Source organism: Cervus canadensis, chromosome 1 (genome assembly GCF_019320065.1).
Source record: "Cervus canadensis isolate Bull #8, Minnesota chromosome 1, ASM1932006v1, whole genome shotgun sequence".
Classification (NCBI taxonomy): Eukaryota; Metazoa; Chordata; class Mammalia; order Artiodactyla; family Cervidae; genus Cervus; species Cervus canadensis.
The window spans coordinates 107,508,005-107,629,900 of NC_057386.1; the positions used below are offsets into that span (position 1 = coordinate 107,508,005).

Consider the following 121,896-nt stretch of genomic DNA (forward strand, 5'->3'; position numbering starts at 1 on the left):
GGGAAGTCCCAAGGATGGCTGTGATTTTTAAAAGAAAACAAGTGTCAGTGAGGACGTGGGAAAAGGGAGCCCCTGTGCAGTCTTAGTGGGCATGTGAATTAGAGTGGCCATTATGGGAAGCAGCGTGCAGCCGTCTCAAAAAAGCATTGTTCAGTCGCTCAGTCGTGTCCAGCTCTCTGCAACCCCGTGGACTGCGGCACGCCAGGCTTCCCTGTCCTTCACCATCTCCCAGAGTTTGCTCAAACTCATGTCCATGGAGTCGGTGATGCCTTCTCTGAAATGACACCACACTCCTCTGGGAATGCAAAGTTAGCAGAAGAATTCATCCCCAAAGCACCACGATCGAGGTGGCCATCAGCTGGTGTGTGGGCAGCCACCTCTCAGGGGGAGCTCAGAGCGTGACCTGGGGTTCTGAGACATCCAACACATAAACACCCAAGTCCTCCTCAGCTCCCTGGGCAGGTGGTCCAGCATGAGGTGCCCGTTCAGCCCGTGCTTGGCACGGAGGTACCACTAACACCGCCTGCAACACCGGGGGTGGGGGTGTGGTCGGGGGGGTTGGGGGGCGGTGGTCCCAGGTCTGCAGTGGGTGGGGAGCTGAGGCTGCTGGCACAACCAGTGCTCCTGGGCTGGGCATGTAGACAGGGTTCAGACACCACGTTCCCATCGTGTACATTCCCAACTGAACAGAGAAGAAAGCAGAGACCCTACGGTTAGAGCCTGGTGGGGGAAACCAGCTGGTCCTCTGCATCCTGCTCAGTTTTTGCTTCTTCCCGAAGAACATCAATTCACTGACTCCCCGCAGATGGAGGTACATGAGACATGGATGCCGTGAGTCCCCACGTGATGACGGGGCAGCCCACTGCCAGCGAGCGGGACCCAGCGCCCAAGACTGCCAAAACATCAGGGCCACTATTAGAAAAGCTGATGTTAGGAAAGAGAACTGAAGTGGAAACTCAGGCCTCTTCTCGCCCAGGCTGTCGAAGGCCCTGGAAGCCATGGAGGCTCGGAAGGATGGCTGTGGCCCCAGGGGCTCCACCTGCACCCGAGCTCAGTAGCAACCACTGCAGGCCTGTGCCCACCCCGGGCTGTATCCCTGTGCTGAGGGGCCACCGCGGAGCCCCTGCATATGCCTTGGAGGTCATGCACCCTGAGTCCCCAAGATTCAGCCACCTCGGCGTGGGGAATGGGTAAATCCTGCTCATCCTTTAGGGGTGACTCCCTCAAAGGGACTCATCCAGACCCTCCCCCACCTAGATGCACACCCCCCAACTAAGGTCTGGCAGGCTTGGTGATGTGGCATTATCTGCCCAAAGGGTTCCCGCCACCTCAACCCCACGCGTTCTGTCTCCTGAGTGCCTGGAAGAACTAATCACAGATAAATGAAAAGCAAGGCTCTGACAGAGAAGGCTCAACCGTGGTCACTCAGCAAATCCTTGGGGAAGGTGAAGAGACCCAGGTCACCCAGGCACCGGGCTGGACCCAGCTTTTCAGGAAACTGCTGCCCATGAAGCCAATGGCACTGTTTTCCAAGTTGAGCACATTTGGGGAAAGTGTCGTCAGCCCAGGCCTGACCCTCGCTTCGAGAACTTCCCCCCACCCCTCCGCCCTGGGCTCGGAAGCACCTGGGCTGACATCACTTTCCGGTCATCCACGAGGATGGGGCATCCTGTACCACATCCTCCAAAAGCAAACAGAGAAGCTCTGCTGCAGGCAACCTCCCTCCCACTCCGATGGCACGTCGCTTCCGGGGGGGAGAGGCCCTGACCCGCCAGGCCGGGGAGGCAGACTCAGGTCACCAAACACCTGCTACAGGCTCCACCCGGGGGACAGCCACGTGGAGAGTAAGGAGGGGCCCGGCCTCCCCTGGCCACGGCGACATGTGGAGGGTGGGACGGACTGATGGGAAAGGTCCCACGGAACTTTCCAGAGCTGGAAAAGTTGTCTCTGGACAGTGTTCAACTGTCACAGCTCCTCTGGTGGGAAACGAGGCCTGTGATTTCCCTGGGTGAAGATGCCTTATTTAAAAGCAAAACTGAAACGACCCCCCACGCATTATGATGGCTAGTATTTAAAAAAACAGAAGATACGAGAGCTCCCCGGGGGATGCGGAGAAATCGGAACCCCTCGCACAGAGTTGTGTGCATCCTGAGTAATGAGAGCTGCGTCCTGAAGGGACATCCATACCCCGACATTCACAGCCCCTTCAATCACAACAGCTAACAGGTGGAAGCAGCCCCAGTGTGCATCGCTGGATGGATGATGAAGGAAATGTGGCAACAGAGCAAGTAAAATAAACACACAATGGAATATTACTCAGCCCTAAAGAGGAAGGAAATCTTGACACCTGCTACAATATCAATGATCCCTGAGGACATGACCCTCAGTGAAAGCCAAACCTGTGTCACCCCACGTATATGAGGTCCCTGGAACCATGAGATTCACAGACAGAAAGTAGACAGTGGGGGCCAGGGGCTGGGGAGGGGAGGCGGGGTTAGTGTTTGATGGGGACAGAGTGTCAGTCTGGGAAGATGGAAAGTTCTGGAGATGCTGCCACCCCCAGGTGGCAATGGCTGCACAACAATATGAACATACTTGATGCCACTGAGCCATATGCTTAAAAATACGTAAAACAGTAAATTTTATGGTATGTGTATTTTACCATAGTAAAAATTGAAAAAAGAAAAATGAAAGCCCCAAACCAAAGAAAACCAGAGGGATGGCAAATAGATGTCTATGAGCAGTACTGCAGCGGCCCCTGGGAACCGTGGTTCTTAAGTGTGTGGACATTTTTGAAGAAAGGATATTTTAACAGATTAGTGTCCAGGCAAAGAGCCAGCAGGGGTGCAGCTTTGGACATCTGGCTGGATCCTGTACAGTCTTAATGCAGTCAGCCACCACTGAAATTTCTGATAATAATCTTTTAAGTGGACTTTTATACCAAGGTGGTCATTCCAGAGCCGACTTGCTGTTACTGTTCGGTCCCTAAGTTGTGTCTGACTCTTTGAGACCCCATGGACTGCAGCACACCAGGCTTCCCTGTCCATCACCAACTCCTGGAGCTTGCTCAAACTCATGTCCATTCAGTTTGTGATGCCATCCAACCATCTCATTCTCTGTCACCCCCTTCTCCTCCTGTCTTCAATCTTTCCCAGCGTCAAGGTCTTTTCTAATGAGTTGTTTCTTTGCATTAGGTGGCCCAAGTATTTGTATTAGGTGGCTGAAGCTGAGCTTCAGCTTCAGCATCAGTCCTTCAATGAATATTCAGGGTTGATTTCCTTTAGGATTGACTAGATTGATCTCCTTGAAGTCTGAGGGACTCTCAAGAGTCTTCTCCAACACCAGAGTTCAAAAGCATCAATTTTTTGGTGCTCAGCTTTCTTTATGGTCCAACTCACATCCGTAATGTTGTTGTTCAGTCACTTAGTCATGTCTGACTCTTTGAAACCCCATGAACTGCAGCACATCAGGCTTCCCTGTCCTTCATCATCTCCCAGAGCTTGCTCAAACTCATGTCCATTGAGTTGGTGATGCCATCCAACAATCTCATCCTCTGTCATCCCCTTCTCCTCCAGCCCTCAATCTTTCCCAGCATCAGGGTCTTTTCTAAGGTGTCAGCTCTTCGCATCTGGTGGCCAAAGTATTGGAGCTTCAGCTTCAGCATCAGCCCTTCCAATGAATATTCAGGATTGATTTCCTTTAGGACTGACTAGTTTTGATCTTGCCGTCCAAGGGACTCTCAAGAGTCTTCTCCCACACTACAGCCCACTTTATTTTTTTTCCCCATTAATTTTTATTAATTGGAGGCTAATTACTTTACAATATTGTAGTGGTTTTTGCCATACACTGACATGAATCAGCCATGGATTTACATGTGTTCCCCATCCCGATCCCCCCTCCTGCCTCCCTCTCCATCCCATTCCTCTGGGTCTTCCCAGTGCACCAGTCCTGAGCACTTGTTTCATGTATCCAACCTGGGCTGGTGATCTGTTTCACCCTTGATAGCATACTTGTTTCAATGCTATTCTCTCAGAACATCCCACAACACTACAGTCCAAAAGCATCAATTATTTGGTGCTCAGACTTCTTTATGGTCCAACCCTCACATCCATACATAACCACTGGAGAAACCATAGCTTTGACTATATGGACCTTTGTTGGCAAAGTAATGTCTCTGCTTTTTAATATGCTGTCTAGGTGTGTCATAGCTTTCCTTCAAAGAGCAAGCATCTTTTAATTTCATGGCCACAGTTGCCAACTACATTGATTTTGGAGCCTAAGAAAATAAAACTGATCTGGGCTCCCTGCAAATTACTAAGTTTGCATCATGATATTTTATTACATGTAAGCTTTTAGATTTTCTGAGGTTGAACAAAAAGCAGTTTCCTGGTTTTCAGAGTTGTAGGCGAGCAGACTCCAGACTTACCCACAGCTTTAAAAGTAAACATGTACTAACTGTCTTATGGCTGACCATGAAATCGGTGTCACATGAAAAGCACTCGGTAAACATCTGTCAAAGAGAAAAATGTTTAAGGTGATATATTTTATGTTATGAATACTTTACCACAATTTTTTAAAGTCACACAGTGAGGGGGCAGACAATCTGTCCAAACCCACCCTGTCCTCATCCTCACTTTTCACCCAGAGGTCGCTGGGGGCAGAGGGTGGCCCCTCCCTATGCGCTCAGCTTCTGAGGAAGTCCCCGCAGCCGTCCAGAGAGCTGACCACGTGAGCTGCCACCACCCGCCTGATCCCCGCCGCGGCGGGGAGGAGGCCCCCCGGCCTGGGGTGGGAAGGGCCAGGCAGGAAGCATTTCCGGCTCTGCAGGCCACGCGGCCCCCAGGTGTGGCCGGAGACCCGCCGCCGTGATGACCATGTCCCAGCAGAGCTGTGTACGGACCCTGACGACAGAGTGGTGAAATCTCCTTTCAGCTTCCCCCCACCATGGACTGCGGCAGTGGCCACTCTGAGCGCCTGAGCGGGCGTCAGACGGGTGGGGTCCGGCCTACAGTGTCCCTCCCCAACTCCCCCCAGGGAGCAGCCTGGGCAAAGGGTGAAGCCACAGTGACATCAGCTGTGGAGGAAACAGTGTGGACAAGCGAGAGGCCGCAGGGCCAAGGGTCAGTGGCCACGCGCGTGCGGCCTGGCCCCGTGGCCGGACTGAGGTCGTCCCTTGGAGAGCTGCCCCAAACACACGAGAAGTGGTTCACCTTCCACAGACCGACAGTGGACCTTAGCGTGAGAAAATTAACCCAGAGATGGCCCCAGCCGGCCACTGTCCCTCGGAAGGAGGACGGCTCTCCTCAGACAGCTCCACTCAGGGCCAGATGAACAAAGATGGCCGCCCTGCCTGCCTCCGAGCGTGGCGCGGACACGGCGCCCGGGAGGCGGGGCGCGGGAGCCACTTCCGGGGTAACGGGCGGGGCCGGTGGGCCGGTGGGCCGGTGGGGAGATGCCGTTGCAGTGGCGGCCGCTTAGTGCCATGCGGTTAGTGTGCTTAGAAATGGCGAAAACGGTCACTTCTACGTTATATAAATTTTACCACAATTTTTTTAAAAAAAGAAGAAAAAGGCACCATGGGGAAAAAAATTTTTTTAATGTAGTGTCCAGGAGGACTTCCAAGGTCACACTTAGATTTTTGCTTCCTCAGCCAGGAAACATGTAACTTTGCGCTTGATTTATTCTGTTCCCCTCTTATCAGCACTTCCCAAGAAGTGAGAACAGAGCACTGGAGCGCTCACACCGCAGGGCCAAGGGGCAGGGGCTGGCAGGGCCAGCACCGGGGCTTCCTGTGGGCCGGGGTCTCACGCCCGACCCGGCTCACTCCCTAGTGGCGGCTGCACACGTGCTTGCCAGTGTCTGCACACGGGGGGGTGGTGGTGGGAGACCCCCCCCAGGCTGGGATGCAGCCTGGAGGCTGGACGTGCGTGTTCCCGGCAGCCCAGGCCCTGAGCGGGTGCGGCCGCCCCAAGTGGCCACCGAGGCGCTCACACGTGTTGTTCCCGCGTGTCAGGCGGGAGAGAGGGCGGCTCCCACGGGCTCCCACGCAGCCCAGAGGCCCTGGCACGTCCTAAGGACCAGCCGCAGAAAGCCCGGATGCTGTCGCGGCTGGTAGGGGCGCGGGGGAGTCGGGGAGACAGAGCACCAGAGCCTTGGGAATGTTTTCACAGCAAGTCAACTTGCTTCAGGAATCCAGGGAGCGGGGGTGTGCACCATCTTTGCTGTAAACACCTGCCCAGCCGGCACCTGCCCTGTGCGGCTCTGGGAATGCTGGATTCTGAAGCCCCCGTGCCCTCGGCCCAAGGAGAGAGAGGTTCTAGGGGGAGGCCTGCCCGAAGGAGAGAACAGCTAACCTAGGTGGAGTCTCCTACACCTCACGAACCTGTAAGAAAACCAAGTGATGAGTAAGTGTTCAGTTTGCTTTCTGCGGGGCCTTTGCAACAACCTGGCGTTGGAGATAAAGGTTTCACAAAATGTTGCGCAGGGCTAGAGAAAATAGGAACAACAAACGCTGAGTCTCTGCGTAAATATATATTCTAGCGAAATCCAAATTTAATCTAACTAGCACGAGGCCAATCGAAACATCCCCTGGAGCTCTCCCCGCCCTCCTAGAAAGCGGTATCTCTGGGCTGCGCCCTTGGCCCTATACAATGAGAGCTTTGAACTGTTTATGCTATAATACAACAGACCCACAATCACTCAACAACACTCACTCTGCCCTTTGAAGCCGCCTGCAGCTCAAGTATTACACAGGCAGGAAGCAGAAATCAGTGCTTTGATTTGTTTAAAATAAATTAAACACAACTGGCAACCATATTTCCTCTTATTCAGAGGAAGTTACAAAAGGTACAGACAATCAAAAATACCAGGTGACTTTGAAAAGGGGGAGCCCGTCTCTTTGTCAGCAGAAAATCCCCCAGTGCCTCCCTGACCACACATCCCAAGACGCTGTGTATGCAGATTTTAAAGAGGTCGCCCTGTTCAAAATAACTTGGAAATAACTCCGTGCTTCTTTCGGGTGGAAGAGGAAGTCATCCAGAAGAATAGGTCTCAACGTTTAGAGTCTTTTTTCCTTGCAAATTCAAGCCTATGATTCCAACCTGCACTTGGTCTTGTGCCTTGTTTTCCCCATCAGTGGAATGGGGACACCAGGCCCCCCTGAGAGAGTATGAGGGGAAGACATGCAGCACTTTGGAAACATTCAGAGTAGCGCTGGGCACCTGGAGACCACCCCAAACCGCTGGGTCTTCACAAGAGCCACTGGTGAGGGAGGCCTCAGGCTGCCGCTGTGAGCGGGCTCCTTTCGTGCCGAGCAGAGGGTGGTGGTCATGGTCTCCACGGTTTGATCTGTGCCCTCACCCCCCACCTCTTTCCCTCTGAGCCGCTGGGACCCAAATGGACTCCCGATCCCTTAAACCTGGACCCATTTGTGTGACTGGGCGGCTGCTCCCCATCGAGTAGACGTCTGTGTCTGCCTCCAACCCTTCTCCAGACACAGGCCACCATCCGTGCCTCCTCCATCCCACCCGCCCACCCAGCAGGACACAGCCCCCCATGCCTCTGTTTCCCCAGTCCTCAGCACCCCAAGCTGTATCTGGGGGCCTACGCTCCCTCCCCGAGTTTCCAGCCCCCTGTCCTTCTGACTGCCCCTCATCCTGCAAGGACTTCCAACCCCATGCAGTCTGCTTGCTGTCCACGGAGGCAGCCTCACAGGGTCACAGTCGATGGGCTCGGCTCCATCCCGCCTGACCTCGTGTCCAGCCTCCCATGGCTCAGCAGCTGCGGCTTCGAAGTCCGTCGTGGAACCACATGGTGTGTGTCTTTAGGCCACACCCTCCTCTGATGTCCTGTGGATCCCCTCACCTTTTCTTTTCCATGGGAATTTTAGAATCAGCTTGTGAAGGAAATGGTAACTCACTCCAGGATTCTTGCCTGGGAAATCCCACAGACAGAGGAGCCTGGAGGGCTACAGTCCATGGGGTCACAGAGAGTTGGACACGACTTGGTGGCTAAGACAACAAAGAATCTCTACAAAAAGGCCTGCTGGGACTTTCCGATTGGGTGATCAGTCCCTCAGTGATTGGGACTGAGTTTAAACTCTGCATCCATTCAGGGAGAACTGACATTTCACTGATACTGTTGCAGTCCGCAGACACACCCATCTCTGTTTATTTAGGAACTCTCTTTCTTTCTTTCATTGGTGTTTGGAGTTTTCAGCAGAAAAAAAGATCTTATACATATTTTTCAGGATTTGTTCCTAAGTATTTTATGTTTTTGTTGTTGTTCTATTGTAAATGCAAATGTTTTAAATCTCAGTTTCCAGCAGTTCTTTGCTAGTACATAGCTTTCTGGATCTGTTGAGATGATCGTAACATTTCCTCCTTGAGGAAAGCCGTTTGATTGACTGTCGAATGTGGGGCCACCCTTCCGTTCCTGGGACAAACCCTACTGCTCACAATGTGCTGTCCGTATTCCTGAACAAACAGACATGATCGATTTTGTGGAGGATTTTCTCGTCAGGCCTCATCAGGACCATCCATGGTTTTCCCTTCGTTTGAGTCCAATTAGGCGGGCATTTGCATGACCTTCAGATTAGCGGAATCTTCTGAGTCTTGTTTCCAGGCTTCTCTGGGGAGAGTCGAACATGCCCTCACTCTACGGAGGTTCATCCGCAGTGACCTAAGGGGACCCCCTGGGGTGCTCCTCAGCATGCCTGGGGGTCAGCGAGCGTCGTCCACTGTGGCTGAGCTGTTGGGGGCGCCCCCTGGCAGCTCCTGCAGCCATTCTTAGTCCAGCTCCAGCGGGTCTCACTCGGGCACGCACAGCTCAGTGACCCCCAAACACTCAGGGGTCCCTTTCCTCAGGGACCACAGCTCTGGGCTGCGTGCTCTTCTGTGTCTGAAAACACTTGATTCTTGTATATCACCATGCTGCCAGCTGCTTGGGGAGCAGAGGATGTGCCACACGGTCCCTCATCCACTGCCACTCACGGCCTTGACATGGTCCACCCCGGGCCATCCAGTCAAGACCTATGCTCGCCCGGCCTCAGAGGGACACCACCCCAGAGGGCCGCGCGTGCAGCCCTTTCGGGCTTGTGGTTCTGAAATGCGGCTGCCAGCATTCTTGCTGGGCCCTCCCAGAAGCTGGGTGTGAGGGACGGAGGCGGATGGCAGCACCCAGGCTAGAACCCTGAGCCTGACGCACCTGGGAAGGCCCCAAGGAGAGTGACGAGGAGGAGTCTCAGCAACAAAGCAGTGGGATCACTCCAGCGATTTGAACTGACTGACTCCGGTGCTAGCTTTAATTAAACGTTTAGACTTACACCTGTATTTTTTACAAGCTGCACATAACGAGGAATCATGTGCGTGCTAAGTCACTTGTTTGTGTCCCACTCTTCACGACCCTACCCCATGAGCTGTAGCCCGCCCGGCTCCTCTGTCCATGTGATTCTCCAGGCAAGGGGACTGGAGTGGGTGGCCATTTTCTTCCTTCAGGGGATCGTCTCGACCCAGGGATTGAATCCTTGTCTCTTATGTCTCCTGTATTGGCAGGCAGGTTCTTTACCACTAGCGCCACCTGGGAAGCCCTTTAGCCAAGAAGTGTTGAATAAAATGAAATTCATGATCGTGAGAAATTAGGCAAAGTTGTCAATTGTAGAAGAATGTTTGGATAAATTATATATATTAACCTGAGAGATTATCATATGATTATTAAGAATAATGTCACATGGAAAAAAATGTATGAGCTGAGCAGACAAAATTGTCCAAATGTAGTCATTCCAACGATGTAAAATATGCATTAGCGTGAGTGCAAAGACTAGAGGAAAATCTGGGGAATGAAGGCAGCTCTTATAGAAAGATGGAGGTAATATGAGTGACGTGATTTTTTCTGTTGTTGTTTTTCAGATGTTGCTGTAATTAACCTTTAATAATTAAAAAGGATGTTTTAGAGAAACTACCTTAATGCCCGGTCATCAGCACCATTCAAATTTAACAAACAATAATAATAGGAAAGAACAAGGAAGTGACCTGCCAGCTCCCACGAGGGTGGGCGAGGGCAGAGTTTTTCCTGGCAGACTTCCTGTGTGCCAGGCGGGAACTCAGGGGAACTGCAAAGGACAGCAGACACACTAGGATTGAAGAGCTGCAAAAGCACGCAGCAGGCCCCCAGCACAGCATACGTATTTACACCTAGTAAATGTCTGTTTTATTTATTCTTCCTCCCATTTTACTGAGATATTAACACACAGCACTATGTCAGTTCAAACTGTACAGTATAATGATTTCATTTCTGTGCATCATCAAGTGATGACCGCAGAAGGTTTAGTGAAGGGGAAATGTCAATTTAAAGAAAGTGGAAATCTACAGAGCTCTGGACGTGAAGGTCTAACATTTGAGGGTTTTCTCCATCACAGGATCTGGCCAGGAGTCTTCACTCTGAACCAGCCTGCAGGGACAGCGCTGACAACGAGGTGATGGCTCCAGGGAAGGCAGACCACTCATCGGGGGCCGGGCACCGGCTCAGGGACCTTGACAGAACGTAGGCATCCTGTGACCTCGGTCCCTGAACTGCTGAAGGCCATCCTGAGGAAATCCAGCCGTGGGGCCCCCACGCTCAGGTCGCAGCCAGGGCCCCTGTGGCATATTCATGGGCTTGGCTCACTGCTAAGCTGATTACAGGAGGCTCTTTGCACACACCTGGCATGAGGCCATGCACCCCGCTGCGCTTCCTAAAGCACGTGTGCAAAGAAGGGTGGTGGGGAGACTCCTCCCCAGTCTTGGCTTCACTGTCGCAGGATGTGTGTGTTGGAGGCCTCCCGGCTCCCCCTGTAAGCCTCCCCTTCCTGCCCCCTAAGATGAAGGGCTATGCTGCGGCTCCTCTGCACTACGTGGCCCCTTTCACAATGCCCTCACCTCCCACCCGGGGTCTGCACGTAGGTCTGCACACTTCTCCAGAGCCTCTTGATGAAGGTGAAAGAGGAGAGTGAAAAAGCTGGCTAAAAACTCAACATTCAAAAAACTAAGGTCATGGCATCCAGTCCCATCACTTCCTGGCAAATAGACGGGGAATAAAAGGAAACAGTGACAGACTTTATTTTGGGGGGCTCCAAAATCACTGTGGACAGTGACTGCAGCCATGAAATTAAAAGACGCTTGCTCCTTAGAAGAAAAGCTATGACCAAACTAGACAGCATATTAAAAAGCAGAGACATTACTTTGCCCACAAAGGTCCATCTAGTCAAAGCTATGGTTTTTCCAGTAGTCATGTATGGATGTAAGAGTTGGACTATAAAGAAAGCTGAGTGCAGAAGAATTGATGCTTTTGAACTGTGGTGTTGGAGAAGACTCTTGAGAGTCCCTTGGACTGCAAGGAGATCCAACTAGTCCATCCTAAAGCAGATCAGTCCTGAACATTCACTGGAAGGACTGATGCTAAAGCTGAAATGCCAATACTTTGGCCACATGATGCGAAGAACTGACTCATTGGAAAAGACCGTGATGCTGGGAAAGATTGAAGGCAGGAGGAGAAGGGGACAACAGAGGATGAGATGGTTGGATGGCATCACTGACTCAATAGACATGAATTTGAGCAAACTCCCGGAGATAGTGAAGGACAGGGAAGCCTGGCATGCTGCAGTCCATGGGGTCACAAAGAATCAGACAGGACTGAGTGACTGAATGACAACAATGTTTTTCAACCTTTTTATTTTGGAATTTTCAAATGTACACAGAAACAGAGGGGAGAGTACACGAACACCCAGGCAGCGGTCATCCAGCTGCAGTAGCTCAGCCGAGGCTGTCTCTACCCGCCCCCACCCACGTGTGCACGGATGCACCTTCGCACACACACGTGCACGTGCTAAGGAGCTATGTGTAGATACTCACAGGGTGCCCGGAGCACACTATGAGCAAGCGTCCCAGCCATGAGCGCCAGGCCTGCCTGCTCCGAGTCCCGGAGGTCGTGGCTGGACCCCCGGCAGGGCCGCCTCGAGGCTCAGGTGGTAAAGTTATTTGGCTGTGAGCCGCATCGCTCCGAGCGCAGCACGCCGTCACACCCTTCCCGACCCGGACAAAACAAAGAGACGCACCCCATCAAGTCGCCTACTTGGCTGACCTGCGCACCTGCTCACCCTCCGGGGAGCTTCCTTCATGGGTATTTTTTCTCCCCTACACAAAGGGCGCCCACAGAGTAAACGGGGAATGACGAAAACAGGAAAGCCTGGTCCTGCAGGGGCTGAGCAGCCGTGGCCCCCTGAACGCAGGGCTCAGACTCAAAACTGGGACCCCAGAGGATACAAGCGAAGCCACAGGCCCCGCGTCCACAGGTCACAGTGGGGAGACCCAGTGGGGAGGGTAAACCACAGCGACCGGGAGGAGCTGATGGCCTGTGTGGGTTTTGTAATGGACAGGGACAAATATGTTTATCTTCAGCGGTCACAAATCATTTCCCAGCTGTGAGCTCTGGCATCCAGCTCAGGGCAGTAGCAGGGTCTCGGGGCACACCCCTCCCTCACCCCTCCAACTCAGCCAAACACCCCTGCCCCCGAGATACACTGTCTGAAGGAAAACAAGTTATAGCAACAAGATCTTTTAATAGTCAATATTTCAAGACACAGAAAAGGTTTTTTTTTTTTTTTTTTAAGCCCAATAACCCATTGAGGGATTTATTAGGACCAATGCCTTATCCAGATTGGGCTTCCCTGATGGCTCAGCCAGTAAAGAATCTGCCTGCAGTGTGGGAGACCTGTCGATCCCTGGGTCGGGAAGATCCTCTGGAGAAGAGAATTGCTACCTACTCCAGTATTCTTGCCTGCAGAATCCGATGAACAGAGGAGCCTGGCGGGCTGCAGTCCACAGGGTTGCAAAGAGTCGGACACGAGTGAGGACTAACACGTTCACACTTTCACACACCCAGATCACATGGCTTCTTCCAATAGACTCCCTCAGCCAGATACACTGAGCAGGAACACAGGGAACTGAGCATGTCTCCAGGACCACCCCCCACCCCCCGGACTGGGTGTGACAGGAGAAGGTACCAGGAGGCGGGTGGACCGCAGCCTTCCCGGATTGAGCCAGTGTCTGAGAATCTCAGAGTCAGCTCCTCCAGGCACAGAACTGAGGCACACAGGTGACTACCAGGTTCTGACACCACAGAAGAGCTTAGAGGCCCAGTCTCTTATTTCAAAGCTGGCCTTACCAAGGCCAGCCAGACACACACCAGCGCTCAGTTCCCCTGCCACCAGCACTGTCTCCAGGCAGCCTCTGTCTCGCCCTGCAGCTGGGATCACGCTCTGTGCTCATGTGCCTCTTTGCTGGGAGCGTCATGTGAATGACAGCCAAACCTGCATCTCCACTTGGGCCCCCTGTATTTCCCGTGCATTTCGCACTGAAGTGGTCCAGCGCTCAGGACATGACATTATGAGGTGGGGGCAGCCACGGCCATCTGCATGCGAAGAGGGAAGCTTCCTAAGGTTTAAGTGACCTGCCATGCTGCTTGGCTTGTAAACTGTCATTAGGTATCTCCACTGGGATGTCCCCAGCACCCCATGCACCCCACATCCTCCTCCCCCCCTCCCGCTGCCCCCACACCAGCTGTCTTCCTGCCCTCCCCATGGCGACTCTGCTCCTGGCCACCACTGTCCACGTTCAGTCCCCGCTTGGTCCCTGGCACTTCCTGCCACAGCTTCTCCCTACAAGTTTCTCCCTTTGCAGCTGTTTACCCACAAACCCCCACACAAGATGCCCCAAACCAAGTGTGAACAAGTCCTCCTCCACACAAGGCCTTCCTGCTCATGCGCCTTCTGTGCCTCAGATACCCACAGTGCCTGGGAATTCTAGTTTCCCTGAAGCTTGGGCCTACCTCCTCTCAGGAAGCCCTCGTTGCCTCCATCACAGGCTCAGGCAGAAACACCTGGAATGCGCCACCCCACATACATAAAGACATAATCATCTCCATCCAACTACAAACGCCTGGAGGGTAGAGACTAGATCTCTCTCTCAGTGGCTGAGTGCCTGGCACGAGGTCTGTATTCGGTATATGCTCAGATGTCTTAGTACTCAGTGCCCCGATTGTCCAGGCCTAGATGTCATCCTAGGCTCAGCTGTGAGGGGTGGGGTGGGGGGGCCGCTGAATCCTGACCATTATCATCCCCACAATCTCTCTGAAATCCTGTTTGCATCTGCCTCCACACCACCCCCCAGGCTCGGGCCCTCATCACTCCCGGGACTATGAGGCTCGCTTCCTTCCTCCAACATCCCCTTGTACAATTACACTTCCTGTCTGGTTCCTGAGTTAGGCTACTGAAGCACACATCTGACGTGAGTTCCATGCCCGAGGACCCTCGGCAGCTTTTCCCACCCACAGGAGCTTCCGAGGCCCTGCACGCCCTCTCGCCACCTCCCCGTGCAGGCCTGCCTACTGCTCCCCACACGACGGCCCAGTACTGGTGTGGTGGCCAGCTCGATGCCCTGCTGGGAGCATCCCGAGCCCGCCTCCCAAGGCTGATTTCGGAGGGCTGCCCCCGGGAGGAGTCAGTGCAGACGCCCCCTCCTCCACGCAGGACTCAGGCCTGCCCCATCCAGTCCTCGACCGCGCCACCAACATTGCGGGTGGCTCCGCCTGTGCAGTGGCCGTCCTGCAGGTGGCCAGGCTGGGCCCTGGCCGGTCAGTTAGACCCTCACTTGCCACAGCTGGCTGAGGCCTCGCGCTGAGGGCGACAGTGGGCACCCTCGGAGTCCTAGGGGCTGGCGCCCGTGACCCCATTGCTCCCCGGAGCAACGCGGCTTCCACTCTGTGGCGCAAACGCGCGTCTCGGACAGCTCCCCGCGTCTTGTACGCTCCTTCGCTGCCCTACATAGGCCTCACGCAGCCCCACGCACGGCGCACACCGCCCCACGCACGCCCATGCAGCCCCACGCACAGCGCACGCATGCGCAGTCCCGAATCGGGCATGAGCCCAAGCCCTGTGGCGGCGGCGTCGAGGCAGCTGAGGCGTGTCCCTCAGCGCTGGCCTCCCGGGGCCCGGTCATTTGTGCCTCCCCGGGTGGGCGGCCCGGCGCGCCTGGCGGCACCAGGAATTCAAGCCTCAGCTGCGGCTCGCGGAGGGCCGGGCTCTCCTCAGCTGAGAAGGGTCGCAGCGGCTCCTGGCAGGCTTGTGGCGAGCTCGGTGCCGGGCTGTCAGCTGGGAACGGGCGGGGGTGGGGGGTGTTCCGCGAGCGTTTTGGTGTCATTATTACTGGTTTTATTAGCGCGCCTAGCAGGACGTTTAATAGGCTTTTTCCTGTTGCCCTGCGATTTACGAGCGGGGCACGGAGGCGGCTGGAGGCGGTCGGCGGCCCGCGTGGAGAAGGCCCGGAACCCGGCCCGGGGCTGCAGAGCAGGCCTGCCCGGCGGGGAGGTGCCAGTGGGTGGCGAGAGGAGCCCGTTCTCCACGTCTCGCTGTGGTGGTGGAATTCACGGCGCCCCAGCCCAGAGAGGGTGAGGGATACTTCTGTAAATAGTCCCTCAGGAAACCTGGAGAACATCAACTTTGAAAAGACCACATCAAAAAAATGAAGGGCACAGCTAGCTTCCCTGGGGGTCCAGGGGCTAAGGGTCTGCCTTGCAATGCAGGGGACACCAGTTCAATCCCTGGTCCAGGAAGAGCCCACGTGCCATGGAGTGACTACGCCCTGAGCGCGTCTCTCGAGGCTGGGGCTCCAACAAGAGCAGAGAAGCCCTCCTCCGCGGTAGAGAAAGCCTGCAAGCAGCAATAAAGACACAGCACAGCCAAAAAAACATAAAATTTTTTAAAAAGGGCAGGTCGCAGACTGGGAGAAAATCAACACTCATACCTGATAAAGGACTTCTATCCGAAATTCACAAAGTGTGTTGGTCACTCAGTGGTATCCAACTCTCTGTGACCCCATGGAGTGTAGCCCGCCAGGCTCCTCTGTCCATGGGGATTCTCCAGGCAAGAATACTAGAGCGGGTTGCCATGCCCTCCAGGGGATCTTCCTGACATAAGGATCAAACCCAGGTCTTCTGCATTTCAGGTGGATTCTTTACCATCTGAGCCACCAGGGAAGCTCAAATACACAAAGAACTCCCCTAACCCTGTAATGACACCGCAGAACTGATGGGAGTTCTCCCAACTGATGGGAGGTGAGTGCAGCACGGGTGCGCCCCCACTGCCTGTCACGAGGGAGACACGGGCTCGGTGAGCCACCATTGAGCCGCACGTCCTCTCAAGTGGCCGAAATTAGGACTGACCACAAAGTAATAATGAGGCAGAATGACTGGAATTCTCATGTCTTGGTGGCACTGGGCCTCCTCTTGTGACCAGACATAATGGATCAGTCGCTTTGCAGGGCTTAGCCAGTGAACACCCCAGGTACTTTCTGTTAAAGCATTTCTTACTTGTGACAGGTAGGGAGACAGGAGGATAACTCTCCAGGGGAGTTGTTAAGCGTGTGTGTGTGTGTGTGTGCGCGCGTGCACGCACCTGTGTACGTGTGTGTGTGCGCGTGCGCGTGTGTACATGTGTGTGTGTGCGTGTGCGCGTGTGTACATGTGTGTGTGTGCGCGTGCACCTGTGTGCATGCTCAGTCGTTCAAGTCATGTCCAACTCTGTGACCCCATGGACTGTAGCCCACTAGGCTCCTCCATCCATGGAATTTCCCAGGCAAGAATACTGGAGTGGGGTGCCATTTCCTTCTCCAGGGGATCTTCCTGACTCAGGTATTAAACCCACTTCTCCTGCATTGGCAGGTGGATATTTTTGCCACCGAGTCACCTAGGAAGCCTGTTTTAAGCCTGGGGGACATGTATATTCTTAAGAGGGTAGGCCTGATCATTATAATGAGGCAGGGGTTCCTCCCATTTGCCAAAAACTGCAAGCAAGTAGGTACTTAATTGGTTGTTCAGGATGCGATATCTGACTGGAATGCACCATAACTTTTTGGGGACATCTGGTGTTTGGAACTTTCTGCAACTTAATCATCAAAACAAAGTGTGCAAAACAAAGCACACTTTGACTTAACCCCATCATGTCCGTTCAGAGCTGTCACTCCATGCCGTTTCCGCCTGTGCCAGTCTTATTACCCTCTTTTTCAGTCTTTGGTTTTAATTTCCCAAAGGCCAGCTCTGGTAGGAAGAACTCTAATGGCAGAAACCACAGATGCCTCTCCCGCAGTCACTCAGTCAAACCCTGCTCTCCGCACAGCTGTGTAAGCCTCTGCAGGTGGAACGAGGAGTGGGATCGTCTGACCGTAGAGGGGAAAGCCCATCCTGGGTTTCCTGAGTGGATGCAGTGGAATCACTGAACCCTTAGAAGCACAGCAGAAGGCAGCTGTGAGGCTCGGTGGAAGGGGGAGGCGCACAGGGTCAGAGAGCCAAAGTGTCAGAGGGACTTGGCTGCCCTTTCAGGCCTGGAGCGGACAGTGAGCCAGGGAATACAGATGGTCTCTGGAAACGGAGCTGTCCACAGCCAGCAAGAAAAGAGGGATCGCGCTTGTGCAGCTATGTTGGGGGATTTCCCTGGTGGTTCAGTGGTTAGGACTCTGAGCTTCCACTGCAGGGGGCCGTGGGTTTGATCCCTAGTCAGGGAACAAAGATCCCACATGTCCAGCTGGGCTGTGCTTAGTCACTCAGGCGTGCCCGACTCTTTGCGACCCTATCGACTAGCCTGCCAGACTCCTCTGTCCATGGGGATTCTCCAGGCAAGAATACTGGAGTGGGTTGCCATGCCCTCCTCCAGGGGATCTTCCCAACCCAGAATCGAACTGGGGGGTCTCCCACATTGCAGGCAGATTCTTTACCATCTGAGCCACCAGGAAAGCCCGAGAATACTGGAGTGGGTAGCCTGTCCCTTCTCCAGGGGATCTTCCTGACCCAGGAAGCAAGCGGGGTCTCCTGCATTGCAGGCATGGCCAAAAAGAAAAATAATTTGAAATCTCACTTGGGGCCTGGCAAGTGCCAGGTGAGTGTGCTTGCTGCTGCTGTCATCGCTCACAGGCTGGTAAACTTGTGTGGGTTTTGGCGCCGTGCTGAAGGTAGCCGGGACACGCCCATCAGCCACTTGACAGGTAAGTTAAGAAGCTGAAGGTGAGAGACACTGGTGGGAGAGCCAGAGCTGGCTGGCCCCACTCCTGAGGTCGGGCTGAGAGCTTTGTGAGCCGGAGCTGGCCTCGGCAGGGGGTCACATCCAGTGCTGCCTGTGGGGTTCCCGGGAGAGGCAGGCTTGGCCTATGTGGCGGCACCGTAGAGGAAACCAGGGATGCCCCTGCCCCCCTGCACCAGAGCTTTGCCAGCCACCAGGCCCTGCTCCTGTGCGGTGTTCTCTGAGCAGCCTCTCCACTGCAGCGGCCCCCTCTGACTTCCCACTGCGCCCTGAGGAACCCCCAAACTCGACTCCCCAGTCGGTCGACCAGCGGAGCACAGCGTCACCCTAGCTGGGGTGTCGGGGGCTTGGGTCCCAGGCTGCCCACGTTGAGCCCTCCCTCCACACTCCTGCTCCGTGGGGAAGGGGAGATTTTTGGACTCCTGTGTTTGGAAGCATGTCCTTTGCTGGCACAGGATGTTTGGGGAGTAACACCTCCCTGTCGACCTTGTGGACAGGACAGCAGCTGTCTGGCTTTGGACTCGATAACCTTCACCCCGAAAACAGCCCTACAGAGCCAGGGCCCCGGTGAGAGCCAAGCCCTCAGCTGTTATCACCCATCCCTGTCCCAGAAGCCGTCTCCACATGGCTCCCCAGCATATCCTGTCAGGTGGCCCCCCGCTCGGACCTCTGAAACGGTTGGCTGCTGAGTCCACAGTGCAGGCGAGCCAACTGCCCACAGCTAGCTTCCAAGCAAGGTTTGCTTTTTATTTTATGCTTATGTTTTCAAGCCCCGAAGACTACTGGTTTCGGGAAGGACTGGGTCACTGTGCGACCTTGGGAAGGTCCCTTGCAGCCCAGAGAGGTCAGGGCTGTGTGACTCCTGGCGGTGGTTCATACTGCACCGCCCTCCTCATCGTGCAGGCACACAGGGGCCCGTGCCCACTTCTCTGGAGGGCGGTGGCGAGGGTATGGTCCGTTCTGAAGGAGGGGAGCCCCGCTCTGTAGCGGGGTGCCAGGCTGCAGGTGCAGCCACTGGCTGAAGCCCCAAGGAAGCAAGGGAGGTCGTGGGCCAGCCGCCCCTCCTCCTGACTTCTCCCTCGGCTTTGTTTGTGTTTGTTGTTGTTTTCAATAAAGGTAACAGCTGTATTTGAGAAAAGAGTTGAGATTGTAAAGAATGAAGTCCAAGTTGGTCTGCCCTGCTCCAGTCCTCCCTGGAGGCCGCTTCCTGTTTCCAGTTCTTACCTCCGTAAGTCAAAAATGCACACCTGTGTCTTTTTCTTTCCTGCGATGCCCTGCAGCAGGTGGGGCCTTAGTTCCCAGAGCGGGGATGGAACCCCCACCTCCGCAGGGGAAGCGCTGGACCGCCGCGCAGGAGGTCCCTTCCACATCTTGACTTGTCAGTTCTACCCAGGCTCTCTTGGCTCTGTTCCAGGAAGTCAGCACAGGCACTCTCGCAGCCTCCCAGCTTATTTATTACTTTTCACTCTCTGGGTCCAGTGCTTCCAAACACCTGCCTAAACGTGACCCTCAGAGCACCTGCCTAAACGCAGCTGCCCGGGCCCCGGCCATGAGTATTGGGATTTGCGGTGGGATCTAGGAATACGCGTTTATATAATCACTTCTCTGGTTAATTGTCACATGCCCTGAAGTCCATGAATCCCAACCCAGTGCCTCCCTGTCTAGCCCCTGGGAAGAGGGCACTCTGGGCTTAGCTGAGTCTGGCTGCCCGGCTGCAGGACCAGATTTCAGCGTCCCTCAGCCAGGCGTGACCACGTGCCTGTTGGGAGTGGTGGCTTCTCTCCTCCCCAACTTCATTCCCAGGGGCCCTCCTCCGGTCCCAGCCAGCCAGAGCCCTACCACAGGGGCCCTTCAGAGCCCGCCCCTGCCTTCACCCAGGGTCTGTCCTTCCCCCGGACGCCTGATGGCCCCTTCGCCCTGGTGAACTGCTCTTTCCTCTAAACGTGTGAGGGGCGGCTCCTCTCCATAGCCTCCGGCCTGCCAGGTACGAGCCGGGCCCCTCCTCCGGCCTGCTGGGTAGGTGCCGTGTCCCTTGCTCAGTTCTTCTGCCTCCTGTCCGCGGTCTGTGGGGAATGAGAGCTGGAGACGCCATCTGAGGCAGCGTCCTGGGCGTTGTGAACAATGCTGGACCACCATCTGCTGCAGGGAGGCCCCGCTGGTACAGCCCCAGCTCACGCGCGTTCAGTGAAAGCAAGAGAGGAATGGGGTGTTTGCAGGGGGCGACCCGGGCCGCTGAGGGTGAGTTCACATGCTCCACACTGGCCTCCCGAGTAGGGCTGAGGCTGCGAGCACCACCCCGCATCCTTGGTGTGGTCAACCTGGGCCTGGACGTCCAGCTCTGACTCACCCCGTGTTTGGGCCGGTGCTGGTCTGGTCTGGATGCCAGCTCCCAAGGGCCTGAGCATGCCAGCATGAGCCTGCGATAGCATCTGAGGACTGGCTCCTGGGAGCCGCAGGGGCGCGGGCCTGTGTTCACAGCCCCTTCCTGCCCTTTGCTCTTGGCCTGGCAAGCTGGGTGTGGTCACTGCCTGAGGAGGCAGCAGTTGGGGGCATCCTCTAGGGTAGACCCTGCACACACACTGGCCCTGAGTGTGTGAAACAGCCGCAGAGGAACAGTAGCTTGGGAGCCTGCAGCAGTGATGGGGTAAACATTCTAAAGTGTTGGAGCTGTGGGGACAAGGGCAAGCATAGGAACTTTGGAGGTTATTGCCTTTTGAAGGTGACCACTGAGACTTCCCTGGTGATCCAGTAGCTAAGAGTCCACGCTCCCAATGCAGGGGGCCCGGGTTTGATCCCTGGTCAGGAAATGAGATTCCATACTCCGCAACTGAGAGTTTGCATGCCGCAACTAAAACAAGTTCCTTTAAAAAAAAGAAAGAAATCTTGTTCAAATGGAATAATCCTGTTGTCCTAGCTTTAAATTTATTCGTTCCTACCTGCCGCCCCCCGCCACCAACCCTTTTGCTCCTGAGCAAAACTCTCCAATCAGTCCTGTGCATCTTGATCAGAATCAGAAGCCCTCCTTGACAGGAAGAGACACAGGAGAAAATTGTAAGAAACCATAACTTACTTGTATTTTCTGGATATACACGGAGTTTTTGATGGCTAAAGACAAACAGTGCATAGGGAAAACCTTAATAGATTTGAACACTCAAAAATTCAAACTTCTGTAACATTTTGAAAAAAAAATCATTAATAGGTTAAGTAGAAAACAGCAAAACAGTATATGTCACATATATTATAACAATGTTTCTAACATATAAAGTGAGAAAACACCAAGGCTCTATGTGGGTACAGACACTTCACCAAAGAGGAAATAAAACTGAGCCGTGTAAATTGAAAAACAAATGTAACTTCCTTACTGTGCAAAGATACGCAGATTAAAGGTGCCATGTTGTACGTGTGCAATCCATCAGGTTTAAAAGCCGTGGCCGCCTAGAACTGGTGACACTCAGGGAAGTTTCATCTCTAGACCGGGGTGTAGGGGACACGCCCTCTGGGGTGTGAGCCAGAAATGCCACTTGGAGGAGATTTTCCTGAGGAAATTGTCCGAAATACCAAGGCTCGTGAATAATGACATTCCCCGTGGCATTATTTACAATAGAAGAATTGTTATTTCTGAAACGGTGTCTTGAGGGATGGTTGCATAATTACCAAGATGGTCTTCACCAATATATTGTGAATCCAGTGTCCACCCTAAGCCAGACACTCGGTCACAGCCACACTCTGAGCAAGGGCAGGCAGAGGGCTCCCTCCCGGCTCCTGGCGGCTCCTGGGGCAGCAGGGGACCTGACAGAGTAGGGCTGTGTTCATAATACGAAGCCGGATGAAAAAGGACCCAGAGTCACTCTACTGATCTCAAGTGGAAAGAGTATAAAATAGTTGCAAAATGCAGCACACGGAGGACGGGGTGGCTGGGGCAGACAGGTGAGCAGCGAGGCCAGGAAGCGGTGCAGGTCACGGCAGCTAGTGCGTGGAGCCTCCGAGAGACACCGTCCAGGGCTGTCAGCGCGGGTACAGGGGCTGCACACTCCAACAGGGCCCCTTGCTGCCGGGGGGCTCCCCTGCCTGCTGGGGAAGGTGAAGCCACAGTGCCCTGCTGTTCTGCCAGCTGGCTGGCCAGCAGTGCCTGCTCTGACGGGAGTGACGTGGATGAGCCGCGAGGGTCGCGGGAGCCGGGAGGCCGTCTCAGGGACCCGGAGGGCTCAGGAAGCGTCGCAGAGGGTCCGGCTCGGTGGCTGCCTCCCTCCATCCTTGCAGCCTCCACCGTGGGGGGCTTCCTTCTCATCAGCGGCGGGACAGGGTAGGGAGAGCCCCGATCCCTCGTCTGAACTGTGCTCGCCAACTGTTTGTCACAGGCATCCTGGGATGGGCACGGCGGCCACCCCCCACACGGGGCGCCGTGGGCCCGGGGCAGGCCTGGTGCTGCTGGGGAACTGCCTCGAGAACACCAGTTGCGCCAGGAAAGGGCCCAGCAGTGCTCAGTGCCCCGAGGAAAACGTCCTTAACTATTTCAAAGCCAAAAGACAGAAGCGGTCTTATTTCTCATTCCCCCCCACCGCTCCTGAGACGAAATCCCTTAACCTGGCTTCCCACAGCCCAGTCCTCTGAAATCTGGAGCCTAAATTTAGATCATCCCTGGAAGGTCACCGGGTTGCCACGGTGCAGGGTCAGCCGGCAGCTGCTTGAGATAAACTGACTTCTGCCGACTCAGGCCTCCCCCACACGGCTAACGAGGCCCGCCGCGCTTCCCCTGGGAAGGCAGAACAATAGCAGTGGAGGAGCAGGTGGCCTTGGCTGGCGGGCTGGCTTGGGAGCCCCCTTGCCAGAAATCAGGGCTCCACAGCCCTCCCGGCCTGGCACCCCCCGAACCTTGGCCTGCAGGTCTGGGCCCGCCACGTCCCATCACCCCCGAGGCCGCCAGCCCCCGCTCCTGCCCTTTCCTGTCTCTGGACTCCTGTGCGGGGCTTCGTCCTGGGTTTGGGCTGAAGCATCATGTCCTCAGAGAGGCCTTCATCATCACTTGGTGTCACCCTCCCAGCCAAAGGCGTACCTGAAAGGCCAGCCCCTGGTCGAGGGCAGGTGTTCTCCTGGGGACGATGCTCGAGGACAGGAGGTGTTCAGAAGGCTCCAGAGTGGAAGGGGGCCAGCAGGTCCTCACACCCCCATGGGCCGGGCTGGGCCCACGACCAACAGTGGTGTCGGGGTGGAAATCAGGGTGTGAAAGGCGGGCACAGGGGGCCTTCCTCAGTCCCTGGGACACTGTGAGGCCGTCCCCAAGGAGATATGGCCTCCCCGGGACTCCCCAGGGCACCAGACCAGATGGGCCCAGAGTGGCAGAGAGGAAGGCGGGAGGGCGGGCGAAGGGGAGAGCCTGTGCTGGCCACGGCCCCGCCCAAGCAGATGGCCCCTGTGCTGGGGTCAGCCAGCCCGCAGACGGGCAGCTGCAGCTTGGGGGCGGAGAGGCGTCTGGGAGGAAGTCCCTTGGCAATACAGCTTAGTAGGTGCATGTCCTTAGTCGGGACATCGCAGTGCAGGCACAAGAGGCTGTGGGTGTTGACAGGCCAGTCTGCGGGCCGAGAGGGGGCAGGTCTGGGTGGCGGGTGCAGCTGGCTCACGTCCCCTGGCCGCTCCTGGAGTTGGCACTCTGTCCGCAGGCAGGGCGAGCCACAGCGGGTTCCAAACAGAGACTGACCCTGGAGGGGGGCCTAGGTGACCTCAGGGGGCCACAGCAGGGTGGAGCGTGGTGGGGGCACTTTGGGCAAGGTCCCTGGATTCGGGGGGACTCGGCAAGGTCCCTGGATTCGGGCCGTATGGAAGCAAGACTGGAAGGGTGGGTGGGTGGTAGGGCTGGGCCCCCTGGAATGGACAGGGGGAGGGGACGTCTAGGAGGGTCTGCAGCAGGAGGGAAGAAAGGAATGAGGGGGGTCTGGGAGGCAGTGGTCCTTGGGGCTCCATCCCTTCAGGGGGAGGGGGCTGGGGTGAAGGAAGGGGTAACATTGCCCCCCAGTCCCGCCGGGCCCAGCAGACTTGCCTCAGGCGCCTCCCCATGCGGGACCACAGGTGTCCTCAGCCACCTGAGAAGAGCCAACAGTCAAGGACCGGGACCAGGGAATGAGTTGGGTGAGAGTAGCCACACTCCAGGGTGGACTTTGCTCCAGACAGGGGGGCAGATGGAGGGGGGTTGCCAGAAAGGGACCCGGGTCGACCTGAGCCTCAGGGGGCCCAGTGTGCATCCCAGCGGGCCTTTGGAGAGCCGGCTGGGCCATTGTGCAGAAGAATGCCCGGAAATCCCCCGCCTCCCGCCTCCAGCAAGGATGGGGGCTCTTCCTCCTGGTCAGGAAGCTCCATGTTGGCTTCCGGAGGGGGCCTGGGGGCCGGGGTGCCAGGGCCGCTGACATGGGGAAGGGCATAGCCCCGCCCAGCTGTTACCCAGTGCCTGGTCTGAGGCTGAGGGGGGCAGGCAGCTGAGCCCTGAGCCAGGGTGGCTCCTGGAGGACCACCTGTGTGCAGGTCACTGCGGAGCCCTGGGGCCTTCCTGAGCCAAGCCTCAGAGGATCGGGGTAGGCGGCTTCTCCGAAGAGGACGCCCTTGCCTCAGGGGCAGAGTGGGGAGTCTCCGGGGCCTTGGGAAGGCCCCATTGTCTAGTGCTGGAGCCTCAGGCACCAGGGAGGCGGTACCGCTGGGCAGAAACTTGGACAAACCTGGAACCCTGACCCACGCAGGCCCCCCTAGCTTCTCGGCCTGTCGGGGAGACAGTGTCGACCCCTGGAGAGTCATCGCGGTCAGGGTGCGGAGAAGGGGCCTGGGTTGGGCTTGGACCCCAGGGCGAGCTTCCTGGAGGATCAAATGCGCCATGCTTGGCTAACTCGGGAGCAGGGCCGAGGAAGCCCCCAACCCAGGCCCTGGCGCAGTGGCGATGGTGGGGGCGCCGGCCGACCGGGGCCAGGGAAACCGGAGCTGGCCCCGGAGACAGGGAGACAGGGACTGACCGGCTCGTTTTGGCATGTGTCGGGCGAAGTCGATGCAGATTCAGGGTCGTGCAGTTCCTGAAACGGCGAGGTGGGGCGCACAAGGGTCGCGGAGCGTGCGCGGCCACCCCAGGTCACCCCCAATGGGCTCGGCCGAGACCAGGACAGAGGCGGGCCGGGGTCTGGGGCTGCGGCCGGGATCCCAGCGGTTCCTCCCGCCCCCACAGCCCGCTACCCCCGGGCGCAGTCGTTTCTCTTGCTCCGGCTGCCGGGGATGCCAGCGATTGGCTGCGGACGGATGGCCGCGCGCGGATTGGTTGCCCGGGGCAGGGGGCAGGGCCGGGGGGGCAGAGTCCGCCCCCGAACCTTCAAAAGGGAAGCCCCTACAGACGCTCCCACAGACCCGAGGCTGCACTGCGGGGCCGCGAGGCCTGGAGACTGAGAGACTGAGCCGCGCGCGCCCCGAGGCCCCGGGCCGTCGGGCGCGCGTCTCGTCTCCAGCCATGGGGTCGGCGGCGCTGGAGATTCTCGGCTTGGTGCTGTGCCTGGTGGGCTGGGTGGGCCTGATTCTGGCGTGCGGGCTCCCCATGTGGCAGGTGACGGCCTTCCTGGACCACAACATCGTGACGGCGCAGACCACCTGGAAGGGGCTGTGGATGTCGTGCGTGGTGCAGAGCACAGGGCACATGCAGTGCAAGGTGTACGACTCCGTGCTGGCGCTGAGCCCCGAGGTGCAGGCGGCGCGGGCCCTCACCGTGGGCGCCGTGCTGCTGGCGCTCGTCGCGCTGTTCGTGACACTGGCGGGCGCCCAGTGCACCACCTGCGTGGCCCCCGGCCCGGCCAAGGCGCGCGTGGCCCTCACGGGCGGCGCGCTCTACGCGCTCTGCGGGCTGCTGGCGCTGGTGCCGCTCTGCTGGTTCGCCAACATCGTGGTCCGCGAGTTCTACGACCCGACCGTGCCCATGTCTCAGAAGTACGAGCTGGGCGCCGCGCTCTACATCGGCTGGGCCGCCTCGGCGCTGCTCATGTGCGGCGGTGGCCTCGTGTGCTGCGGCGCCTGGGTCTGCACCGGCCGCCCGGATTTCAGCTTCCCGGTGAAGTACTCGGCGTCGCGGCGGCCGACGGCCACCGGCGACTACGACAAGAAGAACTACGTCTGAGGCGGGGCCGCGAGAGGGAGGACTGGCCGGGCGATCGGCCTCCGCTGGGGTGTGCCGCGCGCCGGCTCCGCGGAACTCGGGGCTCTGCGCCCGCACTGGACTCTGGTCAGCGGCCCGTCCTCTCCCGCTGCCTGACCAGCCCCGACCGCGCCCTGCCCCCCAACGGCGATGCGCGCTTGGGAGGACTCCGCAGTGACTTTTGCGCGCGGTGCTGGCCCCACCACGTGGGTTGGGCGCGCGTTCCTGCTGTGTGGGTGCTGCACTGGAGATGCCCGCTTGCTCCCCAGGGGCCCCACATTTCAGAGGAACAGACTAAGCCCAGGGGCCCCAGCCTGGACTGCCAGAGGGACGTTTACAGCTGGACTAGATGACACCCACGGGCTGGACCTGTCAGCCCCGGACGTCGCCAGGCGAGGCTTGCAGACACCAGATCCTGGGTGTGGGACCGGGACCGCCTGCCTTCGCAGCTTGTGGGGAGTGTGCGAGTCTGCTTAGTAAATGGTTTGGATGCCCTCCCACCGTGTCCTGTCCTCTGTCCAGTCACTGCCTGTGCCCAGCAGCCCCCTTCCATCCACCCACCCACTGATATCTTCCCAATAAGCAGGGCTGGCCCTCGGAACCGGGAGACCCCATGGCCACTTCTCAGGTCCCCCCCGCCATCTGGCCGCCTTCCCACTGGGTGGGAACAGGGCCACTGCTGAGTCCCCGGGGAACGGGTGGGCGCAGGGGCTGAGGCAGACCCCAGCAGATGCTGCAGGTGGACCCAGCCAGCGTTGGGGGGGGTGGGGGTGGGTGTTGTCCTGGGATGCAGGCAGTGCCAGGGCTGCTGGCTTTGCCAAGGGGACTGGGCGCCAGGTACCACCTGCCCTCCCAGGGCTCAGCCATCCCCGGGTCACTCCCACGGGCAGGCATCTGCATGACGCTGATGAGGTCCCTGCTGCCAATGTGCAGTGGGAAGGGGGCAAGTCCAGGGTGGGTGCCAGGCTCTGGAGAGGGGGCCGCAGGTTGACGATAATGCCACAGGGAGGCTCTGGCAGCTGGCTGCCCAGATTGAACTCCAGGCCCCCACCCTGGCTCCCTGCATAGGCCTGTGCCCACCCTGATGTCTAGGGAGCTGGCCCAGACTTGGGCCAGCCGTCAGCATTCCATGTCAGCCCCTGCTGGGGGTACCCGGTGACCTTCCTCCTGGGGGTGGGGCCCCTGGGAGCTGGTGCTGGCCCTAATCAGGCCTTGGGTGGGCATCCCACAAGGGCAGGGTGGGCCAGACCTGTGACAGCCACCAACTACTCTGTGCTTCCGGCCCTCTTCTAAGCACTCTGAATTAATGCATTTTCACCGTCTGCCAAAGGCCAGGGCAGGAGAATAATGGATAGGATCGGGGCTGCTGGAGGAGCTCCAGACCCGCCAGTGGGGAGGGCGTGGCGTCTGCCCCTGTTCACATAAGAAGGCCTGGGCCAGGTCCCGAGGCAAGGAGTCTCCCAGGCCTGGCCAGGCTGCCCCGTGGGGAGGGGCAGCTGCTGTGAACTCGGCCCCGGGTCCCAGGACTTTCGGGGAGGCTGAACCGTCCCGGGACGCGAGCTCCCCACAGCAAGATGACCACAGAGGGCTGGACCCCCAGCAGCCTCGGTAGCATCGCTACCTGGGCCTGACCTAGAGCAGCCCCCAGGACAAGGCACGTGTGGTCCTGGGCTCAGCCCCTCTGCCCTGGCCACAGGGCCCCGCCAGCCAGGCACAGCACATAGACACTGCCGGGCTGACTGCAGAGCCCAGGCCCCCGTGGGGACCCTGAATAATTGCTGCCCAGCCCTGGCTCCTGCACACGGACAGGGTGGGGAGCGTGGGGCCCCGGGGCCAGGCTGGCAACCCCCACCCCCGTCAGGGCCAACTTCCGACCCTCCTGGGCGGGGGTGAACTCCACTGCAGAGGAGCCATGTGGCCCCAGGGCAGCTCCTGCACTGCCCACCACCCTCCCCCAGGACCCCCAGAGACCCAGCCCCCCCACACGTTCAACTGCTGGACCTGATTTCCGGGTTTTCCCACCAACCTAACGGCTGCCCAAACCACTGTGCTTCCTCCTGCCGCAGCCCCGGGTGCCACATCCAAGAGGCTGCAGCCCTCCAGCCTGCCTGCCCCCTGGGCCCTCAACTCGAGGCAGAGGCTGGAGTGTCAGCCACACGTGTGAAGGGCGCTCTCCTTGCAGACCACCCTCAGCCGGCGCGGGCGCTCCAGGGACAGCCCAGCCTACGGCTCCAGAGCTGCAGGCCCGCCCAGCTTGGAGCTCCCGTGATGGGTCATGGCTGATGCTGACCGCAACGGCCCTCAGCCCTCCCTTCCTGAACTGGGGCCTCGCTCACTGTCCCCCCCGGGGTGCCGCAAAGTTGGTGTGCCTGGACAGACAGGCGCTGGGGTGAGTGGAAAGAGAGCCTGGGGTACGCGGTCAAGAGCATGGGTCTGAGGCCCGTGGACAGGGGAAGTGGCTGGAGGCTGGAGCAGGCGATCCTGCTGGCACCGCGGCGGTCAACACGGGCGGGAGGTCCTGCTGGCACCACGGTGGGAATCGGCGGGTGGGTGGAGTGGGCGGTCAGCGTGGGCGCCTGGGCTCTGCCCACGGCTGTCCAGGGAGCCTCGAGGTCACTCCCCACGTGGACTTCCCGCTGGGCGGCAGGGTGCCCGGGACACAGGACCAAGGCCCCTCTGGACACAGAAGGCTCAGGGAACAACGAAGTGCTGGCCCTGTGGCCAGAGCCAAAATTAGGGCGCCATTTTATTCCATTAAAAACCATTGTCCCTGTGTCTAAAACCACGTCCGTGACTTACAACCTAAGTAAAAACCAGTCAGCATAAATAAGGAGGAGGAGGTGACTTCTGAAGAAATCAAACTCTGGAAAAGACAGAAAAAAAGAATAAATGTTAACAGTTGTAACAGTTCCCCAGATCAAACAGACAGCGAGCAGGCCTTCTGGCTGAGTGCCCGGGGCTGCCCTCCACTCTCCCAGGCTGGCCCGCCCCGGCTCCGTGCAGCTCACACGGGACACCATGTCATCACTGGGCCGGCTGCAGGGAGGGGTCTGACCCCAATGCCCACCCCGCTGCAGAGACCCCCACTTGGAACCTTTGACTCAAGCCCCCAAGGGCCCTTGCTGAGGCCCCGCCCTCCAGGCCCAGGGGTGTCAGCCCCGTTTCAGATGAGGAGATGGGGGCAGCCTGGTGAGGGTCCCCCACACACTGCACAGGAGACCCAAATCTGACCCTGAGTCCCATGTTCCCCGGGATCCCGGAGGCCCCAGACTGTTCTCAGCGGAGCCACTGGGGCTCCCTCGCCCTGAGGTCAGCAGAGAACCGGGGGCTGGAGACTCTGGGCCAGCAGGAGGGACCCCCACACCCACGCTGGAGCCAGGCTGGGGCCTGTGTCCCAGCCAGGGCTCAGGGCGGGGGGCCTGGGGGGCACTGGACAGAGCAGGGCCCAGCCCATCACCCTCGGGCCCTGGAGGCAGAGGTGGCCCTGGGGCGCCGGGGCGGGGGCGGCCGAGCAGCATCTGGACTGTCAGTGACGGTGCGCCAGGCTCCCTCCGGGGCTGGGCCCCCTCACGTACAGCGCACCAGAGCCGCACAGACGCCCAGGGCCTGACCGCACCCGGTGGCCAGGGCAGGGCAGACGCTGGCTCCCCCTGAAGGGACTCCAGGAGCCTAATGTGCTCAGCCCTCTCAGCACGCCCCGCTGTGGCCCCGCCAGCCTGGGCAGGCAGCCCCGGGGAAAGCGCTGCGCCCGTCTCCGCAGGCCCCGCCCGGCCTCAAGCGCAAGCAGAAGCCGGGCTCTGTGGCAAAGCTCCAGCACAGCCTGCCCGACTCACCCTAGGACAGCAGGGTCACGAGTGCGTCCAGGAACTTGCTGCGGTCCTCAGCTTTCAGCTCCATCACTGCAGTAATGAAAGGAAAACACCGCTGGGACGGGGCCGGCGCACTGCTGACTCCCACGGCCTGATGGCAGCCCCCCCACATTCCACGCGCGCCTGGCTCCCTGGGCACTCCGCCCCCCCGCGGCCTGCTCAGCCCTCAGGGCGGCTGGCCGGCCTGGCCACCCACGCGCCTGGGGGCGGGGGAGCTGAGCAGCTCGGGCCCAGGAGGTCCTGCCTGGGGAAGCCGGGGCATCCTGCCGGCCGGCCAGCACCACCTTTCCAGTCTCACGTCTGAAGTGGGAGGAGGGGGCTGCCGCTGGGGTACACCTCCGCAAGGATGCAATGAGAATGGCCTGGCAGGAAGGCGCCGGCTCCAGACCCGGGAGGCCGTGGGGGGAAGGCAGGTCTCAGGGCAGAGACGGGTCTTGCGAAGGACCTGCTGGTGGTTCGAGAGGCCCCTTCTAGGGGCGGGTGGCGCGGCGGGAGGGCCCCCCCCCCCGACATGATGTGACACCCGGACCCCAGCACCTCAGGACGTGACTGTCGCTGGAGGTGGGCTTGCTTTTACGTATGGTCTTAGTCACATCTGACTCTTTGCGACCCCGTGGACCGTAGCCCGCCAGGCTCCTCTGTCTGTGGGATTCTCCAGGCAGGAACACTGGAGTGGGTTGCCATGGCCTCCTCTAGGGGATCTTCCTGACCCTGGGATTGAACCCTCGTCTCCTGTACCAGCAGGCACGTTCCTCCCCGCTGCACCCCCTGGCTTGGCTGTGTCAAGTCTGTCTCGTGAGGGATGTCTGGTTGTGGCCCACAGGCTCCAGAGCACACGGCCTGACAGTTCCTAGCTGTCCAACCAGGGGTTCAAATCGTGCTCCCCGCAAGGCTGATTCTCAGCCACTGAACCAGCAGGGAAGTCCGTGGAAGTGGTCTATTAAAGAGGTGACCGGGTTACCAAAGGTCATTACGGAGGGACCTGAGCTGGTCTGACTGGGAAGAGGTGAGAACAGACCCGGGAGACGCCGGCATCTATACTCCCAGCAGAAGGGCTTCGGGGGAACCGGCCCTGCGGACACCCTGACCGGCCGGCCCCCAGCATGGTGAGTAGTCCGTTTCCATTGTTTCATCCCCCCAACCTGCCGTGGTGCTTTGTCCCAGTGGCTTGGGCTCACTGCCCTGGTGAAGCCCCTCACGTCAGAGAGAGTGACAGCAGACAGGGCCAAACGTGACCCCGTCCTACCCTGGCGCCCGAAGACTGTAGGTGCTGTGCGTACTGGCGGCCCCCAAGGGTCAGCCCCTGCAGCCTCCACTGGGCAGCCTCAGGGCTCCAGGGGAAGTGGCCCTAGGCTGGACCGTGAGGCTGGGCTGTGGCGCAGGCCCGAGGTCAGAGGGCTGCTGGCAGGGGCCCCGGACACCTCGCGGGCGCCATGCAGGGATGCTCACCTGAGAGATCAAAGTGGTTGTGCAGCGCCCGGGAGTTGGTCCCCTCCGCTGCCTTCTCAAACGCCCGGCCGAAAAAGCTAGGGACACAGAGGCACGCTCGCCGGCCACCACCTGGGGCCTCAGGCCACTCTGGATGGCCACTGCCCCCCGGCCCCAAGTCCAGCCCTGCTCAGCCCTCAGGCGGGTGTGCCCCCCACACCCCACTGAATGCCCCCCAGTGCCCCCCACGCCCCACAGAGCTGTGTGGGGTGGGGTCCCAGGCATGCACGGTGGGGTGGGATGGGCCGGGGGAGGGGAGGGGAGAGGGCGCAGGGCACTGGGGTACAGGGCCAGCCCGCCTCGAGGTGGAAAAGGCCATTCCCGGCCTGGCACTGAGGCTGGACCCCCTAGACCCAGCCCCTGGACTCACTTCTTTCTGTCCGAGCTGTCGGTCTCTGGGGGGATGCCCACCATGGTCACGGTGCCCTGCTCCGCGCTCAGGGGGGCGGCCATCACCAAGGGCAGCAGCTTGCAGCGCCGGTTCTTTGTCTGCCAGAGGGACGCGTACCTCGATCATGGCCTGTGCCCGGGCGAGCACCCCCAGCGCCCAGGAGCCCTGAGACGCCCAAGTCCCCAGGCCGCTGCCCCAGCCTCCGGGGCCGCCAGCTGCTCCCCTCACCTGCTCCAGGTCCTGACATGGTCGTCACCTCCTCCAGGAGGTCCTCCCAGGCCCATGCCTCCCCCACCCCTCTACTGAACAGGACCCCAGCCCTGGAGGCCCCCCACCCTCACCGAGCACACGAAGGACTTGAGCAGGTGTCTGCTGAGCAGGCTCAGGGAGGCGGGCTTGGAGAACAGCACCACGTCCGGGGTGCCCTGTGGGCGCAGGGTGGGCGGTCAGGGGCAGCCGGGGGGGCCTGGCGGGGGCGCGCGCGTCGGGGAGCTGACCTCCGTGAGGGAGCAGTAGAGGAAGGGCCCCTGGGAGACGACAAGGTTGGTGCAGAGGCAGCTGGCGATGGTCTGCTGCGTGGCACGCAGCTGCTGCTTCGCGAGCTCCAGGCCGCGGTAGAGCTTGTCCAGGTTACCCCTGCAACGGAAGATGCGCAGCAGGGCCACAGGCTCGCGGGGACGCCCAGCTCCCACGGGGGGCTGTGCGGACGCGCTCCCTTCCTCTGGCCCAGCTCGCTCCCACGAGAGAGGAAGCGACAGACTGTTTATCCGCAGGGATGGACGTGTTGGGGAGGGGCTGGTGTCAGAGGACAGGAGACTGGAAGCCAGCAGAGGTGCCTGCAGGGTTCTGACTGGGGAGGCGGGGGGGCACCAGGGACCCCGCCGTCTGGCAGATGGGTTTCTGCCCTTCTCCCACTCCAAGGGGTTCTCCTCCGGGAGCAGTGAGGCCTTCAAGCGAACCCCCATGCCCAGCAGGTGAGGACCTGACGTGCCACTCCCCACCTGCCAGGATGAGGCGGTGTCTTCTGCCTGCAGGTCGTCCCCCGAGACCCAGGGCCCACTGGGCATCCACACTGCCCTGCACCCTGGGACCGGCAACTGAGAAGCACCAGACATCTAAGAAAGCCCTGTGGCCTGAGAAAATGGCCCTAGAAGAAACTGGAGATAATCTGGAACCAGAAGAATGCTTAAAATGAAGTCTAGTTGGTGTCTTCAGAGAGATTTGAGCAATATATTCATAAACCAAGAATAGGATGCTATGAAAAAGAAACAATCAGAAACTGAGAAGTGTTTGTGGCAAGAATGATCGCAGCACATAAAAAGTTCCCTCGAAGGCTACAGGATAAAGTCCAGAAGAGCTCCTCACACAGATGAGACCAACATGTGGGAGACCGACGGCAAAACCAGAGACTGAGAGACTGAGCATCATCCCAGGAGCCCAGGGAGATGGAGAAACGGGTGTGTGGGGGGCAGGGGGACAGAAACCACAACGGACAAAGGCGTTCCCTCGGACTCACCCAAAGCTCAGACTAGTGCAGGAGATGGTATCGACCTCACACACCACTAGACCTTCTGCACACTGAGAACTGAAAAAGGTCCTGCAGACTCCTGGCGGGGTCTGGGGTGCACTCACAGAGAAACAAGAACCAAAACGGCTTGGACCTCTCATCCGCACCACGGGCGGCGGGGAGGCGGGGAGCCACCCTGAATTCTGCACGAGCCAGACCAGCACCCAGATGAGGGTGAAGGACGCTGTCAGACACGCGAGGGCGCAGAACCTTTCCCTCACACGTGCCCATTCTTTAAGAGCTGCCTGAGAATCATACTCTTGCAAAATGAGGGCATGCAGACAGCCGAGGGGCCCTGCACACGTGCCGGGTCCGCCCCGGGGGCACTGTCTCGGTGGCTGGTGGCGGTGGCAGGCCTAGTGGCTTGGAGCCGAGGTCACAGCCCCAGGCTCTGCTGGACAGAAGGCGCTCGGGGATGCGGTCAAGGAGGCGCCAGGGAAAACAAAGGGCTGCGTGGCAGAAGGAATGTGGTCACTGCCCAGCTGGCTCGAACAAAGAAGAATCCTCCCGCAAAGCAGGAGACGCGGGTTCGATCCCTGCGTCAGGAAGGTCCCCCGGAGGAGGCAATGGCAACCCACTCCAGTCTTCTTGCCTGAAGAACCCCACAGACAGAGGAGCCTGGCCGGATACAGTCCACGGGGCCACGAAGAATTGGATACGACTGAGTGACTAACACACACACACCCCCACACGTTAGTGACTCGGATATTTTATCAGCCCAACCACGAACCACTGTTTACTGAGTTTCAGCCCCTAGAATCAACCTACAGCCAAAGGTGAGATGGCTCCCATTCAGTCCTCTACCCCATGATGCCGCGTTATCAACCGTGAACACGCGGGAGCATTTTCACATCTAGGGAGGTGTGGGGGAGAGGAAAATGAGGGATGCCAACAACCTTTCCTCACCAACCGGGGAGAGAAGAACAGGATGTGAGAACGTTAAAGCTGAGAAGGAGCTAAAAATAGAGGGAGGCTGTGCGGACAGGCGGGAAGGCACACAGAAGGGGCTGAAGGCTCTTTGTTGCGGCAGGAAGTCAGTGGACAATGACTGAGACTGGCCCGTCAGCTCTGAGATGGGTGGAAATGGTCGACAGTATAGTTTTTGGATTTTCCCATGCTTCTAGATAAAGATGGAGCAACGACATTACAGAACCAGTGACCTGTGGTTCTGAGACTCACACTTAGAACACAAGGGAGCAACACTGCTGCCCGTGAGCTGAACGCAGGGGGAGGAGGCCCCCAGCTGGCCAGCAGACACACTGTCAGCATCAGAGTGGGGGTGCAGGTGAGCAGAGGCCTAAGAAAGAAAATTCAGGCAGTGGCGGACAGAGGCCCCGGGGGCCACGCGGGAGTCGTGGCAAAGACCATGGGCCAGGGCAGGCTTCCCGAAACAGTCATGAAGACTAAACTCGCAACACATGAGAAATGGTCCAATCCGGTCAAACAGGACAAAGAACAAGGAGGATGGCCTCACTCTCCAGAAGGAAGGTTAACTAGAAAGACGTGTCCTCAGAAGCCCAGAACTGTAATGTCCTATTTCAAAACAAGCCGGAAGACAGTAAAAGACGGTGCATCTCAGGAAGTGGGACGGGGAAACATCAGAAACAGAAGAAAATAGTTCAGAAAAGAAGACCAGATGAAAAGAGAGAGGCGTGAACACACATGCAGAAATGCCCGAAGAGGTGCGGGAGGTGAGAGAGAAGAGAAATTTAAGAACCAAAAGGAAGGAAAGCACTCCCCCTGAAGCTGGGCCACGGCCACGTCTACTACCTGGAGAGGCTGTCCAGGGCCTGCGTGAAGCTGTCTGTCCCGGAGCCGTCCTCGGGGCTCTCCATCAGCGACATTGTGGCGAAGACCACATCGCTGGCCAGGAACTTGTGCTTGAAGCCAAAGTGGACGCTGAAAGTCTGGACACGCATGTCCTTCATGCTGCAGCGGGGCAAGCGATATGGCAGCCGTCTGTGTGTGCCCAGGGCAGCCTGCACTGGGCCAGCTCGTGGGCCAGCACCCCCGCACGACAGCCCCCCACCAGCCCCCAAGGATTCTCACGGCATGGCCCGTCCGGTCAGAGAACGGATGGGACGGGAGGCCAGCACACCAGCCCCACAGCAGGGATGCCGAGTGCCCGGCACCAGGCCATCAGCTCGTGGGGCACGGCAGGAGCTGGCTGTGTGTGTGCAGGGGGCGGGGGCATCCCAGGGCACCAGGAGCAGCCAGGCCCGTGCCCTCCAGCAGGGCCAGCAAACCCGCTGAGCACACCTCGCCTGAACCCGGCCCCAGTGGGATCCCAGGGTCCAGAGACAGGCCGGGTTGACTGCAAACGTCTGCATCTCAGCCCCAATTCTAGACTTATCAGGCACTTCAAGAGGTCCTATTTTTAACCCAAAGAGAAGGTCCCAATCATTTGCGTATTCTCATTTTCTGCATTGTTTTTAGAACGTGACTAAAGCTGAAACCCCTGACAAAGTTTAATCCATAAAAATGTGAGTTTACCCAAACTTATTTGCAGACTCTTCAATCATTTCCCGCAAATTCTCCTTCAAGGAGACATCCATGGACTGAAACTTCTGCTTCACCTGTTTCAGGGGGAGACTGGGGAGGGGGCCCTTGGTCACAGGAGGCGCGACCCCTGGATGCCACTCCAGCCTGGTCAGTCTAGAATGACCAGATACAGGGCTCCGCAGAGGAGTGGGGGGGGGGGCGCCACAGGGCAGGGCCTCAGGCACACTCACCCCACATCCGCGAGGAACTCCTGCAGCCGCTTCTGCCCGTGCAGGGACCAGAGCTTGAACCTGGCTGCCGTGTAGCACGTGTTGCACAGGCTGTCGTGGAGGGACCAATGCTGGTAGAGCACCAGGCGGAGGCTGGGCCCGTGTCAAGGAGCTTCGGCTGCACGGTGACCTGCCCCACCCCGGGACCGCCACCTGCACCACCAGCTACCCCGGGGCCCTGGGGCTCCCTGATCTCAGCGTGACTCGACCCAGACAGAGAGTCTGGGAGGTGTGGACACACAGCGAGATCAAGGGGACCCTGTGGCCACACCTCAGCGGGAGTCTCCAGCTCTGGCCGGCCTAAGACACGGGACGCTCCTGAACACGGCAGAGCCTGCGCCCACGGGGCCCTCCCAAGTCTCTGGTCCCGGGGATGTGGGCGGCAAGGATACTCGTACTCGAAGGAGATGCGCGCGCAGTCCACGGAGAGCGCGTGCTCCTCATCCTCGTGCCGGTGGCTGTGCCGGGACACATGCCGCTGCAGCACGCCCACGTCGGTCACGTACTTCACCCTGGAGGACAGCACGCCTGGGCTCGCCGCCGCCACAGAGCAAAAAGGTGCCCCCCCGCCCCTGCTGCTGAGTGTCCACACATGACTGGACCCAGGCCCACGGCAGCCCCTCCTCAAAGGGCCCCGCAGGGACGCGGGCCCCCAGCCCCTATAGCAAACCCCCTGCGGCCAACCTCGGGCAGCCCAAGGGCGTGCCCTTACTGGGTGATTTTGTCTTGCACCCACTGGTCCGTGAGTCCAACGATGGCCCACCTGGAGGGAGAGGACGCTGCCGTGAACGGGCGGGCGGCACTCGCGGGCACCTCCGGCCAGTGGGGTCTGACCCAGACGCTCCACTGCACCAGGCCCCCAGCAGACCCGGAGGCAGCCCACGGGCACTCCTGTCCCAGAACTCACCACCTGCCAGGGCTGCAAAGGCGCCAGGTGGCAAGTGGCCTTGCTCAAACCTCACACTCAAGTTTGCTGGGCAGCAAGGCAGTGGTCAGCTGGGAAGGGCTGACGGCCCAGGCCCCACCCCGGGACCCTCTGTGCCCGTGATGCGCCCCTGTCCCCCTCCCACAAGTCAGGATGGGAAGAGCCGCAGTCAGGATGGGAACCAGGCCCCCGCACAAGTGCAGGATGGGGCCGCAGCTGACACTGGCGGGGGCCCAGCTGCTCAGAGGGGCCCACGCACCACAGCATGTCGCTCAGGTCCTTGGACATCAGCCACGCCAGGTCGAACATCACCATGGCCGCCTACGAGAGAGACGGGCCTGAGGCCGGCGGTCCTGCTCAGGGCAGGGCCCGGCCCGCACTGCCTGGGCCCCAGGGTCCCGCGTGGAATCGGGGTTGGGGAGAAGGGTCCAATCGGAAGCCCTAAACCCCATCTGCCCCGAGACTCCAAGCCTCCTTCAGCAGCTCAGAGGCTGGCCCCCAAGGGAGCGTCCGGCATCTGAGGGGCCAGGCGTCCATCCCCACCCAGACCGCCCACCTGCCTGCGCCTCAGCACCCTCCGCTTGCTGGAACAGAAGGACCATCCTCCAGAGGCCAGCAGGGCCCCGACCACACAAGGGCTCTGGAAACATGGGCTCAGAGTCAGGGACCCAGGACCAGACCCTAAGACTAGACACAGCATGCTTCACTGGAGACCTGTTTTCTGGGGTGCCTCAAGGTCCCGAGCTGTGCTCAGCGACCCCAAGCTGACACGATGTGTCTTCTGCACGAAATTCGCCCCAGGACACACAGACGCTGATGGGCCTATGAGAGTCGAGTTCCAGCCCCCTGCACAGACTATCAGGCCCGTTCAGTGTTTCTCACGATGAACAGAAGTTAACAGCTGCTGTTCCCTTGGGCACCCCTGGCCTGAGGGACCTTTCACCCAAGAGAGGCCCAGAGGCTCACCCCTCCCCAGCCACACAGAGGGGGCTGCGGGGCTGGGAGCGACCCCCAAACCCGCGTGCCGTCCTCCTCCTGCATTAAGACAGTGGCTCTCAGAGCGCAGACAGGACCACGACCACGCCCGCCTGTACCCACCGATGTCCCGTGATACTCGTACTGCTCGTAGTCAAAGAGGATGTCTTTCCTGTAAGGACACAAGACGCTGGGTCTCCACCGGGAAGCAGAACAGGAAGAAAACATTGGTGAAGATGCTAAAATCCGATGGCACCCAAGAAACATGATTTGCAGGGTGAAGAGGAAGTGTGGGTAACTTAGTTTCCTTTTCACACTTTTTTTCCCTACGAGATATTTCACACAATTGCCATCTATCCAATTTGTGAGAGTTTGTAAACAGAAGTATCCATACTTAGAAACTATGACAGCAAAGGACCAAGGCATCACCCCTAATGGAGGGCGTGTTTGGGAGACCTGGGGCCCTGCTTGGCCCTCGCTGGACCAGAGGCGAAATGGAGGGGCCCAGAGCTGCTCCCAGCGCAGGGCCCACACACGCCATCCTGCAGGCGCTGGCCCAGAGGTGCTCAAGCAAGCCCGTGACCCTAACATGGAGAAGAGACGGGCATCGCTGACCTGCCTTCCCACCACTGGACGCATCCTCACCTCCGGGCCTCCCACTCTCTCCGCTGCCTTCTCTTCAGGGTTCGCTCTGCGATCTCCTGACCACGACAAAGAGAACAGAGGGCTGAGAGAGAGCCAGGAACTCAGCCCCTAGGCCAGGAGGGTTCTGACCCAACGGGAGGCCAGCAGGCGGGCGGGGCACCGCAGGGGCCTCAGTGGCAACGGCAGTGTCGCATGTCCTATTTCAGTGGCTGTGGTAGGTCCCCGTCGGGGACATGGGCAAAGCACATACGTGCTTTCAACTTGTTTCTGACACCTGCGTGTGGATCTGCAGTGATGTTAGAACCAGGTTCAAAAGGCAAGTGACGGTCCTGACGAGGGACCTTCTGGAGGGTGATGGAATGCCTCCCTATTACGTGACTTCATACCTCTGTCACATCTCACGGAACTGTACACCTGGGAAGGTTATTATGTAGAAGGTGTACCTTAGGGAAGCTGAATAGCAACACCCCCAGGTCTTGTCAGTAGTCCAGCAAAGACTTCTCTGACCTTCCCCACAGTGCCGAGTGGTGTCCTGTACCCTGCCCTCATGCCTGTGGGACTCCTAGGCTGGTCAGAAGGGCTCAAACAGCTCAATAAAAAAAAAACAAATAAACCAACCTAATCAAAAAACGGGCAGGGGATCCAAACAGACATTCTGCCCAGAGTCAGCGCCCACACCTGCTGTCTCCCAGCTCTGCCTGGGCCCCCAGGCTCTGGGCTGAGCCTTGACCTTCGGGAGTGACCAGCTCCTCAAGACTGTAGTGAAGGGCCCAAACCCACCTCCTCTAGCCGTGTGCGCTTCTCAGAGGGCTCTGAGCCCTCATCGCTTTCATTTCCCGAATGTTCTTCATCCTCCTCTTCATCCCGGAAGATGTCTTCATAAGCCGGAACTTCAAGGTCATCATCTTGTTTAATGAGCAGTTTGATCTACAATTAATACAGAAAGCCATCAACCTCCCCTCTCCTTGATGGAAAACTATCCATCACACGTTTTCTCTCCCAGAATCTTATCTCCCGAACCTGCACCCCACTCAGTGCACAGAAGTACGGAACCTGCAGACGGAACGACTACACAGTCACTTAGGTCTGGATAAAACGCTCCCTCTTAGGCCCACACTTAGCCAACAAAACGAACACCTTGCACCTCAGCCTCCGACCAAGGGCACAGAGACCCGTGACCTCGCAGTGAGCAAAACTCCTGTCCCTAAAAGAGGTCCTTGGTGAGAGGGTTTCAGGGATGAGGCTACTGGGGGTGCGTACCCACAGGCAGCTCAGAGAGCTCATGTGAGATGGCACATGGCCCCACACGACCGTCCTGGGCCTCACACCACCCAGGTAGCCAGGGAGCGTCCTGCCCCATTTAGAGAGCAGGTGCCTCTCAGGTCCCCTGACAGTCAATAAAGCCGGCTGGCCTGAGTTCAGAGTGCAGACTTGGAGCAGGTTCCAGACCCTGTGCCTCCTGGGTCAAGCGAATTCCACACATGCCTTCTGAGCACCTCCGAGGGGAGGTGACATGTTTCTCATCAAAGATGGACAAGACCAGGCCCTGTTCTCAAGCTGCTCCAGCTCCTATAGGCAAGGTGGACACATGCCTTGCCAAGAACACCAGGCCTGACGCTATGGCATAAAAACAGACAGATGGGAGAGCTCGGGGTGTCTGGCCTACCTGGGTGTCGTTGTACACGTTCACGACATTGACTGGCCTGTGAGTGTCACACACGAAAAACACGGCCTCTTCATCGGGTTGAAGGATATCCAGCAGATCCACGTTGGCGCCACAGTTTATGAGGACAAAATAGCGGAACTGGACAAAGGAGAGGGACGCGGTGAGTTAGTGCACAGGGGAGGCCATCTGCTTTCAGCACCAGGCCTGAGTCCTGCAGGGGCTTGTCCAGCCTGATGCAGGGCAAGGCCCTGCTAGCGAGGGGCTCCAGACGTGGCCACAGCTGGCATGTGCAGAGGGCCTTAACAACCCCACGCACAAGTTCATTTTCAGGATGACACCGTGAGGCAGGTGCCATGACTGTCCTGCCCACGAGGAGTAGGCAAAGGCCGAATCTCTTCTGGCCTCAGGCGTGTCCACATCAGATGTGGACAGACCTAGAGTTCAAATGCATAGTGGGGTCTCTCCCGACCTGTCACTCACTCTTCTGTGACAGACTCCTCTCTGTGCTAGCAGCACTGCACCAGGTCAGATTCCAGCAAGTCTGAGGTAGCTTGCATTTAACAAGTACCTGAATATTACGTGGGGCTTCCCTGGTGGCTCAGAATGTAAAGAGTCTGACTGACAATGCAGGAGACCCAGGTTCAATCCCTGAGTCAGGAAGATCCCCTGGAGAGGGAAATGGCAACCCACTCCAGTATTCTTGCCTAGAAATCCCATGGAATGAGGAGCCCGGCGGGCTACAGTCCATGGGGTTGCAAAGAGTTGGACACGCTGAGCAACTAACACTAAACATTAAGTAAAGCTTTTTGTTACATCCTATCGCTACAGAAAACTCTGTCCTTGTAAATACTGATCTGGCGTAGGTCCCTCTCATGATGACAGGAGCACCAGGTGAGGACTTGTCTCTGCCAGACGGTCCTCGTTGAGGCCAGAAACTCTGGGACCCTCTTCCAGACAGCAGCCCCTCCCCGGGGGACGGTGGGGTCTCAGACGTCCTGTCTCTCATCATAGCTCCATGCAGAGCTGAGAAAATACCTGGTCTCTATTGCCTAAATTCTAAAGGGAGAAAGTATGTTCCTGAACTTCCAGTTGGAAACTGGGATATACTTCTTGGAAAAATAAATGTGAAATAATGGTCCAAAGTAAAGTAATTTTAACCAAGCTGTATCAGAAACAACCTTCCAAATTCCAAGCACCTGAAAGTGAAATGTGTCTAAACACAGGTTCAAAGCTAGAGATTGTCCATATTCACTATCTTGTTTTTGTTGTAATTTTGTCTCTGCGATTGGAGGGTAAGTCACCCACACATAGAGCTCACTTTTCTCTTCTGTGTAGTCTAAGAAAGTCGACAGTTAGAAATACACACAAGCCGTTGTAGAAATATCGAGTTCTTTACCACCAGCACCACTTGGGAAGCCCCATCATAGAAACAGAAAGAATGCTCAGTGTTAAGAAGTTGCAGATGAGAGATAAAGCCCAATATTCTCAAATGCATCTCTCATACCTGTTCTTTATGCTCTAGAAATGCAGTTTCAAGTTCTTGCCACCCAGAAACTGGAACCAGCGTATACTGCACGTGGTCACACTGGAACAGGGCCTGGACAGAGAGTATATTCAAAACCTATTATATTTAGGTCTGCAATCCATCTTGAAATGCACATTAAAAGAAAAAAAAAGATGGACTGAGAGACAACAGATGCTAACGTAAGGTTAGTGAAATGTTAACATCAGTGAGGAAGTAATGGGAACATGAATGTTCACTGAACCATACTTTAGCTTTGCTGAACATCACCAAAGGAAAACACTGCTGAAAAACTTGGTATTTCTAGGTTTTTGGTGAGTAGTTCCTGACCCAAGCTCATGTAAACCTTGCTTGTGTGGCTGCATGCTCATTTAGTCCTGACTCTTTGAAATCCCATGGACTGTAGCCTGCTAGGCTCCATGAGGTTCTCCAGGCAAGAATACTGGAGTGGGTTGCCATTTCCTGCTCCAGGGAATTTTCCTGACCCAGGAATTAAACCCACATCTCCAGCATTGCAGGTGGATTCTTTACTGCTGAGTTATCAGGGAAGCCCTGAACCATATTTAAAATCGAACAACAACGATCTTTCCTTAGCACCGAAGAATTGATGCCTTCAAACTCTGGTGCTGGAGAAGGCTCTTGAGAGTCCCTTGGACAGCAAGATCAAACCAATCAATCCTAAAGGAAATCAACCCTGAATATTCACTGGAAGGACTGATGCTGAAGTGCCAATACTTTGGCCACCTGATGAGAAGAGCTGACTCATTGGTAAAGACCCTGATGCTGGGCAAGATCTAAGGCAGGAGAAGGGGATACAGGATCAGATGGTTGGATGGCATCACTGACTCACTGGACATGACTTTGAGTAAACTCTGGAAAATGGTAAAGGACAGGGAAGCCTGGTGTGCTGCAGTCCATAGGGTCACAAAGAGTCGGACACGACTGAGCGACGGAACAACAACGCTCTTTCCTGTTAGGTTAAGGAGTCAGTATCTCCAGAATCCCTGATGAGACCCCAGTGCCCTCGGCTGTCATATTCCTCTGCCTCGAACCCCAAAGGCGAGAAGGCGCCACAGGTCTACCGATGTCTCCAACGCAGCCGTCCTGTGCCCACCTTGTGGCCTTTTGCCGGCTTCTCCTCTAACCCACCTAATGCAGTCCCTCCCAGGGCGCAACCTGGCGGGAGTCCCCGCCCCAGGCCAAGCTCCTGTCCCGCTCCTCCCCTCGCGCCTGCCCCCGGTCCCCCGCCGGCCCGGCCAGCGGGCCTCACCTGAAGGATCTTGCAAGCGCACAGAGCGTCCACGTCCGAGGCCACGAAGAGAAGGACCCTCTGTCGGGGGGAGAGTTGGCTGAGAGCGGCCCCGCGAACCCCGGCCCCTCCTGCCCCCACGGTTGCGCGCCCTCGTCCCTTCCCCAGTCTCGGAGCCCAGGAAGGGCTCACCTGGCTCTGGACCACCTCGTAAAACTCCTTGCGGAAGTCGGACACGAACATGACCGCGGCGCCTGGACACCCCGGGATGGGACTCTGCGAGCCTGGCGGCGGTCTAGACTCCCGCCAAGTCCGGGCTCTCCCGATTACCCCGGGGCCAGCCAATCGCGACTCGGGTCCCCGCCTCTCCACTTTTCTGATTGGCCCGCGCTGGGAGCGACACTTAAGCACCGCCATTCATGTACACTTCAGGAATTCTCTGGAGAAGGAAATGGCAACCCACTCGAGTACTCTTGCCTGGGAAATTCCATGGACGTAGGAGCCTGGCGGGCTACAGTCCTTGGGGTGGCAAAGAGTCGGACACGACTAAGCGACTTCACTTTCACTACACTTCACTTCAGGAATTCTCACGTGCCTCAGTGATAAAGAACCCGCCTGCCAAGCAGGAGATGCAGCTTCGAGCCCTATGTCGGGAAGCTCCCCTAGAGAGGGAGATGGCAGCCCATTCCAGTATCCTTGCCTGGAGAACCCCATGGACCGAGGAGCCTGGCGGGCTGCAGCCCATGGGGGTCGCAACTCAACAGCACGTCAGAAGAGGGCGTCAGTTTAGGATGTCAAGGGGCTCGGCCTAGTTCCAGAGCGGAAGTGTGGCCTACTTCCGCCCGCGTCCTCGGCGGCCTCAGTAGAGGCTGGGAGTTCCGCCTGCATGCTGGGTAGTGTAGGCAGTAAGAGGAGTGGGCCCCACCCCCCCTCAATTAGTCAAGAAGGGACACTGTCAAACTAATTTGAAATAACCGCGGAAAGTGCTCTAGGGTGAATACGTTAGATAGGTGTATCTGAACGCTCGCGCCGAAGGGGGTTTTTGATCCTCGCGCTTCAGCCGCTCTTGCTTTCGCAGCGTTCCGAAGCTCGCGCCTCTCCCGGAAGTGCTTTTCCGTCAGTTCCGGTGAGTCCCAGGCTTCCGGGGCAAAGCGGCTGAGGCGGCTGTAGTGGCCGCTGTGAGGGGGCGTCGGCGGCTCCCACCAGCAACGTTTTCCGTCAGAGAGCTCTTGCGAGGCTAGGCGGAGGCGTCCACTATGGTGAGTGGCCGAGCGGACAGGGCCGGCCGGGGCGGGCGGACGTGGAGGCCGCAGAGGTGCCGAGTCACCTGGCCTGAGTCCGCCGGCGTCTGGGACTGAGCGCAGTCTCGCGGGTGTAGACCCGTGTCGGCTTCCAGCGGACAAGCGCTGGATCGATTTGGGGGCTGTCGGCGTGAGAGGAGAGCGCTCGGGCCTTGCCGCCCCAGCGCCCGGGACAGCGCGGCTCCGAGACCCCTCGTTCATTGCGCCCGGAGCGGGCGTCGTGGTCGTAGCGTCGGCTCGGGAACGCAGGGTTTAGGGAGGCGCGCTGTGTCGGCCACAGACGCTAGGCCTTTAGTACTGGAAGCTGGTCTGCCTGCTGAGCTGTGTGAGCACCGTGCCGGCCGTTTTATCGCCTCCGAGTGTGTCAGTGTTGGGATCCCTCCTCCCAACCCCGGAACACTGCCGGGCGCTGCGCAGTGTGCCTGTCTTGGAGGGCAGCGGGGCGGGGACAGGTTGGTGTCCATGCTCAGGGCTTGGTGTCCATTCCCTGTTTCGTGCTGGGAAGAGAACGCAGGGCTTCGATGGAGAGGGTGGTGAGGTGTGGTGAGGAGGCCCCCAGTCCACTCCCTCCGTTCATCCCAAACGCTGTGTGTTTGCTAGGCTTCTGGCTCAGATTTTGTCCAGTGGAGAGTCTTGCCTAGAAGAAGGAGAGACACGGTTTAGAAAACTCCCTTGTGGCTCTGCAGGGAGTGGAGAACTGTCAGTTTTAAGCAGGAGTTGTGTTTGCTGTCTGTGGAAGACAGCTAGCCCAGCTTGCTCGTTCTGGAATTGCTAGTAAGCTATGTTATCAGTACCGGACTTTGCTTTTTAACAGTGTGTGCTTAGAAGACATGCCAAGATATGCAGTCTTGTTAAGGTTTTTATTTAACTTGTAAACAACCATATGTCGTAAATTTAGCACTTTAGCCATCTTTAAGTGTACAACTTGTTGGTGTAATGTATATTCATGATGTGTAGTGGATGTCAAGAACTTTTTGGTCTTGAAAAGTTGAAAGTCTGTCCCTGTGAAACACTTGCCTCTCCTGCCAACCCCTGGCAGCCACCTTTCTTCTTGTGTCTGAACTTGATTGCCTTAAGTATCTCCTATAAGGGGAATCCTACAGTGTTTGTCCTTCCCCGTCTGGCTTATTTGAGCACAGTGTCCTCAGAGTTCATTATCATTGTCACACGTGTTGGAATTTCCTCCCTTTTGGGGGCTAAACAATGTTCCATTGTGTGAATGGATCACGTTTTCTTTATTTATTGGTCTGTTGGTGGGTACTGGGATAGCTTCCAGCCCTTGGCTATTGTGAAGAGCACTGCTGTGAATGTGAAAGCACGTCTGTATTTTCAGAGCCTAGTTCCAATCCCTTTGAGTAGATATCCTGTTGTGCAGCTTCATGTTCCTCCTCTCCGGCACCTCACGGTAGTCGCAGCACTCTGAGCGCCCTGGGTTGCCGGGCGGCGTGTTCTGACCCCCTGTGACCTCTGCACTTTGAGAGCTGGGGTCTTATGCTTGTGGTGGCACTGTGTCTAGGCTCCACTTATGTACGGGGGGGAGGGGTGTGGTGTGATGGAGCGCCCCGTGGTAGGGGTGTGAGCCCTGGGCCTGGGTGGAGCAGAGGAGGTCCAGAGAAGGGTTAGGGTGGTTCTGGAAGCCAGGGGAAGGGGGAGGGCTCCTGGCTTCTGGTCTTTGCAGAGAGAGCTTTCCTGTCATCCTCTTAAAACAGTGTTCCCGGAGCTCTCGGTTCCTTTCCCTCTCTTGTGCTGAGAGCACTGCTGCCCAGACGGTTTCCTGCGCTCGTCTCCCTTGTCGTGACCATCAGCTCTTCCAGGGCAGAGGCTGGAGCTGTTTGGTTAGTGGTGTTTCCCTGGTGTTTGGAGACCAGAGCCCAGCAGATGGTGGCACTCCTAAACACAGGATGAGAGGAAAGTGGTTGGGGGCAGGGACATGGCCATCACAGGACATCCTGGGACCTGCTGGTGGGGGACTCGGGGGCTGAAGAAGTGAAGGACAGGCTTGCTGGGGGCACCCTCTGAGAACAGCGGGGATGAGCTGGGCGGAAGGCCAGGGCACAGCAGCTGGTGGAAGCTGCTGGGCGGTGCACCAGACCCCTGGGCGGTGGCGACTGGGCAGTCTTGCTCTGACCACCTCTGGCTGCAGACGGGAGGGCCAGGCTTGTGTTCTGTTCTGACTGCAGCGTCTCCTTCCTCCCTCTAGTTCTCCTTCAACATGTTTGACCACCCGATTCCCCGGGTCTTCCAGAACCGCTTCTCCACACAGTACCGCTGCTTCTCCGTGTCCATGCTTGCGGGGCCTAATGACAGGTCAGATGTGGAGAAAGGAGGGAAGAGTATGTGCTGTTTTATTTTGAATCGTAACCCTTCCCGCCCCAGCCTGCAGGGCCCTAGTCCTCAGCAGCCCTCATCTGCATGTGAACAGGAACTGGTCACTGTCATGGTGTCACGGCCCCGGACGGCTAAGAGGTGGGGTGAGGGTCCTGTTATGATCACATTCGCGGCTGAGGGCCGTGTGGTTCTGTCAGATAACTTCCAGCCGCCCAACTTTGTTGTGACAGAGCAATATGAAATTCTGCCTGCCCCACTAGTCTCCTTGAGTACTTCGTGTAGACATAACAGAAAGCGTACTCTGGGTTTTGTTCTGTTCTGTTAGTTTTCCTTCTCTTAACATGTCTTAAACATTCTTTCCACAGTAATTATGCCGCCCTCAGCCCTCGACCAACTCAGTAAGTACTTCCTACCTGACTTGAGAACAGAGGTGATGTGAATGTGGGCACTGGGACCACACGCAAGCCCCTTAGTACCCGGGTAGAGGCACCCTTCAGCAAGGCTGGTTGGGAGTTGTCCCTGGGGGGTGCTCGCTGGGCTGGGAGGCTGGGGCCTGTGGGTGCTCCTCTGACAGCCCCCCCCCCAACCAGGTCCCATCGAAACTAAAGGCGGGTGTGAGCGCCAGGGCCGTTCATGCTGCTGGGGTAGCTGATGCCCTTGGCTGGAGGCACAGGGTTTTCCCCTCAAGGACGGTGGTGGCCCCGCGAGGAAGCTGCGAGCAGGCCTCTCGTCTCCCCGCGCCTCTTGTCTCAGTTCCAGCCACAGTTCTGAGCCCTCCACCCCAGGAGCTGCTCCCCACCCCCGCCTGCCTCTTAGCAGGGACAAGAAAGGCCACACTGTTCTCCCTCCCTCGACCCCTCCTCCAACGAGCACCACTCAGAGACCTTACAGCCCAGCCCCACTCTGGACCTGGGGAGACCCCGGCCACAGACACTGAGCCCCTTGGGGCGGTGTCCTCACTCTGCCGGGCGCGCACTGGGCAGGTCAGCGGCTTGGGCTTTGCATCTGGCCTGACCTGACTCCAGACTAGCAGCTCTCTGGATTGGTGTCCTCACCTTTGAACAGGACACACGGAGCCGTCTGTGGGGCTGCTCGGGGGCAGTAGTGCTTTCTGGACGGTACCTGTGGTGTGTAAACAGCCAGGGCCCTGTGGCACCAGGCAGGGGCAGGGGCTGGCCCTTAGGCAGCGCTAGCTGCAGCCGTTGTACCCGCGGAGGGAGGCCTGGAGTTCTGCTCAGCTCAGCCGGGTTGGGGGGTGAGTAGACCCAGGGCATGGCCCTTAGGCCCAGTTATCACAGAGGAGGGGCCGGCCTGGAGCCTGGCTCATGCGTGGAGCTGACCCGGGACTGAGACCAGGCGTGTTGGCAAACAGACAAGAGAGGAGGCTCGGGTCGATGGGACAGAGGCTAGACAGACCTCGTCAGTCATAGAGGAACTGTCCAGGTGAAATCCCTGGGTAGAGGAGGTGAGGGGGTGCAGCAAGCTCGTGCGCCCCGAGGTGCTCCTCAAAATCACAATATGTAGTTTGAAAATTATTGGACTGAGAAACACGGTCTTTTCCAATGGCGAGAATCTCAGACCCGAGGTTGGATTCCTGATGAGTCGGTTCACCCTGACCCACCTCAGCCCGCTGCACAGCTCTGCAGCCCGGGACATGCTGGTGACAAGGGCCCGGTGCCTGAGGTACCTTGTTCCTGCTGCCAGCCCTTCTGCTTCCCAGTCCCTGGGCGCCCAGCCTCGCATCCCCCAGCAGCCTCCCCGGTACGAGCATCTGGGCACTCTCGGAGATGTGCTTTTGGGCCCTCTGACTTTTCCCAGCACCTGGTTGATACGCAAACTGTGAATAAGTGTGCAAACGTGTCACTTTCTAGAACTGGGATTTCAGACAAGCACCAGTATAAGTGGTGCTGCGTTCCTGTCTCAGCAAATGTCCTGAGGTCTAGCTGGAGTGCAGGGTCTGCTGAGTGGGCAGAAAAGCAGGGCTCAGCCCCACGAGGGTCCTAGCACCTGCCGGGGGTGGGGGCTTCCCCAGGGAGGGTCTAGGGACAGGGTTTCTCTTCCTGGAAGAAGCTGAGCCTCATCCCTTGCTCTTTTCAGGCCGACTTAACATCACCTACCCCATGCTTTTCAAACTGACCAACAAGAACTCGGACCGAGTGACACACTGTGGGGTGCTAGAGTTTGTGGCTGACGAGGGCATCTGCTACCTCCCGCACTGGGTGAGCAGCCGGCCTGTGCAGCCCTGCTCCAGGGCGGCTGTCACGTACGGCCGTGGACACTGTGCACCAGGGCCCCGCGTGGAAACCACAGCCGTGCTGTTACATTTCCTGGGTCAGGCTTTTTTTAAGTGATGGAGAAGGAGTATTTTTCAAATGATCTGAATACAGAGTTTTAGATTTTTATCTATTTTCTTCTCCCTACTGTGTGTCTGTGTGTGTGTGTGCGCCTGTACCTGAGTCTCCAGAGCACTCAGCCCTGTTGCCGTGGGGATGAAGCCTCTCTGCGCTCAGGCTGGCCCAGTGCGTCCCCAGGCCGGCAGAGCCACACCGGCACTGCAGGGCAGGCCCATGGCAGCCAGGAGTGCTGGTGGGGGGGGCTGGGCTGCAGCACCCCTAGTGTGAGGGCCCCATGGCTGCCCCCTCTGCCCCTTGACCTTCAGCATTGTCTTCTGTGACTGCCAGCTGCTCTCAGTGTTGTAGGTACTCTGAAGGTGCCCAAGGGCCCTTGTGTTTACAAGGTCTTATGTGGAAATGCAGTGTCCCGGACAGTGTAGAAAGGGTGGCCTGGGGCCTTGGGGGTTGGGTGAAGTGGGGGGTGGTCCCTGTGGGAGGGCTCTGGCCTGGGGAGGCCTGGAGCTGGCAGCTGGGGCCTCGCCTGGCGACCTTCCAGCAATTGGCTGCCCCAGGTGTTCCTGCTGTGTCCCCCCTGCCCCAGCTGCACCCCTACTCTGCCCCATCTGCTCCCCTCCAGATGATGCAGAACCTGCTGCTGGAGGAGGGCGGCCTGGTTCAGGTGGAGAGCGTCAACCTGCAGGTGGCCACGTACTCCAAGTTCCAGCCGCAGAGCCCCGACTTCCTGGACATCACCAACCCCAAGGCCGTGTATCCTTCTGAAGACGGACAGGTTCTCTGCGGGCGGAGCTATGCAGGCGGCGGGTGACAGCCGGTCTCTGTGGGGTGTGCCTGCTGCGGGGCCACACAGCAGTCGTGATCAACACTGACGTGAGAGCACTGGCGTTGGGCCCATGCATCCACATGGCTTGGGGGTCTGGATGAGCGTGCTGGGAGCTCTGCGGACCCCGCCCGAGGGCAGCTGTGCCTTCCTCCAGGGACCCTGGCGTAAAGCCCAGTGGCGCGTCTGGAGCCGTGCGTTGCGTTTGACCGTGTCTTTAATACAGATCAGTAGATTGCTAAGGATGGAGCATGCTGTGTGTTTGGGCATTATTCTCTTGTCTGGGCACTCGAGGTGACTCAGTTTCAAGAAGTATTTAGTAATTTTTTTTCTTTTAGTATTTTTTAAAGAAAGGACTTATAAGCCAATTTTTCTTTAAAAATTGTTGTTATTTGATGTTTTTAGTCTAAAACATATGGCAAAATACAAGTTACCGCCCAAAAGGTAGAAACAGCAGAAGTATAAATGAAAACATTTTCACTCTCAAGGGAACTTTACCTGTGTTCATTCAATCTTTTTTCCCATAGGATTTTTTAAATCTTCTCGTTGAAATGTACATGCAGTGGAGTGCACACTTCAGCGAGCTTGGCTAATGCGTCTCCCCAGAAGGGTGGTTGTGCCCCCTTCTTCCTGTCTTCAGCTGATCCCTGGCCCCAGAAGCCTAGCTGCCTCCCACTTCAGAGATCTGCCTTTCTCAGGGTTTGGGGGTCTCACTGCTCCATGGCTGGTTCTTTCCCTCAGTGGAGAGTGAGGGTCACCCCGTTACCACATGTTAGAGGTGCTTCCTTAATGTTACTGAACCATCGCCCCAACTAGACACATGACTGTTCAGTACACAGGGTGACCTGATGCTGTGAACCCCTTGTGGGCACTTGGTTCAGATGTGAGGACTCCATCTTGCTCTGTTGACCTTGACCGTGTGTGTCTACAGATTAGAAAACGCATTGAGAAACTTCGCCTGTCTGACCACTGGGGATGTGATTGCCATCAACTACAACGAGAAGGTGAATGTCTCAGCCCCATGTGTGCCAGGGCCTTGAGGCTGTGAGTAGGAGCCCCTGTTTCTCACACTGTGGGAGCAGACACCAGTTACACACACACCACACCCCCCCACACAGACACTCTTCAGGGTCGGACGCCACTTGCTCTCTGACAGTTTCCCTCTGTGAGACATGCAGTCCTAAGAGTTGTTACTGTTCATCTTTACGGATTTTGAGTTACACTTTTGTATTTTCTCATAAACTTAGAAATAGTCTTGTTCCGTTTAGCTTAGTGGGGACATTTTCGGTGTTGCCTATCTTAAGCTTTTTAGATTACAGGCAACCTTGACATCGTTGTTCTTAAAGTATAAGGACAAAAAAAATTGATGATGAAAGATAGTGACTTTTTTGCATGGTAAGGGAAGGACAGTTACTCAGGTGTGCATAGCATTAAAATGCACGTCAGGGTCTCTGTTTTTGGAAGTATGGAGACTGGATCCTCTAAAGGGCCCTGCTGAGAAGACTGGACAGCCTGTGCTGAGGGCTGGTCGCCCGTCCGTGTGTGGTGCGAGGTCTGGGTCAGGGCCTCCCTGGGAACCTGGGCCCTTGAGGGGCCTAGTGGATGCCGAGGTAGCTCCCCTTGTGCCAGGCTTTCTGGAAGCAGCACCCCAATTTAGTGGTGCCTCGAGACTGCTGTAGGCTGGAGAGCAGTCCTTCGGTTTCTCTCTCCTAGCCCTGGTGGCAGCCCTGTTGGTTTCATGAGTCACTATTTAGTTGTGACCTGCAGTTTGGAAACAGCTGTAGACAGGTGAGCATGTGCCCTGGAGCACAGACACGAATGTTCACGCAGCCTTGATCACGGCAGCAGCAGTGCCAGAAGCCATCCAGCAACACAGACTCACTCCCATCAGTCACTGGGGGGCCTGCAGGCCAGACAAGGGGTGTTGAGCCTTTTCTCTGTGCTGGGGGCCCGTCCCTCGCGGCCAGTGTTCTCAGTGGTGCAGCCGTGTCAGCTGTGCATCATGAAAGCAGGATGCTCACCAGGCAGAGAGAGAGCCTGAAACAGCACAGGGGAGAGCCACTTGCTGCTCCTGTCCCTTTGACTTGGTGCGCGTTTTCCCACACAAGCTCATCCCCGACACCCACAGCTGGTTTTCAGCCGCCTTTCCTCCTGGCTGCCTGGGAAGCCCTGGCGCCTCTGACCTGGTGCAGGGGAATCCAAGCATTCACATAACCAGTCTGGCGCCGGCAGCCTAAGTGCACCCCACGATGAGCCGTGCTGGAGCCAGCGTACTCAGCACCGTCTCACTCAGCATTTAGTTTGTTATCTGCCAACAGTTACTTCTGGAAGTGAACTTTCCTGGGATAGATGTTCAGTCTTTTACAGTTTGCTGCCTAACTGCCTTGTCAGATTTGAGTCACTTACCAGGGTGGTCAGCTGAGGGACAGGCCCCGGGGGGCACCCACCCCCGCTCTCTGCAGTGGGAGGTGTGGCTGGGGAGGGTGTCATGAGGGGAGTGAGTGTGCAGGGCCGGGAGTGCCAACACAAGTGTGACGGGCCCAGAGCTGCCAGGAACCACCCCCTTCTCTCCCCAGATCTACGAGCTGCGCGTAATGGAGACCAAGCCGGACAGGGCTGTGTCCATCATCGAGTGCGACATGAACGTGAGCGGCTGCGGGATTGCTGTGGAGCGGGGAGCAGATGCTGCCAGAACCTCTGAGGAGGCTGCTGACCTGTAATCAGTGGCAGGGCTGCTGTCGGTCCTGAGACGGCCAGACCTGCCAGCACAACAGCCCTGCCAGGGGCCTGTCTCCTTGGAGGCTGAGGCAGGGCTACTCAATTCCAAGGAGGGGACTGTTGGTCCCCACAATGGCCCCGCACGCTGGGTTTCTGGGCAGGATGCCCAGCAGAAGGGTTCCATCTGCCTGGGTCCGTTCATGTGGCGTTCTTGAAATGACAGCCCTCAGGAATAGAGGGCAGAGGAGTGGTTGCTGGGGTGGGGCAGTGGGGTCCTGGGGAGGGAGGGGTCCCTGTGGTGTGGAAACTGCTCTGGATCTTAACCGGGGTGGGCACAGACTTGCAGTGATGCTCAGAACAGAACACGTGTGTGTGTGAGAGAACTGGGGAGGTCTGGACAGGGTGGGGTCGTGTGTGTGTGTGTGAGTGAGTGAGTGAGGACTGGGGAGGTCTGGATGGGGCGGGGTCGTGGTGCCAATGGCACGCTGTGACTCTAACACGTGACTGTCGAGGAAGTGGCCCCTTCTGTGTGGCTCCCACAGCTGCCCATGGGCCCACGTTGCCCAGCTTAGAGGCTGCATGTGGCCCTGCGTCACTGTGCTTTCCTCTGGGCACAGGTGGACTTCGACGCTCCCCTGGGCTACAAGGAGCCGGAGAGGCAGGCCCAGCATGAGGAGTCAGCAGTGAGTCGCCCCCCCACGTCCCTCCAGAGCTCCACGCGCCCACCGCGGGGTTCTGCCTCTGCTGGTGCCGATGCAGCCGTGTTCTCCCCGCCCAACCCACTCCCTGGCCCCGTGTGCCCTGGCTGTTCGGTGCCGGTAGAGGGGCAGTGAGGGGCCCCACTGAGAAGCTTGTCCCGTTTCCCTGTTCCTCCAGGAAGGCGAAGCTGAACACAGTGGCTACACCGGGGAGTTGGGCTTCCGTGTGAGTGCCGCCATGTGACTGTCTGTGACACCCCAGGGACCTCAGCCGGGCCTGGGCCGGGGGATCCCGCACACGTGCACCTGGCGCCTCCTCAGTCTCCAGACCCTCCTCCATCCTCTTTCTCCTGGATCCTCCCAGCAACTGTCAGGCAGCCCCGACTTCCTAAAAAACTCGCCTACCAGAAAGTAGCAATAGTACAGCAGACACACATAAGCCCTTCAGTGGGTTCACCAGCCGTGACCTCTCCTGTGGTCTCTGGACCGTGTCCTGCAGTACATGGTGGCCTCCCGCACTGCTGCCGTCCCTGGGAAAGCAGGGGAGCAGGCCCGAGGCTCAGCCTGGGGCCAGGAAGCAGGTTACAGAGCTGAGCTGTGGGCCCAGCCAAGCGCGTCACCGGTCCTTGGCAGCCAGTGCCCTGGGTGGCGCGGCAGGGGGGTTCCCCTGAGCTCACAGGGCCCTGGGGGGCTGGGCACTGCGCTCCTGAGGCGGTCCCTGCCCATGCCCTGCAGTGCTGCCCCCTGCCTCAGGCCCCTCTCAGCCCCAGTCTACTCGTCTAGGCCTTCTCCGGCTCCGGAAACAGACTGGATGGGAAGAAGAAGGGGGTGGAGCCCAGCCCCTCCCCAGTCAGGCCCGGAGACATCAAGAGGTGGGTGTGCTGGCCCTGTCCCAGGCCCTCGCCTGCCGTGCTCTGCAAGGTTGTGGGTGCTGCCCCACCGCCAGGCCTGCCGAGCCGCTTGCAGGCCTCATCAGACCTCTCTTCTGCCCACAACCTGGCCATCCCAACTTGGGACGTGTCATCTTCATCTCGTGCTGTCAGTGACTGCCCGACCGCCTCTCCCGGTCGATTGGTCCAGGGACTCGGGGCAGAGTCCTGGCTCTCATGGCCCTCATCATGACAGCAGGGCTGAACTACGTCTCCGTTAACTGTGAGACGCCGCAGACGGGCCTGCACCCGACCTCTTGGGGAATGAAGTGCGTGTAGAATGAGAGGCTGGAGGACACTGGTGTGAGCCCCAGCACACACTGCTGCATGCCTTCTGCTCCCCCTGGAGTCGGCAGGGAGGCGCCCTCTGGCTGGCATGAGGTGTAGTGGGTGCAGCCTCCAAGCTGAAAGGGAGAAGCTGCTTACTCTCCATGCTCACAAGTGAACTCTAGTTCCTTCTCCTGACACCAGTGTTTCTCCTGCTCTCTCTTTATAGAGGAATTCCCAACTACGAATTTAAACTTGGTAAGATCACGTTCATCAGAAACTCCCGTCCGCTGGTCAAAAAGGTTGAGGAGGTGAGTGTCTCGTGAGTCATGACAGGTTTCCTTGGCAACCGGTGACAACGGGATTCTTTCCCTTTCGAACGAGGGTCTCCTTCCGTGTGTTCTCCATCCTGGCCCTCCTCCCCGTGGGCTGGCCGTCCTGCTGAAGCCGTGTGGACTCTGCCGGGTCCGTGGTGGGGACGGGCGAGGTCTCGGCTCCTTGCCCTCCTGCGCGGGTCCGGCCTAGGCTCTGTGTGCTGTGCACTGAAATGTTTAAGCTCTGGGTCGATCTTGCAGGGCAGCTGCTGTGATCGTCTGCATCTCAGAAGAGAATGTGAGGGTGCAGGGGTGTGGGGGTGTTCAGGTTGCCCAGGCCTTGGGCAGAGCTGACCATTGAGCAGCCACCCCAGCGCCTCCACACTCCAGACGTGCCTCCCTCGGGAGGGGAGGTTTCGCCTTACGGGCCCTTCTCCTGGGTTCCGGGAACTGGCTCAGAAACCCCACACAGCCTGCTGTCTGGCTGCTGTGACTGTGCTGGTGTTCGGGTTTGGGTTAGGTGGTTAGCCCCACCTCAGACCCCAGTCTCCTGGTTTCCTTCTCGAGGCTCTGTCCCTTGGGAACCAAGGAGGGTTCAGAGACCCACTCACAGCCCTTCCTGGCCTTAATGCTCCTCAAGTTGACAGCATGTTGAGACCTTTCTAGGCTGAGAGGAGCTCACACGGCCCCCCTGCCAGCCGTTTGCTCCCCCCAGCCCAGCTGCTGGCCAGCCTCACGGGCATCCTCTGGCTCCTTCGTCCCTGACCATCAGAAGGGTGGGGCCACGGGTGTGCGCAAACATGTTTTGGCTGCGGTGTGTAATGGGGGTGGCTGGCAGGTGCCCTCCCGCTGCCTGTCCTGGGACACAGGTGACACACTCACGGGCGTCGTGAGGGAGCCCCCAAGGAGACCAAGGCCCTTGACTGGGTTGCCGCAGCCCTGCTGGGGCAGGGGGCAGGGCCTGTGCTGAGGACTGCGCGCCTGTCCCAAGGCACTTGGCCCCGCCCCCAGGAGAAGGGCCGAGCGTCACGGTCCCGGGATGGCCCTCAGCACGGTGGTGATAGTCTGTCCCCCTGGCGTCCGCCCCGCCCGGCTCCTGCACACAGGCTGGGCTGGCTGCAGCTGGAGGATCTTTGCCAGTGGCGCCCAGGGAAGGTCCCAACTGACTCCCCCAGAGTGAAGACTGCAGTTGGAAGGCTTCCCTTGCCAGCACCCCAGTCCCGGGAGCTCAAAGACACCAAAGGGGCAGGAAGCACCAGGGAAGTAACTTCCCCAGACAGGGGCCCTCCAGACGTCCAGCACAGTGAGTGGAAACAGCTCCAGGTTGGGGCAGAGGGAAGACCCTAAAGCTTCCAGGACGTGGAGAGTCTGCTGTGGGTCAGGAACAGCAGCTTAGCTGGACGAAAGCCAGGACACGGTGGAGCAGGGTCCTCGGACCTCTGTGCCTGGTTCCTGCAAATTCCTGTGTTGAATCCCTCACCCCTGAGCCTCAGAGTGTGATTTGTTTGGAGGCGCGCCTTCCAGAGGTGAAGTGGCATGAGGCTCCACGTGGGCCCTGTTCCACGCCAAGGAGATGTGGACACCCTGGGGAAAGGCAGCCACCTGCCAGCCATGAGCGGGGCCTCCCGGGAAGCCACACTGCCGGCCCCTGGGCCTCGGGGTCCGCACCTTGCTGTGAGGAGCTGTGTCTGTGTTCAGGGCCAGCCTGTGGTCGTGAGTTCTGGTGGCCCCAGCAGTCTCACACCAGCCCCATCAGTGAGCCTCGAAAGGAGAGATGTTCTCAGTTGTTTAAGAGCTCCCTAAAAGGCCTCCTCTGTGGGCCTCCTCTCAGGAGGCTACTGTGACGTACCACTGAAACGAAGGAATAGGGTAGAAATGAGAAAGCCTGCCACCCAGGAAGCAGGGCCTCCCCACGGCTGTGTGCAGCCCTGGAGCGTGGCCCATGCAGACAGGACAGCTCCTAGCGCCCGGGAGACAGGTTCCTCAAGCCTTGAAGTCAGAGGGGCCCTCCTGCAGCTGATCTGTGCACACGAGAGAAGCCAGGCTCCGGTGTTGACCGCAGGACGGACGGAGGGCCTACATGAGAGGATCGCTGCTTGGCTCGGCCTCGGCGTGCCATTGCGTGGTCGCCACCACGAGAACCCTGCATGGGCCCCTGAGAAACACCAGCTGCTCTGGGTGGTGGTCAGTGCTGGCTGAGTGCCTGGGAGCCCGGGTCCTCTCCAGTGGCACTGTCTCCCCAACTAGCAGCAGAGCTCAGAGGCAGATGGTGTTGTCGGGGCTTCTGGAAAACAAGCAGTCTTTCTGCTGGGAGAAGAGCTTGGTAGACTGAGGGCTGCCGAGTCACCATTCTGTAAAGCTTAAAGAAGTGCACTCGTCTGCCAAGGAGCTGAGCCTCTAGGGAAAGTCAAAGCTGTGTGCAAAGACGCTGAACTGCTCACCAAGGCAGGTTTAGTGCTGCAGAGCTGGAAATAACAGCGCCCCGGGCTGGAATCAGTGTGAGAAGAGAGACTCATGGCCTGAGGTGGGGGAGTGTCTATGGAGGCACACAGCAGGGACTGGAAGTGTGTTTTTGGGGTGGTTTTTCTTCTGGGGGTATATTTTGTATTTTCTATGTTGAAAGTGGGATACCTTTGCAAAACAATGTATATTCAACCTGAGAAAAAAGGCTGTGGTAGAGTAGTTATTCTGCTTTTACTTTCAGTTCAGTAGGTGATAATTTACATTTCTATTTCAAAGATATTTCTTGTTAGGAATAAAGTAGGAGATGGTACTCCAGTCAACAGAATAAAGCATTTCTAGTAAACTTCCAAGGAGTTTCTGAAAATGGTGTTTTCTCTTCACAGGATGAAGCTGGAGGCAGATTCGTTGCTTTCTCTGGAGAAGGACAGTCGTTGCGTAAGAAGGGAAGAAAGCCATAAGCCAGGACTGTTGACTGATTGGAAAATAAAATAATTGCAACATGCTGGCTTTTAGTTACTGGCTCTGAGGGGATGCTCCGTCACTTTGGGTTTGCTTAGAGTCACCTGGAACAGGGCAGTGGGACAGCGGCTGTGTGCTGGATTTGGGGGAGAGAAGGCCTCTGGGGCTCCTTGGGGGGCCTCTCCTTATGCCCACACCAACTGCTCAGCTGAAGCGGGGTGCCCTAATTCCTGCTGAAAATAGCGAAGGGGTTGGATTGCTCTAAGTTGTGCTCTTTTGTTTTTTTCTTCCATTTATCCTTTTCCCAGGTCATACTTAAGTTGTTGCCTTTGGGCTGGGAAAAAAGTGGTTTAAATAAATAGTGATCATCCCATTACCCTGGCTGCAGTTTAGGTATTTGAGGAAGGGTGTTTGTTTTTATTTTACATGTTGATTTTTTTTTTCCTCCTAAAAAACCGTGCCTCAGAAGGAAAACCTGATTTAGAAGCATTTCTCCTTTTACTTTGATGTAATTTGGAAACAACTGGTTCTTTAGTCTGTTCTGTAAAAACAGCTTCGTGGTGAAGCACAAATGTAATGTTAGAATAAATGAAAGCTGAAGATATGTTCTCCGTACCCCCCACTCCCAGTTTTAAATGTATTAAATTTTCCAAAGTTCTGCTGACCTTTTTTTTTTTTACTAGTATTAATTTAGTTTCAGGTCCCCACTTTATATAATAGCTCTTTTGACATGTTAATTCAATTATTTTAATCTCTTGTTCCTTGAGAATAATTTTCAATTATGAATTTCAAATAAAAACAGGCAGTGACCAAAACCTGAATTGCCTCTAAGCGTCTGATTAGGTACCAGCATGGGGCTGACATATGGGCGGGAGGAGCCTGCTGGAAAGTGCACCGAGGAGAGAACTCTGGGGCTTCGCTGACCCTGGGCCCAGTAGGGGTCCCCTTGTCCCTGCTCCAGGTAAAGTGGCCCATCTCAGGAGACTGTCCCCCGTGGGAGGGTGGCCCCAGGGTTCACCCACGAGGCCTCAGAGGAGCATTAGAGTGCATCGTGATGACCAGGGTTGGGCCCTGTGACCCAAACCCACACCCAGGCAATGCAAGTGGTTGCGGAAGTCTTGAGCGGGCTGTGACCTGCCTGACCCTCCAGGCGTCTTGGCTCGCTGGCAGATGTAGACGCCGTTTCGTGGGCAGCTTGGCCTGTGAACCACCACAGCAGGACGCCTTGGTGAAACTGCCCCTCCCTGAACTCACCCAGCGGGTAACTGGCGGTGGCTAGGCTGGGGGAGTTGGAGAACCACTGTGGCGGGGATCGCAGGGCAGTCCTGAGGCGCCATCAGCCTCCTTGCCGTTGCTGTCACTGCCTCGTGCGCGTCCTTCTTGGACGAGCCTTGTCCCCCCGCCTCAGCACACCCTCGCCCCTAACGCCGCCTCCGGACGCCCACCCGCAGGGCCTGCCGTCTGCCCGGGCCGCACGGCCTCCGCGCCCCTGGCCAGCTGCTTGGTGCCCGCGCCCCTCCGCCCCGCTTCCTGCCTGGACGCCCTCGGGAGTCACCCTGCCCTCGAGGGGACACGGGTGGGGCAGCTGCAGCCGCAGGCTTGACCGCGCGGCGATGATGCCCAAGTGTGCTGATCGATCTCAGCGACCTGACCCCTGAGGTGACGAAAAGAAAGCCGCGGGAAGGACTGCCCCGCCCACACCGGCCTCGGTCCCGCCCACCTCGGGTTTCGGGCCCCCGCCCCCCGTCTGTTATTGGCTGCCAACCCGGATATCCCGTTCACTGGCGAGTCTCAAGGGGCCGCCCCAGGAGGCTGGTCCAGCGGTTCCGGAACATGACGGAAGGTGAAGGCTGGCGGGTAAGCCGGGTGGGCGCTGGGGTCCTGGGGAGCCGAGTCCGCCGGTCGGAGTCGGCGGGCGGGCACCTGGTCCCCCGCTCACGCCCCCGTGCCCGCCCCCGCAGCCGCCGCGCCCGTGCGAGGCCTACCGCGCCGAGTGGGAGCTCTGCCGCAGCGCCGGGCACTTCCTGCGCCACTACTACGTCCACGGCGAGCGGCCGGCGTGCGGGCAGTGGCGGCGCGACCTGGCCAGCTGCCGCGAGTGGGAGGAGCGCCGCAGCGCCGAAGCCCAGGTGAGGCCAGGTGACCCGACCGGGCCCGCCGAGCCCTGGAAGGCCGGGAACCAGAGGCGCTGGGCGCAGGGGGCGGGCCTTCAACAGGGACTTCGGGTCCAGCCCTCCGCGTGTGCTTTGATTTGTATCCTTCAAAGGTCAGTCTGGCAGTCAGGCTGGGAGAGGACGTGGTGCAGGCACGGAAACCAGTCTGGAGGGGCTCTTGGTCCATCCGTTCAGCAGACACTTACCGCTTGGACGCTTTTGGATGTACAGGAGCGGTTAGAACACAACCTCTGCCCTCCTGGCTCCTACATCCTAGTCTGGAATACAGTGGTGCCCTGGAGCTGATGGCGGGGGAAGGGTGGAGCGGAGCTGTGAGGGTGCAGCGCTCGTGGGGTGTGCCAACAGGACTGGCGAGTGTAGATGCCCAGTCCCTGAGCAGTGGGAGACAGTTGGTGGGTCTATATGGCAAGAAATCAAAATCCTTTATACATAGCTTGTAAAGATAGCTCTTATATATCAGTAAGAGAAATGGATTTCACAATGGAGAAGTGGACAAAAGGGAGAGAGAAGGGATTCACCCTGAAAGGACATCAAATGGCCTGATACACATTTAAAATGACAGTAAGTGGTTTCTGCCCAGCAAAACATCCACTGGGGTTTGGAGAGTCTGAGCACCTGGGCAGTGCTGGTGGAATGTGGGTATTTTGATTATCTAAATATCAAATGCATGCCTTTTGATCTCAGAGTTTTACTCCTGGAATTTTATCCTAGGGAGTTAATTGGGTGACAGTTCAAAGTTCAAAATGTCCTGAAAGTGACCTGATGTCCAGTAGTAGACATTTGACCAGATAACGAATATCTTCCCCATCGCAGAGTACTACACAGCCATTTAGTAACCTACCCACTTGTGGGAAGGTGCCTGCGGTATGTCACATAATGAGGAAAGCAGGAGGTACATCTGTCAGGAGGCAGTTATTCCTTCTTTAGGGAAACAGGTGCAGCTCTGAGACACGGGCCTCGAGTGGAAGCTGTGACCTTCACCTCGGGGCTGGAGGTCTGTGGGGCTTTCACGTTTGCTTTGCGTTTCTGATCACTCTTAACACTCAGGCGGAGGAGGTAAAATTCTACATGTAGAGTGGCCAGCACAGCTCCTGGAAAACCCCAGGCCCCATCGGGATTGTGACCTGCTGCCCCGAGTTTACTGGCAGAGGTGACTTCTGCTGTCGGTCAGTCTGTGGCCTCTTCCCTGCCTCTGGCCAGTCTTTCAGGCTCACCTCTCCTCATGGCTAAGCCCCCAGCCTGTCTCAGCTGGTGAAGCTGATTAGGTCAACCGAAAGCCTCAGACCCTGGGGCCCAGGAGAAGTGTGCACCTATATGATAGATGTTCACGGTAGCTTGAAGAGGAGTGATCCCGGTGTGTGCTGGGCTGCACATGTGGGCGGGTATGTGTGGGGCTGCCCGTGACCAGGTCTCCTTTGCAGCGGTCCCTGTGTGAGAGCGAGCGGGCCAGAGTTCGGGCTGCACGGAAGCACGGCCTGGTGTGGGTGCCCAGGCAGAGCCCCCCAGAAGACTGGCACCTCCCTCTGCCCGAGGACAAGGACGGGTGACCGGCCCAAACAGTCCAGAGGGCCCCTGGGAGCTTCTGCCTAGCGTGAGACATGGAGCCCTCGCCTCCAGCCTTGCCTGCCCCGCTATCACCCCCAGGCTTGGAGCCGGTCCACCCAGCATGTGGCATCCCTGCGGGCAGCCAGGCAGACCTGGGGACAGCGGCCCAGGAGAGGCTGTCCCGAGGGCTGGGCTCCTCAGACGAACCCTCCAGGGGCAGCTCTGACCCGTGGGGACACTCGGTGGGGGGAATGAGGCAGCCCCACCTGACCCTGCTCTGGTGACCACCACGCACCTTGGCCACGGTGCCCTCCTGCCACGGCCACTCACCGCTCCTTTCCTTGGAATTTCCCCCAGTTGTTTTTAGAAAACGTGGATTATATTAAAAGACATTTCACAGGTTTGATTCCAAATAGAAACTGTAAATTGCATCCAGCATTTATTGAAAGAGTTAGATGCAGGCAGTTAGAATTTTGTATGCTTACATTCTTGTAAATGCTTTAAAAATACATGTGTTTGAACCAAGGGGAACCCTCGTTCTTTGGAGGTCTCTTTCTTCTGCTGAAATGATGTAGTCTCTGGGGCCATGCGGCCGGCCTGCCGCCTGGTGCTATGGACCAGGCCTGCAGCGTCTCGGCTGCCCCCCGGGCCCTAGCCGGGGCCACAGGTGTGGCTCTGCATCATGGAACCCATTCTTGGGGACAGAATAACCCACCCCTTCAGAAGGACGTTCATTATAGGGTCCCCACCGTGTGCCCCAGGGGTCCTCTGTGACTGTGTACCTGTGAGCAGTGGGGGTGTGCGCACGGGACCCCCAGAGCAGAGGTGAGTATAAGGAAGGCGCAGGGTGCTCCCTCTGGCAACCAGGGCCTGTCAGCCGTGGCTGCAGCTCTGTCCATGGGCGTTTCTGTGCGAGGAGAGGGAGGGATGGCTGGGCCCTCCCCGGGTCTGAAACCCGATGGGGGGCTGTGTGCTGGGAACGGCGGCCACCCCCTGGTTCCCGGGATTCCTGCGGCGGGGCACTGGCGCCGGTCAGGAACCCCACACCTACTCGGATGCTGGTCGTGCCTCCAGTGCAGGGGAACGTGCCTGTGTCCATGCGTGTCCACGCCCTGGGACTGCAAGCCTGAAACGGACACGTGGCCTCCGTCCTGTTGAGTTCAGGGGACGGACATGAACGTTCAGGCGTCAGCTGTGAATAGACTGAATCGGGCAGCATCTTCCCAACCCTCGGGACAGAGCTCACGGTGACGAGCTGTTTGGGGGTGACTTGGTGCAGCACCCACCAAAGCCCACAAGGACGTGATCTCAGGGACGCTGGTGGCTCCAGGGCCAGGGTCGGAGCGCCATCCTGGGGAGCCTGTGATACGAGGACTTGCGGCGGGGCAGCGGGCGGGGAACCGGTACCCACTCGGGCAGCACCCTTGGCCTCTGGTGCAGGTGAGACTAGCCGTGCGTGAGACGTGACCCTACGGAGCTGTGCTCGGCACCTCCCTACCGACCTCCAAAGAGGTTGAAACAAAACAGCTTGGCCATGACCTACTGACTTGATTGTCCAACCTCTCCGAGGAAAGCTACAGGGTTGAAAAGCACCTGTGAGGGGTGCTGCGGTGGGGAAGGCTCTGAGTGTGGCCCTGTCTGAGGAGGAGGCTGGAGGCTTGCAAGGCTGAGAAGGAGCCACAGGCTGATGAGGCCGGGGTGGGTAGCCAGGGTCCTCTAGGCCAGTGCACAAGCTCAATACTCACTCAGCTGAAACATCCCCCTGTGTGCCTGCCCTGAGGTGGGCCTCTGCCTACACTGCCCCTCGGCCCCTCGCTGCTGGGCTGCATCATGCCCCCCACCCAGTTCCTCTGGGGGAGGCCTACCCCCTGCTGCTCTGTGCGTGCTGAGCCACTTCAGTCGTGACCGACTCTTTGTGACCCCAAGCACTGCAGCCCGGCAGGCTCCTCTGTCTATGGGATTCTCCAGGTAAGAGTGCTGGAGTGGGTTGCCATGCTCTCCTCCAGGGGATCTTCCTGACCCAGGGATCAAAACTGCATCTCCTGTGGCTCCTGCATTGCAGGCCAGTTCTTTCCCGCTGAACAACCAGGGGAAGCCCCAATCCCTGCTACTGAGCGTGACTGTATCTGGTCTTCAAAGGGGTGATTAAGGGGAAATAGGATCACTTGAGTGAGTCACTCAGTCGTACCTGACTCTTTGCGACCCCATAGACCATACAGCCAATGGAATTCTCCAGGCCAGAATACTGGAGTGGGTAGCTGTTCCCTTCTCCAAAGGATCTTCCCAACCCAGGGATCGAACCCAGGTCTCCTGCATTGCAGGCGGATTCTTTACCACCTGGGCCAGAGGGGAAGCCCAAGGTCGCGTGGACAGGCCCTAATGCAATGACCGGCATCCTTATGAGAAATCAGGGCACGGAACGACCACGCAGGAACACAAGACGATGGCCATCTGCAGGCCAAGGAGAGCAGCCTTGGAAGGCACCAGCCCTGCCCACACCTGGACCTGGGACGTCCAGCCCCAGAACTGAAAGAAATAAATGTCCGCCGTCTCAGCCCCTTGGTCTGTGGTGTCTGTTCCGGTGCCAACCTTACTCACAACCCCCCTGCCCCTCACCGAGTGGCCTCAGCCAGGTTAGGTGTCAGCCATCCTGGAGGACACACCGCCTTACCAGTGGGTCCCTGTCCCTGACACTCTGCTCGGCACCCCAGCTTAAAACCAGAGCTAGCCCTGCCTCCCCTTGGGGTGCATGCCCTTCACCTCCACTCCTGCGGTCACTGCCTCTTGCCTCTGCCCCTTCCTGATCACTGGAGGGCAGCAGTCAGCGTGAGGGCCTTCCTCTCCCCAGGCCAGGCAAGCAAGGGCAGCCCCCTCACCCCCGGTGGGTTAACTAACAAAACAGAGACACAGGGTTCAACACGTTTATTCACAGCAGGCCTGACCGGTTAGCAGCAGACCGGAGCCCGGTGGGGTGGGCTCTGCCGGGCAGTGTGTCCTGAGGGCGGCCACCCGCAGCCCTACCTCTTGAGCTCCACCTGTGTGTACACCTTGGTGACGTCCTGGTACCTGCCTTCCGGGGGCTGGTAGTTGGCGATGGGCGGCGTGTAGTCTGGCCCATGCCTCTCGAAAGGAAACAGGCTGGGGTCCCGCTTGGTGGCCTCGGCATGGAGCTCCGGGGCCGTGAGCTCCAGCTCCTGCAGAGCTTCCCGCTGGGCCTCAAGCAGGGATGCGATGGCGGCCCTCTCCAGCTCATGCTCACGCTGCTTGAACAGCGACCACTTCTTCAGGAGCAGGGCTCTCCGCTCACTCTCCTCAAAGGGGAGCTCCACTGGCGGCCGCTGCCTGGGAACACGCAGAGCCAAGGGCGTGACCTGGAGGCACAGGCCTCGCCAACCGACTGCACGGGACCCGAGTGTCCCCGCTGGAGATGCGCGTGGAACACGGGGACAAACCAAGGGGCGGGACGGTGGATGTGGCAACAAGGGAACCACGCCGGTCGCTTTACATGGAGACAGGAAACAGCGATGCCCCAGCAGGCCGTGGTGAAAGCCGGCTTTGGAGAAAAGTCAAATGGCGGCGTGAAAACAGACACCAATATCCCAGGGAGTCGACAGCCTGTTATCAGCCCTGCAGACCCCACACCGCGAGGTCCCCGACACAGCGTGGCACTGCTGTATAAACGGGCTCTGACGAGGCAGCGATCCCGGCCACCCCACTCCACAAACACAGGCTTCAGGCCTGTGCGTCCCGCAGCAGGAGGCTGAAGGTTTCCTGCCATCGGAAGGGATGGGGGCTGTGGGCCACATTCGAACCCGCTCGACCCCTGCCCAGAGTTTCACGCCCACACTTGGCCGTTCAGGAGCAGCGCCCAGTGCTTCCTCCAGGAAGAGACTCGGCATGGGGCCAGGCCAGCCCGGGTCTATGACCCTGCCCATGATAGGTGTGAAGCTCCCGTGACACCACTTCCTGAAGGTAACAGAACTGTTTTGCCCCAAGACCTCAAACCCAGAGGCCCTCACCTCGCTTGATTCAAGAACTTGACCGGGGTGATAAAATCCTCAATGGGAATCAGCTCCTGGGTCGCCTTCTCCAGTCGCCGGATCCTCTTTTTCAAGCGCTCCTTCACCGCCTGGTCTTTCTTGGGGTCCACCTTCTTCTTCTTCCGCAGAGGCTCTGCTCTAAAGCACAAAGTGGACACTGGAAGTCTTCCTCTGTGGTCTCGTGAGCGTGCAGAGACATGGCGCTAGGGGAAGTGCCCACACACTGCAACTGTGCTCTGCACTAGGGAAGAACCGTGTGCGCCGGCCTCCTGGGACAGCCTCCAGCAAGGGTCCTCAGAAGGGCGGGCATGTTCAACCCAGGAAGGGGTGGAAAAATTCCATGGGGTGTCAGGGCATAAATTAAGGAGAAGTGCTCATTTCTAGTGCAAGGGTTCAGGTAGGCCTTGAGATAAACTGAAATATGAAAATACCAAACTGATTAATTACACGCTCATCCCTCATATTTTCTATGTAATTTTTAAGCTGAAGTACAGTTGTTTAACACTGTTGTGTTGATTTCTGCTGTACTGCAAAGTGATTCTTTTATGCATACATACATCTTTTTTCCCATTCTTTTCCATCACATTATCTGAGAATACTGAATCTAATTCCCTGTGCTATACAGTTAGGCCTTGCTGTTTATCCATTAAAAACTTGTTACTCACATTTTAAATAGATGTGTGATTTATAAACATGAGTAACACTAAAAGAGACAGTATAACAAAAATGACTAGGAAGTTCCTGTTTATACCATTTGACATGTTAACAAATTTCCTCATCCTCCAGCACCAACAAGTCTGGCTTACCTTGACACATCACTGTGCAATAAGTTACTATTAAGAACAATCGAATCCTCTGGCATCAAGACTGAGTCTCATCACGCCCGTACAAGATGTCCAGGGTCCCAGGTGGAAACAAGGACCCTCCGGCCTCCCCCCACCTCTCCAGGGAGTAAGAAACAGACACTATCTGTGCTCTTTAAATCTTTTACATAAGAATCCCTTCAAAACGAATTAACTTTTCTTCAAACCATTCTGCATTTAATTTTGACCTGGTTAGACAGAAACCGAACGTCGCGCACCCTCGCTCTCCGGGCGCCCGGGCGCGACCCCCGCCCGAGGCCGGGCCGGCGGCCGGGTTACCTCATGGGCACGAGGCCCCAGAAGGACAGCAGGGAAGCCCGCCGCCGCGCGTCCCTCGTCTGCGTCGGCCGCGCCCCCAGGAGCCTGGAAGAGACCGGACGCGCGTCACCGTCCGCGTCAACGTGAGGTCGCTCGGGACCCCGGTGACTGCCTCTCAACCCACACCCCCGCGCCCGCTCTCCGCCCTCACCCGCTCGCGGGGCGCAGCGCGCGCCAAGCCGCCGCCAGCGCCGCGGCCGCCATGCCCCCGGGTCGCCGGTTGCCGCTTCCGGGCGCGCGCCCCTCGGCCGTCCGACCCGCGCGGTGCGCCGCTCTCCGGTCCGGCCGCAGCGCAGCCTCGCGGCCCGGCGTTCCGGCTACCGCCGCTGCGCCTGGCCCCGCCCCCAACGCGGCCCCGCCCCGCGGCCGGCGCCTCGCACCTCGCGCCGCTCGGGGGCCTCCTTCCCGCGGGCGCCGCCCACGGGCCGCCAGGCCTGCTCCCCGCGAGGGCTGTCCCCCGCGCGGTGAGGCCGGCGGCGCCCGGGAGGCCGAGAGCCCTCGCGCCTCAGGCGAGCCGGGCGTGCGGTAAACGCCGCGGCTCGTCCGCCGGCGTCGGGTCCGGGCCTCGGCGCCGCACGTGGCCCTCGCGCGCGGGTGCTCAGTGAGAGCACGCTGGGGGCGGCTAGCCGGCCGGGCACCGCCGGGGCAACGGCCGCCCCCCGCCCCAGGTGCCGCCCGCCCGCGCGCGCGCCCCCCGCCGGCCAACCCTAGTCCCCGCCGCCCGGGGCGGATCCGAAGTGGCGCCGCCCGCCCTGCCGGCCCCGGAGCCGCTCGGCCCGAGCACGCGGGGAGCGGTTTCCCGCCGGGGCCGTTTGGCAGGTGCGCGCCGTGACTTCCGGCGTTGCCCGGGAGCCGCCGGAGGAGGAGCGGCGCGGGGGATGCGGCTGTGGCGGCGGCGGCCGAGCGCTGGGGGCGGCTGTGGCGGCGGCGGCGGGGGGCGCGGGCAGGCGATGGCGCGGCGGCGCTGAGGGCACGGGGCGGGCGGCGGCCGGAGGGCGGGCGGCGGCGGCGGCTCCATGGCCCGGGCGCGCTGAGGGACGCGGCTCTCGCCTCAGCCCGGCGGCGGCGGCCAAACAATGAAGCTCCTGAAGCCGACCTGGGTCAACCACAATGGTGAGTGCGCGCGGGGGCCGCGAGCCCCGGGGCGGGCCGGGGTCTGGGGCGCGGGGGAAGCCGCCGGCCGGTCTTCCCGCCTCACCCCGGCGCGGGGCGCCCGGGTCGCGGGGCCGGCGGGCGCGGACTCCGTCCTCACTCTGGGGCACCGGGCGCCGCACGTGCTCGCGCCCCCGCACGTGCGCGGAGCCCTCGGTCGCAGCCCAGCGGCGAAGGCGACCCCGGGCGGAGGTCGGCCCGGGCCAGCATGTGACGGCTGGGCGCGGTGGCCCTTCGCTGGCGGCGTGTAGACCTGGAAGGGGCACGTCCTGCTGTACCCGAGGCTGGATCCGCTGACTCTGTCTCCGAGTGGAGCCCCGTGACTCCGGGCTGAGGCCCCCTAGCTCGCGGGACCTCGTTCGCACCGAGTTAGAGCGTCAGGGCTCCTCGGGTGGGGCCCGCGGGGCGCAGGTGTGTGCTCGGAGAGCGCCCGCCGGGGCCCCACGGCACATCCGGAGCGGACTGGTCAGTGCCCTGGGTGAGAAGAGACTGGTGCAGAGACGCGTGCGGCGACCGGCAGGGCTGGCCTAGTTCTACCTGGAGCGCACACCTGCTGCAGGACTTGGCCTTGGCTCCCTGGGGACGGGAGCGGAGCCAGCCGCCACCCTCCACGGGCAGTGCGGGGGGGCCTACTCTCCAGCCCAGGGTCCCTCCCGCCGCCGCCGCCGGCTGTCTGACTGCTGATAGATAGGCAGTCACCCTGGTTCTGTCCTGTTCCTCATTTCTACTCAGCCGGGCGCCTAGAGGGAGCTGCAGTGTTCTTTTTAGAGCTTGTCGGGTAGGTACTTTCACCTTCTCTAAGCCAGTAGCTTTTTAGTTCTGAACTTGGATCTCAGGATGCTTTCTTCTGCGGCATCTGAACTGAAGACCAGTCTGTTCTTTGGCTTGGAAGTGCTCTCCCTTTCCATTTTTCTTGCAGGGTATCACGTCTCTTGTCATTACCCAGGGTCCGGGTGAGGTCCCCCTTTGCTCCTGAGTTACTCCCCTAGACCCTCTCCGGCCCCAGGGTGGGCGCCTGTGTGTCCCCAGTGCGGGGACTGCCTGGCTGCTCCGCATCCCCCGCCACACTCAGCTGTGCCTTCTGTGCAGAGGGTCTGATGATGCGGCTGAGCAGGTGAGAGCTGAGGGGGCCCGTAGCTGACGAACTCGGCTGATGGTGCGTGAAAGCAAAAGCGGTGAACTCTGGTTTCATTTTTCCTGCCTTTCTCTCCAAGCGCATTTCCTGAGGTGTAGAGTGAGGTCTCCCCCAGCAGAAGTGGGCAGATGTTCAGTAATTATAAATCGTGCATGTGAGTCAGGAAAGGAAAAGTCAGTTGCTGTGCAAGTGAAGCCTGAAAGAATCTTCACTCGGACACACCGCTCAGCCAGGTTGTGTGTGTGGTACACCCTCCTCCCGTCTTCCTCCCGCTGTGTAATTTCTCCCCTCGTGATGAACTCTTTTGTAGGACATGAGTTTTACGCTGCATAAGCACAAGCAGGTCGGGATGCTTAAGCGATCATTTAGGCGCAGATGGGAAAGAGTCTGAGCTGGGCGGGGTGGGCCGGACTGTGGGCCGGGGCTCCTTCCTGTGGCCTCTCCACCGGCCTTGAGGACAGGGAGCCTCACGGTGTCTGCCCTGCCTGCTTTGTGGTGCGATTGGGGTGTTTGCTTGGGGAGGAAGACAGAGGGCTCCCCAGAGTCTGGAGTGCATTAGAAACCTAGGAGATAACGATTAAAGAAATTGAGACTCTTTTAGACCTGTTCGTTGTCAAATCTCCTTTCTTTTAAAGTCTCCTGAAATCAGCCCCAGTCTCATGGAGCGTTCAGACGGACCATTGTTGGTAAATGACGGCTCTTCTGAAGCGCAGGCTAACTGATGGTCTGGACCACACCTGTGCTGTCCTGTAAAAACTGATGAATGGCGGGAGCTGCTTGGAACCCCAGTGGTGGGTGGTGGCCAGCAAAGCCACCCTTACTTTAGTTTAACAAACCAAAGAGATCGAGGTGCTTTGGAGAGTACGTCACTGTGCTTTCTGGTTTCCTGACTCTGCACTCCATTTCCTCACTGATTAGGTAGTTTGAACATACTTTTTCTGGGGTCTCAGAGCCCAAAGAGGGAAGGAGCAGAGAGCCCTGCATTTTCCGTGGGGGCAGGATCCTTTGGATGGGGTGAGCGGGCAAGTGTCTGTCGAGGGCAGGTGTGCTCTCCCGTCTTCTTTTCCGGGCTGACGCGTGCTGAGGCCTTGCCTCTAGGGGAGGGTTTCTCCATCTCAGCGCTGCTGACGCCTTGGGGCGCGTGACTGCATGGAGACCAGCCCGTGTGTTGTACAGTGTTAGTGGCAGCCCTGGCTTCTGCCCTCCGGTGCCAGTAGCACCTTCACACAGCGACACACAGACATCATCCAGTTGTGACGATAGCACTGGTCTCCAGACATAGCCGGTGCTCCCTGTTGGCCAGGTCAGAAGCCCCAGTCAAGAACCACTGTGCTGAGGAGGTGAGCTAAATCTTGAAGTCATGTCACAGAAATGAGCTTTGAACATGGGGTCAGATCAGGTTCAAGACATCATCGTTTATTAACTGAATTCTTGGGCTTTTGACTCCACCTTCTGGACCTTGGTGAGATCCATCCCTGCCGTTTGATCCTGTGCCCAGACTTGGAAGGCTATCTTCAGCTAAGGCGTGTTACAGGAGCTCCTGAGGTTTGTCATGTATGTAAAGGTTACATACAAGAGACTGTTCACACACGTGCGTGCACGTGGTTCATTCTATGTTCTTGGAGACACTATTCCTTTGTTGCTCAGTTATGTCCGACTCTCTGTGACCCCATGGACTACAGCATGCCAGGCTTCCCTGTCCTTCACCATCTCCCAGAGCTTGCCCAAACTCACGAACATTGAGTTGTGATGCCATCCAACCTTCTCGTCCTCTGTCGTCCCCTTGTCCTCCTGCCTTCAGTCTTTCCCAGCATCAGGGTCTTTTCCAGTGAGTTGGCTCTTAGCATCTGGTGGCTGAAGTATTTTATTTTAGGCCTGGCCAAGATAAGGTTTGCGTTTAATTAGGTTATCACTGTATGTTGGTTCGAAAGTGAGGGTAGTTACGTTTTGATTGTAGGAAAATGTAGTCTGTATGTTGAGAAAACTTCACTGGAGATTCATGGTTCTTCCTCTCCCTGAGCCTTTGTCCTCTTGTGGAGTTCATGCACAGCTCTTGAGTGAAGCCCATTCCAACCAGAAGGGCCAGGACTGAAAGAACCACATCCTGCTTTGGTTTCTGGCTTATGCTTTGATGGCAGTGTTATAAAAAGGTGTCTGGCAAATTTTCAACAACGGGGTAGTTTGTCAGTCGTCCCGTTGCTTTGTGGTGTGTGTTTTTCTCCTGTCTGTGACCCCTTCTCATCCCACAAAGGATTTAAGGCCTTTTACCGCCATTTAAGAATGTCAGCTTGAAGGGGAGACGCAGGGAAGGGAGATGGTACCACAGCTGCCTGGTCGTTCCGTAACCTGTGCCATTGGCCCAGATCAGACTAGTCCAACAGGCTGGTGTCTGGGGACGTTCTGGGTTTCCACCGCTGGCGGGGATGGAGCTCCAGGAGCTGGTGGGTAGGGGTGCGCTGTGGCCTCGCCAACGTCACCCCGCAGCAGTCAGCTGGCCGACGCCCGTGCTTGGGGGTCACTCTGGGTCAGCGTGTCTCTCGGTGGTTGCTGTTGGGGACTTGTTCACCCATCCCACTCAATTGTGAGCTGCTTGAGGACAAGGGGTTTGCGTTTTATTTTGGAGTCAGGTGGTCCTCCTCTTGAGTCTCTGCTGCTTGCCAGACGTGTATTCCAGAAGGCTCTTGACATTTCTTACCTGGTCTGTTGAGTGAAGCAAGTAACACCTGCCTCGCCTGCCCCCAGCTCACCTGTGAAGGCTCAGGAAGTGTATACTCTTCACACACTCACACCAGCTCACGCCTGGAGACAGTAGGTGGATTTTGAAAAGTAACCAGAATACGTCTGAAGAGGGCTCAGAAGCAGCTAGGTGGGATTTTGCTTTGCACTGTACACTTGGGGTTTATGTCCTCAACACTGAACCCTCCTGCAGAGAAGTCCTGTGGGATCAGAGGTGAATGTGTGCCAGGCAAGCGTGGGGAACAGACCGCTGTCCAGAGTGCAAGGCGGACAGCCTCCCAGGAGGAGGCGGGGTTGGGGTACGCGTGCCGTAGGCCTGAGTCTGGCCCTTGGGAGGACGGGGGCGCGGAGGACGTGCTGCTGCTGGGGAGTGTCTGGAGTGAAGGCCCCGGGGAGGGCTCTAGCAGGCGAGCGTGTCCGCGTGGGGACTGTGCGGGCCTCAGCAGCTGGGCTGTGGGCTGGAGCCCGGGGCACCTCCCTGGAAGAGTGGGCTCCTCCTGGGGCATTGGGGGGGTGCCTGGGCCTTCCTGGGGAGGCTGAGTGTTACAGGAAGGCAGTTTCCTAGGCCTGGGTGCGAGACGCAGTGGAGGCAGGAGGTTGGGGTGGAGGTGAGCCAGGTAGAGGCAGGTGACCAAATTTGAGACGCTCAGTGGATTACGTTAACATGCTGAGAAGAGTAGGGATGGAGGTCAGGAAGTAAGGTGTTTTCAGATACTTCTTTTAACTTAAAGAGTGCTTAGAAAGCTGCTTTAGCCTTATGAGTAGAATTGCAGTCATATAGCCAGGAGGGGCCTGCAGCCTTGGCGCCTGTCTCAGGGCCTGTCTGCCTCGACCCCTCCTCTTCCCCAGAGGTGTGAGGTGCCTCTGTTTCTGCAGGGGTCTGCCCGTGGACTGTCAGGCTGTGCGGCTCCTGAAACCTGGGTCTGGATGAGCCCTGGGGATAAGCATTTATGCGAGCACATGTTACCGTCCTGCTGAGGTGAGCAGCGCACCTGGAGACGGAGTGGGCATTGGGCCTGGCGCAGACCCCGGCCGCCCACCTGCCCTCCGAGCGTCTGCCGCGTGCCTGCCTCTCCTGCAGGAGCAGGGCACAGCGCCGCCCTCTCAGGCAGCAGGCAGTGCCATTCCCGCCAGGAGGAGTGGGGGGGGGGTCTGCTCAGGACTCATGGGCACCTCGTGTGAGAAGAGGGGCCAGAAGGCCTGGCCGCCTCCTGCGGGCTGAGGGCCTGGGGCTACGTCTGCGGGGCCTCAGGCTTGTCCCCCGCTGGGCAAGGCGCTTAGGCCTCTGCACTCCCCCCAGGCTGCCAGCAATCCACCCCTAGGTGGGAGCATTCCAGCGGAGGGCAGCCAGAGTGCGCCTGCGGGGCGGGCCTGGGGAGGGGCACGGCCGGCTTCCCTTGGGTGCAGGAGTCGCCTGGCGCGGCCTCGTGACTCAGCCGGGCCGCAGGCCTAGGCCAGGTGTGGGAGCTGAGGGACCTGGGCAGGGGCTGTGACCGTGAGCCGTGCAGGAGGCAGCCAGGGTGGCGCCGGTGCATTGAGCGTGCACGTGGGTGTGGGTGTGTGTGTGGGTGTGGCATTCACACACACATACACACACATATGCTGGTTCTGAAGTGTAAGTTACATAGTGACCTGCACAGACACCAAGCTTCCCACATGGTGAGTTTTGTCAAGCAAGCAGGCTCTGTAATCTGTTCACCACTGGAGATGCGGGATGTTTTAACCTCCCCAGAGAGTCGCCAGGTGAAATATGGGGTGTGAGTTGGGTGTGAACGCGACCCCCAGGGTCAGGGAGGCTGTGGAGGAGCAGCCGGGGCGCCTTGTCAAAGCGCCGGCTCTGCCTGGAGCTGCCATTGCAGAGCAGGAGGGGTGGCTTCTGAGTCTGGCCGCGTCCACCACCAAGTTGGGCTGCACGGGGGTGTTGATGGGGTGTGGTCTGGAGAACAGAGCGCTTGGTGATTTTGCACTTGTCTGAAAAATGTAAAATAGTTTTTCTCAGAAAAGTAAAACCCGTTTTCTTTAGGAAGTTAGAAAATGCAAAAACGAGAGCACGTTGTTAAAACTTTTGAACGTGGTCTTTCAGACCATTTGGAAAAGATAACTGGGTGACTTGGTGCTTTTAAATACACGCACAGCTTTGGGACCTCCCTGAGGGTCCAGTGGTTAAGACTCCATGCTCCCAGTGCGGGGCCCGGGGCTCAGCCCTTGTTGGGGAACTAGACCCCTCGTGCTGAGTAGGACGGCCGAAAGAAAGAAAAACACACAGGCTTTATTTAGTGCATAGACTACATCATAAAGGTGCCTGAACCGTTTAAGACCTTAGCCACAGGCCAGCCTCACAGCTAACCCAGTGTTTACATTGTAGCCTCCCTTCAGACAGCTAAAGTGTCACCAGGCATTTTTCACTTAAGTAATATTGTAGGGGTTTTGTTCTTTTTTTAAATTGACCCAAAACATTGATTTGTTTCAGGTGTACAACATAATGGTTCAAAATTTGTACATATTGCAAAAATGATCATCGCAATAAGTATAGTTAACATCTGTCACCTCACGTAGTTACAGGATTACTTTTTCTTGATGAGAACTTCCAAGATTTACTCTCAGCAGCTTTTACATACATAATACCGTATTATTAACTATAGTGTGATTTTTTTTTTTAGGTTGTTAAATAGATTTTCCAGTCTATGGGAATATTGTACTTGGGTGTTCTTATCTTTCTAATGGATCTGGGTAGAAGGGATGATGCCTTAGAAATTCATAGGAAAAGGGACAACGGTCTGTAAACAATACACCTGCACTGTCTTCACCTCTGGTTCATGGCGCGAAAAAGCCAAAACCAAAACCAGCCCAGCAACAGTTGCATGATGTGATTCTCCAGCTTCCTTCCTGTGCGCTGTTTTGAACGTCTTGGGCAGCTGACACCTAAGGTGTCCGGCGGCAGTGCTGACTTAGGACCCAGAGGTGGTTGTTGAAGTGCTGGGGGTCCCAGAGGCCCCTCGGCTGTGCAGCCAGGCTCTGCTCCCCGGCGGGGGCGCCACATGAGTCCCTCTCAGCCAGGAGGACCTGCCGTCCCGGCAGGTGTGTCAGAACTCAGGGCCTCTGCCCAGCCTTTCGCGACTGCTGGTGTTTGGGGGGCCTGCTGTGCACTGCGGGGCCTGGGGAGACCCTGAGGAGGCAGACGAGGGACCCAGCCCTCGCAGTCCACATCCTGCTGGGCAGAGTCCACACCCATTCCTGGAAAAGCAGACTGGTGCTGGGGGTGGGGGAAGCCGGTGAGGGGAGAGCTGGTGGGCGCGAGAGTGAGGCGCTGGGCCCTGTGGGCCCGGTGGCCTGGTGGGCGGGCAGCCGGGCCTCTGCAGAGAGAGTGCAGGCTGTGGGATGGACGTGCACACTTGTCGCCTGCATGGGAAGCGTGTCCGCATACTGAAAGCAGCCACGGGTGTTTGACGCTCGTTTTTATCTCACAGATGGGCACGTGGTTTTAGAAAACAGGCTGTGAGGGTCTGTGTACATGTCTCTTGCTTACTGAGGTTCCGCCTGGGTGGGTTCACCTGCGTGTCCACAGCGGGAACGGCCGCGTGGTTCCAGCACCTGCACAAGCACGCCCAGCTCCCTCCCCCGCCCACCCGGTTGTGTGCATCCTCACGTGGTCTGGTCGGTGTTGGTTAGTGTTTGTTCAAGTGGTGAGAAAATAAACCTAAACTTCATCGTGTTAACCATCTTCTACATGTGTTATTTAGTCATGTCCTGTGTGTTCACGTTGTGGGGCAGCCAATCCCCACGCCTTTTCATCTTGCAAAACTGAAGCTGCCCCATCCCTTGGCACCGCCATTCTGCTTTGTCTCTCTCTCAATTTGACGCCTCTCGGACCTTTATACAAGTGGAATCGAACAGTATCTGTGCTTTTGTGACTGGCTGATGTGAATTAACAGAATGTCTTCGCGGTTCTTCCATGTCGTGCCTGTGTCAGGATTTCCTTGTTTTTTATTGCTGAGTGATGCTCCACTCTGCAGATGTACTGTGTTTCCTCCTCCGTCATCCACTGCTGGGCCCTGGGGCTGCGTCCTCCTCTTGGCTCTTGTGGATGAAGCTGCTGTGAACATGGGGTACAAATACCTCCTCCAGACCCTGCTTTCAGTTCTTTGGGGCATAAACCTAGAAGTGGAATTGCTGGATCCCAGGTAGTTCTGGGCTTCCCTTGTGACTCAGATGGTAAAGAATCGGCCTGCAGTGCGGGAGACCTGGGTTCGATGCCTGGGTCAGGAAGATCCCCTGGAGGAGGGCTTGGCAATCTGCTCCAGTATTGCCTGAGAATCCTCATGGACAGAGGAGCCTGGCGGGCTGCAGTCCATGGGGTCACAAAGAGTCGGATACAGCTGAGCGACTACGCACAGTCCAGCGCGGGTAACTCCGTTTGTACTCTCCTGAGAGCTGCCGTGGGGGCTGCACCAGTTTTCGTTCCCACCAACCCATGGGGTTTGTTTCTCCACCTCCTCCCCACCAGCCCTGGTCTTTACTTTTCTTTTTACGGTGGCTGTCCTTGGAGAATATCTGTTTGAGTTCTTTGCCCATTTTTTAGCGGCTTCTGTGATCCCATTTGCTGATGTTTGTCTGTTTTGGGCTGGGATTTCAGGCCTCAGCTGCTACACTCCGGATCTTTGTTGCAGTGTGAGGGCTTAGTTGCCCTGCCCTGTGGCACGTGGGATCTTAGTTCCTGGACCAGGGATCGAACCCTCGTCCCCTGCATTGCAAGGTGGATTCTTACTGGACCACCAGGGAGGTTCCCCTCGACCCATTTTAAATCAAGTTTTGGAGGGTTTTTTGATCATTAAGTTTTAGGAATTCTCGGTATGTTCTGGACATCTGGCATTACCAGTATTTTCTCACATTCTGTGGTTGCCTTTTTACTCTGTTGATAGTATCCTTTGATGGGTGAAAGTTTTCAAGAAATCCAGGTTGTCCATTTTTTCTTTTAATGCCCATGCCTTTGCTGTCATATCTTAACAAATTGTTGCCCAATCCAGTGTCATGAAGCTTTTTCCCCTCTCTGTTTTCTTCTAAGAGTTTTCATAATGTTATGTTCAACATCTGGGCCTTTGATCCATCTCAGGTTGGTTTTTGTAGGTGGTGTTAGGTGAAGGTCAGGACTGGGGGCCTCCTGAGGCCTGGGAGGAGGGTTCTGTCTGAGCGCCCCTGTCAGAACCAGCTTGGTAGCTGACTCTCTTCCTGCCCAGTGGGGAGCTGAGTGCTGCGGCCCTTGGATCTGCACCCCCAGACAGGGCACGGGAGCAGGGTGCTCTGGGGGGCTAGGGTCAGGGCCATCTGGGAGCAGAGCCTGAGAGTGGGCTGCCGGTTGCAGCGGCTCCTGGAGTGTCGCTCACTTGTGTCGCCGTCTCTGTAGAGGGATGGGCTCTGGTGGCCATTGGGGGCGCATCTCTGTGGTCCCACGGTAGGTTCTCAAACTGCAGCCACCGCCAGAGCCCCTCAGAGGTCTTTCCGTGTGTCCTCTGACCCGAGGTGCGTCCCTGCGGCGGAGACAGGTTCGAGCCTCGCTGAGCGCGGGTGCACCCTGCTCTGAGAGACTCCGGACTGAGGCGTGGGCCTCAGAGGCCCTGTGACTCGGAGTCTTCATCTGTCCCCTGCGGTGCCAGCCGGCCGTCTGGTAGATTAGGGTTCCGGCTGCCTGTCTGGTAGAGGAGGGAACCGCACAGAGAGGTGAAGCATCTTCCTCAAGGCGCTGCGGCTGGTGAGGGGTAGGGCCGAGGGTCCATCCCAGGCCCGGGTCCACCCCCATGTCCTCCAGCTCAACAGTTCCTTTTCCGTGGGAACCGCTACTGCCCCTGCCCCAGGGTGGCAGCCTGCCCCAGGCTCTGCACTCCTAAGTGGCACCCCATCTTCTGGCTGACCCTCTGCCTTGGGGGCTCAGGGCAGCTGTGGTTTCTGCAGGAAGCCCCGGGCTCCGCAGCAAGGCTCGCGGCAGGGCCAGGCTCGGTGTCCGCACTGTCCCTGCCCCCCTGGGCTGTGCTGTGCCCGGCCCAGGCTGCGGGTGCTCAGGGTGGGTGTGTAGGCAGGTGAGTGTGCTGGGCTCCAGCCGGGGACGTGGGCGCTTCTCACTGCTGACCACTTAAAACCGGTGCCAGCTCAGCTGGGGCTTCATTCGCTCCGATGGCAGCTGCCCAGGCAAGTTGGCTTATGCAGAACACGAAGGAGCAGGCTTCTTGGGTTATCTTGTCCCCGCGCGTCCTTTCTCTTCCCCGCGGTGCAGATGGCAGGAAACCACCTTCTCAGCGGCTTCCCTGCAGCCCCTCCACTTGCGGGGAAGGGTGGCACGTCCCCCGCGCTGCCCATGCCTGCCTTCCCCTGGCCTCTGGGGACGGCTTCTGGGCTCTCCTGAGGGTGGCGGGGGCCCGTGCAGGTCTATGCCCCGGATGGGCTCTGGCAGCCGCTGCGCATGGGTGGCTGCTGCTGGTTCAGGACTGACAGCCGCCCTGGCGCCCAGCTCTGAACGTACTGCCCGTGCTCGGGACGGGCCCACGGCTGCCGGGCAGAGCTCACCTGTCACAACAGAGCTGCGGCTCGGGGCTCGAATGACTGCTGCCTCCAGAACGCAGAGCAGGAGCGTTTGGCGTCTGTGCCCTGCTGCTCCCTGCCACCGCGTCATGACCAGGCAGGGGCCTTCCCCGGCCTCATGGGAGCTTGCGCTTGGCTTCACCGAGGCTGTGCCCTCCGGGAGACGGCACTGCAGGGAGCCACACTGCCGTTTGGTCCCCGCTTGCTGTCATGTGACACCAGAGTCTGACCTGCATGCCCGCGTCCACCGCGCCCCTCTGGGGTGATGGAGACAGAGCATCCTCAGCTGAGAGACCCCTGGCGACCACCCCACGTCTGTGTCGGTGACCGCTAACGTCTAGCTCGCCATCAGGCCACTCGTGTGTCCCTGGGCCGGGCCCAGGGCTGAAGGAGGCCAAGAACTGGGAGACACCCACGAGCGCAGACAGTCTGCTGTGGTGCCTACGCCGGTCAGTCTGCCCAACTGGCTCCAGCCTCGCGGCCCCGGTGGGGCCTGGGCTTCCCCACGGGGACTGCCGTCTGATTGACCGCACTGTGGGGCCGTACTGGCGGAGACGACTCAGTGACGCCAATGGGCCCAGCCGTCCAGGGTGGGGGTCACGATGAAGGGGTGGTGCCCATTGCTGCCGCCCCTGGGACCGGGGCCGGCCGAGCTGCCTCTATGACCTAGGCTGTCGGCCTCCCAGACATGCCCACCTGATGGTGACCTGGGTGTGAGTGTGGAGTCTGCAGGCCCAGCCCGCGGGCACAGGACGTCATCCCGCTGGCGGGCTGCGGGCTGCTCCGTGCCTGGGAGGCTGTGGGGCAGCTTGCGCTGTTGCTAACTCGCGCCATTTGTTGGCCGCCTGTTTTTTTGCCTCAGAGCAGTGATTAGGGTTAGTACTTGAATAACTGGTATATTGCATGTTTCGGATTGTAACTATGTGTTTCTTTTCTCTGTTTCCAGGCAAACCAATTTTTTCAGTTGATATTCACCCGGATGGGACCAAGTTTGCAACTGGAGGGCAAGGTAGGTTCTGGGGAGCAGCGGGGTGCTGTGCCCGCCCCCCGCTCTGCAGTGCGCCCATGGCGGGTCATGGCCAAACCTGGGGCTCAGCGCGCGCTCTAAGTGTTTTGGCAGCAGGTTTCTGTTCTGACCCTTGTTGAGTGGGCTCCTGTTGAAGGCAGCCTGCATCCTGGCTTCCTGAGCGCGGGGAGGCTGGTGGTCCCACGACAGAGCGGGGGGGGGGGGCCCGCTGGGCGCAGGCTTCAGCCCACCGTCACCGCGCATCTCTCGACTCGAGCGAGCTCCGCACTGTGCCCAGGGCTGGGCTCCGTCCTCGTCCGCGGGGGTGCGCCTGCCTGCCGGGCTGGCACCCTGAGGTCTGGGGCTGATGAGCAAGTGTCCTTACATCCTGGCCGGGAGGCCGTCTCAGGAGTGCTGTGTGGAGATTTTGACATGTCCATGTCCAGGCCCTTACTGGTTTTCACTCCTGTGCTAGAGAGTTAGTGAGGGGCTGCCCTTTGGGAGTTCCCAGCAGTGGGATCCCTCCCAAGGTGCCCAGGCGTGTGTGCTAGCAGAGTGCCCGCTGCCAGGCGGTCTCCCCCCGGCGGTGATGGCACAGGGTAGGCAGGGAGGTCGCGAACCTTTTCCCTGTCGAGGGCACGTTTCAGGCTCAGTTCTCAAAACGTCCGGTCAGCTCGGTGGGGGCAGCCCTGACAGGGGGGCAGGTGTGGGATGGCCTGCACAGCCGCTTGTGTCCCAGATGGGGGTCTGGGTCCCGGGTGGGCATGAGGACCCCCTGGGCCCCTGGTGGGCCCGTGTTGGAGGCCAGGGCAGAGCCCCCAGCCCCCGAGCCCAGCAGTGCTTGTTTCTGTTCATTCGACCGGTTGGCCTGACTCTGCCGGGCAAGGGTGGGGCATGGCGTTCTGTGCCCACTCCAGACTCATCAAGCTGTTTCTGCTCCTCCGTTCCAGGACAGGATTCTGGGAAGGTTGTAATCTGGAATATGTCTCCAGTCCTCCAGGAGGATGACGAGAAGGACGAGAATGTCCCCAAGATGCTTTGCCAGATGGACAATCACTTAGGTATTACAGGGTGGCCCTTTGCAGGCTTTGCGTGTTGGCACAGTGCCCAAGGTTAGCACGTGTGTTTATGATCAGAGAGATAAGGCCGTGCGGCGCTAGCTCCCGTGGCCTGCTGTCTGACGCGCAGATGTTGGCTGCACACCTGGGTGAGTTATTCAGCAGAAGACCCGGCCCGCCCACAGAACCACCTTTGGACAGTCTGCAGGTACCTCCGGTGATTTCCTGCTCACGAGTCATTCCTGCCTGATTCCACGGGGCTTTGGGACCAGCGGCCTGGAGGCAGTAGGGTTCCGGGGAAGGGTGCCCACGAGACAGCTAAGCAGATGCCGGGTCGGCTGCCGTGGCCCTCAGGGCCTCCGCCAGGCCCTCAGGGCTCCCCAGTGGGGTTGCAGTGTCCTCTCCCGTGGTCGCGCCGTACTTCCCTGCCCTGGAGCGCCCGGAGGCCGTACCTGGCTCTGGGGCCCGCCCAGCTGCCCCGGAGACCCTCCACTCCAAGTTACGCCCCCGTGTGCACTGCGCCCCTCCCGTGTCCACAAGAGGGCCACAGCCCGGACACCGTCCTGTGTCGTGGGGCTCCGGGGGCTCGGACCGGCAGGGCCTGGATCTCTGCCCGCTTAGTTGGTGCGTGCAGGGCTGTCTGCCTGCGGTTAGGAAAGAGCTGGTAGGTGGCTTGAAGCCAGTTTGATGCTGTACCGAGCCGCTTCCCCGGATGCTTTGGAGAGGGCGTCTCGGCCTTTCCTCACGAACCCTCCTGTGGAGGGTCGTCCCTAGTCAGAGACACATCTCAGCAGTCTGCACCCCTGCTGACGTGAGGGGTCTGAGTTCCCAGTTCCTGTACCACGTGCTCGGCACTGACCTCCCAGAGACGAGGCCCCCGCGGACCCTGATCTGGGGGGGCGCTTGTGCAGGCAGTCGGCGCCCTGCACGCCCTCCTGCCCCGACAGAGTGGCCTTCAAGAGCTGCACCTGCTGCCCGGCCCCGCGGACGTGTGACCACTCTGTTTCTCTCCCCAGCGTGTGTGAACTGTGTGCGATGGTCAAACGGTGGGATGTACTTAGCTTCCGGGGGAGACGACAAACTGATTATGGTGTGGAAGCGGGCTACGTAAGCATCATTTTCTTTTCTTCGTCTTGTATCTAGAAGCTTCTTTGCTGGTCTTTATCCCACCCTGGCACTGAGATCCCCAGAGCTCCAGCTTCAGGGGTGGCAGGAAGTACACGTGGAGGGGGGCAGCCACGTACGTGCCTGCAGGCCTGCTCAGCGCCCCCGGGGCTGGCACTGGTGGCCTCTCTGGTTTGTCCTTCGAGAGAGGCCTCCCCGCACACGGGGTCCTGCGGTGGGGTCCAGAGCCCGCGCTTCTTGGTGTTCACCTGCTCCCTCTTGCCCGGGACTCCACAGCCCTGCCCGCCCCGAGCGCCTGCACTGCACCCACAGTGCACTGTCTCCTGGGGTCTCCCAGGTTGGTCCTGGGCCTCTGGGCCAGGCAGGCTAGGGACCAGATGCCTCCAGCTCAGCCGGAGTGTCTCTGGGGCTGCGTTGAAAGAGCCTGCCTGTAGCCTGCACAGGTTCTTCCGGACGGAGGGTGTTAGCGGGTCACGCCTGCGGGGCCCGGGGACCACCCCAGCGCTGTCCCGGCCCCAGCGTCCCAGCAGGGAGTTCACGGCCCTGCAGGAGGGCCTCAGGGATTCCATGGCTTTAGCTAACGTAGAATAACATATGTGGTACCCAGTTTGGGAAACGGAAAGAAATCACAATCCCACCACTTAAGGGGAGCCACAGGCTGTGTTTGTGTGTTTCCACGTGTCCTGGGCTGTGCTCCAGCGTGGATGACGTCAGGGAGCTTGTTCTGAGTGACACCCGGGCCTGTGGCTGTCATGTCACTCTGTCTCGTGGACACATTGCCAAGGTCGGTCAGGCTGCGAGTGTCCGCCTGGTGCACAAATGCGGCCTCGCCCGCCCAGCCCCCACTGTGCAGCCGGCCGCTGTCTGTCTGTCTGTCTCCGTGGCGCCAGCCCGGCCCCCGCTGACTCCTCTCTTGCACAGGTACATCGGGCCCAGCACCGTGTTCGGCTCCAGTGGCAAGCTTGCCAACGTGGAGCAGTGGCGATGCGTCTCCATCCTGCGGAGTCACTCAGGCGGTGAGTGGGCTGCCCAGGGGGGCACCAAGCGGCCCCGTGGATCGCGGGGCCTCAGCGCAGCCCTGCATCTGGCCGTCCCGACCCCCCGCCTGCCTCTAGCGGCGTCAGTGTCCCCACTCCTGCCCTCATGGGCTGTGTGTTTATATCTTTAATGTAGAACTCCCCACGTCCCGCTGTTTATCCTGGGAACTGAGTCACTGCCTCATCAGTGGATCGCTAAGTCCGTAAGCGCACTTTCTTTATTCCACAGAAACCCGCACACGGGGGCCTACTGGAAAGCTTCTTCCTTGACTTTGAGTGTGTTTAGAGTGTTTTCAGTGGGCACTTTTCAGGTCTGGACCGAGGTGGACAGCACTCGGTCAGAGGCCAGGGACCCCAGAGTCAGTGCAGTTCAGTCTTCCTCCGAGAGCCTGCAGTCTAGCCAGGGGGCTGGGGGCCAGCCGTGAGCTGGCCGCATCTCACCCGCTGCATCTGCAGGGCAGCTCTTGGGGTGCTGGTTGTGCGTGCAGGGCCGGTCCTGGAGGGCTTGTGGCTCTGCTGATGGGGGCCCTTACAGCCCTGGGGCACTGTGCGACAGGAGGCAGACTCGGGCTCAGGCGGAAATGGCCAGGGCCCAGCCGGGCCTGTGTGCATTGAGAAGAGACAGACCGGGGAGCTTCCTAGGGCAGAGCAGGGGGGAGCAGGCCCCTCGTGGGTGCCCGCAAAACCAGCGGTGGGGGGGAGCCTGCAGCTGGGGAGGGCAGAGGGACACGCTGCATTTGATGCTGGAAGGGTGAGCGGGGGCTGAGGGAGGGCTGCTGGGTCACCTTGACAGGGTCAGCTGTGTAACTAACCACCTTGTTGGCAGTGCAGCCTTGTTGGGCTTCTCTGGAACCCGGGGAGCTGCCCGTGAGGTTACCCAGGTGGGGGGCTCAGAGAGGACTTCCATGGACCCACACCTGAGACTGGGTCTGGGCCCACTCCCCAGGGCTCCTCACAGGTAGGCAGGGCTGCCCACCTTCAGTGGGGGCACCTGCCCCCTCCGGCAGCAGGTGTGAGTAAAACCATTTAAGAAAAAGGAGAAAAGCAGAAATAGATGGGTAGAAAGCATTGGATCTTGAACAGCAACGTGTGAAAACCAGGTACTGGGCATGTTTAACCAGGATGGGGAGAAACACCTTGATAAAACTAGAAGTGAAAGGTCTAGGAGAGCATTTAACCTCGGTGGAAATCGTCAGAGTATAGTGTGATGTGTAGTGTTGAGCTAAAGACAAAACACAAGAAGAAATAGGGTTTGCTAGAAAGTTCTAGTTTACACAGTTGATACCACAGGGTTAGGAAAACCTGAGCAAATGGTAACCATGGTGGGGAGCTGGGAGTCACCTTCAGAAAATGACTCCTGAGCCCACATTATCTGTCGAGGCATGGTTTCTGACTATTAAGAATTTTTCTGAAACTTAGAAATATTTACTCCTCAAAGGAAGCTACAACCCTGCATTTCCAACAAATATGAACAAAGCTGGAAAAATCAGAAATACCAGAATACTTGTGAATTTAATAACATTTGAAAGCAGTGATTCATTTTAATTAAGTATGACTTATAACAGAAGAATTTTGTGTTGTGGTGCTCTGTTCACATATGTTAACATACTAGAAAGTTAGGTAAGAGAAGCCGGGGTTATCCTAGGGCGTTCTGAAATGAATATTAGGTTATTTGGCATCAATTCCTAATAAAAATCCTTTTTTTTTTTTAATGGCCATAGATAACTGTTCCCTTATTGCGATAAGGTCTCCCCTGGGTCTTTGGGAGCAAGGGCAAACACAGGTCACAGTTGAGCCTTGCCCCATTGGAACAGAGAGGAGACAGACGTGGATGTTGTCGCCACGGCGCTCCTGTGGAATTTCTACAGTTTAACAGAATCAGAAGGTGCACAGGGGGTGCCCTGGTGGTCCAGCGGGGAGGATGCAGCACTCTCCCTGCCAGGCGCCGGGCTCTGTCTCTGGTCGGGGGACAAAGACCCACCAGCCGTGTCAGTTGAGTCGCTCAGTCGGGTCCGACTCTGCGACCCCATGGACTGCAGCACACCAGGCCTCCCTGTCCATCACCAACTTGCAGAGTTCACTCAAGCTCATGTCCATCGTGTCAGTGATGCCATCCAGTCATCTCAAGCTGTGTTGTGTACCAAAAAAGAAAAAAGAAAAAGGAAGCACACAAACTGGAGAATGATATAAAATTGAGACAATGTGAGGAACGAAGCTCTTAGAAAGCATTAAAAAGCACTTCAGACTAATAAAGATAAGTTACTAAATTGGCCTCATGTAAGAAAACTTTCGGCTTTCTCTAGCAATAGCCAAAAGTTAGCAGTAGCCAAAGTAGCAATTGAAGTATCCAGTGATAAAAAGATCCGTGCAGTTTTACTCAGATTCCTAAGGAAGGTCTCAGAAGGTAGTTTCGGAGTGGAGAGCGGAGGGTGGGGAGGGGACAAGCACGTGGCCCGACCAGGCAGGGGCGCCCATGGAGCAGGAGCCCGGGGTGTGGCTGTGGGCTTGGGGCCGGGGCACTGGCTGAGCGAGGCAGAGCAGCCTGGGGGCCTGGGCCGTGGGGCGGGGGCTGCGGCCACACTGGGGGACCCGTGGCGGCATCGGGGAGGGCCTGTCGGGCTTCAGGGGTCATCACGGTGAACTCGGGGCGAGTAATCGGGCAGATCCAGGAAGCAGAGCAGCGGTGGTAGGTGGGGGCGGGCCTGCGATCTGGTCACAGTGGGTAACAGGCAGGGCTGGAGCCCAGGGCACGGCTGAGCAGCAGGACGGGGGCAGTGAAGATGCTGAGAGCTTCAGGGGCGAGCCCCACCCCCCACCCCCGCCCACAGCTGCCTGGGCACCAGGGGTCAGGGCAGCCGCAGGGCAGCACGTGGAAGCTGTGGCCTGGCCGGCGTGGTTCCTGCGGGTGTGGCCAGGTTCAGGCCCAGCTGGCGGGGCTTAGGAGAGACCTGGGTTTGGAGCTGGATGGAGCCTGGCTGGTCTCCTGCAGAGACAGGGCAAGAGCCGTCACAGGCAGGGGTGGGCGCCGGGCCCTCCAGGTGGACGGGGGCCCTCGAGGTGGACGGGCCAGGCTGTCATGGCTGGAAGAGCCATGGGAGCGTCTGGGGCAGCAGTGGGAGTGAGACCAGGGAGGGCTCCTGGGCGTGGCCATGGGGACAGTGGCCAAGGCCAGGAAGCCAAGGTTGTTGGTGCAGGTGGAGGACTTGAAGGATGTTAGAAAAGTCATTCTCTGGGAATCGCCCGGATGAAACGATGCCGGGGCGTTGGTGAGCGTGACAGCAGGGGCGGGGAGCGCCTCAGGTGCGTGGTCTGAAGGCAGGGGCTCCGAGCTGGTGTGCAGGGAGGTTGTGTCCCTTGTGGATATTGACCACAGACTCGGCAGTGGCTCCACAGGGCATCTGGTAAGGCAAGTCAGGGTGCGGGGGAAACTCACACAGAGTGACAGATGTCGAGGAGGCCGCAGGGCTGTAAGTTCAAGGCCCCGGAACCAGAGGAAAGTGTTGTTGTCCACGGGGGACGGGTCAGCAGCCACGCAGCAGCTGGCGGGCAGAGGAGGCCACGTGAACTCAGCTGAGGACAGCCTGATGTGCTCCAGCCGTGAGAGGAGCGTGTGACACAGAAGACAGAAGGAATGTTCACTCATCAGACTGCCAGCAGAGGGAATGTTTTTTCACAGTTAACAAGTGATGAAAGAAGTAATAATTTAAAAAAATACCACAAGGGAGAATAACAGACTTGACGACAGTAACCTCCTACAGGAAGGAAAACTGATGGAATTGGTGGTTAATGTCTATGTTTTCCTCAGTTCAGGAAATTGCTAAGAAACTTGCCTCTGTTTCGGAGCCCGACTTGAGCAGGCCTCTGCTCTATGCCTTGGGAGCACAGGGGTCTGGGGTGTGCGTGGAGCCCCCAGCACCCCAACAGGCTCCAGAAGGGGTTCCTGTGTGCCCCCCCCTCCCCCCGCGCAGACCTGCCTTTGCCTTAGAACCCCCGCAGCCTCCTCCCAGCACATGGATGCAGCAGGGGAGGCCACAGACTGCCTCAGGCTCCGACAGGCAGTCTTGCCGCGGCCAAGTAAACAAAAATAGACTCAGCGGATTGGAAGGGAAGCCATCCTGAAGCTAAGAAGAGTTTTGAATCAGACATTGTGCTCGTAGCACGTGAGGAGCCCCCCGCCCACCCCGGGGCTGGGAGAGGGGTGCATCCGTCTGGAAGAAGCGCCCCACACGCGAGGTGTGCAGAGTGCCCTGGGTGCCAGTGTGCGTGAGAAGCCAGAGCCTGGTCCTGGCCCGCGCCCGCAGCGAGAGACCCCCGAGGAGCTCACGGCCTCGAGGAGAGGGCCCGATGGCTCTTGAGTGGCGGCTCTTTTTGTCTTGGCCCCCCAGCCCTTCCTCCGCACACCCCGTGCCCAGCCAGGCTCTGCGCTCGGAGGAACCAGGGCGCACTCGGCCATCTTGCCTGCTCTGCTGGGGCCGCCGCACACGGGTGCAGAGCACAGGCGCCCAGCTCCAGCGGGCCCTCCACACTTCATCTGGGGAGGGATGGGGCAGGGCGGGGCCGCCGGGCGCTCCAAATCTCCTGGCCAGTTGCAGGACCTGAGTGGGAAGTGCTTCAGGGTGGTTTAGAAAGTCTAGTGATGGTGGTCTCGGGTCAAGCCTGCTCAGCCATGAGAAGCCTGGGGCCGCTGACCGACCGGCAGGCGGGCGGGGTGGAGCTGTGTGTGCGCCCGCACCGTGGTGAGGCTGAGCGCCCGCCCCTGTCTTACAGACGTGATGGACGTCGCGTGGTCCCCCCATGACGCCTGGCTGGCTTCGTGCAGTGTGGACAACACCGTAGTCATCTGGAACGCCGTCAAGTTCCCAGGTCCGCGCCTCTGCCTGGGCGGTCTGGCCGCAGCACCGCCTGCTGGTGGCTGCAGCGGGCGGGCTGGGTCCCCTCTGTTGGCCTCTCAGGCTCCTGCCCGTAACTCAGGCCTCTGCCAACCGTGTTTAAGGTTTAAAAGTTGACTTTAAAGAAAGCAGTAATCGAGTGCCCATGCAGGTGCATGCCCAGTGCTGGAACTGGCCAGCTGGTGCGCCTTCTCCCCGGACTCGGCCTCTGCCCCCGGCGTCTCTGTGACGCCCTTGGGCGTGAGCAGGCGCGCACGTCCCTCTCTGCAGAATGCCGATTTTCCCGCTGACGGGCTGGAATCCCTCCTGACAGCAGAGCCCCGGCCAGCACTGCGTTTGCAGCCCACGAGGTGCTTCCTGTCCCTGCTCTGTCAGGGCGGGTTCCGTCTCGCATACCCTCGTCCTCAGTGAGGACGAACAGGGACCCCGCGGTGCAGGGCCCGCCCCTGCACGGTCAGGGTGGCTCTGGCGGGTGGAATCCTGTCCAGAAGGGAGACCAGCGCTGGGGCGCAGCTCCCGGGTGAGAGCAGACTGCAGGCTCTTCTGCACGTGCCCAGGCGGGAAGCTGGCCCGACGGCTCCTAAAGCCCCCTTTCTTGGCCGGCCAGCCCACTGCCCATATTTCTAGATAAGAGTTTTCCCCTGGTGACGTCTTTCCAACTCCTCTTATTTGTGCCCCCAGAAATCCTAGCCACTCTGAGAGGCCATTCTGGCCTGGTGAAGGGCCTGACCTGGGATCCTGTTGGTAAATACATCGCCTCTCAAGCCGACGACCGCAGCCTGAAGGTGTGGAGGACACTGGATTGGCAGTTAGAGACCAGCATCACCAAGCCGTTCGACGAGGTGAGAACCCGCAGTCCCCTCTCCACCCGCACCCACACCGCCTCTGACGTGGGGCAGAACTGTGGAGTCAGAGCTGCCCCCTTCTCGGGAGCTGTTAAGTGTCCACCTTTGCAGTGGAGAGACCTGTGTGGCTCAGTGCTGAAGGTGGGAAGCATGCCACCCCCATGGGGCTGGAGGCAGGCCTGTTCCTGTGGGTGCGTGCCAGCCTCCGCCCTGGGGGCAGGCAGCCTCTGCGGGCCCTTAGCTGTCCCGTGCACAGCATCCAAAGCTGCGACTGCGGTGGCTCACGTGCTGTCTTGCCCCTCTCTCATTCAAGTTCTGCATGCACGTGGGGTCAGAGCTGGGGGTTGCGTGGTCCGGGAGACGCTTCCTCAGCACCTCCTGTGTGTACACACGCCTCCTCAGCACCTCCTGTGTGTACACACGCCTCCTCAGCAGCACCTGTGTGTACACACGCCTCCTCAGCAGCACCTGTGTGTACACACGCCTCCTCAGCACCTCCTGTGTGTACACACGCCTCCTCAGCACCTCCTGTGTGTACGCACGCCTCCTCAGCAGCACCTGTGTGTACGCACGCCTCCTCAGCAGCACCTGTGTGTACGCACGCCTCCTCAGCAGCACCTGTGTGTACGCACGCCTCCTCAGCACCTCCTGTGTGTACGCACGCCTCCTCAGCACCTCCTGTGTGTACGCACGCCTCCTCCGCACCTCCTGGGTGTACGCACGCCTCCTCAGCAGCACCTGTGTGTACACACGCCTCCTCAGCAGCACCTGTGTGTACACACGCCTCCTCAGCACCTCCTGTGTGTACACACGCCTCCTCAGCACCTCCTGTGTGTACCACGCCCCTCAGCAGCACCTGTGTGTACCACGCCTCCTCACAGCTGTGTGTACGCACGCCTCCTCAGCAGCCCTGTGTGACGCACGCCTCCTCACACCTTCCTGTGTGTACGCACGCCTCCTCAGCACCTCCTGTGTGTACGCACGCCTCCTCAGCACCTCCTGTGTGTACGCACGCCTCCTCAGCACCTCCTGTGTGTACGCACGCCTCCTCAGCACCTCCTGTGTGTACGCACGCCTCCTCAGCACCTCCTGTGTGTACGCACGCCTCCTCAGCACCTCCTGTGTGTACACATGCCTCCTCAGCACCTCCTGGGTGTACGCACTCCTGTGTCCAGCCGTCCTGGAGCAGGGGTGTCTCCACACTGCACTCGAGCTCTGCCTTGTGGGCCTTCCTCCATGCCTGCACAGCCTGGGTCCTAGCCCCCTTGGCCTTCGGGCTGCCCAGGGCTGACCCCGACCTTCAGCAGCTGCTTTTAGCAGCGTCACCTCTCCCTGCAGGAGACCTGGTGTCAGGGCTGCCTGGGTTGGGAAGCAGGGCCTCTCTGCTGTGCCCTTGGCGGTTTGTGGGGACTTTGCCAACCTCTCCTTGGGCGGCAACATCTCCAGGCTGCAGGGAGGAGAGGCTCAGGAGAACAGCTGGGCCCTCGTCCCTACTGCCGTGCCAGGACAGGCTCGTGGGCAGACCCCCAAGGGTCAGCAGGGCTCTGTGGCAGACGCAGCATGTGCTCTGCAGACCCCTGTGGGCTCCCTGGTGCTGGGCGGAGGAGGGTCTATGGTCAGAAGCCTGGGGCCCGTGCAGAGTCGCAGTGGACAGGGTCTGGCCAGCCCCTCAGAGCCTGTGCGCTGAGCAGTGGGGCAGCGGGACCGCAGCAGAGCCGCGCGGCACCACTCGGCCTGAGTCCTGGGACGGGTTCTGGTCACGAAGTTGGCCTTGGGCTCCTTTCAAGTACAGATGCTTCTTGCAGTGTGGAGGGACGACCCATGTGCTGCGGCTCAGCTGGTCCCCTGACGGGCACTACCTGGTATCCGCCCACGCCATGAATAACTCCGGCCCCACAGCCCAGATCATTGAGCGGGAGGGCTGGAAGACCAACATGGACTTTGTTGGGCATCGGAAAGCTGTGACCGTCGTGGTGAGTCCGCAGGGCCTCTGGTCGGCCAGGCATCAGTGCCACCCGAGCGGGACCCCCACAGCCTGGGTCAGGCCGTGCTCCCCAGGCCCGGGCCATGTGGGACTGAGGAGGTGGCCTCCAAGGGCCAGCACGCATTGTCGTCCAGTTCTTGTTCCGTTTAAACTAATTACAGAACACGTCCTGTGTATGTTATTGGCAGATGCACGTGATGAAGAATATCACCAGAGTCAGGCTTTGGTCAGGACTATTGTGGGCCCAGCCTGGCCCTTCCACATGTGTGGGCCTGCCCGAGGGCACTCAGGCTGGTGGCCCTGACAAGTTGCCCAGTCCCCAGGCTCCCTGAGACCCATCCGCAGCTGGCGTAGCTCCAAGGCCATGCTGTGAGTCAGCTGACCTGCCTGGTGGTGGCGATCAGCCTCCTGGGTAGCGTCTTCCCAGGCCTGAGGCAGGCTGTGGAGCAGCCCCTGTGAGCCTGACCTAGTCAGCTGTGGGCCGCCGAGCAGAGGAGGCAGAGGGTGTCTGAGGCTGACAGGGCAGGGGATTGTCCAGAACCCTGATCTCTCGGGTCTCTTCATCAGAACGGGCTCGTCCTTCCCACGCTTGATGATACACGTTAGCTATTTCGGCCTGAACTATATGTCTTAAACAAGTAAGAATAACTGCGTCGGTAACACCGGCTTCAGGTGGGGTTTCATTAGCGCCTGAGAGCTCGGGACCGGCTCCTCTGCAGGGCTCGCCACGTGGCTGGCCCGGTGCTCCCGCGGGACACTCGCCCCAAGGCCTCCCAGCTGCCAGGCCCAGGGCCCACACCTCTGCTGCAGCTCTCCCGTCTCCCCACAGCCGGCCATCTGCCTGCCTCTGGGACAAGAGCCCCCTGGGCCACCCACGTGCGTCTCAAATTTGGTGTAGCGCAGGCATCCCCAGCCCCCGGGGACCACTGTTTGGCAGGATAGGACGCGGGACGCAAGTGAGCGGAGCTTCGTCTGTGTTCAGAGGCGCTCCCTTTCCCCCGCACCCCACCTGCGCTCTGCCTCTGGCAGGTTCTCAGATGAGCACGAGCCACCCCACCCCACCCAGCGTGCAGAGACCGTCCTCCGCCAGACTGGTCCCTGGTGCCGGGAAGGCTGGGGGCCAGCACTGCAGGGCACCTGCTTGGTGCGCGGCTGGTTACTGATGAGCCTTTATCGTTTGGCTTCAGAAATTCAATCCGAAAATCTTCAAGAAGAAGCAGAAGAACGGCAGCTCCACAAAGCCCAGCTGCCCGTACTGCTGCTGCGCCGTCGGCAGCAAGGACCGCTCGCTGTCCGTCTGGGTGAGCCCACCCTGAGCTCGCTGCCGGGGGGCGGGGGGGCAGCAGGGAGAGGAGAGACCCCACTCTGGTGGCAGGAAGTGGGCTCTGCCCTGCGCAGGGCGTGGCCAGGCTGCAGTTGACACGTGGCGCTGGCCTTCCTTTCCTTTAAGGGACCTTTTGTATCGACAGGAAGCCCCCGTGGGCAGCCGCCTGCAGTGTGCAGATCGTCAGGCGTGTGGCTTCCGTGTAGCCCGGGCTGCTCCTGGCCCCCCGCCCGGGCACCTCGCCACAGCGTCTGCCATGTGCCTGGGCCTTCTTGTCTGGGGCTTCACACAAATGCAGTTGCCCAGGGTTCATTGTCTGTATCCTGTCAAGCTTTCACTTGGCATGCCGTGTTGAAATTTGTGTGTGTTGCTGCATTAACACTAGCTTATTCCTCACAGTTGACTCCTTGTAGACAGTGGGTCTGGAGTTGCAGATCTGGAGGTTATCCCCAGCTACATTCGGGACAGTTGTTGATGGCAGGGCAACCCCAGACCCTGTCCCAGGCCTGGGCCTGGTGCATCGTGGGCAGTCCAGTGCACGCGCCCACGGCTCCGTCCTGGTGCTCTGAGCAAAGCCTTGGTGCTGGAGCTCAGGTCGACAGGGCCCCCGCTTACGAGGGCCTGCAGGTGGGACTGTGGGTGGAGGGCCAGGCTGGGTCTCTCTGGAGAAAGGACTTGGAGGGCGAGGTTCCCGTGGGCTCCAGGCTCAGAGTCCAGCCCCATCCTCAGGACCGGGCTGGCCGCAGGGCCTCCTGCCCGTGAGGTGGGTTCCCGGGCCCTGGGGGCAGGCGGGCCGGCCCTGCATGTGGGAGCCCAACCTGCTGGACGTGGGGGCCTGCACTCGGCCATGTGGGGGCCCTGGGGCAGGAGCGCGTGGGACAGGCGGGAGCGCGGCCTCAGACGAATGCGTGCATGGAATGTTTGTGACACGCTGTGTCACACTCTCAGTGGGCAGCCCTGTGCCTGACTTTAAGAGAGTACGCTGTTTGTCCCAAGACAGAAGAAAGGGGGTTAGTAGTGGTGACCTGGGGCCTGGTCCAGGGCAGCGTGAGCCCGTGAGGTGCATGGCGCTGCCCCCGCAGAGCCTGGGTACATGCAGGGGGCTGGTCCTCCCTGAGGCTGTACTGTCCCAGGACCTGCCTTGGCGGCTGCCTCCTCCCCTGCAGCCCTGGCCCCATCCCTGCTCGAGAGGCCTTCCGGAACCCCCGGCATCGCTGGTCGTGTGGTGTGTGTGCAGCCATCTCCCTGGCCCCGCTGTGTGTGTCTCGTGGGCTTGGGCCCACCGCTGGGGTCCTGGTGGTGGGTGAGCAGAGCTGGATATGCCCTTTGTGTCAGCGCAGCTGAACTGGGGCTCTCTGTCTGGCGGCGGCTCTGAGCTGAGTGGGTGGGGAGGTCTCACGCGTCCATCTGCCTTCCAGCTCACCTGCCTGAAACGGCCGTTGGTGGTCATCCACGAGCTGTTCGACAAATCCATCATGGACATCTCCTGGTGAGCTGGCCTCGGCTCGAGGCACAGTCTGGGGAGGGGGAGGCACCCACTGGAGCCCGAGGCCTCGTGTGATCAGGGCCGAGTGGCCGGGCCCAGGGTCGCAGCCGGAGCAGACCCCCAGGTGTACGTGTGCGGATAACTGTAGGGCCTAGAGCCCTCTGGGATGGGACTGTCCCCCCGCCTCCCCCCAGGCATGGGGGCCTCTCCCCAGGGCTTGTGCCTGCCTGCTGACGGTCATCTCTTCTAGGACCCTGAATGGGCTGGGCATCCTGGTGTGCTCCATGGACGGCTCCGTGGCATTTCTGGATTTCTCCCAGGACGAGCTGGGAGACCCCCTGAGCGAGGAGGAGAAGGTAGGAGCTGCACGGCTCTGGGGCCCGTGCAGCCTGCACAGACTCACTGCTTCCTGAGGCGTCCCTGGGCTTAGCCTGTTACCGCCTGTCACCCTCACAGATGAAGTTCTGTTCATCCAGAATCCGTCTCAGTCACGAGCAGGCCTGGGTGTCTTTCCCTGAGCCGACAGCCGCCCTAGCAGTGCTCACGCCAGGAGCGCAGAGGGGCTGCCGGGCACCCATCCGCCCCGCGTCCTGTGCTGACACGGCCTTGGGTCAGCCATCGGGACAGGAAGGGCCCCCTCTCCTGGCACTTACGTCTCCCAGGCCCAGGGCCGTGCATGCCACACCTCTCCAGGCAGGACTGCTCCGTCTTACTAGCCCGTGAGCAAGCCCCTCCTTGGCTAGCCTGAGGTGTGGGGGCAGAAGCATGCTTGCCCAGGACGGGGCGCTGGTGCGGCTTTCCCTGCCGCAGCTTGGAGCTTGCTTCCCTCGAGCAGGCCCAAGCTAGCTCTCCTCTCTAGGGGGCCGCTGTTGCTGGGAGCCCCTCAGAGGCCTCTGTGGGGACCCCACTACGGCGTCACCCTTTTGGCATTGGGATCTGCCTGGCTCAGGGCCCTGGGCCGGCCTGGCACCCACGGTCCTGACCTGTGGGAGGCGAGTGAGTCCACCACCCCAGCTCTTCCCTCCCCCGGTCAGCATCTCCAGGTGACCTCCCTTCGCCCTCGAGAGCTGTGACCAGCCTGGGTGCAGGCAGGCCCCTGTGTTGGAAGCATGCTGAGGCTGAGCTCTGAATCCTAATCCGAGATTCCAGGGCCCAGGGAGGGGTTTGTGGCCCCAGGCCACCCTGCCCGGGGTCCTTCCTGCCGGACAGCTCTCCCGCTGGCCTCTGCTTTGGTCGTTAGCACACCCAGTGTGCATCTTCTGCTTGTGCCACCAGCCACACCCACGTGCTGAGGCCACCGCCCCCACTCCCATGGGTGTCTTACGGCCCAGGACTGCTGAGGTCTGGGAAGGTGGGCAGGCCCTGTTCGTGACGATGGGGACGTGTTGGGAGCTACGCAGGCAGAGAAAGTTTTCCCTGGCCCGCACGCCAGGCCTTCCCTTGCTCTCAGGTGGGGACCTCCAGCCTCGCAGGGCTTCTCTGGCTGTGGGAGGAGGTTCTGGGTCTGGGATCTGGTTCCCAAGAAGCCTTTGCGTCCTTGCAGTGGTTTAAGAGCCTCATGTTACAACCCGAGGATCTCAATTTTGGTTCAGCGAGAGTTTCTTGCTATTCGTTCTGCATCAGACCTGCCAAAGGGTCAGGTGTTCACTCGCATCCCCAGGTGTAGACGCCCTGAAGCCTGTGAGCACCCAGGGAGGGTGCAGGGCCGCTCCTGACACGTAGACAGTAGGAGGCAGATGACAGGAGGGCTCAGGGACCCTGCCCGGGGCCGGGTGGGCAGCATCACACCCCTCAATCGGCCTTCCCCAGAGCCGCATCCACCAGTCCACCTACGGCAAGAGCCTGGCCATCATGACCGAGGCCCAGCTGTCCACCGCGGTCATCGAGAACCCAGAGATGCTGCAGTACCAGCGCAGGCAGCAGCAGCTGGACCACAAGGGCCCCGTGGCCAGAGATGCTGGACCTGCAGCCAGGGACACAGGGTCCGCCACCTCGGTCGCCGGCGTCGTCAACGGGGAGAGTCTGGAGGACATCAGGAAGGTGAGGGCCAGGCCCGGTACCCCAAGGATACCGCCCGTAGCCTTTCCAGGGGGCTAGGCACAGGGCAGTGGGTCTCGGGCCCTGCCCTCCAGAGACTGTCGGCTCCACGTCTTTCTCTGGGGGCCGTGCTCCCCTGGGGATGCGGGGGAGGGGGAGAGCACAGACAGAGGTGGGGGCTAAAACCGTCCCCAGGCGCTAATGCAGGGCGCCCCCTGCCCCAGGCGGAGCGCACACAGGGCACGACTGGAGACCTGGGTTATGCGCCTCCGGTGGAAAGCGTTTACGAACCACTATTTAGAGAGAGGAGATCAGGGCTCGCCCAGTAGGTGACTCTGCATGGAGCCTGTGCTTGCGGGTGTGTGGCTGGCCCGGCACCTGTTCACTGTCTGGAGGCCCGGTCAGGTAGGCCGTGGAGGTGGAGGCGAGGGGCTGCTGGAGCCGCTGCCCCACACGTCCTGAACCAGAGGCTCTGTCTGGTTGCACCCGAAAAGCCGCAACATGGGGAGCTGAGCCTCGCTTCCTTGCAGGCCTTGCCTGCTCACAGGTACTGACGCGTCTCCTTTCGTCTGTCTCTTTCCTTTGCCAGAACCTTTTAAAGAAGCAGGTTGAGACGCGGACCGCAGATGGTCGGAGAAGAATCACGCCTCTCTGCATAGCACAGCTGGACACCGGGTACTCGCTTTCCCCATACCTTCTCTGGCCTTCTCTGGGCATTCTCCCTCTCTTCTTACACCAGGCAGCTCTGTGACAGCCCGGCCTTCCCAGGCTGGGCGGACGGGGGCAAGCTGAGCCCAGCTGCTCAGAGCCCTGCTCCCGGACGGTGCTGCAGGCAGGCTCGTGGAGGTGCCTCCGTGGCTCTGCCATGTTCACGCAGCTGGCACCGCTTCATTGAAAACGCCAGGGCGAGAAAAGTTAGGCCGACTTTCTTCTCTTTTTACGCTTTCGTAGCATCCTGTTTCTCAGTAGGAAAAGAATGTATATGTGATACTAAAAGCAGTAAGGCCCAAAGGACAGAAGTATTACCCACAGTCCAGTCTCAGATTCGATCACTGTTAACACTCTGCTGTCCGTGTCCCCTGTTTGTTCCTGGTTCTTGACCTTGTGTCCACTTTAATAACTGGTTCTCTGGAGCACTGGCCTGCAGAGGGTCTAGGTGCCCACCTGTGAATGCGCCGTGCCTTACCTGGCCAATCCCGTGGCTGTGGACGTGTGGCGTGTGCGGAGGACTGTGCTGGTCCATGAGTATGAGCACCACTCTGACTGCCCCCTTGGTGCACTTCCCAGAACCGGGCGTGCAGGGTGAGGCTGAGATGGGCAGTGGACTCGGTGGGCGTCCGCTGCTGTCGTGGCATCTGTAGTCGGGCTGGCTTTCATGTTGGTCATTCTCCCCGCAGTGAGGACTCAGGGCGAGTGTAAAGAACAGGCTGCGGGTGAAGGGGGCCCATCCCCTCCGCCGTCCGCACGGGCGCCACACACAGCTGCACTCTGCTCACCTTCCTCCCTGGACTGTTCTGAAACTCCCCTGAGGGCCACGGAGACCCTTAATCACTGACACCCGCACTGACACCCTCCAGGTGGTGCCGGAACCAGCCTCCAGACTCCTCGCCCAGGGTGGCTTCTCTTGAAGGAGCCTTTTCCCCTGCTCCGCCCCCACCCGCCTTTCTCAGGACCAGGTGAAACCCAGCTGTGCAGAGCTTGACCACCTCAGAGCCACTGGAGGGAGGGCTGTATAGGTGGGAGATGAGGGTGGGGCTTCTGTGTGAGTCCTGCTGAGGAGGCAGGGTTGGTGCAGGAGCCAGCTTTCTGCCCTGGGGCATGTGTTTCTTGCACCGGACTTAATGCTTTTGATCATAATGACTTTCTTCTCTTGATGTGCATGTCAAAACAAGTAACAATGGACTAGGTAGTTATTAGCTTAACTAATCAAGAGAAAAGAGAAACTGTGCAAATATTTAAAATGGAAAAAAGTGGGAAGCAATCACGGATAAAGAATAAACCAAAAAGGTGAAAGATACTTTTGTTGTACTCTGCAAATAAATCTAGAAATGAATTATTTTGAGGAAAACAAAAGTTACCAAAACTGAAGAAAATCTATACAGATGAAGTGTTACAGAAGAAATAAAGGACAACTGTCAAAGAGGTAACCTACCAAAAGCCAACAGACTAAGAACTTCATGGGAAAATTCTAACAAACTTTAAAGAACAAATCATTCTAATAGCAATTCAGTTCAGTTCAGTCACTCAGTCGTGTCCGACTCTGCGACCCCATGAACTGCAGCATGCCAGGCCTCCCTGTCCATCACCAACTCCCGGAGTCCACCCAAACCCATGTCCATCGAGTCGGTGACGCCATCCAACCATCTCATCCTCTGTCGTCCCCTTCTCCTCCTGCCCTCAATCTTTCCTAGCCTTGGGGTCTTTTCCAATGAGTCAACTCTTCGCATCAGGTGGCCAAAGTGTTGGAGTTTCAGCTTCAACATCAGTCCCTCCAATGAACACCTAGGACTGATGATCTTTACGATGGACTGGTTGGATCTTCTTGCAGTCCAAGGGACTCTCAAGAGTCTTCTCCAACACCACAGTTCAAAAGCATCAATTCTTCTGTGCTCAACTTTCTTTATAGTCCAACTCTCACATCCATACATGACTCCTGGAAAAACCATAGCCCTGACTAGACGAACTTTTGTTGGAAAAGTAATGTCTCTACTTTTTAATATGCACTTTCCTTACAAGGAGCAAGCGTCTTTTAATTTCATGGCTGCAATCACCATCCGCAGTGATTTTGGAGCCCAGAAAAATAAAGTCAGCCACTGTTTCCACTGTTTCCCGATCTATTTGCAATGAAGTGATTGGTGCAAATTTAATTACAGTTTTGGATTGTGAATTTTAAATCCTTATAATCAAAATAGGAACCATTACAATCAATAATTATATTTTTGCCGACAAGAGAGAAGTTTATTTATTCCTGTAGCATAAAAATCCATGCTTCGGGATCCAACAAGCTTGGAAAGCATTTTCTGCATCCTGCTGGTTATGGAAGTGTTTTTCCTGCAAAAGTGTTGTCAAGATGCTTGAAAAAGTGCCACTCACTTGGCAAGAGGTCAGGTGAATATGGTGGATGAGGCAGAACGTGGTAACATTGCTTGTGCTAACGTGCAGTCAGGCATTGTCGTAGAGAAGAGTTGGGCCTTTTCTGTTGACCAGTACCATTTGCAGGCATTGCAGTTTTCAGTGCATCTTGTCAATTTGCTGAGCATGTCTCAGATGTAATGGTTTTGCTGAAATTCAGAAGATTGTAGTGGATCAGACCAGCAGCAGGTCACCTAACAGTGGCCATGACCTTTTTTGGGTGCAAGTTTGGTTTTGTTTGGGAAGTGCTTTGGAGCTTCTCAGTCCACCGACTGAACTGGCCATTACCAGTTGTCATATACAGTCCACTTTTTGTCGCATGTCACAGTCCAGCCGAGAGATGGTTCATTGTTTTGTAGAATAAGTGAAAATGACACTTCGAAACAACCATTATTTGATTTCTGGTCTGCACATGAGGCACCCACTCATCAACCTTTTTCACTTTTCCAATTTGCTTCAAATGCTGAACAACTGTACAATGGTTGCAGTTGAGTTCTTGGACAACTTATCACGTGGTTCTAATGGGATCAGCTTCAGTGACGCTCGCAGTTTTCGTTGTCAGCTTCTGACAGCCGCCCCTTCACTCTTCTTCCAGGTGCTCGTCTCTTTACAAAACTTAGGCACTGTACATTTGTTTGCAGGTCCTGGGTCAAGTGTGTTGTTGTTGATGTGAGTTGTCTCCACTGCTTTTACCACCCATTTTGAACTCAGATAAGAAAATCTCAAATTTGCTTTGTGTCTAACATTGTTTCCATAGTCTAAAATAAATACAAAATGCACAGCAAATAATAAATCATTAGCAAAAAGATAAAGTGAGAAATTCACGTTAAAATGATATAGAACATAATCACATTTTATTTAGAATATATTCCAATATCAAAGCACAGATTTCAACAGTGCAAAATCGCAATTATTTTTGCACCAACCTAATACTATTGAAAATACCCCTACTGCTTAGAAAAAGAAGGAAAACTTGCCAAATCATTTTTTTTAATGAATACTATATTGAAATTTCACAATCAAAATGTGACAGATACAATAAATTTCTGATCAATCTCATTTCCAAATGTCTATGTATAATCCTAAATAAACTATAACAAACTGAGCCTTACCCTGTTAAAATGCTAACGCACTATAAATAAGTAAATTTTATTCAGGAAAGCGAGACGGTTCAGATGATTTGGGGGAACTTATTTTGCTCCTGCCTTTCGATAGATCAAAGTGAGTTATTTGGTCATCTCTGTAGATGCTTAAGAGGCGTTTTTATTAAGTCCAGTATCATTCTTAAAACTTAATCAAATAGGAATAGATAGGTGTTTATTAAACTTGATGAACTCATTTTAAATTAAATTTGAAAACTGAACAAATGTCTACTCTTGTGACGATCCTTTAACCTTGCTCTAGCAATGCCAGCTCATACAGTTAGACAGAAGAAAAATCAGAAAGGGGGTGGCAAGTGCGCTGTTAGTCAAGGGGGATGCGATCCCCAAGACAATCAACCGGAAGAGCTGCCACAGTCAGTAAAAGAAGACCAGGTGCCTGGGTGTGACCAGCCACGCCATCAAGTAGCACCAGTTACCTTTGGAAGGTGTGAAGAGAGAAGTCGTTTTCAGCAGGGCAGCACCTAGAATGTCACAAGCACAGGAGATCTTTATGAAGAAAAAGACTTTAAACTCTACTGCAAGACCTAAAAGAAAATTCACAGAAAGAGCTAGCAAGGCACACCCGCTTACTAGACAGGCTGACTCAGGATCGTAGAGATGGCAAGTCTCTCTCAGCCTGTAAGCATAGCATGAGACAGTGCAGATTACCACAGGGACTTTCAGCAAAAGACAAACTGATTCTGAAGTTACGTGGAAAAGTACACGGGAGCGGCTGAAGTATTCTGGAAAAGGTTAATCAGAAGAGACTAGCCCCACTAGAAATGAAAACTTAGAAGCTATAATTACAGTAGTGACGTACTTACACATAAATGGAACAGTGAAATACAATGAAAAACTCAGTGATACACTCAAATGTTACGAGAATTTTACAGCATGTTTTTGCACCTGTGATGAATCATAATCTAATTCAGTAAAAGGGTGTAATACTCCCTAGAAACAGTACAAGACTATATACAGTGGAGGAGAGACGTCTCTTCAGTAAGTGGTGCTGGGAAGTCTGGACAGCGCATGTAAATCAGTGAAGCCAGAGCACTCCCTCACACTGAGCACGTAAATTAATTCAAAATGGCTTAGAGACTTAAACAAAAGACACACGACCATGAAACTCCTGGAAGAGAACTGCATTCTCTGACGTGTGCTCTACCAGTGTTTTCTTAAGGCAATAGAAACAAAAATAAACAAATGACTCTTTTTTTTTTTTTTCCTGGTTTATCACGGTGTGAGGAACCATGAGCAGCAAAGTCTCCCGTGACACCCTCTATGAGGTGGTGCGGGAAGTCCTGCCCGGGAACCAGCCAGAAGTGTTTGGAGACGGTGGAGCTTCAGATCAGCCTGAAACTGTGACCCTCAGAAGGACAGACGCTTCCTGGGCACCGTCTTTTTAGGCTCAAGTCCACTCCCCGCCCCGGGGTCACCGTGCATCCTGGGGGATAGCAGCACTGCGATGCGACCATGGCTGTGGACATCCCCACATGGACATCGAGGCGCTGAAGAGACTCAGCAAGAATGAGAAGCTGGCCAAGAGATAAGAGGCCTTTGGGGGGTTTCCCTGGTGGCTCAGCTGGTAAAGAATCCACCAGCAATGTGGGAGACCTGGGTTTGATTCCTGAGTTGGGAAGTTCCCCTGGAGAAGGGAAAGGCTACCCACTCCAGTGTTCTGGCCTGGAGGATTCCATGGACTATAATATATGGAGTCGCAAAGAGTCGGGCATGACTGAGCAACTTTCATGTTCAGCGTTCAACATTTGGCTTCAGAGTCTCTGATCCAGCAGATCCCACGAATCCTGGGCCCAGGCCTGAAAAAGGCTGGCCAGTTCCCTTCCTTGCTGACCCACAATAAGAACGTGGTGGCCGAAGTCAATGAAGTGGAGTCCACGATCACGTTCCAGATGAAGAAGGTGCTGTGTCTGGCAGTGGCTGTCAGCCACATGAAGATGACAGATGTCGCGCTTGTGTACATCCACTTAGCTGTCTACTTCCTGGTGTCGTTGCTCAAGAAAAATTGACAGAATGTCAGGGCCTTGTACATTAAGAGCACTAAGGGCAAGCCCCAGTGTCTATACTAAGACCCAGCTTAATAAACCATACTCAACCATCAAAAAAAAAAAAACAAATGAGATCTAATCAAACTTACAAGCTTTTGCACAGCAAAGGAAACCGTACACAAATGAAAAGACAACCTGTGGACTGGGAGGAAACACGTGCAGACAATGCCGCCAACAAGGGCTCAATCTCCAAAAGACACAAACAGCTCAGACAACTCAGTTCTTAAAAAATCCAAACATGGGCGGAACAGCTGAATAGATATTTCTCAAAAGAAGACACAGATGGCCACCAGGCACGTGAAAAGATGCTCAACATCACTAATTGTTAGAGAAATGCAAATCTAAACCACAGTGAGTTATCATCTCACACTGGTCCAAATGGCATCATTAAAAAGTCTGCAAGTAACAAACGTCGGAGACGATGTGGAGAAAAGTGAACTCTTCTACACCGTTGGTGGGAAGGTGAATTGGTGCAGCCACTATGAAAAACAGTAGGGAGGTTCCTCAAAAAACTGAAAATGTGACCCAGCAAGCTCACTCTGGGCACATACCTGCAGAAAGCTGTTGTTCAAAAAGATAGTGCACCCCAGTGTTCACTGCAGCACTATTTACAATAGCCAAGCCGGGGAAAGAAACTAAATGTCCATCAATACATGAATGGATGAAGATGTATAGTATATTTATACAATGGAATACTACTCAGCCATATAAAAGGAGTAAAACAATGCCATTTACAGCAACATGGATTGACCTAGAGATTATCATGGTATGTGAAGTGAGTCACAGAAAGACAAATGCCAGATGATATGACTCGTGTGGAATCTAAAATATGACACAAGTGAATGTATCTACAAAACAGGAATTGCAGGCATCGAGAACAGAGGTGTGGTTGCTGAGCAGAGAGTTTGGGGAGGGATGTAGTCGGGGTTTGTGGGTTAGCAGATGCAACTGTTATGTATGGGACGGGTACACTGCACAGAAAGCTATACTCAATACCCAGTGATGAAGCAGAATGGAGAAGAATGTATGTACGTGTATAACTGAGTCACTTTCCTGTGCAGCAGAAATAAACACAACAGTGTAAATTGGCGATACTTCAACCTTACAACTCACAGTTTTGCACAGCTCAGAAATTTTTCAGAGAACAACATTCTGAACACTTCAGTTATTTTTGTTTGTTTGTTTAACCTCAGAGGTAAAAAAAATTCTTTCCTACAAATTACACAAAAGTTAGACCACACAAATACAACATGTTTTTGCAAGAAAAATTACATGGTAAGTAGTCAAAACACAACATCTTGGTGAAAATATTTCCTGTCCATATAGGAATTTTTTAAAATATGGTAAGTAGGTCTTAATAATACAGACCAGTAATCAGATAGAAAAAGGTCCTAATGTGGGTCAAGACTTGCTGTTAAATGTCTTAGCATGACTGATCTCAGAGCACTTATTACAATAGTAATGTTAAAATTACAGATGCAGTTGGCTGGCTGGCTATGAGATTTACACTCATGTGGGCAGAGACCATGGCCATCTTCACCATTGTATTCCCAGCATTGGGCACACAGTTGCTGCTCAATACATTTTGACGGGATGAAAAAAAAAAAAAAGAAAAATGGATGATAGAAATGAACAGACAGTTTGCAGAAAAAGAAAGTCAGGATATTTCTAGATGAAAAATTTTCAACCCTGCATGAAAATAATTGTAAATTAAACCCTAATGCTGGGGAAAATTGAAGGAGGAGAGGGGATGACAGGATAAGGTGGTTGGATGGTGTCACCGATTCAATGGACTTGAGTTTGAGCAAACTCTGGGAGATAGTGAAGGACAGGGAAGCCTGGTGTGCTGCAGTCCGTGGAGTTGTGAAGAGGTGGACAGGACTGAGCCGCTGAACAACAGCAAACCTGTAGTAACATGCCGCTTTGATCTCAGATAGTCAGAGGTGAAGAAATTGGTAAAACTGGTGGTGAGTGTGTGGAGAAAGGGGCAGCCACACCCAGCTTATGAGGTGGACCTCAAAGCAAGACCCCTAGAACGGTTTATCCAGAACCGTCTGTGGACGTTCCACTTGCTACTCCAGTTGCTTCTAGGAATTTATCCCCTGTAGCGCCTGAAGTCAAGGTGGGGCGACAGTCAAAGCGGCAGGCGTCTCTGTCCTCCACGTGCTGTCCTCGTCACATGCTTGGGGAGGGTGTGAGTCCAGGCGGTGGCCCCGTGGGGGGGCGGGCGAGGCGCCCCAGGACCCTTAGCAGAGCCCTGCAGTGTTACAGCAGCCCCAGGAAACCTTCGGCCGTTCCTCGGAAGAGGCTGGTTGGGTTACTCATGGCACATCCAGGCCGCCTGTAACGGCAGGGAGGCCCCTGCGTACTGTCTCCCCAGCCCCAAGACATGCTTGCCCAGTTAACGCTCAGGTCGGGGTGCATCCTAAAATCAGAGGCATCTGACAGCAACCACTCTTAGTGGCGCATAAAGTCCCAGTTTGTCTTAGGTCCAACTGAATGTAGTGTGGGAAATGGTTTTACTTTCTTTTTTACTTCTCTGTCACCTGCATGAAAACCACCCTGAAAGTGCCTTGTCTCTGGACCAGAAACTGGGGTGTTGAGGATGTGTAAGTACTTGGCGTGGCGCCCGCGGTCTGGGCTGACTCTCCCTTCTCGGTGACAGGGACTTCTCCACGGCCTTCTTCAACAGCATCCCGCTCTCAAGCTCCCTGGCGGGCACCATGCTCAGCTCCCACAGCGGCCCGCCACTGCTGCCGCTAGACCCCAGCACACCTGTCCCCTTCAGCTCCTCGAAGCCTTCCACCGAGCCGGTGGCCGGCACCCGGCCTGTGGGTGACGCTGCCAGTAAGGACGGGTGAGTCCATGGGGCCAGGGGCAGGTCCCGGGGACGCTTGGCGGCTGCAGGTGAAGGGAGGAACGGGCTGGGTTTCAGATGGGGACCTGCTCAGAAGCAGGGTCAGTGCTCAGGGCTCCGTGTCAGCAGCTGCATGGCCAGCCCTGCTTCAGCCAGTCTGCTTGTGTGCCCCGGCCCCAGCTCCCCCCACACTCAGAACATGTCTGCTGGGGGAGCCCATGGCCCACCGCCTGGACATCACGCTGGCCGTGGGAAAGGAGCAGAGGGGTGTGACTGAGGAGCTGCCCCCCTGAGGGCCTTGCCGGGCAGGTCTCCGGAAGTCTCTTAGGCTGAGCTAGGCCACAGGGTCACGGCCACGAGAGCAGAGCCCCAAACCCTGAGGAGGGGGGTGGGGGCGCAGGACAAAAGGCTGGCTTCTCCCTGGTGCAGACACAGGACACCCGGGAGGTGCTCGGGCTCAGCTGCTGCCCTGGCCTGTGCCCGACAGTCGCGGTGACTCGGGCCTGTGTTACCACAGCCTCTGCCATGGTCGTGGCCAGGAGGCCTGCACCAGGGGAGGAGGGTGCACAGGGTGGGTCCGCCAGGCCACTCAGGAAGCCGGACGTCAGGGCGAAGGGGTCTGGGGAAGGGCAGTGTCCCGGGCCTGCACAAGGTCCTGGGAGACCTGCAGGTCTGGCCCGGGTCAGCCCGGAGGAGGCCCCGTGGCTTCGGACTAGTGTGTGGGACGTGCCTGGATCTGGGGTGGTGGGGGGAGGCGCCTGACCGTCCCCCGGAGGCAAGCAGGGCTGCCCAAGTGCAGCGCTTGGCCAGGGAAGGCGGCAGGCGGTGGCTTCGGGACCCTGTGCACTTCGGTTAGACCTGTGGTCAGACTGGGCTGGGGTGGAGACGGGCCCGAGGTGAGGAAGGGCCTATGGAGCTGCTGTCCCAGCCTTGTACCCCCAGCAGCTCTCAGAACGTGCAGAGGGGAGTGCCAGGCATTTGCTCACAGCCTCGCAAATGCCAGGTGCTGAAAGTTCTGCCTTCCAGAAGGTAATATGTGGGGATGTTGAAGTCAGGGAAGTCGTTTATGGAAATCTGATGTTTGTGCCCAGCTCCTTGGGCTCCACGGCACACATAGCCCAGACTCTGGGCCCTGCTGGTTGTGTGACGTGGCCTTCCCCCCACTCACCCCAGCGTGAACACGGCCACTGCTCCCACCACCCCGTCCCCCTCCGTCCTGACAACCCCGTCCAAGATCGAACCTATGAAGGCGTTCGACTCCCGGTTCACGGAGCGCTCCAAAGCCACACCAGGGACTCCTGCCTTGGCCAACGTGACCCCGACAGCTGTGGAAAGGTAGGTGGCGGCTGCGTGCGCCCCGGAGATGAGCGTGGGAGCGTTCCAACCTCTAATGCCAGCTCCTTGCTCACATCAGCCAGGAGGTCGGGAGCTGAGGCAGAGGGACTGGAGGCCTCTGAGCCCCCACGGGCGCCAGCACCCTACTGAGCCGGCCGCCCGCCGTTCCAGCCCCTGTGGCTGGCCTGGAGCCTCTGCCCCCAGGGAGGCCTCGCAGCAAGCCCTCTGAGGCATAGAGCACACTGCCCAGTCCTGCGAGTCGACTGCTGGCGGGGTGTGAGCGGGCCGGGCCACCTGCCTTGGCACAGGCCAGGGGCGCCCGTCCCTTCCTGGAGCTGCGTCCCCATCAGCACGTCAGGGACCGGGGCCCAAGATCTACAGAGCCCCTCAGCCGGCCGGTGCCCAGAGGAGGCAGCAGCTGTGACAAGACCCGTCCTTGCCGTGGACGGCGTTGTGGAGCTGAAGCCACCTGTGCTGCCCCGGGGCTTCACCCAGTGTGGAAAGCGCGTGTCTGGGCAGTGTTCACTCTCAGGGAAGGGCGTGGGGCACTGTCATGCAGGCCAGTGTGGCCTCTGACCTTCGTGTGAGGTCAGCAGTGTGGCGGATCTGAAGCCTCCTGCTGCTGAACGCTCTGGAAAGCTGATGAGCTGAGACCCGTGTCCCTAAACAGGAAGTGAGGGGTGCTGAGGTGCCTCCCACCCCCAGACGCGGGAGGGAGACCTGGGTCCCGAGGCCGCCAGGCCGGCTCCTTCAGGAGCTGTCACCCCCATCCCTTACAGCCTTTCAGACCCTTACAGCTCCAGCAGGGCCTGTGGGGTGAGGCGTCACGTCCACCATCCTCATCCTTTCCCTTGACAGCGGCAAGGACCATGTGGACCTAAGAGTCCACAACCCAAAAAGCACGAGAGGAAGTGCCAGTGAGCATGCATGCCCGCGGGCAGGCGTCCAGGTCACACACAGCGGGGTCCCCTCCCAGAGCAGCCCTGGCCTTCTCACCGTGCCCGTAGCGTGCCGTTTCCAAAAGGTGTCATTGGGACCACACGGCTCAGTCTCCACATGGCCTTCTTTCTCTTAAGAATATGTTTAAGGTTCCTCCACACATTTTCATGGTTTGATAGCTTCCTTCTTTCTTTTTTTTTAATGCACGTGTTTATCTTGTGTAGTTTTGGTTGCACTGGGCCCTTGTTGCTCTGGCTGCGGCAGCCGGGGCTCCATGCGTTGCAGTGACCTCTTGTCGCAGAGCACATGCTCTGGGCTCAGGCTTAGCTGCCCCTCGGTGCGCGGGGTCCTCCTGGAGCAGGGGCTGAAGCCGTGCCCCCTGCGTTCCCAGGTGGACCCCCAGCCACTGGACCACCAGGGAAGCCCTCTTCTAACTTGTTTCATTTGTCAGCTTTGGGGGCTGAGCAGGGGTTTGATTGGCTACCCTGAAACGAGCGGTCCCGCGGCAATGCCGCGGGCGTGTGTCGTGCAGGTTGAAGGAGCAGAGCCTGGCGAAGGAGCTGCGGCCCCGCGATGTCCTGGAGAGCAGCAGCGACAGTGACGAGAAGGCGCCCGCAGCCAAGCCCCCCTCGCTGTCCAAGCGCAAGCTGGAGCTGGAGGTGGAGGCCGTGGAGAAGAAGAAGAAGGGGCGGCCGCGGAAGGACTCGCGGCTGCTGCCCGTGTCCCTGTCCGTTCAGGTGAGCCTGGCGCTGGGCGCCGCCGGGGCCTGAGCCGCCCCAACCCCTGGGGTCCTCGAGCCCCCAGGGCAGCCACCTCGTGCCCACAGCGGCCTGCGTCTGTGGCACGCATCTGCCCTGCGGTCCTCAGGAAGGGGAAGCCAGGGTTGCAGGCCCAGCCTCACTCAGGGGCTTGTCCTCACCGGTCGCTGCCCTCGGGTGCGGGGCTCAGGGACGCCTCTGCTCTTGCAGTCCCCCGCCGCCCTGACCGCCGAGAAGGACACTGTGTGTGTGTCTGTCCCAGCTCCTGCACTGAAGCTGCCGATGCCAGGCCCCCAGAGAGCCTTCACCCTCCAGGTGAGCTCCCCCTGAGCCGTGAGCCCTGAGCTGTCACAGGCTCGGGCTGCTTCCACGTGACCTCCGTCACCTTCGGGGGAGCTGTGGCTGATCCAAGCAGCCACCCAGTCTTACGGAGCGGCTAGTCTCTTTGGGGTTCCGAGGCCTGCTGCTCCTGCTGGGCATCCAGCTCCTTAAGACCCACCCCAGGGGTCCCTTCTCCCAGAAGCCTCCTCCATCTTGGCTCTGGACCTTGGGCTCAGTGCCTGGGGCTGACCCGCCTGCTGGCCCGTCCACGTCCCAGCACCCGGCACAGCTGGCCATGAGGGTGTGTGAGCTCTGTTCGCAGCGCGCACCTGGGGCTGGCAGTCCTCGGCCCAGAGGCCCCAGCCTCAGACGCCGTCCCCTCACCCTCAGGACCCCCGTGCCGGCGGGGCACACTGCCCTGGCCCAGGCTGGCCCTCGGGGTCTCCCGGTGGGGCACCAGGTTCTTTTCACGAGTCGCCGGTCCCCCACCCCAGGGCCTTCCCCGCAGCGCCGGGTGGGACTACTTGGTTTCTGGGGGCCTGGCCAACCCTCCGCCCAGCTCAGCTGCTGAGGCCTCCCAAGTGCCAGCCATTTTGTCTGCCCGTGTGGAGCCGACGCTAACCCACACCGACTCCCCGAACTCACCTGCAGGGACATGGGCTCTAGCAAGCATGCCAGGCACCTCGGTCCTCCCAGACCTCCTCCAGGAGCCGGGCAGCCTCGGTGCCTGCCACACCCCACAGCTGTTGAAGATCTCCAGTCGGGAGAGCCGTGTTCCCCAGCTCTGCACTCGAGCCAGGGTCCTTCCATACTGTATGCTCTTGGCAGGTCACCTGTGGCCTCTGCGTTCTCTCTCCTGAGCGGGGGTGGCAGGATCCGGAGGCTTCAGTCATAAGCTATGACCCAGCATGTCCACTCCACGGGTGGAGGACCGGTGGTCACCCGCTCCTGGCACCTGTGCCCATGACCACCCCTGCTGACCCCTACCTGGTGGCTGGCAGCTCTGTCCATCCCCGGAGCCCACATCTGAGGCCAGCTCCACTGAAGACTGTTGTCTTGCCTTCCCCAGGTGAGCTCCGACCCTTCCATGTACATCGAGGTGGAGAACGAGGTGACGGCCGGCGGGGGCCTAAAGCTAAGCCGCCTGAAGTGCAGCCGTGAGGGGAAGGAGTGGGAGACGGTGCTCCCCGGCCGCATCCTCACGGCCGCTGGCAGCGGGTAAGGGCGGGGCCTTGCCCCACTGAACACAGGGCGGCCCCCACACTGTGCCCGGCCCACCACGTCCCTGGGGCACCCCGAAGGTGGCGCTGTCACCTGCGTGCTTCAGGAGGGGAGCCCCCCAACCCGTGCATCGTGGCCAGGCTCGTGCAGGCTGCACTGCCTGCCTCTGAGCGCCACTGGCTGCTTCTCTGGCCTGAGCTTTCATCCAGGGAAGTCAGCAGGGCTTTCAGATGGTCCTCCCAGTCCCTAGGCCAGCGCTTTCCAGGTCCTGCCCTTCGAGGGGAGCTCTGCTCGGGGGTCAGCCCCCCAGTGTGTTCCCACAGGCTCCAGGGCTGCTGGAGGGGCCCCGCACACGCTTCCTCTGGAGGGAGGGCTCATCGGAGCCATGCGCGCTCCCTCACGAGCATGCTCTTCCGTCAGGCCCATGCCCTCTACCCGAGCTTGCCCAGGCGACGCCCTCCCAGGTGTCTGCAGACCCCGCCCTCGCTGGACTCCCCTGGCTCTGGTCCGAGGCCGGCGGGCTGGGGGTGTCAGCACAGCCTCCCTGGTGACCAGAGGCTGCTGCAGAGTGGCTGAATGGCCAGCCAGGCCCCAGCCGGGTGCGCAGACCTGCCATCTGCTGCTGGGCCCCGCAGTGGGGGCCCCACGGGGAGCAGAGCCTGCAGCGCCAGGCACAGCCCACGGCCCCCGTGGCTGCCTGGAGAAGGGAACGTGTCTGGGCAGAGCCCTTGGGGGCCGCTCTGGCTCATCTCAGCCGGGACCACAGGGGCGCTCGCTGTCAGGGCGCTGCTCCTTGGACACCTGCTCCCGGGGCAGCTCGTGTGAGCCCGGGCAGCCTGGGGAGAGGAGCCGGCCCCAGGCAGGCCCCTGACGCCTGCCCCCGCCCCCAGGGACGTGGTGTGCGTCGCCTGTGAAAAGCGGATGCTGTCGGTGTTCTCTGCCTGCGGCCGCCGCCTCCTACCCCCCATACTGCTGCCGTCCCCGATCTCCACCCTGCACTGCACCGGCCCCTATGTCATGGCGCTCACCGCCGCCGCCACGCTGTCCGTCTGGGACGTGCACAGGCAGGTGGTGGTGGTGAAGGAGGAGTCTCTGCACTCCATCCTGGCAGGTGTGCGTGGGCCCTCGGGGGTGGGAGCGGCCCAGGCCGGGGCTGGGGTGACGGGCCTGCCGGCCAAGGCGATGAGCAAGCTCTGGGCCCCACTGCTGAGGGGTCTGGTGCCTGCTGACCGGAACATGCGGGAACCTTCTGTGTGTCTCATCAGGAAGCGACATGACGGTATCTCAGATCTTGCTGACACAGCATGGGATCCCCGTGATGAACCTGTCGGACGGCAAGGCCTACTGCTTCAGCCCGTCGCTGTCCACGTGGTGAGCTCACCACCCCTGGGGCCTGCGAGGGGGCCTGTGCTCCTGCTGTCAACTCTCTGGGGTCCTGTCCTGGGGGGGCACTTGAGTGTTCCTGGGCTTGTCCACCAGCATTTCCGGCCTGGCCTCTGGCCAGCGCCCACATCAGGAATCCCCTGCGGGTGTGCAGGGCGCCCAGCTCACGCTGCCCCTGCTGGGCCTCCGGTTTCCCTGAGCCCCTCCTGCCCCCGTGTCCCCAGGAACCTGGTCTCTGACAAGCAGGACTCGCTGGTGCAGTGCGCGGACTTCAGGAGCAGCCTGCCGCCCCAGGACGCCATGCTGTGTTCGGGACCCCTAGCCATAGTCCAGGGCCGCGCCTCCACGTAGGTGCCAGGGGAGGGTGGTGTGCGCACGCGGCCCCTGCCAGGCCCACCCTGAGACCAGGCCACCAGAGACCGCAGGCGGGCTCTGTCTCAGGGCGTAGGCTCACCGCCTTGTCGCCTGAGAGGCAGGTGGTGGGCCTGCTGGGCGGTGCAGGGCAGGGCCTGGGGCCGGCCGAGAGCCTGCTGATGGTGCTCTGCCCGCAGCTCGGGGCGGCAGGCAGCCCGGCTCTTCTCCGTGCCTCATGTGGTGCAGCAGGAGACCACCCTGGCCTACCTGGAGAGCCAGGTCGCCGCGGCGCTCGCCCTGCGCTCCAGCCACGAGTACCGCCACTGGCTGCTCCTCTACGCGCGGTTCCTCGTGAGCGAAGGTGAGCCCCGGCCCGGCCCTGCCAGCGTCTGGCCCGCCGCGCGCTGAGGGGCTGGGGCAGGGCGCATGTGGAAGCCTCCCCTCACTCCCAGAAGCCTCGGAGCCCCACAGGCCTGCAGCGCTCCCCTTCCTTCAAGCCCCTCCTGCCCAGCAGAGCCCCCGCCCACTCCTCCTCCCCCAGCCCACACCCTGGAGTCTCCGGGATGCGCTTGTGCCCAGGGAGAGGGCAGCTCAGGGCCGGAGCCGAGACCGCAGGCCCCGGGAGGGGGCGCAGGGAGCAGTGGGTCCCTGGGCTTCGCACGCACAGGGACCTGGTATGGTCTCGGCTTTTTGCTCTTTTTGTGACGTGCTCCTGTTTCTGCATTTTCTGTAACTAGGGTTTGAATACCGACTCCGGGAAATATGCAAGGACCTCCTGGGGCCAGTTCACACGTCCACTGGAAGCCAGTGGGAGTCCACGGTGGTGGTAGGTGCAGCGCTCCCACCCCTGCAGGCAGGTGGGACTGAGGCCTGAGCCAGGGTGCTGTGAGAGCTTCCTGGGGCCCGGCCTCAGAGTGAGGGCACAGTGCCCAGCCGTCCTGGCGGAAGCCCTCACAGCACAGCCAGGGGGCCTCCTCTCTCTGTCTGTGCAGTGAGGTGCCGTCCGGTCTGGCAGACCTGGGCGAGTGAGCCGATGGGTCTGCAGAGTGGTGGTGGGGAGACCTGGGGGGTCTGCTGCCGGGGATGGCAATGCACCAGCTGGCCCTGCCGTGGCGGAACACCGTCGGCAGAGGGGGGTGTGACTTGAGGGCAGGAAGTGGATCCTGCAGAGGCTGCACTGCGTGGCTTGCAGGATCTGAATTCCCTGACCAGGGGTTGAACCCGAGCCCCTGCCGTGGAAGTGCAGAGTCCCCACCACTGGACCGCCAGGAAAGTCCCAGCACTCTTCTGAATTGACACCTTTTTTTAAAAAATATTTCTCCTGTGTTCTTCGTCTGGATGTTGAGAGCCGGGTGGGGGTGAGTTGAGTGTGAGCCCTAGGCCTTTTTGCTGAGTTTCTCGGTGAGAATTGGCCGTTCCCATGGAACTGGTCCCCCGGAGGGCTGGCAAGTAGAGGGTGCTGCCTGCGATGGTGTGGGGTCCACCGGCCCCAGGAGGCTTCCTGGGATGATGTCATTTCATGTGTTTAAGAGCCATTTGTATTTCCTGTTGGAATACTGTGGTGTCATTTGCTTTTCTTACTGGTTTGCAGCAACTGCTTATATATTGGGAAATTGGTGACATGAGCTCCTGGTGCACCTCAGGGGACCCCAGGTTTCTTGCCGTCAGAGATCAAAGCTCCGCGTGTACGGGGTGGTGGTCGGGGGTGGTGGGGCAGACAGTAAGCAGAGGGTGGGCACAGAGCAGCCGTCCTCCGAGGCCTGAGCTGTCCTGCCAGACCCTCTAGGGACGCCTCACCCATTGAGGTCTCCGTCTCAGGACTTGTGGCCGTGAGCTGTGTCTGGCTGCTGCCCAAGACGGGGGGGGGGGGGGGGGGGGCGGCGCGTGTGCTGGGGTCTTTGCATACTCTCTCCAATGATGGTTTTTGTCACAAAGTCTGCATTATTTGATAATTGTAAAATACTGCATTTATTATTAGCAACATATCTTTCTCCATCTTTAACTTTCAGCCTTTCTGTGTACATGTCTGTGTATTTCTTGCCAGCATTGGTGTGGCCGGCTTTTGTTTGATCTGGCAAGCTGTATTTTCATCACCTAGTTCAAGCCATTTACGTCTCTTGTTTCCTTATGCATATGTTCGTATTAAAGACCAGAATCAGCTTTAGCAAGTTACATGCCTTGTACCGTCATCTGGACTTACCTCTTCTCACTCTTGAGTATTTCCTCCAAAACATTTTCAGAGTGGATCTTTCCTGGCGTAACCCTTCTGAGGTGTTACAAGCCCAAATAAAACATTTTTTATGATAATCTCTTATGTGAATAATTGTTTAGCTGGATTAAAAGGTAGGCAAGGTTTTTTCCAGGGTATTAAAAATACCAGGGATTTCCCTGGAAGTCCAGTGGTTAGCACTCCATGCGGGCCCAGGTTTAATCCTTGCTCAAGAACCAAGATATCGCAAACTGTGTGGTAAAAAAACAAAAACACTAGGCATGTTTTCCTTTATAGGTAGTATGTTCTTAATCTTTGAAAATTTTCAGAATTTTTCTGCCATTTATCTGAAAATGTTGTGTCTTATTCCAACATGTCTGTTTATCGGATTTTCTACGTTACCTGATCAGCCCTCAGTGGGGCCTTTCAGCCTTTAACTGTGAAATGGACCCATGTTTTTTCTTTAGCCATCTGTGTCTCCTGTGGAACCCGTTACCTGGGTGTTGGGCTCTCTGCTGTCGTCCACAGGCCTCTGTAGGCAGTGGTCCCACACCTGCTCCCCACCGGCCCTCACGCTGCTCGGCCTCAGCAGCGTCCCGGCCCCCGGAGCCCCCTCCTCCTGTGGGGCGTGCTGTGCTGCTCGTGGCTGGTGCCTCTGTGTTTCCCCATCCGGGGTCCACACCGTCACACCTGGGCCTCCTCTTGCAGTGGTCAGCACTGCCTGCAGGGGTGCTCCCTTCTCAGCAGCTGTGCTCCTTGGGGGTCTGTGAATGCAGACCCCGCCTGGCGGTGCCCGCCGCACAAGGGTAGAAGGGGTGTAGGAAGCGCTGAAGGCAGAATGCAAGGCCACGGCCCCTCCTCTGCCCCGGGCTTGACCTCGGGCCCCTGGAGAGCTGCTCCTCCAGGACGGCCTGCCCTGGCAGCCTGGTCCCCTCCCGGCCTAGAGGCCAGGCTCCTCTGGCCACTGACTAGTGCAGAGACCAGCGGTGCCCAAGCCTGCAGCCACAGGGGGCCCAGATGAGCAGAACCTGCCTAGAATCCCCCGCCACGCACCTGCCGCTCTGCGCCTCCACATTCAGCCGCCCCACCTCCCGGTGAGATGGCTTCCGTCCGGGGAAGCCCCACCAGGGCCCTCAGCCGCCTCTCCTGTGCCCGCAGGGTCTGCGCAAGCGGGACCTGCTGAAGGAGCTGTTGCCAGTCATCGGGCAGAACCTCCGCTTCCAGCGCCTGTTCACCGAGTGCCAGGAGCAGCTGGACCTGCTGCGGGACAAGTAGCCGGCCCGCCCCTGCCCCAAGGGCCCCCGCCGCCAGGCCCACCGCGGCCCTCGCTGGGCCCTGGGGGCGCCGAGACTGCGGGAGGCGGGCCGGTCCGCATGGAGCCACGTCCTGGCCTGCTGCTCCCTCAGAGGGGGCGGCTCTGCCCACAGCACGCCTGCCCTCCAGGCCCAGAGCGGAGCTGGGCTCTGCCTGCTGCCCCAGGGCCAGCGTGGCCCTGCCTGGGCCTGCCGTCTCCAGCGCGGCCCCGGGCAGAACTGGGCCCGCCACTGTGGGGGGCACCAGGCTGCTTCAACTACGATAAATGAGCCATTGTGAAGAGAGAGCCCCAGGACGCACGCGGATTATGTGGTCAATAGACTGACCTGAGACCTATGTAAAAGGAAAGCCTATTCCAGCACACGGACTATTTTTGTACTAGAATTTGCTAACTTGTAAAACAGCCAATAATCAGGATTTCCGTATAAGTCACTTGGACATTGGTCACTTGTAGGAAATTTAAACTCTAATTATGACAGCTACATTGAAAAATAATTGTACTGAAATTAACTTGTCTATCTTCATTTGGTTTTAATTTTTAAATGTTTGTAAAAAGAGACTGTTTTTTGGGGGATGGGGCAGAGGGTGGGCGGTTTCTTTTGTAAGTGTAAAATAAATGGACACGCATTGGATACCAAACGCTCCTGACTTCCCCAGCCTTTTCCTTCCAACTCCCAGGCCCTCCCCGCACTGTGGACCCCTGTCCTGAAATGGGCAGTAATGACACAGCACAGCCAGAAAGGGATCCGTGAAGTCACCTGACCCCCGGCCCCTCCATGCGAAGCCTCACGTAGCATCTCACGAGCTGGCAGGCCGGCCCATCCACGTCTTCTCCCAGGCCAGCTGCAGAGGTCCTGGGTTCTGTCTGCAGGCACCATGGAAATCAGGAAACACAGACATCAGGGTTTTCTTAGGCGATAGGCCCAGCACTGACCGACAGGAGGAGATGGCTGGAACCGTGGAAACTGGCGGCCTGCTGAGGGCTGAGCGCCTCCTTCCCTGGTGCCAGACCGTGCTCGCGTTGGGAAAGCAGGCCTGGTGGTTCTGGTCACTGACATCCCATCTGGCTGCTTTCCCGCCGAGTGGTCGTCCCATCGCCTGTCTCACTGGGAAGTCACGTGGCTGAAGAGAACCAGGCACACGCATGTGCCCGACAAAGCCAGCAGACACACTGCACTTGGGCAGGGGCACCCCAGAAGCTAGGCTGTGGGAGCCATAGAATGCATGTGGCCTGAGAACAGATGGGCCTGCCTGGGATCCAAACCAGCCAAGACCTGGGCCTCACTCTCCAGCCTGTCAAAGGGAAATGAAGTTAAGAAGACATGCGTGCTTATGAGGACCAGCCAGGGTTGTGGAGGCAAAGTCACGGCACTTCACACACATTCCCTTGAAGAAGCCTTGACAATCAGCGTTATATTGACAACCACTGCTCAGACAAGAGAGGAGACAGCGGAGACACTGGTTGGAAACTTGCGCTTCCAGCCAAGATGGATGGACAGGGACCACACTGACCCTTCTGTCTGAAACAACCAAAGGAGGCAGGCAGAGTACACCAGACAGCAGTCATGAGACACCAGATACCAGAAAGGACAGTGGTCCCTGGGAAGTGGGAAATAAGACGAGTCTGGGACTACCCAACCCCAGCCTGGAGAGAGCTTCCCAGCCGCCGCACCAGGAGGGGAAGCCGAGGCAGGGCCCAGCAGGACCCTGGAGTCCTGACATGGCACCGAGAGCCCAGGAAGCTCCAGGCCCTGGAGAGGAGGGGGCTCCGCAGACAGAACCCTGGGGCCCAGCCCCTGCACGTCCAGCTGCGTGTGAATCAGTGCTCCTGCAACGAGGAAATGGCCACAGAACTGTCCAAAACGGCCGTCACCCAGAGCCGCATGTAGTGTCCGTTCCTACCCACTAGACGAGAAGAACTCGGCTCACAGGCTTGGGGCAGAAGAGGAATCGGGAAATCGTCCTCCATTTTGAAGAATAATTAGATCCGTCTGCTCCAGATCCATCCAGGATTCCCATGTGGCTCAGATGGTAAAGAACCCGTCGGCCAATGCAGGAGACCGGGTTCAATCCCTGGCTCGGGAAGATCCTGAAGCAGGAGATGACAACCCACTCCAGCATTCTTGCCTGGAGAATCCCATCGACAGAGGACCCTGGTGGACTACAGTCTGTGGGGTCGCGAAGAGTCAGATACAACTGAGCAACTAACACTTCCAGATCCATCTAACAAAAAACAAGTTAGTTACGTTGCAGAGTTCAAGAGGATCTCTTAAGAATACAGAAGTGCCCAACATCGCGCGAGGGACAGTGGATGTCCGGCGTCCACACGAAGATTACCAGGCATGCAGAGGAGGCGCTCGGGGCAAAGCAAGGAGAAGAGTCAGTCTGCTCAGGCAAGACTGGCTCGGGAGTTCCGTGGGTGTCAGAACCAGCAGGAAAGGGCGTTAAAGCAGTCACTGTAACACTGTTCCTTATTTTGAAAAGTGACAACACAAGACTGTAGCCAAGAAAGCTGCAAATTCTACGGATGAAAAACAGTAACGTGGACATGAGAAAGTCAGGGAACAGGATTGATGACAGAGTAGATATTGCCAGAGAAAGGACTGTGACCTTGAAGGCACAGCAATAAAAGTGCTCCAAAACAGGAAATCCACAGGAAGAAGGGAAAGGGCGTCAGAAGCCCGGGGACAGAGTCAGATAGCCTCATGCACTCACACTGAAGTCTTCAGAAGAGGAGGGGGTGGCGGACAGAACAAATACTTGAATAAATAAAGGCCAGAAACCTGCCCCCACCACATGCCCTGTGGCCTCTCCAGGCAGCCTCATTGCCTCTGTCCGTTCCCCCTTCCCCACCCCTCATCCATGCCGCTGACCTCCCACCCTGCCCACTGATGTTCCTCGGCTCCCCTCTGCCTGTGCTGACCCGACTGCCCGGGCACTTCCCAGCCTCAGCCTCCAGGTGGTGTGAGCGGAGTCCGCACCCTCCACACTCAGCCTGGGGCTGCGGGCAGCGCTGTGGCCCCGGGGGCAGGAACACCTGCCCGCCATCCCTCCACATTAGCTCTGTCATACCTGTCCTCTCAAGCGTGTGGCAAGTAGTTTCTCAGTTGTTCTTCGTCTCTAAATCTTATTTTTGTCTTAATTTAAGTGTCTGATTTTTGTGAAATTTAATTTTTGTTCTTCAGTAACTTATTTTATAGGACACTTCACCAAATACATGGATGGCAATTAAAATAAGCACAAAAAGAAGATGGTCAGTGTCATCAGTCATTTACAAAATGCAAATTAAAACCACAATAACACTGCCTATTAGAGTGTCTTAAATGGAAGAAAATTTTCAAAACACTGAGACCGTGGAGCAGCCGGAGCTTTCATACACTGCTGACAGGAGGGCACAGAGATACAGTCACTCTGATGAATTGCTGGGCGGTTCCTTGTGCAGTTAAACATACACCCATTAGGGGGCCTGGCTCTAGTGGTAAAGAATCTGCCTGCAGGCGCACAAACCAAGAGACTCAGGTTCAATCCTTCGGTTGGGAAGATCCCCTGGAGAAGGGCATGGCAGCCCGCTCCAGTCTTCTTGCCTGGAGAATCCCCATGGACAGAGGAGCCTGGTGGGCTATGCTCCATGGGGTCACAAAGAGTCGGACACAGCTGAGTACATCAGAGGACTTAGGTTCTTAAGTTTGGGTTTTGTTTTGTTTTAAAAATATAGAACATTTTTCACCATGAGGGTATCTCATATTTCCCTTAACAAAAAAATAACAGCTTTAATGAGATAAAATTCTCATAACATGTAGCTTACCTATTTAAAATGTATGATTCAGTGGTTTTTAGAATAGCCACACCTGTGCAGCCATCACCATCATCACTATTAGAACATTTCCATCACCTCAAAAAGAAACCCCGTGCCCTTTTATCACACTCCACCCCTCGTCCCTAAGTAACCACCTGTCTACTCTCTTGTCTCCATAGACTTACGTCTTCTGAATATTTCCTATTCATAAATATAAATATTTCCTATAAATAGACTAGTGGTATTTTGTGACTGGCTTCTTATATAGTGTAATGTTGACAAGACTCAATCATGTCCCAGTCCTTCACTCCTTTTTATGGACAAACATTTCATTGGATGTTCCTCACTTTGCCTCTCCAGTCAGCCATCCATACACATGTGGGTTGTTTCCAACTTTTGGTGATTATGCACAGTGCTGCTTTAAACATCTGTGAACGAGTTGTTGTGTGGACCTGTTTACATTTCTCACACAGGAATATATATGTAGGAAGACTCAATGGACACGAGTTTGAGCAAACTCCAGGAGGTAGTGAAGGACAGGGAAGCCTGGCATGCCACAGTTCATGGGGTCACAAAGAGTCAGATGTGACCTAGCGGCAACAAATGCTACCTATAACACAGGCTCATCATCTGTGCTTATGACCACAGTTTCTTTTTCCCCTCACTCACAGGTTTGTGGGTCAGTTGGGGTTTGGATGAACTTGGCTCAGTCCGTGCTCCCAGGCTTCACATGGTCCAGTCTGAGCTTCAGGCTAGCACGGCAGCGGCCACTGGGAACACGCACTCACAGACACAGCAGAAGTGCCAAGGTGGAAGGCAGAGACTGCAGGACATTCAACCCTTTGCTGGTGTCATCCTGCTAACAGTCCACCGTGTCAAGCCATGGAGCCACTCCTGGACCCCAGGGATGAAGGGACAACCTCAGCTCATCACAAAGCCACGGCGAGAGGGTGGACGAATGCACCACCCCAGGGGATGAAGATGGAGGACTGATCATTCAGTCGACTACAAATTTAGCCTTCTTGTACCCATAAGCTGCACATTGTCCTTGGGAGTTTTATTTGTAGGATGAAGGTCTGCAAGGATAACCGTAGACCAGCTAGAACTTGTCTTTTGCTTATAAGTGAACTTGTTTTTTGTTTTCAATGTTTGAGAAGCAGTTGCATTTCTTTTCCATGCATCATTTGTTCAAACACTTTTGCCCACTTTTCTGTTTGGTTATTGGTCTTAGTGAGCTGTGTAGAAGCTCATCACTTATCTTGATAAGATTGAAAGATTTTTTTTTTCAGGATTACTTGGCAAGTTACCAGCAGTGAGAATATTAGAATCCTTTTCAAATCAGACGTTTAGTTCCTTCACGCATCTGGGCAAGGTCCTGACTTATTAACTATCCTATCATTTTGCCTAAAATTTTCCTAAAATCCTTTTCTTTCTTTCTTTGTAGTTTCGACCTCCAAAAACCCTGGGATGGTGCCAGGGGTGGGATAGGGAGATGGTGATATTGGGAGGACATAGTACAAATACTTAAGGGTTTTTGTAACATTTGGGGTGAAGGGTACTTGGGGTCATAGGCATTACTGCCAAAACAGCTTTGGGAAATACGGTACAACCCACAGCAAGAGTCCACGTAATTCGAAGAGGATGCTGCTGTTGTCCAACTGTGGTCTACACAGGTTGCTGCTCCTCCTGGAAAGAGATTAAAAGGCAAAAAGATAGGACACTGAAAGATGAACTCCCCAGGTTGGTAGGTGCCCAATATGTTACTGGAGATCAGTGGAGAAATAACTCCAGAAAGAATAAAGAGATGGAGCCAAAGCAAAAACAACACCTAGTTGTGGATGTGACTGGTGATAGAAGCAAGGTCCGATGCTGTAAAGAGCAATAGTGCATAGCAACCTGGAATGTTAGGTCCATGAATCAAGGCAAATTGGAAGTGATCAAACAGGAGATGGCAAGAGTGAATGTCGACATTTTAGGAATCAGTGAACTAAAATGGACTGGAATGGGTGAATTTAATTCAGATGAATTTAATTCAGTAGTATCTACTACTGTGGGCAAGATTCCTTTAGAAGAAATGGAGTAGCCATCATAGTCAACAAAAGAGTCCGAAATGCAGTACTTGATGCAATCTCAAAAACAACAGAATGATCTCCACTCATTTCCAAGGCAAACCATTCAATATCATAGTAATCCAAATCTATGCCTGACCAGTATTGCTGAAGAAGCTGAACGGTTCTATGAAGAACTACAAGACCTTCTAGAACTAACACCCAGAAAAGATGTCCTTTTCATTATAGGGGACTGGAATGCAAAAGTAGGAAGTCAAGAAACACCTGGAGTAATAGGTAAATCTGGCCTTGGAGTACAGAATGAAGCAGGGAAAAGGCTAATAGAGTTTTACCAAGAGAATGCACTGGTCATAGCAAACACCGTCTTCCAACAACACAAGAGAAGACTCTACAGATGGACATCACCAGATGGTCAATACTGAAATCAGACTGATTATTTTCTTTGCAGCCAAAGATGGAGAAGCTCTATACAGTCAGCAAAAACAAGACCGGGAGCTGACTGTGGCTCAGATCATGTACTCCTTGTTGCCAAATTCTGACTTAAAGTAGGGAAAACCACTAGACCATTCAGGTATGACCTAAATCAAATCACTTATGACTATACAGTGGAGGTGAGAAATAGATTCAAGGGATTAGATCTGATAGAGTGCCTGAAGAACTATGGATGGAGGTTCGTGACATTGTACAGGAGGCAGAGATCAAGACCATCCCCAAGGAAAAGAAATACAAAAAGGTAAAATGGCTGTCTGAGGAGGTCTTACAAATAGCTGTGAATAGAAGAGAAGTGAAAGCAAAGGAGAAAAGGAGAGACATACCCATCTGAATGCAGAGTTCCAGAGAATAGCAAGGAGAGATTAGAAAGCCTTCCTCAGTGATCAATGCAAAGAAATAGAGGAAAACAACAGATTGGGAAAGTCTAGAAATCTCTTCAAGAAAATTAGAGATACCAAGGGAACATTTCATGCAAAGACAGGCACAATAAAGGACAAAAACGGTATGGACCTAACAGAAGCAGAAAATATTAAGAAGAGGTGGCAAGAATACACAGAAGAACTGTACAAAAAAGATCTTCACAACCCAGATAATCACAATGGTGTCATCACTCACCTAGAGCCAGACATCCTGGAATGTGAAGTCAAGTGGGCCTTAGGAAGCATCACTATGAACAAAGCTAGTGGAGGCAATGGAATTCCAGTTGAGCTATTTTAAACCCTAAAAGATGATGCAGTGAAAGTGCTGCACTGAATATGCCAGCAAATTTGGAAAACTCAGCAGTGGCCACGGGACTGGAAAAAGTCAGTTTTCATTCCAATCCCTAAGAGAGGCAATGCCAAAGAATGCTCAAACTACTGCACAATTGCACTCATCTCACACTCTAGCAAAGTAATACTCAAAATTCTCCAAGCCAGGCTTCAACAGTACATGAACTGTGAACTTCCAAATGTTCAAGCTGGTTTTAGAAAAGGCAGAAGAACCAGAGATCAAATTGCCAACATCCACTGGATCATCGAAAAAGCAAGAGAGTTCCAGAAAAGCATCTATTTCTGCTTTATTGACTATGCCAAAGCCTTTGACTGTGTGGATCTCAATAAACTGTGGAAAATTCTGAAAGAGATGAGAATACCAGACCACCTGATCTGCCTCCTGAGAAACCTGTATGCAGGTCAGGAAGCAACAGTTAGAACTGGACATGGTGGAGAAGGAAATGGCA

At 57.8% G+C, this 121,896-nt stretch overlaps 6 protein-coding genes and 1 pseudogene across 16 annotated transcripts; 5 read left to right on the top strand and 2 right to left on the bottom strand.

Moving 5' to 3' along the window:
- The first annotated feature begins 25,451 nt into the window (after positions 1-25,451).
- CLDN5 (claudin 5) lies at positions 25,452-26,746 on the top strand. The gene has a single exon (XM_043489538.1). It carries the CDS (start codon positions 25,575-25,577, stop codon positions 26,229-26,231), a length of 657 nt encoding a protein of 218 aa, XP_043345473.1. The 5' UTR covers positions 25,452-25,574; the 3' UTR covers positions 26,232-26,746.
- Positions 26,747-28,956: 2,210 nt separating this feature from the next.
- Positions 28,957-44,128, bottom strand: CDC45 (cell division cycle 45). 5 transcript variants are annotated; one of them, XM_043489516.1, is made up of 19 exons: positions 44,018-44,128; positions 43,339-43,398; positions 42,051-42,143; positions 40,547-40,684; positions 39,661-39,807; positions 38,881-38,936; positions 38,359-38,407; positions 37,520-37,581; positions 37,048-37,098; positions 36,728-36,847; positions 36,297-36,428; positions 36,058-36,156; positions 35,335-35,493; positions 32,495-32,633; positions 32,339-32,422; positions 31,977-32,095; positions 31,568-31,644; positions 30,083-30,148; positions 28,957-29,112 (listed from the first exon to the last, which is right to left on the bottom strand). In XM_043489516.1, the coding sequence occupies exons 1-18, from the start codon at positions 44,060-44,062 to the stop codon at positions 30,084-30,086; spliced, it is 1,695 nt and encodes a 564-aa protein (XP_043345451.1). In that variant the 5' UTR covers positions 44,063-44,128; the 3' UTR covers positions 28,957-29,112; position 30,083. The 5 variants fall into 5 exon arrangements, with proteins under 5 accessions (XP_043345451.1, XP_043345413.1, XP_043345441.1 ...); XM_043489478.1 differs by lacking the exon at positions 44,018-44,128 and adding an exon at positions 43,510-43,988; XM_043489506.1 differs by lacking the exons at positions 42,051-42,143; positions 44,018-44,128 and adding an exon at positions 43,510-43,990.
- A 118-nt stretch (positions 44,129-44,246) lies between these two features.
- UFD1 (ubiquitin recognition factor in ER associated degradation 1) lies at positions 44,247-58,008 on the top strand. Of its 2 annotated transcripts, none has more exons than XM_043489531.1 (12): positions 44,247-44,443; positions 46,819-46,951; positions 47,312-47,344; positions 49,044-49,165; positions 49,917-50,047; positions 51,049-51,121; positions 52,694-52,762; positions 53,453-53,518; positions 53,712-53,759; positions 54,317-54,405; positions 54,959-55,040; positions 57,890-58,008. In XM_043489531.1, the coding sequence occupies exons 2-12, from the start codon at positions 46,831-46,833 to the stop codon at positions 57,962-57,964; spliced, it is 909 nt and encodes a 302-aa protein (XP_043345466.1). In that variant the 5' UTR covers positions 44,247-44,443; positions 46,819-46,830; the 3' UTR covers positions 57,965-58,008. The 2 variants fall into 2 exon arrangements, with proteins under 2 accessions (XP_043345466.1, XP_043345463.1); XM_043489528.1 differs by having other exon boundaries at positions 44,254-44,576.
- A 1,692-nt stretch (positions 58,009-59,700) lies between these two features.
- On the top strand, positions 59,701-62,209 carry C1H22orf39 (chromosome 1 C22orf39 homolog). 2 transcript variants are annotated; one of them, XM_043489585.1, is made up of 3 exons: positions 59,701-59,822; positions 59,927-60,218; positions 60,582-61,554. In XM_043489585.1, exons 1-3 carry the CDS (start codon positions 59,799-59,801, stop codon positions 60,680-60,682), a joined length of 417 nt encoding a protein of 138 aa, XP_043345520.1. In that variant the 5' UTR covers positions 59,701-59,798; the 3' UTR covers positions 60,683-61,554. The 2 variants fall into 2 exon arrangements, with proteins under 2 accessions (XP_043345520.1, XP_043345525.1); XM_043489590.1 differs by lacking the exon at positions 60,582-61,554 and adding an exon at positions 61,561-62,209 and having other exon boundaries at positions 59,702-59,822; positions 59,927-60,094.
- Positions 62,210-64,591: 2,382 nt separating this feature from the next.
- On the bottom strand, positions 64,592-67,251 carry MRPL40 (mitochondrial ribosomal protein L40). The gene is made up of 4 exons (XM_043489583.1): positions 67,057-67,251; positions 66,867-66,950; positions 65,704-65,862; positions 64,592-65,026 (listed from the first exon to the last, which is right to left on the bottom strand). The coding sequence occupies exons 1-4, from the start codon at positions 67,107-67,109 to the stop codon at positions 64,702-64,704; spliced, it is 621 nt and encodes a 206-aa protein (XP_043345518.1). The 5' UTR covers positions 67,110-67,251; the 3' UTR covers positions 64,592-64,701.
- A 582-nt stretch (positions 67,252-67,833) lies between these two features.
- On the top strand, positions 67,834-114,959 carry LOC122454877 (protein HIRA). Of its 5 annotated transcripts, XM_043489551.1 has the most exons (24): positions 67,834-68,018; positions 79,445-79,507; positions 80,455-80,565; positions 81,579-81,669; positions 82,609-82,703; positions 87,492-87,587; positions 88,295-88,455; positions 90,264-90,431; positions 91,630-91,743; positions 93,185-93,255; positions 93,503-93,608; positions 95,062-95,292; positions 95,879-95,964; positions 104,295-104,486; positions 105,660-105,821; positions 107,293-107,497; positions 107,729-107,833; positions 108,909-109,057; positions 109,951-110,171; positions 110,326-110,431; positions 110,668-110,790; positions 110,995-111,158; positions 111,535-111,623; positions 114,165-114,959. In XM_043489551.1, the coding sequence occupies exons 1-24, from the start codon at positions 67,982-67,984 to the stop codon at positions 114,279-114,281; spliced, it is 3,063 nt and encodes a 1,020-aa protein (XP_043345486.1). In that variant the 5' UTR covers positions 67,834-67,981; the 3' UTR covers positions 114,282-114,959. The 5 variants fall into 5 exon arrangements, with proteins under 5 accessions (XP_043345486.1, XP_043345495.1, XP_043345505.1 ...); XM_043489560.1 differs by lacking the exon at positions 67,834-68,018 and having other exon boundaries at positions 79,485-79,507; positions 80,455-80,770; XM_043489570.1 differs by lacking the exons at positions 67,834-68,018; positions 79,445-79,507 and adding an exon at positions 80,641-80,770.
- Positions 98,062-102,301, top strand: LOC122454931 (annotated as a pseudogene).
- Positions 114,960-121,896: the final 6,937 nt, after the last annotated feature.

Bases quoted from the DNA above. Each gene is read 5' to 3' on its own strand.
- MRPL40 (XM_043489583.1), bottom strand. From the start codon at position 67,109: ATGGCGGCCGCGGCGCTGGCGGCGGCTTGGCGCGCGCTGCGCCCCGCG. The intron at 66,951-67,056 runs GTGAGGGCGGAG...GGTCTCTTCCAG, and splicing joins GCGCTGCGCCCCGCGAGCGG to GCTCCTGGGGGCGCGGCCGA. The intron at 65,863-66,866 runs GTAACCCGGCCG...TTTGTGCTTTAG, and splicing joins TGGGGCCTCGTGCCCATGAG to AGCAGAGCCTCTGCGGAAGA.
- UFD1 (XM_043489528.1), top strand. The intron at 50,048-51,048 runs GTATCCTTCTGA...GTGTGTCTACAG, and splicing joins ATCACCAACCCCAAGGCCGT to ATTAGAAAACGCATTGAGAA. The intron at 51,122-52,693 runs GTGAATGTCTCA...TTCTCTCCCCAG, and splicing joins CCATCAACTACAACGAGAAG to ATCTACGAGCTGCGCGTAAT.
- LOC122454877 (XM_043489551.1), top strand. From the start codon at position 67,982: ATGAAGCTCCTGAAGCCGACCTGGGTCAACCACAATG. The intron at 109,058-109,950 runs GTAAGGGCGGGG...CCCCGCCCCCAG, and splicing joins CTCACGGCCGCTGGCAGCGG to GGACGTGGTGTGCGTCGCCT. The intron at 110,791-110,994 runs GTAGGTGCCAGG...CTCTGCCCGCAG, and splicing joins GTCCAGGGCCGCGCCTCCAC to CTCGGGGCGGCAGGCAGCCC.
- CDC45 (XM_043489478.1), bottom strand. From the start codon at position 43,734: ATGGCGGTGCTTAAGTGTCGCTCCCAGCGCGGGCCAATCAGAAAAGTG. The intron at 32,634-35,334 runs GTAGTAGACGTG...CTTCCGTTGCAG, and splicing joins GCCCTGGACAGCCTCTCCAG to GGGTAACCTGGACAAGCTCT. The intron at 32,423-32,494 runs GTCAGCTCCCCG...CTGCGCCCACAG, and splicing joins TCTACTGCTCCCTCACGGAG to GGCACCCCGGACGTGGTGCT.
- C1H22orf39 (XM_043489585.1), top strand. From the start codon at position 59,799: ATGACGGAAGGTGAAGGCTGGCGG. The intron at 59,823-59,926 runs GTAAGCCGGGTG...CCGCCCCCGCAG, and splicing joins CGGAAGGTGAAGGCTGGCGG to CCGCCGCGCCCGTGCGAGGC. The intron at 60,219-60,581 runs GTATCCTTCAAA...TAGCTTGTAAAG, and splicing joins CTCCGCGTGTGCTTTGATTT to ATAGCTCTTATATATCAGTA.
- CLDN5 (XM_043489538.1), top strand. From the start codon at position 25,575: ATGGGGTCGGCGGCGCTGGAGATTCTCGGCTTGGTGCTGTGCCTGGTG.